At 40.4% G+C, this 124,577-nt stretch overlaps 7 protein-coding genes across 14 annotated transcripts; 3 read left to right on the top strand and 4 right to left on the bottom strand.

Annotated features, from left to right (window-relative positions):
• The first annotated feature begins 6,039 nt into the window (after positions 1-6,039).
• LOC122966883 lies at positions 6,040-9,864 on the top strand. Its single transcript, XM_044331253.1, has 2 exons — positions 6,040-8,492; positions 8,808-9,864. The coding sequence occupies exons 1-2, from the start codon at positions 6,593-6,595 to the stop codon at positions 9,647-9,649; spliced, it is 2,742 nt and encodes a 913-aa protein (XP_044187188.1). The 5' UTR covers positions 6,040-6,592; the 3' UTR covers positions 9,650-9,864.
• Positions 9,865-17,528: 7,664 nt separating this feature from the next.
• On the bottom strand, positions 17,529-22,042 carry LOC122966885. Its single transcript, XM_044331254.1, has 2 exons — positions 21,863-22,042; positions 17,529-20,459 (listed from the first exon to the last, which is right to left on the bottom strand). The coding sequence occupies exons 1-2, from the start codon at positions 21,882-21,884 to the stop codon at positions 18,412-18,414; spliced, it is 2,070 nt and encodes a 689-aa protein (XP_044187189.1). The 5' UTR covers positions 21,885-22,042; the 3' UTR covers positions 17,529-18,411.
• Positions 22,043-22,153: 111 nt separating this feature from the next.
• On the bottom strand, positions 22,154-32,537 carry LOC122966886 (coiled-coil domain-containing protein 134-like). Of its 4 annotated transcripts, XM_044331257.1 has the most exons (8): positions 30,637-30,743; positions 30,169-30,323; positions 27,257-27,405; positions 26,961-27,082; positions 25,617-25,701; positions 24,901-25,082; positions 23,648-23,719; positions 22,154-23,301 (listed from the first exon to the last, which is right to left on the bottom strand). In XM_044331257.1, the coding sequence occupies exons 3-8, from the start codon at positions 27,372-27,374 to the stop codon at positions 23,176-23,178; spliced, it is 705 nt and encodes a 234-aa protein (XP_044187192.1). In that variant the 5' UTR covers positions 27,375-27,405; positions 30,169-30,323; positions 30,637-30,743; the 3' UTR covers positions 22,154-23,175. The 4 variants fall into 4 exon arrangements, with proteins under 4 accessions (XP_044187192.1, XP_044187190.1, XP_044187191.1 ...); XM_044331255.1 differs by lacking the exons at positions 30,169-30,323; positions 30,637-30,743 and adding an exon at positions 31,280-32,537; XM_044331256.1 differs by lacking the exons at positions 30,169-30,323; positions 30,637-30,743 and adding an exon at positions 31,280-32,537 and having other exon boundaries at positions 27,257-27,402.
• A 91-nt stretch (positions 32,538-32,628) lies between these two features.
• Positions 32,629-93,910, bottom strand: LOC122966882 (meiosis inhibitor protein 1). Of its 5 annotated transcripts, none has more exons than XM_044331249.1 (33): positions 93,766-93,910; positions 93,066-93,223; positions 92,684-92,807; positions 90,262-90,312; positions 88,867-88,940; positions 88,023-88,128; positions 81,855-82,064; positions 74,349-74,527; positions 72,656-72,770; positions 72,025-72,144; positions 70,624-70,723; positions 68,618-68,752; positions 67,928-68,042; positions 66,228-66,319; positions 65,687-65,834; positions 65,129-65,240; positions 61,835-61,895; positions 61,037-61,134; positions 57,051-57,231; positions 55,316-55,466; positions 54,163-54,348; positions 53,839-53,967; positions 53,188-53,371; positions 49,118-49,231; positions 48,105-48,215; positions 45,866-46,083; positions 45,454-45,538; positions 43,870-44,054; positions 40,503-40,584; positions 39,918-40,024; positions 39,546-39,677; positions 33,779-33,906; positions 32,629-32,951 (listed from the first exon to the last, which is right to left on the bottom strand). In XM_044331249.1, the coding sequence occupies exons 2-33, from the start codon at positions 93,207-93,209 to the stop codon at positions 32,897-32,899; spliced, it is 4,032 nt and encodes a 1,343-aa protein (XP_044187184.1). In that variant the 5' UTR covers positions 93,210-93,223; positions 93,766-93,910; the 3' UTR covers positions 32,629-32,896. The 5 variants fall into 5 exon arrangements, with proteins under 5 accessions (XP_044187184.1, XP_044187183.1, XP_044187185.1 ...); XM_044331248.1 differs by lacking the exon at positions 93,766-93,910 and adding an exon at positions 93,525-93,716; XM_044331250.1 differs by lacking the exons at positions 81,855-82,064; positions 93,766-93,910 and adding an exon at positions 93,525-93,716.
• Positions 93,911-96,574: 2,664 nt separating this feature from the next.
• LOC122967699 (ankyrin repeat and fibronectin type-III domain-containing protein 1-like) lies at positions 96,575-112,504 on the top strand. The gene is made up of 19 exons (XM_044332476.1): positions 96,575-96,780; positions 98,877-99,294; positions 99,571-99,844; positions 100,081-100,281; positions 101,682-101,795; positions 102,195-102,292; positions 103,457-103,547; positions 104,157-104,264; positions 104,367-104,466; positions 105,477-105,606; positions 105,816-105,935; positions 106,169-106,275; positions 106,681-106,795; positions 107,130-107,296; positions 107,620-107,797; positions 107,958-108,120; positions 108,820-108,986; positions 109,351-109,555; positions 110,127-112,504. Exons 2-19 carry the CDS (start codon positions 99,133-99,135, stop codon positions 110,876-110,878), a joined length of 3,252 nt encoding a protein of 1,083 aa, XP_044188411.1. The 5' UTR covers positions 96,575-96,780; positions 98,877-99,132; the 3' UTR covers positions 110,879-112,504.
• Positions 112,505-114,352: 1,848 nt separating this feature from the next.
• On the top strand, positions 114,353-117,861 carry LOC122967668 (GTPase IMAP family member 7-like). Its single transcript, XM_044332433.1, has 2 exons — positions 114,353-115,040; positions 115,785-117,861. Exons 1-2 carry the CDS (start codon positions 115,007-115,009, stop codon positions 116,831-116,833), a joined length of 1,083 nt encoding a protein of 360 aa, XP_044188368.1. The 5' UTR covers positions 114,353-115,006; the 3' UTR covers positions 116,834-117,861.
• On the bottom strand, positions 117,327-120,865 carry kdelr3 (KDEL endoplasmic reticulum protein retention receptor 3). The gene is made up of 5 exons (XM_044332435.1): positions 120,449-120,865; positions 119,881-119,981; positions 119,376-119,534; positions 118,819-119,071; positions 117,327-118,278 (listed from the first exon to the last, which is right to left on the bottom strand). The coding sequence occupies exons 1-5, from the start codon at positions 120,537-120,539 to the stop codon at positions 118,235-118,237; spliced, it is 648 nt and encodes a 215-aa protein (XP_044188370.1). The 5' UTR covers positions 120,540-120,865; the 3' UTR covers positions 117,327-118,234.
• Between the last annotated feature and the right edge of the window lie 3,712 nt (positions 120,866-124,577).

The raw sequence follows: 124,577 nt of genomic DNA, 5'->3' as shown, positions 1-124,577 counted from the left end.
CAAGAAATGCTGCATGCACATTACTTTTAAATCAACAAGGACAAAAGTGAAAGTAAGAGAGCTCTATCTCGTGATTTCCCTGAAACCATGTGACTTAAAGGAAGTCATTACTGAAACAGAAACCACTGTCAACACTGAACAGTTGTTACTTGCAGGCACCAACTGTTGGATCTGTGAGGAACACAGTTGATTATTTGCAATAATTATCAATGATCAAAGATGATTATAACAATTAATAGAATTATTAATATGAATTAACAAATACAGGGCACCACCCGGAAACCGGGACCAATAACCAAACAAGGTAGTCTCAAACAATATTACACACAATAATGACAGAAGAACTTCTCCTTAAAGATATAAAAGTGTTTATTAAACTTAGCAAAATTAACAAAGTTAACAAATGCTTCATTCAATAAACAACTATCCTAAAATCTAATCCTACCAAACAAAACACAAACAGCTATGTACAGGGTTGGACACATGCAGGGGAATGAATGTGTGTGTGTGCGTGTGTGTGTGTGTGCGTGTATGTGTGTGCGACAAGATGGCAACGGGGCCTGATGTGATGACGTCGTCGGTCTGCGACGCGGACGTGACAATGGGAGGAAGTTACGTTGCGCGAGAACTGGATGGCAGAAGTATGGCGGTGTCTTGGTTAGACAGAAGCAAGATGGCGCTGGCTGGTGGTCGGCGTCTTGCACTCACCCACTTCTCAGAAAAACAGATGTGTCTGATGGCAGATAAGGAAAGACAAAGCAAAGCTTTGTCCGACGTTATCTGACCATCAGATGTGCGAAAAGATGTCGGTGCGTGTATCTGTGTGTGCGAGCGCGTGTATGTGTTAGTCAGAAGAGAGAGGGAAGAAGGAGAGAAAGCGATCATGAGAGGAAGAGAAGCAGTTCCTTTGTCCACAGACAGTGCGCGTACGGACGGCAGTCTGTGACGCACGATGTCTGGTTTCTGATCAACAAAGCAACTTACTTTCTCCCTCACGATGGCACGAACACAGCAGTAATCCCGAGCGGGACAAACACAAAACAGTCTAGCGTGGTGAACACAACTAAACAGACAGCAAACTTAAAATACTCCTAAGAGTAAAGCAGGAAAAATGGACTCAGCGGTCCGTCAACAACACAACAAACAATAGCAAAAGGTAAAAGCTAAATGCTAAACAACAGCAACTGATGCTGATAGGAACACACAACTAACACTGCCTCTGCCCAGACTTATGCCTCTTACTTGGTCGCTTCAGAAAGCGAGCAGGGTGTATGTGTAGTCCGTCTTTCTGTCTGGCTTTGTCCTTGGCTCAGAGGGAGACGGTGGCCGTTCTCGCATGGTCGGCGAGAAGCACGGCAGCTGGCTCTCAGCAGCGTGGCGGAGAGAACAGCAGAGTCGACTCGGTGAAGAAGAGCGGAGCGTTTCTTCCTTCTCGAGGGAATTTGAGGACGCTGGTTGCAGCAGCAGTCTCTCAGATCCGGGAATGTGTTCGGGTGAACACGGGCGAAGTCTCGTCTTGTCCGGCGAGGGGAGTCTTCGATGAGGGAAAAACACGTACGTGGGGTACCCCCTTTAGTCAAGCTGACTCACAGAGGAACAGAAGTTACCTCTAGCTCAGTGACATGGGAAAGGCGTGTGTTTCAGGGCACGTTCAATTTTTAAAGGGGCGGTGATGTCATGGCTGTGTCATCAGGACGCTCCGCTGTGCAGGAGCGTCTCTGCCAATGAGAGACTGTATGTTGACTGTTCCCTGCTGAGGTGTGAAAATCGCAAAGCATCCTTGGAAATGGAGTTTGCAATGGACTGCCATTGTCTGTCAGCAGCATTTTGGCGCTATTCCTTTGTCTCGGGGGAAACAAAGGAAAAAGCACCTCGTGGTCAGGCCTCACAGGTTACATGTAGGCCTTATCTGTGTGACCTCATGGTTTGAGGCCCAACAAATTAAATCTCACTTGTATGGGACTTCATTCTTTTACTCTATTGTTTAGAGGTAAATATTGTAGCTTCTTGGGGTGTTGGGTCTGTTGCAGTGCTCGTGTGGCTACCAATAAAGCTGCTGGTAAAGGTGAAATCTACCTAAGTATAAGCAGGTTTCATCTACCTGCAACTGCTTGCTTGCCACAGTGTTGTATTTTACTGTACCAACTAGGTATATCTGATGAACTCATGAACTTGGATGCATTGTTAATAATAACTAAAAGCAGTATATGCAGATGTTACAAGAGCCACAACAAATATTTTCAAGTTAAATGAACTAACTTAAATTAAACTAAATTTCTTTTTGCCTTAACAGCTTGATCAAAATGAGTGATTGAATGAATAAATAACTTCAAAACAACATTGGCACACTTGTATTTCTTACATTATAAATGCTAAGCTTTTAAATAAAAGGGTTCACTCCAAAACAAAAGTGACCATGAATAAAATAGGGATTAACTGAAATAGGTATTTTTGTAAAGGTCCCTCACAGTGTGAAAAGACACTTGACAGAACCGTCTTTTGGGAGTCTGTTTCAGCCCACTGGACATTTTTTGACACACAGCTAAATTAAGCTTGACAGTTACCCTGCCACAGTGCAGGCTAGTTCAGCGATATAAGTTGCTGAGCAGGAAATCATATAAACCACAGTGATGGAACACAACTCTCACTTAAATTAGCGTGGCTTATCAAAATAAGTCAGGCTTTTCCTTTATCCAGATTAGTGGAAAATCCCTCAGGAACTTCAGAAAGCTCCACACTATGCCACACATACTGGAGTTGTGTCAGGCCAACAGCCATGTTTGATTATGTGAGTCAGGATCATGTAATGTAGGCTGGTTTTAGCCTCAATGCTTTGAGTCTCATAAAGAGTCTGTGAAAGACTTTTGGACTGAAGGTGTCAGTCAGGGAGAGCAGAATGCAGCACACAACAGCCACATTTTCAGGACAAATGAGCACTAGATTAGGCAAGCCACGGTTTGTATAAACACTTACATCCATATTCGTGATGCCACTGATCATGATGTGAACTCTGCAAGCTGTTCCCATGGAACTCTGCATGCCAATAGGTAGAGGAGGAAGACTGGCAAACCATCTCATCTTCCAGTTCATTTTGGTTTTGGCCAGCATGGTTCTGATAAGAAGTCTTACACTGGAGAGTTGTAAGTGTTTTTCGTGGGCTGATTGGTGGAGCACTGGTAAACCATTGTTGTGCTGCTGTAGTGCTGATTCATCCTCACTGTCTGTCAGATAAGTGTTGGTATCTTGTAGAAGTCGACTACTTGGTCTAAAAAGATATATTGAAATCTGTACTTGGGTGTAGTTGCATAAAAAGCTCTTACAATATTATCACAGTTTACAGATTGGCTGGACATTAATCCTCTGTGAATGTTTTCTGGACTTAAATCTCACAGCAAAGCTGTTTAAGGTTACTACTAGATATGCTGATAAAGAATTAATTAATAAACCACATTGTGTATAGACTGCCCTACTGCCCAGCTGTGACTCAGTTCAATTGTATGCATCAATACAGCAAACATGGAAGTATTCAGTTCAGATAGGAGCTGTTCACAAGACTACACCGTTCAGCTTCTCGCAGCTTCTGTCTCCCTTCCTGATAATTATCTGTTGAAAACATTTTTTAAAATCCCAAATCATCGACTTTAGCAATGACATAAAGAGCAGTACACGGCAACAAACTAGTGTAAAACCATAATTTTTGTATACATACCAGTTGTAAACATCACTTGAACATTCCCTGCCACCCAATCTGGACCAGGATTGACTTGTTGCTTTACAGCTGACTCCAGGGCCTTCCCTTTGAGAGCTGGCCACAGGCAGTCACTGTCCTTTACCCTAGCACCTGGCACCATCTCTACTTCACTGATCTCCAATAATTTGACCATTTTAAACATGTCTTTTCTGTTAGACACAAAATAAATTGAAAGACGTTCCACTGTCAACTCGCTTTATCAAGTCAACTCAATTATCAACTCTCTTTTATCTACTTGCGGGGCGTCACTAGAGATTTATGGTTAGGGGGGCTAAGCCTTTACTGGGGGGGCTGGGGGGAGGATTTTTTTTTTAGAGTAGCAATGGGTGTAAAATCAAAACAATAGCTCTGTCTCTTCACAGTTTGTAAAAGGCACGGTTCCAGTATGACTTAAATGCGTTCCATCCACTTACAGTAGGCACAGATCAAGCAAAGGTACTGAAGTCTAGGAATGTTATTCATACACAGACTGATGTTTGATGTGCGAACCTCTAACACTAAAAATGTCATAAAATCAATTAGGGTAGTTTATGCCTTGTATGAGTAAAAGGCCTATGTCATAAAATTCAGTATTAATTTTAACTGAAAGCTTAAACAACTCCCACTTGCTTTCTTCTTGATCACTAACCTCCATCAGACCTGCTCCTTCAGCCCTGTCAGTCTCCTCCATCTTACTCCTCTCCCTCTCCTCAACCTGTTTTTAGTAACATGTTATTTTATTAAACTCAGATTTACAAGAACCACTTTAAATTTGTATTTGTCTGAACTGGCAAAATCTTCTCACCTGACTGGCCGTTGGTGGAGCTGCTACCTTTTTTGAAGAAATTTCATATATCCATCAACATGTGGAGGAACTGAGGGATATAAAATTTCGTTATGATCAACACAATGTGACCTTTTTACTGACATTAACTGATTATAAACAATAATCTATGCCTACTGATATGATTGTTTTGAAATACTTAAGAGGCATATAAAAGCAAAGGATGTAAAGAGCTGTCAATAACATTATTTCTATCTCTTTCACTCGTTCACACTTTGGCTGGCCAGCTCATCAGCTAGTTAGTACAGTGGAAACTGCTTATAGTAATCACGTCCTTCTGGGTCAAATTAATCACTATGAGCAAATGATTATTATAATCATTATTATATCATCTTTTTTTTTCTTTTTCTTTATTTCCCATGCAGATAACCATCTAATTGACATTTGTATATTTATTACATGAATAAAAAAGTAATGAAATGGCCAGCTTCACTATTTACTGTAGCTGTTTCAGAATACAGTACAGCTGTTTGAAACGCTGTTGACGCCTTCCTAACTCATTTTAAGACGAGAGAGATAGAGAGAGATAGAGATAGAGAGAGAGAGAGAGAGAGTAGCAGTGGTCAAGCGAGCTAGAGAATGGATGAGGAGAGCGAGTGGTGGTAGCGTGAAAGCTGGTGAATGAGGAGAAGAAAATTTTATTTTCTGATTGTAAACACACCCACACCCAGCACCTCCGTACGCCTGATAATGGTGCAGCAGCCGCTAATTACAATACCATATGTGTATCATGAAAGTAAGGTAAAAAATAACAATAGTTACCGTAATTTTAATTTCCCCCCCCATGTTTTCATGTATCAAAATACTCAAAATGAACACTGTAAGCAGACTATTGATTACTATAAGCAAATTATTTTTAACAGCATTTGTATAGGAATGATTCTGTCCTGAGCTTTTTGATCACGGTTGATCACTGTAACCGTGATTATATAAGCAGTTTCCACTGTATAATGTTAGTGTTATATAGCCTATCCTCTTATCTTTTCCCAAGCGGTAACCTCTGGGGCTGTAAAATGAAGCCAATGCGGAAGTGCCAAAAACTGCAGTTCCTTGAATGGCCACTTGAGGCTGGCTCCAAAAGCAAGTCGTTCTCCATAGACCCCCATGTTAAAATGCCCAACTTTACAGCAGAAATAAACATGTTTACAGCCTGGTACAAAAACGGTTTAGGTCTCTATAGCTAATTTCCCCTTTCATGACAACTGTACCGGGGGCGAATTTTTTATAACTCACCCGTTTAGGTTTTATTAAGCCGTAAAGTTATGCATAATGAAGGACATGGCTGCTTTGAGTGACAGGTCCGCCAGCCGCTAGGTGGCTTGTTTCAGCCATTCAGCCCACCTCTTTGCCCATTTTTGATTGGCTGGGAGTTAGGCAGCGTTATGCACTGCCAAGATGGTTACGGCCGGAGCGGCTCGCTTTGAGCTTCAAAACCGCTCCTCAGAAACCAACGGGTGACGTCACGGTAACTACGTCCATATTTTTATACAGTCTATGTCTTTTCCTCACTTAAACCTAAAGTTAGCTAACGTTAAGCAAGTAACAAACAAGTAACAACTTGATAGAGAGAGAGAGTTCCGAGAGCAGCTGCACCAAAAATGAGCTCCTAACAGTCCTTCAACTTTTGATGAAAGAACTGAAACAAAACACCGAAATAATTTGATAAATAGGTACCTAAAGGTACATAGAGGATACTGGCAGCAGGACATCTCTAAATCTCAAGATTTTGAAGAGAAAAAAAAGAGAAAAAGAAGGAGGAAAACTACAGGCTAAAGCTAGTTGACCAACTGACAGTTTGGATCTGCCTCAGTGGACCTCTCTACAACTGGAATAAGTCTGTGAAACAAAGGACTGGTAGGCCTTCCATCCAGTTTTTTTGGAAAACTGAGACCTTTTCTGTGGAAAGAAGAATGTTGCCTTTCTATGCCTGTCTAAAATAGTATTTTAAAACATATTACTAAAGTTAAGAGCTAAAATAAAGAGCTAGCTAGCAGTGACAGTTGATATCATCGGTCGCCATGGAGACCACCACATACACAACAGAATGCAGAGAAATAGAATATCCTGCTAAGTGTAAAAGTGTATACGCCAAGAACAAGCACAAAGAAAAGACCCTACAAGAAAACCCTGAGTGCCTGTATGCAGATTACATCCTGCTCAATGGCAAGAAAATTAAAAACAACCTGATCTTCCACACCAAACATCCAGAGCTGTGGAAAAATGCTGTCTGTAACAACTACCAGCACACCTTCAAAGAGGGAATTGGCTGTGGTGGCAGAGTGACCATCTGTCAGGATGAGAGTCTGGACACTGAGAACCCTATATTGACTCTAACTTATTATAAAACCAAAGGAACGGTGCTGGTCCAGGGAAACCAGACCAGTCTCAACCTGTTTGAGAAGATGTTTCACCAGCTGAAAACAGAAGTAGACATCAATAGATCCAGCTCAGTTATGGACCCAGAAGACACCATCAACCCAGCAGACACAGAGGAGTCAGAACAAGAGGAGGAGAGAGAACCAGAGCAGAAAGACCCTAACTGCACTCACCCCTCAACCCTGACTGAGAAACTGAGAGAAAGCCTGTCTTCACTGGAGCTGGACTACACTGAGTTCAGAGAGCTGATACTGACCAGGCTCACAGAACTCAACAACATCCAGCAACTGAGGAAAGGGCTCCAACAGACAAAAGAAGACCATCAAAAGAGCATCGATGATCTCAGACAGACCACCTACACCCTACAAGAGGAGAACACCAGTCTGCGGGCCCAGATGGCCAAAATAAAAGAGGACACAGAGAGCAGAGAGAGGAGCCTCAGGAGACAGTTGGAACACATGAGGATCCAGGTACAGGACAAGAGCCCCTGCACTCCTCTCTGCTATTCCTCAGCCCATATCCAAGATTATACCACTGGCTCACTGACACAGCTCTCTACCCCCACCCTTAACCTAGAGACACAGCCTCCCAACGCCACCCCCACCCCTGAGCCCTCAGCCTTGGCTGAAGATGGTCAAACACCCTTTCCCACAGCCACTTACCCAGACATAGACCCCCTCCCTGCTGGCCAGGCTGACCCCTCCTCTACACCTTCACCCACTGTAGCAGCCAAGCCAGAGCCAGAGGTGGTGCTACTAATTGACTCAAATGGGAACTATGTGGAACCCAGACACCTCTTCCCTGGCCAACGTATTGTGTTCAAGCGCTGTAGGAACACTGGGCATGCGTTGGAGCTGCTACAACGAGACTCCCTTGGCTGTCCCGAGATCATCGTTGTCCACACAGGCACAAACGACCTGCGCCTCCTACACCGAGACACAGCCCAGGCAGTCACTAAGGTGGCAGAGAAAGCCTGCAGAGTGCTTCCAGAGTCAAGGGTGGTGATCTCCACCCTCTTGCCCTGTACAGATACCCCACCTCATGTCATACATGACATTAACATGGAGATCACCCGGAACTGTTCCAGCCTCCACCTGGCACACCATACCCCCATCGGCATCTGGCACCTATATGACAGGCTGCACCTCGACAGAGACAGAGTCAGAGTATTTGCCAAAACTCTCAAGGATGTTGCCCTCGGAAGAAAGCCCGACTCCACCACCACAGCAGGCCACTATAGGACCTCCAGACACCCAAGAAACACACCGTCACAACCCAGCCCTCGTCACCCTGCTCTACCTCACCCTCCCGACCTACAGCCTCCTACACCCCACATCCAGAGAGCTCCACCTCACCATCCCCACCCACAGCCTCCTGAACCCCACACCCAAAGAGCTCCTCCTATCAACAGAGCCCCCCCCTTAACAACAGATGACCTATGCTGCTGCTCTGGCCAGGCCAGCTCCTCAGCCTGCACCCCAACACGTCTCAGAGCTGGAGGAGATCAAGCAGATGCTACAGAGTCTGTGCAGGGGACTACTAGTAAGCTAGATATAACATCAGTCATCCATCATATTGGTAGGACTCCCAAATAGATTTCATGGTCTTATATTAACATAGTGTGGTTCAATCTCAATTTTTCTTTTCTTTCTTTTTTCTTTTCACATATTTATTTGTAAAAAAAATCTCTTACTATTTTACAATTTACAATTTCTCAAATTAAACAAATACTAATTTCATAAGAAAATACTGAATACATTAGATAATTAATGTAATTAATATGAATATATTTCACTCTAATAGGTTCTACAAGGTCACTTGTGTAAAAGTTATTTCTGTGTTTGTTTTATTTTATAGAGTCTAACTCCTTCTGGGACCAGTGGAACTCTGTCTGTCAGTCTGAGCCTGAGGAGCTGGTCATACAAGACGGAGACATACGGACTCAACATTTCCACACCTTATTTGGGCCAAAACCACCAGGAACTGACTTACAAAACAAACAAATACTGGAAAAACTACTAAATATGGAATTGATATTCAAAGACCACCAGAACCCCCTAGATTTCCCCATTACTATGAACCATTTGAAAACAAAATTGAAGACCCTCAAAAACAAAAAAGCATGTGGGCCTGATGGGATACTAAACGAAATGCTGAAATACAGCACAGAAAAATTCCAATTGACTATTCTAAAATTATTCAACTTAATTCTGAATGTGGGATATTTTCCTGAGAGTTGGAATAATGGTCTTATTACACCTATATTTAAAAGTGGAGACAGATTTGACCCTCAAAATTACAGAGGGATATGTGTCAGCAGCTGTGTGGGCAAGCTGCTCTGCAGCATCATCAACTCCCGTATAGTTGAGTTCCTTGATGAGCACAATGTCCTGCATAAAAGTCAGATTGGATTCATGCCTCACCATCACACATCTGACCATATCTTCACCCTCACCACTCTCATTAACACAAATGTGCACCAAATTAAAAATAAAATTTATTCATGTTTTGTATATTTCAAAAAGGCCTTTGATTGTATTTGGCATGAAGGGCTCTTTTATGGATTATTAGAGAGTGGCTTAGGGGGTAAAACCTATGATCCAATTAAATCAATGTATTTTAATAACAGATGCGCAATTAAAATTGGAAACAAAAGAACCAGTTACTTCAAACAGTACCGTAGGGTGAAACAGGACTGAAGTTTGAGCCCAACCCTTTTTAACATATATATAAATAAATTTGCAGAACAACTGCAAATATCCACAGCTCCTGGTGTGACCCTGCAGGACACAGAGGTCAAATGTCTGATGTTTGCTGACGACCTGGTTCTCCTGTCTCCCTCCAGAGAGGGCTTACAGCAGAGCCTGGACATCCTCCACATGTTCAGTCAAATATGGGCCCTAACTGTAAATATAAATAAAACCAAAACATTGACTTTCCAAAAAAGATCCAACTCCCAGAAAAATAAATTCACATTAGGAAATATAGAAATTGAGCATACAAAACATTATACATATTTAGGCTTGAATATCAGTTCCGCTGGACATTTTGGCCTGGCTGTGAATGAGCTGAAGGAGAAGGCAAGAAGGGCTTTTTACACCATCAAAAGAAAAATACCAATTGACCTTCCAATTAGGGCCTGGCTCAAAATTCTAAATTCAGTAATAGAGCCAATAATGTTATATGGTAGTGAAGTGTGGGGTCCACTTACCAGTCAAGACCTCTCAAAATGGAAAAGACACCCACTGGAAGCCCTGCATGCAGAACTGTGCAAAAACATACTGAGAGTCCACAGACACACAGCCAATAATGCATGCAGGGCAGAACTTGGTCAATACCCTTTAATAATTATAAATTCAGAAGCGAGCCAACAAATTTTATAAACACCTCCAATCTAGCGACCCCCAGTCCTTCCAATACAAAGCCCCTCAGTGCCACGAGTTGAACAAAGATCAGAGTCCCCTCTGCCAGCTGCTGCTGAAGCTCTGCCCACACACACCAAAAACAATCTTGCCCAACCAAATCATCTCAAAACAAAAAGAAAATTATATCAAATATTGGAACAAAACCACAAAATCACAAAGTAAATTAGAATTGTATTTGACCCTAAATAGAGTGTACATGGTGGCAGAGTACCTGACCACCGTGACTGATAGAAAACTGAGAAAAACGCTGACAATGTACAGACTGAGTGGACACAGCCTGGCCACAGAAACAGGCCGTCACAGGCAGAACAGGCTCCCTAGGGAGGCCAGACTGTGTTCACTTTGTCATAAAGGAGAAGTTGAGACAGAATCTGACTTCCTATTATACTGTGACAAATATAAAGATTTGAGAGAAGTTTTCTTTGAAAAAATAAATCATATATATCCTGAATTTATCCACCTCCCTGATCTTCAGAAACTGTCCTATCTATGTGGGGAGAAAAGTCAATGTGCAGTAATAGCTGCAAAATATATTAAGTCTTGTCATAATCTGAGAGAAATAAGCTCTGTAGTGAATGTTTCTGTGTGATTACATCTGTAAAATGTAATTGTATTAATATTATAGTTTATATTTACATATTATTGTATAATTATTAATCATCTGTCAATGTTTATAGTTTTCTGTACTGCTTTGGCAATGTAGATTGTCATGCCAATAAAGCTTATTTGAATTGAATTGAATTGAATTGAATTTATAGACATACATTGACCATCATTTGCCACACATTCATATTAGAGCCTGGTATCTTCACTCTGTAACTACTTACTATTTCACTCTGTATATGATGTTTATCTTGGTAAAGTTTTCGCCAACATCTTGTCACAACTTCAGTGCTTTCTGACTAGGTCTTAGTAACTGGTACTTTAGGTACATTGTGAATTTGGAGACGCAATGGCACAGTTCGATCGACTTTAATGAAAAATGAATTAGAAAAAACTATTGATGGTTTAAACTAATAATGTACATTTATTTTAGGGGGGCTAAAGCCCCCGTCCCAAGTAGCTCTCAAATGGAAAACCAGATATTAAGTCCAGGTTTCCATGTAACCTTACATCCTCACAAAGATGTGTTAGTCCGTGAATATTATAAACAACATGCTCTGGCCCATACAACTGACTAAAATGTTCCACAAATGACACAAGTAGACTGTTGGCAAAATCATTTAGGGCCAAACATAATGTTGGACTTGACAAAATATAAACTGATACAGATAGCAGCATAAAATTTTGACATAATAGAATTGCCACCACATCATGGAGGACCACTCAACCAGTATACAATAAAAACTGCCTTAGCTCTGTTGCCTTCCACCTTTGTCTCTCTGATAAATTTCTAGGCTTTTGTGCAAAGTCAACTGGAATTGAAGCTCTCAAGCCAATTGGTGCATTTGAAATCAGTTCACCCTGACAGGCAGAGTTCCGACAACGGAGGGTCCTGAAACATGCCACAGATTTAATAGTTTTCTCATGACAATCCTGCATCCCATCACTCCTCTGCTGACTCCATTCTCAGTTCATCCTCCCATCTGGACTTTGATTTGGAGACTGTGTCACTGATCAAGGACATGGTGTTTTGATCAATTTCAGATATAAGCCCCCTCTGAGTAGGAAATAGTTTGAAAAGGCTCTCCCATTTGGATGTGTTTAGGAAGTCTGGTATCTACAAGCAAGGCCGGACAGGAAGGCTTTGCCCCCCAAACCCATGTGAGGTGGGAGGAACCACTGTACTTGTGGTCATACTGGGTGACAGCGCCTATCCTCTGCTTACCTGGTCGATAAAACCTTTCAGTGATAATGGGCAATTCACAAGAGAGAGGAGAGTTTACAATTATCATCTAAGCCGGGCACGGATGGTGGTGGAGAACGCCTTCGGGAGACTAAAGGGGAGGTGGAGGATACTAATGAAGAGAAATGACACAAGCTTGGAGAAGCTTGAGAACATCGTTATCGCCTGGTGTGTGCTCCACAACTTGTTTGAGTCATCAGGAGAGCCTTTCTATGATAAAAAAAAAAAAAACACAAACAAAAAAAAAAAGTTAAAAACAAAAACAAAGTAACATTGGATTTGTCACCATCCACAGTTCATTCTATTTGCTAATATTTTCCTAAGTTAAATTCCATTTTATTGTTGCAGGTGATTTTACCAGGGTTGGAAGCAACATGACAATAAGAATAGGTCATTTGTTAGTGTAATCCAAAACAAACCATAACCAAAACCTTTGCTGATTTGCTGACAAGTAGTGCCACTATACTCTCACACTCATATAGAAATTAAAACACTTCACAAACTTAATCACTTTATTGTCTGTGGGAGCAACATTTAATGACCTTATAAGTACCTGTGTAAGTTTTACAGAATCTTTCTTTGGGGAAGCCAAAGGCTTCGATTAGCAATCACCCAGACCATCTAATTTCAAAGGTTGAAATAAAAAAAAAAAGACCTGCTAGTTATTTAAGTTCTGTGTTGGAAAGCCCAACAGCAGCTCCTGGTGGACTAAAATGTGAGTGACAGGCTCAGAGTGTCTGCTGCCTCACTTGGTCACTGCGGCACCAATAGGAGTGCGTGAAGTGGGAGGGATTTGGGAATATTTGATGGCGCTGAACTCTGGGACTTTGTGAACATACATAACACACACAGTCTCTCTCTCTTCCACTCCTACACACTTACTCAACCCCCATCAAACACACACATTCTCCTCTCTAATAAACAATATTTATATTTTTATCAGAAGTATTTATCACCCATCACTTATGTGCAATACTGTATCTGCGCACAAATGTGCAATATAATGTATATTTGTATATACCTACATTTTAATCCGTCTTTCTCGTATATTTCTTTTCTCTCTCTCCTTTTTTAATAATTATAAATATTTTATTACATACCCTAAGTGGAACTAGATCTTAAAAAAGCCAAATTTCACTGCCTTCAGTGTTGCCATCTGCTGTGTTGCATGTGACAGTAAAAGCTCTTGAATCTTGAATGTCTTGCTTTCTGCCCTTCTAGTGACCCATGTGTCATGAAAAGGGATCCACATGTGTGTTTTGTTGTATGTAGGCAATCTAGCCTGCAGAGTTGGAGTCATGGCTGGAGTTAAACAAGAGAAAAAAAAATCACTCTTCAAGAGCTGATACACCTACAGTACTGAATCCAAAAGGCTTCATAGAGCAAGCCAAAAATGAAAATTAATAACTGCAAGCTTGTACACACACATTCATAAATTAGTCTAGACAGATATAAAGTTATATTTAAAAAAAAAAGAAAAAAAAAAAAAAGAATAAATATCCAGCATAGTGGTACAGAGTTCAATGAGAAATGGTATCAGATAACAACACATTCTGACAGCCTAAAAGATTATTATTGTGTGTCCAAAACATATTGACTCAGGTCATTTATTGTTATATAATAATAATAATAATAATAATAATAATAATAATAATAATAATAATAATAATAATAATAATAATAATAATAATAATAATATTCATCATCATCATCATCTAGGCTGTCAGAATGGACATTTTCTGATACCATATCCCACTGAACCCTGTGACACTACTTTACAAAAATACAATTTTATACCTGTCAAAACAAACAGATACTGTAACCTTGTTCATCTGAAACATAAAGTATAATCTTTTATTCATAAAGTATATATTTCATCTCCATTCTGTGTACAGTATCTTATGAGTGTGGGTCATTAATTTATGGCTTGCTGTTCACTGCCTTTTGGATTAAATACTATAGGTTCCCTTTAAGAGTGACTTTTTTCCCTCTCTTGCTCAACTCAAGCCATGACTCCGCACCATTGCTGCCAGATTGCCTACAAACTACAAAACACACCTGATTCACTTTTTGTGACTCATGAGTCAGTGAAAGGGCAGGAAACAGTGACATCTACTGCGCCTGGTCTGACCTGCCACAGGTCAAAAAGTATTGCCAAACTCTACTGGATGAACGATTTAGCTGGTGATTTTCTATGTTTTCTTATTGTCAACAAATCTCATGTGCAGAGCCAAACCAACAATAAATCGATCCTACGTACAATTATTGTGTGCATGCAAAGTCTGATATCATTTTCCTCTATGCCATAGATCTCCACTTTATTACTGTTATTAGTGTTTGGAGCTGTTTCTAAACAAACTAAAGTAATCACTCTCATCATGGACAAGGAACATGTTGCTCAGTGCAGCGGTGTGGCTCAGTAAAAAAAAAGAACATCACTATGTTGTAATCATTGAAACAACATTCTCAGTCTCAAGTTTTGCTGAAAGTTAATAAAAAAAAATATTCTCATGTTCTTTGATATCTGTTGAATTCTTGATTAAAATATTACCTTTCTCATTGGTTGCAGACAGTACGGATGTGATTTCAGACTCTCCTCCTGTGCTCTCGTCATTGTTTTTTGAGTGTTGAGCTTCACCAGGTTCACTCACTGGATCACACTAAGAAAACAGGTGATTTTATTGAACAATTAGTTCTCCAGGTTAGACCCACTGAGATTAAGGATGTCTTTTCTACTTGGAACCCAAAACCAAGAAAACTACATCAAGATAAAAGTTGAAGCTCAACAACACAAAGTGTTGTGCCAATTCAGAACAATAAAGCCAGTTAAAACAGTACACATTAAAAAAATGCAAGTGGAATTGTATTCAATTAAAAGTAAATGTTTTTTGTAAAACTTTTGTAAAGTTTACTTATCCACTGTCAAACAGGCAGTTCATGAAACCAAAACCTGTACATCACTAGGTAAAAACATACTTTAAAAGGTCTGATCTTGCAGTGTAGACACTGCGTGTAATATTAAAATGTTATTTTCTAACATGTAATGCTGATATGGCTTCTTTTTGAAAAAAAAAAGGTTCTGTTAAATACAGCTGTATGAAGATGACTAATTAGCGTGAAAAGATTTTACCTTCTTTTTAGCTGCAGTCTCCTCTACTGCAAGGTCATGTAAGAAAAAAACAGATTACACAGGATCAGCATAAGAATATATATTTGGTTAGCTAATATTTTTAATTCATGAATGTTTTTATTTCAAACTTAAAGATTACCTTTGTCTCTTGTCACAGACGGTATTACATATTTGATTTCAAACCCTCATCCTCCTCCAGGGTAAATGTATTCATTTAAATGTGCACATATACCCTTAAAGTCACATATCTGCTTGCTTATACCCCTCTGCTCATCTACATATGTGATTGTATGTAAAAATCAGTTTCTGTAGATTCTAAAAAAGGATACAAGTAGTGCAAAGGTGTGTAAGAGTGAAAGAGTGCTGAAAAACTGTAAATGTTGAATGGATAATGTAATAAGTTACTTTATAGGGCTTATACAGTATATGCATGTGTACACGTCTGTGTACAGTATATACAGCCTTCTTAAATATATATTTGACAGTGTGAATAATTTAACTGTTCATAAGTGTGACTGCGAGGGCAAAGAAACTAACTAACCTGAGTCTGATAGTTTTGGTGAACAGTGTTCTATAGTGCCTACCAGAGGGGGGAAGGTCGGACAGGTCATGTCCAGGGTGTGACAGTCTGCAGTGATTTTCCCTACCCGGTTCCTGGCTCTGGAGGTGTGCAGGTCCTGGATGGTGGGCAGGTTGGTACCAATCATCTTTTCTGCAGACTTGACTGTCTGTTGTAGTCTGTTCCCGTCCTGTCTGGTGGTCGATCCAAACCAGACAGTGACGGAAGTGCAGAGAACAGACTTGATGACTGTGGTGTCAAGCTGGATCAGCAGCTCGTGAGGCAGATTGTTCTTTCTGAGCTGGTGCAGGAAGTACATCATTTGCTGGGCCTTTTTGATGACTGTGTTGATGCTGGACCCTCACTTCAGGTCCTTGGAGATTGTAGATCCCAGAAAGTGCAGTTGTTGGTGTAGAGGGAAAAGAGCAAACATCCCTGAGGGGCATCAGTGCTGACTGTCCCTCAGCCTCACCTGCTGCTTCCTGTCTGTCAGAAAGTTTGTGATCCACTGACAGGTGGATCTCTGTCATCAACAAACTGAAAGACCACAGCAGGCAATGTGAGCTGGGTGAGTTTAGTGAGGAGGAACAAGGAACAAGATCTTTGCGTATGCCCCTGGGGAGTCACGGTGTTGGAGGATACTGGAGGTACTTACCTATTTGCCCAGTAGGCAAACTACAGGGGTCCCAGCAGGGGGCCTGTGATGTCCTTCAGGTGGGTCAACACCAGTTTCTCGAAGGACTTTATGATCACAGACGTCAAGGCGATGGGCCTGTAGTTGTTCAGTCCAGTGATGGAGGGTTTCTTGGTGACGGGGATGATAGTGGAACATTTGAAGCAGGAGGGGACTTCACACAGCTCCAGTAAACTGATGAAGATCTGAGTGAAGATGGGGGCCAGCTGGTCAGCACAGACTTTCAGACCGGAGGGTGACACGCTGTCTGGGCCTGGTGCCTTCCTGATCTTCTGTTTCTGAAAGATTAGTCAATCAGTCAATTAACAAAAAATTAAATGTTCATTTATGATAAACAATTAATCACCTTGAGTCTTTTTTTTTTTTAAGGAAAAATGCAGAAATTCTCTAGCTTCACAAATGTAATTATTTTCTGGTTTTCTTGGTCTTGCATCTAGGGCTTTGGGAAACACGGATTGATATTTTTCACCATTTTATAGGCTCCATGACTAAACACATTAAGTAAAAATAATCGATAATGAAAATAATCAAAAGTTGCTGCCCTATTCCTATTGTCCATTCCAGAGTATGCAACAATAGCATACTTATAAGTTATCAGGTCATTTATGTGAAAGTAGTCCAATAAAAAAACTCATGCATTCAAACTTTACTTTAAAAAAATAAATACATATTAGCTGTAAAATATATGTAAGTTTTAATATAGATAACTAAGACAAATGCATTATATTAATGTTTAATACATACTTCATCTAGCCATCAGATCTTAAGTATAGTGGATTAAAACTAGTCTCACACAATACGCTAGTCCTGCAAAAGCATCTAAAATTGACATTGAGAAACTGTGTAGTAGTAATTTTCTAATAAAATGAAGTTATGGTACCACAGTTGAAAAGATAACACAACAAATGAGGCTAAAATGTGCAGTCATGGAAGAATACTGTCTTTATTGTTCATTTCACTACAACAAAGTTAAACACACTGATTGTCAGTTGATACATTTAAACTAGTTGAAAACTGTTAATACATAACTGTAAAACTCTTGTCTGGTTTACATATTACAGGATGTGCAATACAACTGTCAGTGCAAACATTTTGCAATTTAAAATGCTTCTTTTTAATACATCAGTCCTTCAGTTCATTTCAATACCCATTTCTGTAATAAGATAAATTACATTAATTGAACATATTGATCTCACCCAGCAAATACTGTAATAATATAGTGCTTAAGAGAATTTCCTGCAGATAGTTTATAGTGCTGTGATTCTTCTTTAGAAAGACCAAAAGAGAAACAATTTAAACCTTTAGAAAAGTCATGTCATTTAACAATGTTTACAAGGCTGAACTGTGACAACCCACACTTTCCAGAAGAAAATCTCTCTTTTATTTTCTTTTTATATTGTTCTGTATCTGTATGAAGACTTAAGACCTGATTTCAGACCAACCAGCTGCAAGATGGATCACAACCTTATAACAATTGATTTAGATAAAAAATGTGTTTTAAAAAAAAGAAATAAAGCAAAGGTATCACAAGAATGTGAACCTAATATCCTTTATCATCCCACACAGCATTGTAAATGTCACTGGACTCATTCACCAGCCCCAAACTGCTATCACATTTTCTGTTTTATCTATTATAATTGGTTATTTCTTATACAAATGATATATATATGGTTATATATGATACTGAATTCTGCCACCTGTACATCTTTGAGGTGGTTTACATATGCATGGTGATAAAAATATATCTGACAAGAGGAAACTAAGAAAATAATTCATTAGATAAATCAAGTGGAGTGTTAGCCTGTATTTATTTGTTCCAGTAGATCTCATAAGACTTCTTCTCTGAGTAATTGGCTTCTGTTGTTCCTGTGCCACATCTGACTTTTTCCTTTACTACTTTCACTACCAGACCACCAGCCAAGGCAATCCCTGCTGCAGCCTTGCCTATCTCAGCCACTGCATTCAGGATGCGTGTTGTTGTTGCCACAGTGCCCCAGGGGTCTGACACAACCCTGCTGGCCACTGAAGCCACACTGGGACCTGTTAACCCACACACATCACCAGCAGACCCAGCTACTGCTGCTGGGACATTAGCAGCCACCTGCTGAACTAGAGCTGTCCCTGCTGCAGTGCACTGAGAAGTCCCAGTACCTGCACCTACACTTCCTACCGTGGCCAATGCATGCTGCCCAGCAGCTGAAGCTAAACTACTCTGAGCTACAGAAGCACTGGCTACACCCGCTGTCCCCACTGCTGCTGTTTCAGCTCCACTGAGGGCTGCTGTACTGGAAGCTGCTCCCCCCAGAGCTGTGCCTAAAGCAGCTCCAGCTCCCACTGTGCCCCCAATACCTGCTGCCACCCCCACGGCAGAGGCCCCTATGATGCTAACCTGCCCAAGAGCATCCAGAGCGCCCTCCCCAGGACTGGCAGCCTCAGCACCTGCAATGGCTCCCACAGAACCACCCACAACTCCACCCGTTGCTACTCCCAGAGCCACTGCAGTTTTCCCTGAGGCTGCCGCTACTATGGCCCCTACAGCTTTCCCGACACCTGTGCCTCCCACTACAGATATTCCAGCTACCTGACCTGCAGCAAAACCAACCGAGTTCCCCACAAGAGACGCCCCGGCTGCAGCTGCTAGAGGGGCAGCTGCCCCAAACACTGCCCCCACTGCCAGGCCTGTGGCTCCGGCAGCCACCAGGATCTTTACTCTCTCTAGCACCTTAGCAGACAGTGCAGCCTCTCTCCTCATCCGCATCAAGGATGAACGGAGAGACTGTCGCCTGACGACAGCCCTGCTGCTGCCCCTACGCCTGCTTCTGAACTGGTCCCTACATCTCTCCACTCTGTCCCTCAGGAAGCTAAATGCACCCTTCTCCTCTGTCCATCTCTCCAGCATAAAATCCTCTTCATTTCCTCTCTCCAACTGCCTCCTCCTGAGCCTTTGTGATTCTATTTCACTGCTCCCTGTTTTGTCAGACTCCAAGTCACACTTCCTTCGTTTTGCAAGTTTAGCCTGTTCTTCCATTGTGTCGTTGTTTCCCCCTTGTTCCTCCCCCTCTGCCTGCCCTCGCTCCCACAGCATCCTTTTCTGCTCCTCCCTGATGGCAGCCTCTGCTTCTAAAAACATGGTATTGGTATAAAACCCTGTGTCAGTCTCCTTCACCATCTTGTCCACCTTCAACAAGAGTTCTTTAACCTGCACTGTGTTACTGGGGTCTTTGTTGTTGAGCACGTGGTATCTGCCCCCACACCTGTCAATCAGAGCCTTAAGCCCAGCAGGTGCAGTCTCCCTCAGGTACTCTTCTATCCCCAAGCCCTCTAGGTCATCACCCCTGGTAAAAAGAACCAGTGTGTGGTGACGGACTGCATCCTCCCCAAATATCTTGCTCAACTCGCAGACAGCCTGGTTCTCACTGTCTGTATAACGTCCTACTGGCACCACCAGGAGGAAAGCGTGTGGGCCCGGGGCAGAGAGAGACACACATTTGGCTACCTCAGCATGAATCTGCTCCACACTAAGGTGAGTGTCCCCAAAACCTGGCATGTCAACCACCGCGACTCCCCTCACCCTCCTCTGAGTGACAGCCTGGCCATCCTCCAACATGTCCTCTTCCTCAGCGAGCTCAGTGCTCCCCTGCTCGCAAATCTGGGTGACAGAGCTGGCACTAATCTGTGACAGGAACTGCCTCCGGCCCAAGATGGTGTTTCCAGACGCACTCTTGCCAGATCCGGTCTTTCCGATGAGGACCAGCCTGAGTTCTTCACTCCATCTGGTTCCAGAGTCGTCTTCTTCCTTCTCAGCCTCCATACCAACTGGCTCCTTTTTCTCTTCCTCATCCCCTGGTGGAAAAACTGCACAACAGAAATTGTCTGTAACTTGACAGTATTTCAATTTTGAATATGTTCATTGCAAGGACATAAGCTAATATAAACCATACATTCCCTCATTAATTGAAATACACTAGTGGTGGAAGAAGTACTCAGATCCTCTATTTAAAAGTACCAATATAACTATGTAAAAATACTCCATTACAAGTAAAAGTCCTGCATGAAAAATCCTACTTAAGTATTAGCAGCAAAATGTACTCAAAGTATTAATGTAAAAATACTTGTTCTGCAATAACTGATATATCATTATTATATATGACATCATTAGATTATTAATACTGAAGTATCAGGGTATAAGCAGCATGTTACTGTTGTAGCTGTTGGAGGTGGAGCTAGTTTGAACTACTTTATATACAGTTAGCTAGTTTAGTCCAGTAGTTCCCAACCTAGGGGTCCGGCCCCTCCAAAGGGTCACCAGACAGATGGGTTGTGAGATGATTAATGGGAGAGGAAAGAAGAAAAAACAAAGTTCTGGTACACAAATCTGTTATCAGTTTTTGGACTTTTTCTCTAATCTTTGATTTTTGGTGAAATATTGGATCATTTGAACATTTACTGAAATGAAACCATGTGAGAAGTTTAGAGGGGAAAATCACTATTTGGTGGAGCGGTTAACAACTCATGGACATCTGAAATGTGACCCTGACTACACACTGCTTTTTGTAAGACATCAAAAGCCAAAAAGGTTGTGGATGCTTTAACAATGTGTGGTATTTTAAAAGCTTGTTATATTATCCATTGTGTCAAACCTTCATCTGGAAAGTAACTAAAGCTGTCAAATGTAGTGGAGTAGAAAGTACAATATTCCCCTCTGAAATGTAGTGGAGTGGAAGTATAAAGTAGGATCGACTGGAAATGCTCAAGCAAAGTACAGGTACCCCAAAATTATACTTGAGTGCAGTATTTGAGTAAATGTACTTAGCTACTTTACACCAATAAAGACAGCAATCGAGACTTCTAAAAAAATCTCCTGTTTTATGTCGCTAACAAGTCTAGTGAAGTCAGTGTTTGTCAGGAAGGTTCTGCACAGAAACAAAACATCACAGCTGAATAGGTTAACATTAGCTTCAGTCAAGTGAAATGAGGAAACAGCTACCAACTAACCGCTAGGTGGTGAGGCTAGCTGCTATTTATATCGCATAATACCACCCAAAAATAACCAACCTTGACACTAAAGATCAGACATCAAGTTTTAATCCAAAATGCTCTGGTGTAAGCCTATACCATTTAATACCTAGCATTAAAATAACAGTTTAACATATATTGACTACAAACAGCTAATTTAGCATTAGCAAGCTAGCTTTAGCATATCGCTAAATTGAAATGAAAACTGATAGTCAAGACAGGAAGAGATTAGGTTATTTTACCTGAGTCCACGTTGTTAGACATCTCTCGGTCTGGCTAAAGGAGGATGTTTCTTCTCTGCATTCAAGCTCCTGCTATTAGCATCTTCTGGATGTAGCCGAAGCTACATGCGAAGTTGAGCTCAAACTAAACTGTTCAGCCCAAACAAAAACACTGGAGTTGATTCGTAGGAAGTATGTTTGGTGTCGGTCTGCCCTCTGTTGGCTGATCTGCTCAACTACACACACACACACACACACACACACACACACACACACACACACACACACACACACAAATGGGACTGACATACATTTTCTTTGTACATATCAGTCACTTTATTTCAGTAAATAACAAAATGGCTTGTTCATTCTGCAGCAATGATATTCTTTCTCTGAATATACATATAGTTTTTTAACAGTCGTAATACTATTTCAAAATTACATCAATCTCAGTTCCATAGATCTAAACCATTAAAATATGTTACTTTCCAGAAAAAACAACAACTATACAACCGACTTTTTATGCATAACAAAGAAACAGATGCAGGGCTGCAGGATGAAGGGTCACATACTGTATTTGTGAATGACAGTTTTTCCAACAGGATAAAATAACTTGTATTGACTAACAACTACAGGGACTGGTGTAAAAAGAACTTAAAACTACTGAGAGATTGCCAAATACAGTATGTAAACGGAAAATTCATGGACGATCCCTGTGACAGTGATAAAATAAGAATTACTTAAAAACACACAAAAAAAGATTAACATAAAACTATATTCCATCATCATTTCAAGCTTAACCTAATCAGAAACTGTCTGCATTTAATGAGGTGAAGTCAAATTTATATTTGGCACCCACACGTATTTAAAGCATATGGGTTTTAGACACATTAAATCTAGACCAGACACAATACAGTGGTATTTGCAAAGTTTTGAAGCAAATTTATTATACTAAAATGAATTATATTCCAAAGTACAGTTATGTAATCTTTAAGTTATCAAAAATGAGTTTCCCTTATCAACTCTTATCCCCGAGGCGTCTTTTACCTCTTGTACAACGTTAGATTTTCCAATTATAAATCACTGTAGAAGTACAGCAATACAGGCCTTTGTCAGAAACTGACTAACCTCCACTTCACTTCTTTTTTTGTGTCACATTGAGGGTTCCTCTCTTGAGCACCTTGCTTTTGTACAAGTGAGGACAGCTTTTACTTCCTTCACTGTCATCAGCGTCTACAAGTCAAGCCATCCCTTGTGGACTGTGCGTATGCTCCTTCTTCTTCTTCTCCTCTTCTCTGCTCTGCTCTGCTCTCCGCCAGCACTGAGGTGCGGCGCTATAGCTCGTTGCGAGAGCGGGAGATGCGAGGGCCTTTCCTGATTTCTTTCCTCTTCTCTTCCTTCCTCCTCCTCTTCTCTTCCTCCCTCAGGATCTTCTGGAAAGCCTCAGCGGTGTGAAGCACCTGAAGCAGATGAAAAAGGGCGAGAGACAGATTCTTGGCACAGCTGTGTGAAACATAATGCTTAGATAAAGGACTTTTTATGAAGAAAGCATGATAAAGCAAGAGTCTGTAAGTGTGTGTGTGTCCCTCTTACACTCCATGTTGTTATTTCTGGTGTAAGGTGAAGGTGTAACTACACAATCTCCAGGATGTTAGAAGGTGGTTATTAGGTGAGTACTAGTGGCTGTATGTGGCTGAATATTAAAGGGTGATGGGGAAGTCATTAAGAGCGGTCACTAGAGTTACCACACATGCATGATGACAGGATGATCACGCAGAGTGGGGAACATGTATGCATCTTACTCACATCGTCTCTCTCTGTGCGGTAAGGATTCATAAAGTCTGGGGATTTCTCTGTTATTCCCAGCTCCTGTGACATCTGAGAGATGAGAGGAATAGACAGATGACAAAAGAGGAGATGAGGAGACACTGTCACATCACTTATTCTACAGCTAAAAAGCAGTATGATACAATTAACAGGAAGTTACAGACAAAATCTACATTTTAGCCTCTTTTCATGTTTCAGCATTGTGTGAATTTGAGAGAAGGGGATCAAAAACTACTGAGGCACAAGTGAGGGCTGAATGCACGCTTTCGGGGTGCTGACGGCTGCTGCTTCAAGTCTCAGAATTAATCCAGTATATAATCCTCTTGGCACATTGCTAAGGTCACAGATTAATCCTGCAAGAGTTTAGTTCATTAACCCCCACAAACAGGGAATACCCATTTGATTTGCCTCGCTCTTTAAAGATTCAAAGGCCACAATGCATCATGGACAAATGTGATGACAAACAACTCATTTTGCAGTCATGCCACAGACTGACAATAAGAATGTATTGCACACTAACATGACAGCAGATTATACTAAAATCTCCATATCTATCGTATCACCTGAATGATGTTGGTTAGTTTCTGTGTCTATTAGTCACATTTATACAATTGTGCTTTATGTTGCAGTCTTTACACTATACTCTCCTGCAGGAAAAAAGGTTTTTGTTTCAACATACACTTATATTGAATTCTGCATCTAGACTCCACAATAGGGCTATAACTAATAAATCCACCGATGATTCTGCTCAATTCATTTCTTCCAGCAAAGATTTGATGCATCATCATATCTAACATTTTGCTCACGGTTCAGTTCAACCCAATTCAATTAAATTTCTGTCCTCCGAAATGTATAAAAGCACTATGTATGTGCAGGAAATTGTAAAACAAGGCTAAACTGATTCAGTCATCAATATTAAAACCCATGTTAACCTTACACGCAGGCGCTAGTTGAAAGAATGACTCATTTCTATATTTTCAAGGCCTTTACTTTTAGCCCGAAACCACATTAGCTCCACATTTTCAGCAACAACAGGCAACAACACTCTTTCTGTTAAACTCTGTTGAATGGAGATATCACAATCTTTAAATGCAGCCGGTCAAAAAGCAAGGCTGTAACAGTTGGCCTTCAAACCTTGAATCCTTATCAGTGGATTATGAAATGACTGTTACCATGACTGTCGACGGGTAACAGTTACAGCATGGACAGGATAGATTATTCTCTTGTCTTACAAGTGTGAGTACGTGTTGGTGGGCTCCTCCGGTGAAAACCCCTGTCTGGTTACAGAAATTCAGCCCCCAGCGTAGTAGACCTCCCCAGTCAGCGTTCCGGTCGTAGTAGTGGTGCACAATACGGGGAAAACGCAACGCCACGTCACCAAAGAATGCTGTATTCTCCACCACATGGGAGTAAGCTGCAGAGATTTATAGAGAGAGGAAAGAGAGAAACAAGTAGGCAGGTTAATTAGAAGAAATGAGGCAGAGAGGGACAATTTTGATGATTTTGAAGATACATTTGTGCTGACAAAACACACAGAACATGCTGATAAATAAGAACAAAGGGAAGAGCGCAGCTCAAACAACGGTTGATGTTGTTCGGGAACACTCAAATAGGTGGTGATGGGGTTGAATAAGCCTTAAGAGCAGGGAAGCTGATGTTCATGACATTCAGACAGACGTTAAAAAAAAAGAGAGCTGATATCATTGGCACCCGCTGGCACCAAAAGCGGATAAAGATGAGAGGAAAAAAAGACTGACAGAGGTATAGCTTTTGGAGACAGGTAACACAGCACAAGACAAACCAGTCAGAGGTGGAGACAGAAGTGAGAAAGTGTGAAAGACACATTAGAGATGCTGCTAGATAAAGCGGCTGGTATAAGGAGAGCAGGAGAAAGAGACATTGAAAAAATGTAATGATGAAACAGCTGAGGTGTAAAAGCGAATCAGACCTTCTTTGATCTTATCATCCATGGGGAACGGGTCGTCAGGGTGCATGTTGGCTGCAACCAGGATTTGTCTCGAGTCCTCCAACACCTTAAATGAGAAAAATAGCTCAATAGCAAGGTTTACTTACTTTACACATCAGGTTTTGAATCTAGAGCAGTTCACAACACATGGTTTCTGCAGACTTCACCTAGTTCAATTTGACATTTTAATACCACAAAGAAAGCACTTTAATTTTCCTGTTTCACAGTCAAAGTATGAGAGATATCATTAAAAACCATTAGGGATAATGAGGCCTTGAATTTTTTATTAAGTGCAATGTGAAATAAATGTCAATTTATTTAAATTTATTTAACTTTTTTGTCATCATCATTATTGTCATGACCTGCATGTGGAAAAGGAGCAGAAAAAGAATGGATGGATGGACCAATTAAAAAATAAGTAATTCATTTAAGGTCAGAGGTCTGGAACAATGGAAATGGGGATTTTCCAGCCAGGTTATGCTAAAATCACATTTTATAATCAACATTACTGCATCAGGCAGGCTAGAAAAAACATGTTAGACCTTTGTGAATTAAATTTAAGACTTTCAGATACCTGTTGTTTTTTTTAAACCTTTTTAGGCATTTTTTGAGGAAACCTAAATCAATGCGTTTTAAAGACTTTTCAAGACCTGCAGATACCCTGATTATAAGTGGTTTCAGATAATATAATTAAACTGGGGAATTGTTTGAAAACTGTCTGACCCTTAAGGTTAAAGACGAGAGATTTCACACTTTGTCACATCGTAGTTAAAAAAGAAAAACTACACAGACATCGACTGAAATTAAACAGTCAGTGACGTGTTTATGAGGATAGCACATGGAAGAGATATGAGCAGGAACACTCTTTAGCACTCTGTCTCACACACACACACAGAGAGGTATAGAAATGCTGACAATGTATTTCAGCCACTGAAGATTGACTATGCTAGGCGTCCTTGAGAGGCACGCAGATGCATAGATAACTGTCCTCTGGGAAACTGAGGCATACTGTAAAGCAAAGCCTTCAGCCCAGTGCGAGTGAATGGCACTCCAAGTAGCTGAGTCTGAATTAACATTCAAATGTATGCGAGGAAACATGCTGATGAATGTAATCATTTGATTCGAAGCCTTTGATTCAGCTGCAAAACCTTCTTGTCCTTCAATATGCTGAGAGCACAAGAAGGTTGAGCTCTTAGAAATAACTGTTGTTGTTAGTGGGGTTTCTTTTTATAATACTTGTGGCCTTGTCTGTGCTTGAAATTGCTGCTTCCCACAGACAGATGTGAGCATGTGATGTGAGAGCAAACACAGACACACACTCCCTACCTTGAAGAGTCCTTTGAGCATGATGTCTATGATTTTGTACTGCTGGTTGATGTCGTTCAGCTCAACCAGATTCTTCAGCGCGTTCAGCTGATCTTTCCTCTTGGTCTCAAACAGCCGCTTATCTGATAAGAAGAGATCAGGAAGAACGTACACTTTCCACATGGGCATAACTCACGTAAATAACTCGCTCACACACCCGTAAGTTCACACTCTGTGACGTGCACACACACACATGCACACGGTCTGACAAGTTTGCAACCACACACATGCCTGCGCGTTTGGCAGCAGAAGGATACAGATCTCCAGGTTCGAGTCGTGTCTCGGCCTGTGCATGTCGGAGTCTGCAGAGCTGAGGGCGGCAGAGCTGAGGGCGGCAGCGGCGAGTGCCAGGACCACCGCACACACACTCCGCATGGTCAGCAGATGGCAGCAGAGGGGCACTCTTCTGAACATAGATGACAAAACAGGAAATGTAGATCACACTGTTTAACATCAAAGTATTGGTAGTTGCCTAATTTCTGTTTGTTTAAGGATACAGAAGGTGCATCTCCACCTCTAAAGAGAATCTGTGACCGTCATGCTGAACACGTTTTCTTTTGATAAAAGGGGTTTCACTGTCATCTGAAAACAATGAGCTTTCATTGGAACTATTCATGAAGCGGTTTTTCTTCTTCCAAAGCTGCTAGAAAGGCTCTCTCTCTCCTGTGATACTTTTGGAATATGTAAAATAGAGAGACATGCTGGGGATAAGTGGTCAATATGGAACACCAGAGGGTAACCGGCATTTGAAGAGGGGCTCCTTATGTTCATTTTAAAAAGACACATCTGATGTCTGGCACTTGCATAATCCCTAGAGGAACTTTTACATTCTCTGTACGAGACTCTCTCTCTGCTCCTGCTTCGCCTCTGCCTCGTCCCTACTGGTCTCTCTCCATCCAAAGCAGTGGTCTTCTTCAACATTTTCATTCAGCTGCAACTTCCTTCCCCTCAGAGGCTTTTTTATACATTTGAAAGGGAGGGATGAAAGCGAGAAGATAAATAAAACAGCTAAAAATAGGGCCTGATCAAATGAAAATTTGATGAAAGCCAAACTTTAAGGAAAACATTAGCAGAAAACAGAAGTAACTGGAGGGAGGAAAGGAGGGGACAATGTTGACGAAAAGCTACAAGACATAATTTACATAATTCATGCATAATTTAGCAAGGGCTCCATCAATGATACTATCAGAAGGATGCAGGAGGGTAAGGTACAGGGCTTAGCTGGGGGTGTGGTGTGTGCAGGGAGGGTGAGAGTGTGAGAAGCAGGAGGAGGAGGAGGAGGAGGAGGAGGACGGGAGGCAAGAGATGAGAGGAGGGGTGTTGAGGCGTTGGGAAGGGGTGGGGCAGAGGAGGAAGACCCTGCGGGAAACAACAGCTTTTCTGGTGAATATTTCATCTACCTTTGCTAAGACACTACGGTAAAACTGAGAGACGCAAAGATAGGAGAGCCAGTGCAAGATAGAGGAGGCTGTGTGAGAGGATAACGAGCACGAGGGACTTGATTTTGCACTGACAAAATTAATCTTTACAAGCCCGGCTGCTGAGTCTTGAATCTGAAGGACTAGGAAGTGAGCAAAAGTCTCGAGGTGTGAATGTTAATTTAGACTGAATGTGCCCCCTTAAGAAACTCGCTCAAATGAGAGAGACAGCATATGCTCCTAGACATACACTATCCCTCTTAAGAGGACAGCAGCATGATGAGGACTGTAATCTTACAGTTGAGGAGACATAGAAGTCTGTAATGAAAAAGAAAGCAGACTGACTCCCTTTTGTTGCAGCTAACTTTAAGAGGTCTGTGGTCATCAAAGTCTCTTATTTAAAAATATAACTGAAACGCAACTTCCTTTCTCACTCTGTCAGCAGAAAAAAAAGTGTTCCTCGAGACAGCTGAGTGAAGACAATGTTCGATTAAGGCCAATTTGTGCATTCTGAGAACATCTTTTGGGTTGCTTCCCAGCTTTCTGAGAAATGCTGCACTAAATATCCTTAAGTGCTAGTCGAAAGCCTCAATATTTCTTGATAACAGCCAGGGAAAGCGGGCCTTGTCTCTCCTGTGGCAGCAGCTCGCCGGGTTATTTGATGTTCCTGTGTACTTCCAAGCAGGCAGCTATATAGCTCTGACAGATATTTATGAGCAAAATAGTTATCGCCACTGGCACAATTTAGTGCAGTCAACACATGCTGTATATCCAGCAGCTGCTAACGTTTCCATGCAATAGGGCAAAGTGCTGAGACTTTAGGAAGTAGAATAAGAAGGACATTAGGGGCGGATCAATCATCTCTAATGTGGCATGGGCAGAAATTAGGGTCTAAATGCATCTATTAACTGTAAGCAGGCAACGCTAATTAAACAGAGCGATTATTTTAGAAAATCTTACTCATTGGAAAATCTAGCAGTGAAGCACTCATGTTTTAAGATCATATTACACTTGGCTATAGCTCGACCAAATGAGAGTGACTGATGCACATTGCTGCACACTGCAGAAACAATTCTCTCAGAACTGCAACGATTCATCGATTCAATTAGTTGATCGGCAGCAAATTAATCTGCAACTATTTTGATAATCAAATAATACATTTTTTGTAATTTTTCAGGCAAAAAGGCCAAATATTCTTTGGATTCAGCGTCTCAAATGTGAGGATTTGCTGCTTTTCTTTGTCATACATGACAATAAATGAAAAATCTTCAGGTTTTGGACTGTTGGTTGGACAAAATATGCAAATTGAAGACATCAATGTGGGCTGTGAGAAATTGTGAAAGCCATTTCTTCAGCTTTTTAATCATTTAGTAGAAAAAAACAACTTCTCAGCTCATTAAAAGATTATGAAAATAATCGTTAGTTGAAGCTGTGGATTACCTGCTGACAGAAAATATTATCTTCAGTGCACCTTAACTGCATGCTGGGCCGTTTGGTGAGAAATGAGACCTTTGACAGATAGACCACTAACACCTTAGTGATAGCCTGTGGCCATAACAGCAGCAAGGGGGTCATCTCTACATTCCCCACCTTTTTTTTTGTTGCCAGAGGCATATACAGAGTACACACATCAGCCTTGAACACGTACTGTAGGACCATCAATACAACTCAGCTGCCCTGCAAGAAGATGCACTGTCGTATTCTCCCCTACTCAGTCCTAAACTGGGTGGATTTCCTTCCAGCTGACTCACTGGTTCAGATTTGGTCTGTCACTGTGGCACACAAGTTAGGCGAGGTGTCTTTGCCGCGGGGAGGTCTGAAGGCAGAGTAGTTCTTGCTGAGGCCGTGTAAGCCCACGTAAATCTCTTGGCCGGAGGAAATTTTCTTCTCTGCCAACAACAATCTCCTGTGGCAGAGAGGCTTAAGTTTATTTCCTGTGTGGGGGATCCAGGTTCCCCAGCTTTGTCAAATAAGTAGGCTGCCATATCTAATCATACTACAGACCCGTGAAGATAGCTCCACTCTGCTGTTTGAATTCCCAGTAGTGTGAAAACACGCATCTGATATCCTGCAATGCAATGCTTTGCATTCCTACTACATCTCTAATCCCAGCAGGACAAGAAAAAAAAATTCTAAAAATAATCTTCAATCAAGAGTGGGAAACAGTCCAAATTGATAACCAGCCAACTGTGACATTAATTTTAGGAAGCAAAACTGACCCATGAGGTGTAAGCAGCTCATCAGAGGATGGAGGGAGAGAGATGCCTATCAGACAGCTGGATGTGCAGCAGGAGTGAATCCAGATTCCCCTCAGGCTGCAAGCTTGCTGTGGGAGGTTTGAGGTTCAAGGACTGACACATCATGTCTCTCTCACTCTCTGCTTGCATCTGCGAGACTCTCCCTCTGTCATTATTCATGCAGAGGCACAGCCACGGACATGCGTAATGGTGATGATGATGGCTGGGTCTGAATAAAGGCTGTCATGTGGACCATCAATTACAGATTGCTTAATTGATTGCGTGTCCCCTACCTGACCCGCGCGACTGTCTACAGGAAATTATGAGTTTATTTACTTAATTTTAAGCCAATAATTACGAGAATGTAATGAGACATGGGTGTAAGATCACATCTAATGATGATATACATCAACTCCACAATAATACATTAAAATATTTATGTAATGCTTCATTAAGGGGTGCGCTTGAGAGAATTAACTAAGCATTTGAAGTCGCTCCTCGACAAATCGATTCCGCCGGTCATCGCAGCTGTATGCCCCGCCGTGTCCATCAGCCAGCGGCCGGCACAGTAGATCCGACCGATAAAGCGCTGGACATTACGGCTACAAACTCCCGGATCACTCACCGTGTTGTAGCGAGAGACGGCGGCGCCACACGGCAGCGATTAGCGGCCAGCGTTCAGTCCAAAGTAGTGCAGTTTAACCTTTTTATCTGCGCACAAAACCTTAAAGGTCAGCTCGCCGAGGAGGAGGACGGGACAGTCAATTTGTCCCGGTGGATCCTCAGGTGACAGCAACACGAAGGTGGAGGTGTTCATTTACATGCGGCTCTCGCTCCTCCACTCCGCCAGTGCCACGATCACACCGGCTGGCTCGCCTTGGACGAATGACAGCGAGCGGGTGTAAAACGCGGCGGAGGATGTGGTTTCCACACGGAGGATTTAGCAAGGGACACCACATGAAAAAAAAGAAAACAAGGGAGTGCGTTCCGTTCCCGTTTCCCTCAATCTGCTTCCTCTCATATGCTGATGCTTTAATGCTGACATCTTGCCAGCCACATTTTGTTAAGATCACTTTCTATAAAATGACATAAATAGAAAGAGGATTAAAAGATGTAGGCTACACGCTAGGTGATATAAGGGGGGGATTTAAAATTCAATAAGATGCTGTATCTCCAGCAGTACTCAACTACAGTGGATGACAGGGGCTGTGTTGATGATCATTTTTAAAGCTTACTGTGTTGACCACATGAATATTTAGGTGCCTATTTTGAAAAAGAAAAGCCTTATTTACTTTGAATTAAATGTACATGAGAAGTCCACTTGCGCTCCCTGAGTTTTACTGAAGTAATAGGAACGTTTTTTTTCTTCCTAGGATGCCTGAGATCCACACCAGACAACCAGACATCATCAGTCACAGAACACTGCTCTGAGGTGCACAGCCAGTTTGACTTTCAGCTCCCATGACATACATACCAGTATGTGTGACTGTCAAACTTGCCAGTTGCCTGTAGGGTGCCACACTTACAAACTGCTTTGTGAAGGTGTGCGGGTAATCAGTCATCCCAGTGCAAGGTCATGTAACCGTCAGGGGGACAAAACCTTGTCCCTGGGCATGGTTTAAAAAAAAAAGAAAAAAAAAAGAATTGAAGTTTGAGTAGGGTAAAGCTAGTTACTGCCATGACATGGCCAACCGCTTATTTGGGTATTCATTCAATGTGATTTGTACCTCTATGAAGTGAAAAGAATTCACCTTGAACACTTCTATCACTCCAGAGCTGTAAAATTCATGAAAAAGTCATTTTATATAAATACAAAAATATTCAAATGTTGTTCTGTGACTGACCGTGTCTTTGAGTGGTCTAGAAAATAATAGAGACACTGGTATAGTGTATTTAATGGTATCATATCACATGAAAACTATCACGTGTGCTATGTTGGAAAATGAGTTTTTGATCAGATTTTTTTGTTCAGTGTTGAATTCCCTTTTAATGACAAACGATATTAGTTTATTCAACTTTTCTTTAGCACTGCCAGTAAATATGAACTACTGTCAATGAACAAATACATGCAATAAATTCTTTAACTGTGACACTAAAATTTAGGCAGGCACACGTGCTGCTTAAATAGCACAACAGAAAAACAAAAGGAATCAAGGAAAAGTGAAAATAATGAACGATGAAACGAACTGGCGAACTGATGGCGTAATAATTTCTAAAATGTATGAATCAGTTTGCTGGAACATCAATCTGCCGTCACTGTGAAGTCAGACAGACAGATGGACACATCTCCAACACACCTGAAGCAAAGAGTTAAGGAACAATGAAGCACGGTGAGAAAAGTACTGAAGGTGTCTGTTTATGTTTGAGAAAGAGAGAGAATTTAATAATCTGATTATTAAAATGGGAACACACGACACAGAAATTGAAATATTTCCATTCTCCCAAATTTCCACTAGTGAGATAATTTGAGAAGCAAGTATAACTATGTGCTGCAAAATTAACAGATATTTAGCTAATATCTCCTGTTTGATGAACAGAAGCTCAAAATATTTTTAATAAGTGAATGTTTTATTTAACTACTGCTTCAATCATAGTTGAGCATTCCACTTGTCCTCGGTGTATTTATTCACTATCAATGTGATATGATAATATTGTTTTTATGTAACAGTGGCCAACAAAGCTACTATCAAACTGAACAGACAGAAACTAAGTACATGAGAGTGTGCGGGTGGGTGTGAGTCTGTGTGTGTGACAGATGTACTGAGCCTTTAAATACGGACTCTGACTGAAATACAGTAACGACTTTGTGTTGTACAACACACTTTCAAAGGGATTAAGTGAAAAGCACAACAGACATTCAATAAATTGCCACAGAAAATCAATGAAGAAGCCTTGCTGACGTTTGAAGTACGGTTTCGGGTGCTGAGATTGTGTGCAGGTGTGTATGTGTTGCAGCTTTTACAACACTTGTCAGATACTTACAGGGGTGTATTCAGGGTTTTTTTTTTTGCAGAGTGTCAGCTGCTGTAGTTTCACTATGTACAAGGTGCAGGATGTCAGGCTGTGTGTGTGTTGTACAGGTCTGAGGTGTGAATGAGCGTGTTTCACTTCAGGTGAGGGATACAGGACGTTGCTGGGCAGACTGGGGCTGCAGCTCTCGGTGGGCGACTGTGGTTCGAGGGACTCTATCACACTCCTCACTCTCTGCTTGTGCTCCTCTGTGGGTGGCGGCTGCAGGACACTGCTCTGGATCTGAATGGATGAAAGAAGAGGGAGAGTTTTATTTTGAGTTAAAAGGGAGAGGACAGACACAGCAGGAGAAAGAAGAAGCATATGAAGTAATGAGAAGAGAATGAGCACAGGACATAATGCCGATACTGGGACTAAAGGTTAATAGACAGTGAAGAGGAGGGTGAGAAGAAAAACCATATAAGAGGAAAAAAGAAGAAAATGTCCAAATCAGAGAAAAGAGGCTTAAGGTCTTTTTTTTCTAAGTGGTTGTTAAAATTGTCAGAAAACTAGAGAAAATAAATTTTTAACCTTAACACAACCAGCGATCCACTTAAAAAACAAAATGCTTAGACAAGCTGAAAAAAGCCAAATTTGTGTTTATAGTTACAGCGTACAAGTGGGAGCAGAGAGACTCACACACACATATACACACACACACACGGGATTTGCAGAGCGCTAAATAAGTAAGCAAGACAGGAACCTCTTCTACTGCAAAAACAAAACTATTTATTTCAGCTGTCACAGTCACATACAGTAGATAAAAATGTGCCCAAAGCCTGTGAGAAAGCATATAGCTACACTGTAGATGTAACTATATACTTTAGGCAACAAGAAAGAATGAACACTTGTCTTAAACAACAATCAAGAAATGAAAATCTTGTTAAAAAAAAAAAAAATCACAATCAAGAGAAAACTTTTCAAAAGTTAAAAGATTACAGTGCATACCCTGCAGGTACAAACAGTCCCAAAAGGGAAAGATTGTGAGTCCAAGTGCAAATAACAGAACTGCCACTGATAAGCTCCTATGTAAAAATCAGAGGTTGAGAGACCTGCTTAAGGATTTCTGAGTATGTGAGTGAATACTTAATCACATCACTGTGAAACTGTGAATGATAGCCGCATGTTAAAGTTGGTGGAGAACATTACACACACACACTGGTAAATTCAATCTTCTTTACATGAAAATAGTACAGTAGAAACCGCTTATAGTGATTACGTCCAACTGGGTTAAATTGATCACTATAAGCTGATGATTATTATAGCCGTTTTTTTTTTTCTTAATTTCTCATGCAGATTACCATCTAATTAACATTTGTATATTTATTACATGAATATAAAGTAATGAAACGGGGAGCTTTGCTATTTATTGAATTTCATTGACTGTTTCAAAATACAGAACAGCTGTTTCAAACGCTTGTTGTGTCACTGCTGCATCTCATTGGCTCGTTTTTGGCAGTTTGTCATAAGCTTCAAGGAGATGTTTTTCATTGAGAGACAATGACTTTTTCCCTGTCATGGTTTCAATATGCACGCAGCACCAGCCTCCCAGCCCAAAGCAGACGGGTTGTGTGTTGAGACTGCGGGGGTGGGGGCCGCAGGGACGCCGTGGCGATAGAGTTAAACCAGAATCAACTTTTGGAGAAACGCAACCTGTAAAACTGTACAATCCTGCCATGAGGGAAGACAGAAACATTACTGGGAAGAGGGGAGGACATTTATCTTCATTTGATAATGTTAAACGTAAAGTTAGGCTTTGCTGATGGCTTCTTGACTCATTTTAAAAAAAGACGAGGGGGTGGGGGCGTGGGGGCGAGTAGTGGTTGAGCGAGCTAGAGAGTGGATGAGGAGAGCGAGCAGTGGCAGCGAGAAAGCTGGTGAATGAGAGGAATAAAACATTATTTTCTGATTGTTTCACAGCAGTTACAAATAAAACACCCACACCCTGCACCTCCACACAACCCTGCGGAGGTGCACCGCAACGCCTGATAATGCTGCAGCCACTAAATACACATTATACATGCACTATGGGAGTCAGGTTAAAAGAAAATAGAATTACTGTAGTAGTACTGTTTTTTTCCATATGTTTTCATGTATGAAAAGACCCAAAATGAACACTGTCAGTGGACTATTGATTACTATCAGCAAATTATTTAAACAGCATTTGTATAGGAATGATTCTGTCTCGAGTCTTTTGATCCATATAAGAGGTTGTTCACTGTAAGCATGATCACAATAAGTGGTTTCCACTGTAATAATAACAACATTACATTAAGGACATCAGATAAAAGGACAAAAGAATTACTGTGTAACCCTTTGAAACAATGTTACAGAATTACAACCACATTAACACAATATTGTCATAAATGACAGCAGTACAACTATTGTTCTAAAAGCAACAAGATCCTTTATATCGTCACCAAATTACCATCAACTTCCTTATGATGATAATAATTATCATTCTCTGCACCACTGCAGTAAGTGAGTAAGTTGAAAAGCTGCAGGGATGAAAGACTTATTGTAACTTTTTGTCTGGACTTGTGTGGATTTTAAGTTAGACTGCAAAGGTAGCATTTAGAATTGATGGTGAGGACAGCGGGTTCAGACAGAATGAATAATGTCTACTTCAATACTTCAGGGCTGTGGAGATCAGTCAAAGTGCTCAGCTGGACTCCCACAGCGTCCATGCTCACCCATATTGATTTGACATCAACAGGGCTGCACCAACAGATAAAATAAAAAAATGAACTACGATAACTGCCTGTATACAGTATGGTTGGTAGAAACCAAAAAAATAAATAAAAAATGAAACTTTAACAACACAAGAATGAAGAATTCTCCCTTTAGTTTGGGAGAAGTTATTAGAAGTCTGCAAGCATTCCAAATTATGTAAAGGAACTCTCCCTAAGGCCAGCTCTGATATGACAAGCTACTGTGGCTAAGCATGCAGCACACAGTGCAGCAGCTTCACCCTCTTACTGCTGTCCACTGACTCATGGATATGCATATAGTGTTAGAGACAGGAAGACAAGCTCAAGCAAATGTATAAAGAGGCAGGGTAAGACCAGAAATAGCCATGGGGCAAAGCTGCAAAAGCAAATGATGCATGTGTGCTCACAGTATGTGCATACACACTTTCATACACACTTTCATACACACACACGCACACACACAGAAACAGTTGAGTCAGGACTCATGGGGGAGGAAGCAAGACAGTGATATGATACCAGATTGATGACAAATGTACAGAGAACTTCCTCATGAACTGAGGTTTCACTGCAGTGTGAAGGCAGATCAACAAAACCTATGAAAAGTGTGAAGTTTAATGTGTGCAAGTGTGTGTGTGTGTCTGTGAGTGTGTGTGTGCATGTGTGACTGATTGGAGCAGACGAGATGACAGGGGAGAAAACCTGTACTGTCTGGAGACTGTTAGGAGAAGTGTGTCTGTCACATTGAACCCTGCCTCCCCTAAACTGCCTCGATGCCTCCACAAACACACAGATACATACACACTGCACATGTACACACACACTTACACAAGTAAACAGACAGACGCATACGCACGTATTCACACAGTTCATGATTCTCTGGCACACACTGCACTGGGAGCCGCAATGTGCGCCATCATTCTGTCACTCCTCCGAATCTGAGCTACTTTCAGAATACTAAAAGCGTTTTTTGGTCCTATATATGACGCCAAAGTCAAGCTGAGCAATCTGATGTGGCTGTTTTTCCTTCTGGGTTTTATAATGTTTTAAAGCAAACCCAGATGGGCTTTATGCATTTTCTCCAAAGCTAACAAGGGTAACGACAAGGACACAGTTCATCATCTTCAGATTATCTTGAAACCGATTTTTCACAGAGAACTAGTTTGAAGCCAATTTATACAATGCCACATTTCTTCTGAAGATAATTTGCGTGATTTGGCGACTACTATATAAAGGAGCTTGTGTCACATTCTGTAGTTGATGTGATCACAACTGAGTGGAGTAAATCACAGTTAGTCGCAGTTGTTTTGATCAGTTATTCTGCATAACTGACCTCATGATTTGTGGAACAAAATTATTTATTTACATTTTTAAAATCTTTTCTGTTTGCACTTTTGGTAGAGTGGTTCGACATTCCTGAATTCAATACAACAATATTCCACTGTTACAGTATAAATTATTATATGCTGGTGAGGCTTCACAGTAAACTGTACTGCCTTTTGTATTTTTGAACTTTTGAAATGAACTTAACTCCACAACACATATATCTCAATACACCACTGAGAAAGTGAAAACCTCGAGGGCTTTGTTTTCCAAATGTTGCTACCAAATATTGGTATTTTTGTGATGTTCAAATGCAATTTGGATGATACTTTGGTATGTTTGTGACCGGCTACTTGGCAGCGCTGACTGCAGTTCTGCATTTACTCCATGACAAAATGAACGCCTACATGCTAACCAGTGGGTTGGGTCCCATTTAATTTGAACTATTTAGTTTGCACTTGTTTAAAACAGAAAGAATGGACCTTGAGACGTGCGCTAAGGTCATATCAACATCAGAAGTAAATATTACTATGATACAGATCAACTTTTGTTTTTCCTGAATCATTTGTTAGCTACTAGGAGCTGTGATTTATTCAATTTTGTATTTCTAATGCTATCAGTCTATCTAACCATCAGTCACTAATCACAGATTCCATAATCAAACATACCAGAGGCTTCAATTTGAAGACTTTGTTGAGCCTTTGTAAATTTGCCCTAGGATCAGTAATTAGTTGAAATAATTGAGGTAATTGTTAAGTTCTTTTAGTTGGCCTACAACATTTCAGATCTTTGTGGAGCAGAGTGTAGGTTCAAGGTAAAAGCTAATGTTTTCTCATGCAAGAATTTCTCCACCTGCATATGATATGATAAGAGCACAACAGTATCCCCTCTGCCAAACATGTAGTAGATAGATGAAGCTGAAGTCTATGGACTCAAAACAGAGAGCAGCGATTAGCTGAGATAAAATTATACTGCTTGCCTGTTTCAATTGGGATGTTAATGAGGATTTAAATTCAGTCTCTAGTTTCTCTGACCAACACAGATGAAGTCATTACAGCCAACATGATCAACAATGCTGGACACTGAGGGGTATTTACAACTAACAGCTGGGGATACTGAGTTAATGCTAAAGTTTTAATAGATAGCAATAAGTCTTTATTTTGGGCAGATTCAGGTTCTTGACAATCAATGATACAATTACAAGAGTGGGAGCAGGTTGCAGTCAGGCAAATGGCAACGCTGCTAATGTGAGATCTGTCTGAGGCAGGTGCCAAACAGGAAGGTTAGCCAGCGCGTGTTTGCAGATGCAGAAACATTACCTCCAGACAACAGACCACAAGCCCCAGTAAACAGGCGTGGAGCAAAACTAACTGGTGACCTTTGATCTTACACTTTGCGTTGGAACGTTAAACTAGAACCCTCAGTTAACCTTTTACCTGTCACCACAATGTGAAGTATGATGTAGTCCCACACTGAAGCTATTACTGAAAACTGGCATTTTGCTGCTGCAGTGCCGTTGTGCAAAACACTGGTATTTTATTTGCATAAACAAACTGGGTCTTTCCTGTCAACATTTTCCCTGCAGTCTCTATGTTTTTCTGCCCTTGCTGTTCTTCACAGCAAATAAATAAAAATGTTAAAGTAATATAAACACTGCATGAATTCGACTGATACTGAATTTTGCATGAACCTGATACCACTTCTAATTCTCTCATTCAAGGAATGTAGATATTCATGAGTACCAGGATATATTTAAGGTGTATTGTGTGAATCCATTCAAATGTTCTCAAAGTGTGCCCCCAGATTAATTGCGTGTGTGTGTGCACATGTGCACACCATGGACACTTGTACCTGTGTGAGGAGCAGCCTGAGGGCCTGTGCTGCTTCCTGGCTGAGCTCCTTCACCCCCCTCCTCTCCACCGCCTCCATCACCTGGAGTAGGTCAGGCTCCCACAGCACGGCCGTACTGTTGTGCTGCATGAGCTGCAGAGGACACAAACGCAGACACATGGATATATGTACACATGCGAACGCACAGATCTACTCATTACCTATTTGATCCAAGTACTTCTACCACTTGTAGTGTGGAACAAAATGTTTTTATCACCTACATTAACTTTTGATACTTTTTGTATAAAATATTCATAACTGCTCAGAATCAGGCCCCATAAATTATACTTCATTTGAGTGGTGTGTGGTTGGTATATGTGTGTAACATCTCACAAGTGTGATGAGTTTGAGAATGGCAGGGTGCAGGAGGCAGCTCTCTCCTGAGTTGAACAGGCAGTGGAGGAGGAATCGAGTCCATGGCTGACAAACCACATACTTGGCTGACACGCACACACACAAAAACACACAAAAACACACACCTCAATCCCAGAGGGAGTGAAAGGACAAGTCAGGATGCCTAATTCAAATCAATTCAGTTTAATATCACTCTTTACCTGCAGGTACAATTACTGAAATTAGTTAATGTCTGAAAATGTGCCAAAACTACAATATCAATACATACAACTAGAATGTAAAAACAAAACATGCAAACTACAGTGTTGAAGACAGTGACAATATAAAAGAATCATGAGTCACACATGCACACTAACACAAATACACACACATACAGCACATACTCTCACACATCCATCTACAAAGTCACATGTGCTCTCAAGCACACAGATATTCTTTTTTACTCTCTCTCTCAAACATATATACGTAAAAACCTCTCTCATGCATACACTTGTAAATGTTCTGTTTTTCTCTCTGTCATGCACACATTCACACTCATTCACAAACTGTCTCTCTGTTTGTTACCTGTAGCGGGACTCCTCCTCTGAAGGAAGCCCAGCAGGGAGCTTAGACAGTTGACTGAGGCTCTGAGCAACAGCTCGTGCTTCTGAGGAGAAAGAGACATGACATGTGAGAGAAGTCGAGTTTAGGAAGAACAAAGAAGAAAATAACATCTTGCATCTCTAAAATGTCATATCATTGCAAGTCATGGGAGCCGCAGGAATTTGACATGTGCCTATGTGCAGTGACTGACAGAGAAAGGACACAAACACAGCAACAGATGTACAGGAAAAAGACATGGACAACACACGCATTCACACCCAGACACATGCTCACCAATGGACAGAGATGCAGCCAGAAACAAAAGGGAGAACAAGGGAACACCGGAGAGAGCGACTGAGTGAGGGTTTAATAATAAATGTCTCTCCCACAGTGGCGGTGCTGGCAGTGAGCACTATGTAGTGTCCAAAAATACTGAAGTAGGCCAGACGGATATATAGACGACAGTGGAGAGTTACACCCTGATCCTGAGGCGGAGAGGAGGAGATAAAGAAGAAAAGAGTCAATAGCAAGAATGGGAGGGGATGAGAGAGTGAGGGAGGTAAAGTAGGTAGGGGTAAGGGAAGGGACAAATAAGGAAAGGGCAGATGGGGAGACGAAGATGAAAGGAGAGGTTAAAAGACACAGTGAGGGACAGAAAGTGGGGAGAGGGGGGAATGAGAAAGAGGAGAGCAGAGTCAAGAAAAGAGGAGAGGAGAGGCACTGTTGAGCTGCAGTGTTTCCTCTTTCCACCAAACCAGAGCATCAAGAGGAAAAGAGAGCAAAACAGAGGAGAGGAGGGGAATAGGGAACTGTTACTCATATCAGCTGCTGAACAGCAGACTACAGAGCACTGAACCATAGAAGCTGAAGCTCAGCTCAGCACTATACAGTCTTTTTCCACAGAGAGGAAATGCCACTGGTGTGGAACCAGAGGCTGACATTGCAGCACAGGATAAAAAAGAAATACAACAGGCATGATACCTAATTATCCCAAAGTTTGCTTATTTTACCCAGTTTTTTTTTTTTAGGTTGTCAAACTCAAAAATATAAATCTTTTGCAAACATATACGTTTTTGAGGGACTGACTTTAAAGCTCACTTTAAATCTGCAATGTATCTTATTTAATATAATGTATCATTAATATACAATATATTGGCCAGCGAACTGGGAGAGATGAGTTTCACATCATGTTTTTTTAAAATTATGAATCAAAACCAACATGTGCTCGTAGTATTACGCTTCATCAGCTGGAGATTTTTCCAGGTTTTGCACTGACCCAGTAAAATACATAGCAGGCTTCCACACCAACTCCCACAACACCTTGATACTTCTCTAGTTCAAACATCATTTTAATTACCTCTCACTGCTGGCAAGGATGACACTTAAGGACATCAGCACAACATATTTGTTTCTGTCTTGACTATAAAGGTTTAACGAGTTGCGACTGCGATACTGCGGCAGCACAGCTCATTTAGCTGTAACCCATGTCTGTCCGCATGACCTCTGAGAATCTGCTAATTCAAGAATTGCTTGCTCATCTAAACTGTTGTGTACTGAAGATCCATTTTCAACCGTTTTCTAGTTGCTTATCCTCGTCAGTCAAAATAACCAGCACCAGTAGAAAAAATAACACAAATACAATTTACAGTTTTAGACGGCAATTTGTGAGGAAATCCTTCATCATGAATACGACTGCACGTGTCTAAAGAAAACATGTTTGTCACTGTCTTCCACTCTCACTGCTTCCACTTCAGTTTAAATATTTTCATGTCTCCGTACAGACCTTTTCTTTAATAAACCAAGTTCTAGTGTTCATTCTTCATCAGTATGTCTTGTATCACAATTTGCCCATGAAGTGCTTCTGTATTCAATTTGAACTCATGTCTGTTTAATGGACAATGAGTCTTGAGAAGTGAGCTGCATTCGAGATGTCTCTTACTGCCGTTTTATTGATACAATCAAAATAAATTACAACCACTCACACTGCAGCTACTCATAACCCCTGCAAGCTTTGTGATTCATTGATTCACAATACCTTAGCCTCAGTCTTACAGCAAAAATGCACTTTTAGTGTGCAACTGTTCAGACTTGGCCATTAACTGGTGGCGGTAAAGGTAGTAGCCAGTGTACTTGGTTGTGATAAAACATATTATTACTTTGCCTGTGTATTGTGATGCTCGAGCACTGCTTTGAAAAATAAACAATATAAAATTACCAGGTTGAAACAACAATAAAATCAAAGGCCGGTGTAAGTGTCAACATTATGTTGTCATTCAGTGCACAGTAGATGTCTGAAGAAAATCTTGGATTACTCATATTTTGGAGCATGTTGGTTTTAGCTCTGAGCTGGCTGCTGCTGAGGAGAAGTAGTGCTCCACTCATTTAACCTAAAATGATTGCTCAAGGGGCACGAGTGTGCCGCTTTTGTAATAAGCCACAAAAGTCAATACATCAGCGACATGTAATAAAGTTTTGGAGATATCTGTGATTGTACTGGCTATGTGTGGCATTCCATTATGCTAACTGCTAAATCAATTGAAATCTCATTTTCTACAGAACCTTGTTTGTGAAAGGCAGTTCAATGTCATTCTGTAAAGATTATAAAGATTATCTTTATGTTATCTCTGCTGCAGAATATAGGCTGGAATGAAAGTAAAGCAAGAGAGGGGATGGCATCATCATATCAGGATTTAAGCCCACTGCCGTGGAAGCACATGAATATGTATCTCTGTTTGAGGACAGATGCACACTCTGATAACTCTGATGCAATCTTTTTATCTTTAATTCTAAGAATCAACATTTTTGCACATATTTTTATTCATATTGCATTTATTAGGATCCTGAAGAGAGCAGGGATTCATAGACTTACAAATAAAAAAGACTGTATCGGAGTGAGTGTGGAGCTCTTTTCTCCTTCCTAGGATGTTTACCTGTGAGTCAGCTTGATCAGGTGTGCATTTTCTTTTAGTCATTATGTACCTCTATTCACTGAGCCATCATTAGAGGCAATGCTTTACTTTTAAATGTTTACTTTGATGATTGAAACGGACAAAAAAATGACAAGAAACACAGCTGGAGTCTTCCTATAACACTAGAAGAGGTAACTTGCTGACCATCACTTGCTGAAAAACAATAAATTTGGTAACTCTCCACCTTTCATTACAACACAGAATTCAGATGTTCTCTGTTATTTCTGCCTTCCACAAACAAGAAATGTGGGAAATGTAATGTTGTAATGGTATTCCCTGCAGCAGACTCACATTCATCTATTGATGTAAAATCCATATAGTGCTTAAGAGAGAACATACACGTATTACACATATACTCAATCCTCCCCAAGTGCTACAACCTGTAAAAGAAGTCCACTGAGAGCAGTTGAGAGGCATCGGGCCCCTCTGGAGCCAAGTGGGTACAAAGCGCCGTCTTCGACCGCCAGGGGTCTCGGCCCGACCAAGCCAGGACCAGTGCTCACACACACCACTGTTGATGCCAGGTCAACATCAAGTAAAGCTTGCAGGAACCTCAGATAGCTGACTGGAAAGAGAAAGTGAAAGAGAGAGAGGGAGGAGAGGAGGATTGGTGAACGGCTGGAAAGGGAAGAGATGGCATGTTTAAATACAAAGGAGCAAGAGGACAACGAGAAGGCAAACAAATGTGGAGGGCCAGGCCACAGGAGAAACGGGTTCATGGTAGAACAGAAAGGAGTGAGTGAGAGCATACAGAACAGGAAGTTTGAAATAGATTGTAAAAGCAGGTAGCTGTGGGAATAGAAGCGCAGATGAGAGTGAGAGTAACAGTCGGAAGAAATTGAGGGCAATTTTTGAATTGATATGTGACAGAAACGGAGGGCAAGAAGTTAAAGATGTCAGTGCACGGTGTAGAGAGTGCGTGAGGCAGTGAGAGACAGGGTTAAAGGAAGGTCAGCAAGACTGAGAGACCAAAGTAGTGATGGAGATAAAGTGAGAGACATGGCCAAAATGACTGCAAAAACTGTGGGTTCCAAACTGAGAGCTGCCAGCCATTTGAACTGCACTTATGCCATGTACACCGTGATTAGAGCTCTCTGGGGGAGGGAGGACTCAATTAGTGGCGGTAGAAGAGACAGAGCACAGAGATGGGGAGAGAGGGATGGATAGATGGAAAAAGAAGGGTAGAATGAGAAGCATTAGGGAGATAAAAAAAACTGGGAGACAGAAAGAGAGAAAGGAGGCAGAGTGAGTGAAGGAGTGAAGACAGAGAGAGAGACAGAGAGAGAGAGAGAGAAAGAGAGACATAGGGGGGCAGAGGGAGGGCGCTAATACATCACAACGACCCTGACAGGCCACTTATCCAGCTGACACACAGAGACACCGGAGCAGCAGGGATGATCTGTCTCCAAGTGGTGCAGCGGGATGTGGACCACTTAATATAATGAAAGTGTGTGGAATGCAGGCCAGGGTTTGGTTACCTGCACTGAGGGTAAAAACTGACAGACACTTTACCTGTAAAGACTACAAGTAAACCATATGGAGGGGGACCTCATTAGTCTTTTCTGAGATTTGAACAGTATATGAACAGTTGTTGCATCGGTCAAGGATTTCTGAACTTGTCCAAATCAAAGCCAAACCCTAGATCCCTGACATGGATCTAGTTTCTACACACCCTCTGGTTTGTCTGTAATTGCGCTGGACAGAGTAAAACAGAGTAGCACAAAATTAGAGCAACGATGAAGCTGAGAAGAGATTAAGAGGATGCACAGAACAAAAAGGGGGAAAAAAGGAAACACAAGATGTGTAAAAATACATAAGATCTGAAAATCCCTTCAGTATTCTTAGGTTAGACACACGTGCTATAAGACTTACATTGCTGATAAACTGTTTTGGCATCTGCTGTCTGCAAGGGAAGAACTCTTTCAAAAAATAATTTTCAATTCAAACAATTCCAAGTTTGTTACCCAGCAAGAGATTGTCTGTGTTTCTTTTATGAACAAGGAGTTGCTGCAGAGCTGTGTCCAACCTCCAACTGATGCTCTTATGGACCTTAAATAACAGAGAAAGGGAGAGAGAGAGAGAACAAGGGAGAGAGGGGAGAATCACAAGAATAACACGATTTGGCCCGAAAGGCTCATTGCAAGTAAGAATGTATTATCCCTGCAGTGCAAGCAGAGAGCAGAGAAGAAAGAGCATTGTTCAATACCACAGCCTTACATTGATTTGTATCAAATGAATCCAATTGTTGTTTTGTATTCTGCGCCCACATCAGAATCTATGCAGTTTTTTTACTGTATATTCTGTGTCTTGCCCTTGACTGGGGGAAGCTATATCCTGAAGTTGCGATAAGAGCAAAGCTGGGCTGTTAGTGTGTACCTGAGCGGAGTGAACATGCTGCAACGTAATGAGGGAGGACAGGAGTAGATGGCTGCAGCATAACAGGGCTGAAGGGAGACCAGCTGACGAAGAGGGGGATGGAGTGGAGGAGGTGGAGGAGGGGGAGGAGGAGGAGGAGGAGGAGGAGGAGGAGGAGGAGGAGAGGACTTTCTGCAGCTGGTCCATTAGTCCACTGTTGGAGAGCAGCATGGAGACAGCTGGGGAGGAGAAGGCGCTATGTCATCACACTTTGATGGGTTCTGCACTTGTGTGTGTGTGTGTGTGTGTGTTACAACAAACACATCCACACAGACTTTCACTTTGTGCAGCACCTGTAAGGACTTTATAACTTGTTTGTAACTTAATAACTTGTTAAATTTAAAATGACACGCATTCAGGCACAATCACATGAACACAAACAGGCCAACATTCAAGTGCTCAAACCATAGACTGTATAAAAAATAATGGATGTGGCCATGGTGACGTCACCCATTGGTTTGAGGACTCGTGTTTTGAAGCCTCGAGTTTGGCATTCTGACTGTCGCCATCTTGTATTTTTGGAGCCAGAAGTGATGAGAAGTGAGCATATTTGGACGAGAGGATGTAGCTGATCCTAATGCTAGCTGCCATTAAACCATTGTACTTACCAGAAGGAGGGTCTTTCAGTACAACCAAATGCTACAAAGGACTTTTTAGGTGACCAAAATGTTATAATTAACTTTCATGAACTGAAAACACACTGAAATAGTGACAGCAATGCTTATACTCTGTGAATCTGGGCACGTTTACATTACCTAACCAATGTTGTCGCTGTGGTAGCAACTTAATCACAATGTAGCCACACCCTGAAGCATACCCTGCTTTATTGTCAAATCTAAATTAAATGGGAACATATTTTACTAAATGAATATCATGCTGTATTGAAGGAGACTAGAAACTAGTGATTGAGACCATAAATTCATTAGGAAACTGTTTACTGGGGTAATAAATCAAGTGAGAAGTGGCTTGACTTATGAATCAGATTGTTGCATCAGCAGAAATGAACAGAATACAAGTGGAAATCATTTGCATAATATTGGGATTATATACAGTATGTAGGGAGCCATGCTGGTCAAGTACTACAAAGAGTATAATTACATATTGTCTAAAGCTATAATCTGCTCTTTACAGAGGAATGTGTTTCTATTCTTGTCCTCCTTAGCATCAGCTGAAATACCACCTAGCCTGAGGCTGAAGCAACTAGCATCTGTAAACTCGCTACTATTGATGAAGAAGCAGATGGTGAATGGAGGTAGTGTGCAGCAGAAGCAGAAATGCTATGGGCATAACTGGCTTTGCTCCCCAGTGGTATCCCTGCTCTCTATCCACTGGTCTCACCTCATTAACAACACATCAGCTCTTTGCTGACCTCTGCTGAGGTTCTTCTTTGAAGCTTGTCCAGGTAAATTATTTAGCTTGTAATAAAATTGATGCCAATCACCATGTCAAATCATTTATGTCTTTAGTAAGAAACAATGTAACACATCTTGATTAATCCTGTAAATTATTCCATCATATATCCTATTTATTCAGTGGAGCTATTTCATTTATTCTCATTTGACTTTGTGAGACTCAGAAATGATATTTTTTGTTTTCTCTAGAACAAAGATGTCTAATAAAACATTTAGGAACCCACATTAGATAGATTCCTCTTCCATCGTATTTTTTAGTATCTGCACAAAAAATAACAAACTTCCATCTTTCTAGCAATGTGGCAGTGGACATGAGTGTGTATTACTGTGTATAAAACCTAGTGTGCTGACCATATTACTGTGTGGGTGTGTGTATGTTTGTGTGGTTTCGTCTGTGTGTTGCAGATATTTTCTAGATGCATCAAGGTGACAACACAACCCTGAGAGCCTGCGTGTGCTTTTGTGCACATGTCTGAGAAGCTCTCACGGTTGACAGCATAACGAGTGTGTACAAGTGTCTAAGAGAATGCTCAGGACTGAGCTAGTCTGTGTACTATTATGTTAAGATGTACAGCAGGTGTCAGCTTTTATGCTTATTATTTCTTCTGGGTCTCAATACAACATGCTTGTAACTTGTCAAAACGGGGCAGAGGGAGAGAGAGCAATAGAAATGTACTGAAAGGAGGAGGCAGAGAGTGTGTAAAAGATGCAACGTAGGGACATGGACAGACTAAGAAAACTCGTGAGGAGATAGAGAGAGAGTAACAGAGCAAGAAAGTGTGTCTAACCTCTGTCAGTGCAGTGTGCAGGGGACAGGCTCAGGCAGCAGTACAGGTAGCTGAGGGCACGCAGCAGACTTTCTGTGTTGGTAGGCTTCAACCTTCCTGTTATATTATTCACTGACACACACACAGACACACAGACACACATTCAAGTCTGACAGCACTTCTCTTTCTAACGTTTTATCTGCAGTGCTCTCATTTGATTTCATTATTCGGGGGAGACATTAAGACACGATGTGACAGACAGATAAAATGTAAAACGCTTCACCATTTACTGCCTGTCACGTCATGTCTCCCAGTGGTCGGTAAAGACTGAATTAATCTGATCTGCCGGTGAAAAAGGCAAGAATGAACAGCTGGGAAATATAACTCACAACACAGAATGAGGTTCCACTAATGCAGTAAAAAGACCAAAACCTAACTGGTGAGTCACAGAGGGATGAAGGGTGTTGACATCAAGGCAAAGAGTAAAATTTCTTTTTTTATCATAATAGGCTTAGAGTTTTAATTTGTCAGACATGTCTGGTAAATGTCTGAACAGCATTTTCATCATCAGATCAGCAGCGAGTGCTTCTATAGGTCGATGATGGTGATATCAAATAAAACATGAGCAAGGCTTAGGAGGGAATACAGGTGAATGTGGATGGAGGTGAGATAAAGTCAGCAGCACAGCAGATTATGTGTGAATAGAAAGATGTCAAGATATTATCGAGTACAGTTACTGCATGATTATGTGTCTGCAATGTAGCATGTTAGTGCCTGTGTGAGTGAGGAACATACTGATGAATGTTTAAGCAGTTTGTATGCATTATTGCAAAGAAATTAACGTGTTTTTGTCTGTAATGTATCAAGTGTTGCATTAATTAATTGTCTCTAATGAAGGGTGCGTGTTTGATTATGCAGAGTGATGTAAAGCATGTGTAGGAACTGTGTGTCTGTGTGTGTATGATAACAGATGAGGGCTTTGAGGAGGGGAGTTACGCTCAGTATGACCTGTCAGCAGCACCTTTTCACCTCACCATGGTAGAGCAGCGTGAAGTGCATCCCGTCCATCTTGCTGTAGGAGGAAGAAGAAGGCGGGTCACTGGCCTGCATCACACAAAGCAGCTTGAGCACCAGAGGGAGTGAGTTCACTGCAACAAAGAGAGAAAGAAAGAAGGCACGATGTAAAAAGAAGGGTAAAAAAAGGCTAGAGAGACAAACAGATATATATATATAAAACTATGGACATCCTGAAAGTGCTGTGAGGGAAAGAGATAAATTTAAATAAGAGATAGAGGAGGGAGTGGTGCGGGTAAGAGACTGACTGACACTCATCCTGAATTAGCATTTCACCTCACCTCATTATTTAGTCTGAAACTCAAAGTCCCCAAAGTAGTTTCAACAAAGCCAAAATACAGGACATTGTTCAAACTGACACTGTTCAAACAGCAATAAGGAATTTCTAAAAACAAGTGACAGCATCTTGCAGTGACTTGTAGGGCTGGAGCACACAGTGATCATCAAGAAGAAACTATCATGCACATGTTAAATAACAGTACGCTGGGTCTGGATCCGGGAGGGGTTAAGGGTGAAACAGACAGAGAGAAAAAGGAGAGAGGGAGTGTGAAGAGAGAGATGAAAGGAGAGAAAGTACTCAAACAGGAAAGAGACTGGAGGAAGATCAGGCAGAGCAGTCATCTACATATCCTTTCACTGCTGTAGTGCATAACATTAAAATAACTCCCCTCGGGATGCCTCAGCATTAGGGGCTAATATAAAGTATATATTAATGCAAATTACAGTGGGCTGAACTGGAACACGTGGAGGGATAACAGTCTGTAATCCCTACAGGCCCAGGGATGAGCAGAGCTTGCAGAGGCTAACCACAGCAACAGTTTTTGAATCCTCAGCTGGCACACTGGTGTTGTACCCTTCAGCTGTGCTCATTAACCTGGTCAAAGTTACAGATATAATATCATCTGCCAGACACCTCTGCCAAAAGCACATTATAGCACCAGATATGTATGCACGTGATGCACAGCATGTCTGGGAATTGAACTTATGAAACGTGGAAGTGCTCATGCTCAACCTGATTTGGACAGGACTGCATCTGATTTCACAAGAATTAAACCAACATTAAAATACCAATCAAACCAATACTGAAAATACTTAATCTCAGCATTTAGAGGATCTTCACATATGGATTAATCTTTTAAACTTTATATTTTCTGTCTTGGTTTCACCCTCATCTCCCTTTAAGCTTTTCAATTAACATTTAGGAACTGCTACTTATTCTAGATTAATTAACTCTCAGTGAACTTGTATCGTGATGACATCACATTGTAATATTGTTTTACTTAATTGTCTAAACTGTTGTCAAATTAATGACTCAAAGAAGACTAATTAATTGGATCATTTTCTACAAGAAGAGATGTTTAGGGCTTTTCTCAGTTTATGCTATCTGAATACTGAAATTTAGTTTGAGTTTGGAGTTTTCTTCACCCCAATGTCTGTTGAAATTAAATCATACAGGATCATACATAATCATATAGTCATCTAGACCAACTAGTATCTCATTTCCCATCTTCTATACTGACAAAGGATGCTGGAAAGATTCCTTTTAATAGAGGATTAATGATTCTTCCCTTCAAACATTAATCAGAAGGGACAGTCGGTGTTCTGGGAACTGTACTAGCATTTCAATCCAATTTAAAAACATCTGATCACTTTCTACATATAAACTAACCATAATGCAAAACTATCATACTGGTAATAGTATTTCAGGTTTGATTTAGAAGCATTTTGCTTTTGATTTAAAAAAACAAACAGTTGTAGAGACTGAACAACTATTCATTACTGTATAAGTAAAGAATTCCACTTTCTCTTCATGTGACCGTGATCAGTCCACGTTTAAGGTCTTCATCAGGAGTGCAATGTGAACTGTTAGAACCAATAGAAAGAAAATGCTGCCAGAGAGAACAGTCCAACAAACATAAATCCACACAGGTATTCTTACAAATGATCCAGTATGTGTGGATAATTAAACTGAGTGCTTTCCATTATGTTGCATAAGCACTTCCTGCCAAATAGACCAATTAATCCATGCAAAGTGCTTTATAGATGTTTTACTGTGTATACTGATTGTTATTTTCATATCATTATTTAAATTTCCAACATAATTTGTTGATCTACTTAAATCAAGTTTGCAGAGTTTCTTAAAGTCACGGAGGATTTTAAAGAATTCACAGACACACACCAACACACATTTCAATGAATGAATTACCAATATCTGAAAGTTTTAGGCTACATGCATACTTTTGGTAAACCATCAAAACAAGATTTGCAAGTTTCACTGACAATTTTTTTTTTTAATGTTTGTACCAATTTCTCTCAATTTGAAATGCATCCCACATACATTGTGCTCATCGTCACAGCATATTGCTCAGACATGTGATACTTCTCAACTGCCAACGATGCACAGAAATACCAACGTGTACAAACCAAACTGTAAAAAACTGTCAAGCAATAAAACCTGGCACTGAATGTTGAACTAGATTTAGTCTTTTTATTAAGTTTATTCAAGATTTCATTTAATCAACAGTTCGTGTTAAGACAACATGAAAGATAAAAATGGAATTGACTGAAACTTAGATGTCACATTTTTGAACAATGAGCCTCATGCATTTCTGGTCTCCAAAGTAATCTGGTGAATTGATGTGTACAGTTTGTTCTTGTATTGTCTTGGTCTCATCAAATGTGTGATTTATACTGTGTAGAGGAAGGTCTGTGGAGAGACATTCAATAAAAAAATACTTTTTTTTTTAATCAAATCTAAGAACTTTTTTAGTCAATATGAAAAAAATGGGCATCTGAGACCAGATAGCCCAGGTATTGCTGTTGCTGCTGGCTATGTATAAAGCTGAGATTTAATTAAGTAACTCCTTTAGTGTTTGCTGTGCGCAGAAAAAAAAAGGACTGTCAGGCTTTGTTCTATTACATCTCACCTTGTGTGTATGTGTCTATTCTGTGTATGAGCTTGTATTGAACAGGAAAGAGACAATTTTATCAAAAGCCTTCATTTGCTACACAAAGTTTTAATATGCATGACTGAAGGCACCCAGTCAGAAAACAAAACAATGTCTGCTGCATCATAAAAAGTGAAGGCAAGACAGTAAACAGAAACAGACTCTGTTTGTATCTGCATTTTTTCCCTGCTTGTATTGTTGATTGTATTTTCAATGCTTGTATTCGTAACATTTGTGCTTTTCAACTATTTGCCTGCCCAGGGACTACAGATGAAAATGAGCCTTTCTGGCTAACTCTGGCATATTTTCAGAGATGTTATTAATATGCACTATCCCTTTCAAATAAAGTAAAAAAAACATTTGCCTCAGTCTTTCTAAACTGTTTCTATGCTTTAATGAGATATAACTGACTATCATGTCAAATGGTTATATGGTGTGTATGTTTTTGTGAGTTTAAGGGGCTCAGCAGGACATACGACTCACAGTCAACTTTGCCGTGCCCAACATGGCAAATGCACTTTTGGTAATTTTGTGGTCGTGCTTGCCACATGCACCTGTAGCACACTTGGCTACAAGGTGGGATCAGAAAGAATACATTATTATACATTATAGGTGGCCGTGTTACTGTGCAACTGACAATTTGGAGAGTTTTCCTCAGAGAAATTTATTGTTGTCTGGGATGTGCAGAGTTTCAAATATAAAGAGTAGATAAGAGTCTCTTTTTTAAATTGAATGTAATGTAATCCTACAAGTAATGATCCACAAATACAGTTTTAAAATAACACGCTTTTATTTCCAGGAACATCACTATAAAATTCAACCAAAACAATTTATCACAGCCACACATCTACCTGTGTTGTAATTTAAATATATAACTAATTGAATGAAATGGTTTGTGTGATTTTAGAGAATTTTAGTGTGCCTTCACAAAATAGTGATCAAAATATTATGAAATACTAGTGCGCTGAGCTTTCGACCTGCTCTGAGCTGGCAGGCAGTGAACCACTGAGGACACACTCATTCTCTGTACCAAGCTAGCAGTACACCGCTGGATAAGCATCACCACACCCTCTAACACTTACCCTGTGCGGTGTGTCCCTGTCCATGACCCATGTTCTCCACGCTGAGCCTCTGTAGTGCCTGGAGCAGGGCTGTCCTAATATCGGTACACAAATCTGCCTCATAGTCTCTTTGACCACGCAAGAACACTTCCAGCACCTCCAGTGCTCGTTCTGCCAGGGAAGCCTCCCTGGTGCAAACCATGTCCTACAGTCATACAGACAGACAGTCAAATAGAAAGACAGACACAAGTTTTAATACAGATTCATTTAGAATATCTTTTGTGACACTGACACTTCCCGTATTGTCCTAATGCCAAAGCCAAACAGGTACTCGATGCAGGTCAAAGGGTAACTTAACGACCCCTGAAATTCTTGTTTTTGCTGGCCTTCAGTGGTTTAACTTCACACCTTGCTGCAGTGATGTACAGGTGTACTCCAGGGCCTAATGACATCACTGTCGGGTGTGGTTACAGATTCAATCGTGCCCATTCTGCCCACAGCACGTCTGTTCATAGGTGAAACAGAGTCTTTCAACCAGAGAGGGCAGTGAAACACTGCATAGTGCTAAGTCTCATTTCTGTTTCAGGCTTAACAAATAGTTCTACGTGGGTGTGAAACAATGCAGCACAACTTCTTAAATCCAAGTGACTGTTTGTGGTCTCTGCTTCTCACCAGGAGCGTCAGTATGACAGTTGGATATTTCTCTAACAGAGTCAGTAGCTCCATGATTTCTGCATCTGGCTTCTGTTCATGCATCTCTTCACAGCTTTCTCTCTTCTCTCTCTTATCCTGTTGTCCTGCCTGTGCCCAGGGATGAAATACAACCACTTTTTTGTCATTTCAAATTTTAATTGCCCATACTAATTTTAATTTGTGAAAGTTCAAAGTAGAATTAATCAGTGAAATGAATACAAATGTGTTGAATCAAATCAGCACAATTATTTATCAACTAATTCATGTAAATCTGCAACAGAGATTAAACAATTGTCCTCTCACCATAGTCAGCTCTGCATCCGTGTCCTGCGCTTGCTTTGTCAACCAAAGTTCCAAGACCAGGGGCCCGCATTTCTCTGCTAGCTCCTTATAGCGGCAGATGAAGTGGAGGAGTGCAGGATGGTGAATGTAGAGTGAAGAGAAGCTTTGGCACGAGGAGAGTGCCTTGCTGATGCAGTTCAAAGAAGCCTTGAGTAGGTTGAAAAAAAGATTGAAAAAGCCAAAGTGCTTTCTTTGAGACGAGAATATAGACACAAGTTAAAAAGCTTGCAGTTAGAAAGAAAATTCCCTCACAACACAAACGTGAGACTGGTTATAAACCCCACTGAGGCAAAGCCCTCAGTCACAGCAGGGAGTCTCCTGTAATCTATTGCTTATTTTTATTCACAGTCAACACAAGATGTATACTACTAAGTACTCGCAGGGAACTTTTGCTACGTGGTGTTCTTTGAACTACAGAAAAGTACATTCATTTGAGAAAATTTTATTTGTTCTGTGTAGCTTTAGAAAAAAAGACTGAGCTATAATTAATATTCTTTGCTACTGCTGCACATCTACAGCACAGCATAGATTTTCCATCAAAAAAATGAATATGAGCTGTCAGGCTTTGATTCTGAGTGTTCTGTGGCCTCCACATTGACAGTTTCCACTTTTAACCGCACAGAGCTGTAGCCTCAGTACATGCTCAGATTCTCTTCCTTTGTGCACAGGAAAAACATCTTATTTAACACCTTCATCTCGACCAAATCTTGACCCCTTGTGCTGCAGTGCTTTCAAAGAATATGACTTGAGGATTTTCTTTTTTACTTTCATTGTTAGGTTGACTCCTTGAGCAGAAAATAAAAATAAAATATTTAAAACTGAGCCAGACTACTTGCTTCAGCTGTCAATGTGTTTTTCAGTAAGATTTACAAAGGGATAAAAGTTAAAAAACAGTCAAAACTACTGAAACTCTATTTAAATAAATTTGAATCTTGGAGCATCATGGGGCCAATCTACAAAATAGTCATGTTCTACAAGCTATAGAGGTTTACTGAACAGCATAAAACACAGTTTAAACCTTGAAACTGAAACTTGATGCTGTGAATCTAATAAACTACTTTTGTAAGGTATAGAGTGTGTTGTATTTTCTGTTCTGTAAGCTGATCAGAATTACCCCACTGAGGCTGGTGCTCTTGTCCTGTGTCATTGCCAGCAGGTAGAGGGCAGACCGGAGCACAGAGTGAGGTAGGGTACAGTTGCCCTGCTCCTGCACTGTATGCAACAGGCAAACAACGCTGGAGAACACTGTCTGGTCTGGGAGGAGCCTGGCTCACACACAAACACACACAATTATGACATTTATATGACTGTATGCAAACACACAGACACACATATACTTGAATGTCAAACTCAGCCAGGACAGACACATTCATTGTGAGGGTGATAAAACGGACACAAACACAAACAAAGTGCTCCAGGGGCATATTGATGTCACGAGCTTTCTATCTCTCTTTCCCTCACTAAAATACACATGCACAGGCACACTCAGTCAGAGTGTATGCCAACGCACAGACACGCACACAGATCCTATCACTGAGTACACATACGCTACACACTCAGCCCTCCTACGCTATGTAAATCTCTAGCCACAGCTCCCATTAATCTTGATGAGACCACACAGTGGCAGGGAGAGGCTTTCATCCCCTTCCCCGGGGGGTAATACACAGCCGAGGTTCCACAGAAGGACAGATTAAACTTTCCAAAGAAGCCAACGTTTCTCTGAGGTCATAAAATATGTACTTAAGAACACCCTCGATGGGCCACTGCAGCACCACTAGAGCAAGGAGAGAGCTACAGATACATGTAAAACCTACTGGTTTCTTCTTAGAGTCGGGTAATATATTGATATAACTCTGATACTCTGTGACATGGTACAAGATGTTTTCTGGGATTTTGGTTGTTTCAATTACTATGATATATCTCAAATGTTCTGCTCTCAGGGGCTGAATATAGTAAAGTGGTGCTTTGTGAAGAATCACTCTCAAGTTATCAAACTTCAGCTGGGTAAAATCAACCATAAAAGTCTCTGTCTGGTCATAATATCCACATGAATAATCAAACTTTCTCAAAATGGCTTTTAAGTATTAAATATTCTGGAAACAGCCATACAGTAGACATCTCTAAACTTTTCCAAGTTGCCAGTAGAGTTGTAATATTTGATACTGCACACTATCAAGCCATACCTATAAGTTTATACACAAACAAAACTGGAGCACAGACTGCAGTGGGGCAGCCAGGTCTGGTGTTTACATTGTTAAACACAGGTAATATAACGCTACTAAGAGCCACCAAGCCAGGGAATAACCGTCTTGCTCAAAGACACTTTAGCAGGGCAAAAGGATGCTACTCTGGGAGAACAAAGTCAGTACTTCTGGATCAAACTATGCTCTCCCCTCTTACAAAGCCATTCTGCAGTACCAGGGATAAGAACTTTGAATTTGTGTCGACAAAATGTTGTTTAGTGATGCTGAATCATCACTTAATTTTAACTTGAACAAAGACATACCTTTTAATAAGCAAAACTTGTGCAAAACCAAACGTTGTTCCCTTTTCTCAACTATTTGATATGTGTGATGCAACAGTGTCAGCTATGATTTCCTGGGCAATTTGCACATGTCTCTCACCAAGATGACGAAATGTCTGTATGTGTGAATAAAGTAAGTGAAGGTGTTTATTATTGTTTCTGTTGCTTGGCACTCTTCTACACAGCCAGGTGTCGTCCACTGGCAAGAAAGTAAATAGCTCAGGGTGCTATAAAGACAAACTGTGAGTATGTGTGTATTTGTTCCTGCCTGTATATTACCTTTTATTATGCAATGGTCCCCCATCTATATTCAGTACTGTATTACCTGTCTCCTTGCTGCAGGGCGAGGTGTAGCATTATGACCAGACAGTACTGAGTGGCCCTTGGTCCTTTATAGTCGCACAGCTGGAGCCCAGGGGCCTCAGCCAGCAGACAGGGCCAGTCTGACAGACGACAACACAGAGAGGGAAGGTTGTATAGCAGAAGATTCTCCACATCCTCAGCATCTGGGTGATGAAGAGGGAAATAAAACAGAAACAACAGAGAAAATGGTTTAATAATCAATGCTAGGAACAGAAACAGGAGAGAAAGAGAGAGAGAGAGAGAGAGAGAGAAGAGAGGAGAGAGGATATGGATGAAGGAGGGAGATGGATGGAATAAAGTAAAAAGCAGCAGAAGAAACCCCGAGGCCTCATTTACAAAGGAGCATTACTCACTAATTTTGTGTTTATGATTAAAGCCAAGCCAAAGCTATGGTTTATGAAAAATTTATCTGGAGGAAAAAATGAGTTGGGTTACACTGATTTCACGCTTTTTCCAATTATCTATGTTGTAGCCAAAGAAAAACAATTAACCAATATATGGATGTCATGGATGCTTAAATTACTTTTTATAACATTCTTTGAAAAAAGCCATATTATGTAATCTAAGAAAATCAAAGAACATTTTTTAATAAATGATTTCCCTGAAGAATAGGAAGACGAGATGGAGACAGAATGTGGAATAACAGATGCAGTATGTAAGAAAACAGAAGGAAAGTAACACTGCAATGAGAGACGGATGGAGACGAGAGGCAGGAGAGTCAGTATGAGGGTGCTGAGGAAGGTTTCCTCCGACTGAAAGAATGGTTCAGGGGGCAAAAAAGATACGGTATATATACATAAATAGAGTACTGCCTAAAATGGGAAGAGAGAAAAAAAGAGAGACAAAGGGGAGGTGAGATATAAAGCAAAGCAGGGAATTCAGTAAAAATCTGAAACGACAAAAAGAGTAGGACAAGCTGAACCGTGACGTTGCCTCCATCTTTAGGGAAATGAAGAGAGAGAGTGAAGGGAGAGAGAGGGAGAAGAATATGATGCAGCTTATAAAAAAAAACTTGGAGAGAACAACACAGATTGAGAAGGGGAAAGAGAAAAGAGGAAACCACTGAAACATGGCACCGACTAGAGAAAACGGTGCTGTGCAATTCAGCCTCATGCAGGCCTGTAGAAAGAGAGAGAGAGAGAGAGAGAGAGATGATGATTAGAAATGGAGGGGTGAGCAAGAAAACAACACCATATGCAGTATATGAAGGAATCACAGGGAAGCAGGGGCAGAGCAAAGAAGAGAATGACAAAGATGGCAGACAGGGATAAGGGTCACTGATGCATGACTACACAAAAGCTATAAAGCCACAGCAGGGTCTGCAGGGAGAGGGACTACCAATCAGCCAGAGAGGAAAACAAAATAAAGAGGGAATGAGAGATTAAGAAATATAGACAGAGGGGGAGAAATAAATATTAACAAGGACCAAAGGGAGAAGCAGCTGACTTGTAGAATGCTGCAGACCGACGGCAAGATAAGAGAGCACAGCAGACAGGAGGATCCACTGTGGAGGACGATGAGGAGAGTCACATAATGAAGAAAGCACCAGGCACCAATGGAGCCGCCACTAGAGATGATACTGGTCCGATACTGACTCAAATAGCTGGATCAGGTATCGGTGATAATGGGCCGATGTAGTATCGGATACCAATTCAGTAAATTTATATCACATTACATTTTGTTTTACAAAGTTAGGAAAACAATGTTGAAGTCAAGCCTGATTTTGCCTTTTACATTAAAAGAACGATCCAAGTCTCTTCTACACAGTGAAGCATTAACCACTGGTGTCAGATCGGTAATTGGTATTGGCTGATACCCAAAGCCCAGGTATCAGTATCGGGACTGAAAAAGTCGGATCGGTGCATCCCTAGCCGCCACCTCTAGGGAACTGGAAGAGTGGAGAAGAGAGGTGAAGAGAAACGAATGGAGTCTCAAAGGGCGGACTGTGTGAGAGAGGAACACAACAAAGGACAGACAGATGAGGAAGATGAGAAGAGAAACAACAGATGGGAGAGAGACAACAAATAGACCTACAAAGCAGGCTGCGGTGACATGTAGCCTCCTGTTCAAGTTTTGATCAACAGAAAACAAAGAAAAGAAAGAAGAGAAAGGAGATGAATTTTCTTAAATATTCACACAGCCATTATAAGATTGTCAGACAGCTACAGTATACAAACGTAGAAAGGATACACTTAATAAATTATATCAATTTATCAGCAATTCAATCAACAAAACACAATGAACAACTGACTGAGGGGTGTACAGAACAAGATGGTTAAAGTTTATAAATAAAGATAAAAATGAACTTTTCTTGACATGAAAAATAACATAAAATAGGTAAAATTCAAGATGAGAGCACAGAAAAAAAAAAGAGAGAAAGCAAGAGGCTGAAAATGAAACTGAAAGAGATAAGGGTGATGAAAGGAAACAAGATGTTGACAGGCAGAAAGAGGAACAAACAGGAGTCTAGCTCTGCAGTACTCATTATTCACAGCAACAAACACACACAAACAAATACACACACAGCTTGCTCGTACAACTCTTACATCTCATTACCTCAAAGAAATACTTTACTCAACTCTGGTCTCAATGTCACAACATGCCTCCAGGGGACAACTGCCGTTTCCCATAAAATGTTTTCTTTTTTACTCTTCATTTTAGAGGATGTCACAGTGACGTGGAAAGGGAAAAGCACTGCATTCTAGCATTTGTTTTTCACTGAAGTTACTTTTCTTTAATATAATTTACTTCAGTCTTACATAATCAGAAGCAATGCTCTGTTTATAGGAAGTATCCTGTTATCATTGTCACTGTGTAGTGGCATTTCAGATGCTTTGCATCAGTTCTTTCAAACACACACACACACACACACACACACACACACACACACACACACACACACACACACACACACACACACACACACACACACACACAAAGCAAACAGCCATTTCACACATTCAACCTGTTTACAGCACACACATCTGGCCATGTTACTACCATAAGAGCCCGGAGCTACAGTTTCGTGACCTTGTAAACACTTTTTAAAAATGGTATCATCAGTTTATTGAATCTGTCAGATCCTCCTTCTGAACAGAGTGAGACACTGAGAACAGGCATCTCTATTAAGGGTGGGAATCTTGTTTAATGTTGACATTTGAAGTCACATAAAGAGAGAAGACAGACAGAGGGAGTGCGCCTTAGTGGGTGCGAGAGAGAGAGAGAGAGAGAGAGAGGGGGAGGGGGGGGGGGGGGGGGGGGCATGCAACACAGAGAAACTGAACAAAAACAAAAACGTAACTTTGAAGTTCTTATTTTGTTCAATGTAATTCTGTCTGTGCAAGCGATTCTAGAAAAAAAGTACAAATCAGATTTCTCCACAGACTCTCAGTTTTGTTTGATGCATTAAATAATTACTAACTATATAGTATGTCACATAAGGTCAACTTGATTTGGTTTGTTAAATATTGCCTACATTTATCCATTCAATACAGCTAGGTGACACACTCTATGCACGTAACATTAAATCCAGTTGTATTTCAATACACAATAATCAAAATCTCCAGACCAAACTCATATATATTAATGACATCATCAATGACAAACAGAAAAGTGTCCTCGCAGGTATTTATGAGGTGTTTTAGGGATAAAAGTGGACGCTTTTCAAAGGACACTAAAATTAATAATAAAATATTTGGACAAAACTAATTTGCAGGGTTATATTTTAGCTATTGGAAAGAAATTATTTGCACAAATGACCTGACCTGACCTCCTTTACACAAAACCAACACATCTTAAACAGCATCGGTTCCATTCAACACCGCAACGGCATAACTGGTAGCATGACATCATTGCGTGGAAGCTGACAGGAACAACAGGGTTTTTACTGGTGGTGCACGTAGCACGTAGCTCTGTGTGTAGGGCAAGTGTATCTAAACATTTGCATACCATGTTGGTAGGAGCCAGAGGCAGGGCTTGACTGGGAGAGCAGACACATACTAAGTTTCTGTAGAAAACCGCAGCAAGATGCATTTAGATTTGGGTTCCTGAAAGAAGTAAGAGGGACAAAAACAGACAAGAGTCAGAGAAAATAAACATTAAAACAAAGAACAGGCAGTGGAAAAGAGAGCAGGGAGTGAAACAAATACAAGAATAAAAAAAAAGGAATAAAAGAACACCTGAGACACACATAACACACGGTCAATGCAGTGAAGAGTGAACTGTGAGACACAGGACAGGATGTGCTTTGACTTAGTCCTTTCAGATATGAAACAGACACGCCATAGTTCAGTTTCATTACCACTCAGAGCAGGGGGGCTTAAAGTCTACAGAGTCAACAACATTTATGACCACAGTAGCACACACACACCCACACATACAGTAAGCTTTGAAGCTGCAGATCCGATGTTCTGAAACAGACACACTGAGTCTGAGAAGACTGGCTTATTGAAAAAAAAATAGACAGAGTGACTCAGAAATGACAGACGCCTCAGTCTGTTATCTGCCTCATTGTTCAATGTGCTCCGACAGAGAACGATAATAAGAACTCAACTTTCTGAGCCACCATGGTTTAACACACACACACACACACACACACACAGACACACACAGACACACACAGACACACACAGACACACACACACACACACACACACACACAGAGCTTTTAAACAGCAGTGCTTTGTTAATACAGTAGCTATGTGTGGGTCTGTGTGCGCGTCCTCAGGTTATCTTGTTACAGTGTACCTGTTTCCCGCACAGAGGAGCCCTTTGTGTTCCAGAGCCATCCTGTAGAAACCAGACGATGCTGGAGGGAAGAGGAGGTAAAAAGCAGAATAAAGGAAGAATGAGTCAGCAAGAAATGAGGAAGAGGAGATGAATGGTATTAAAAACACTATTTATATAAAACTTTTCAAAACAAATGTTACAAAGTAAATGATAAGTGACATACACAGTGAGACAAATTCTATGACTGAACAGCTGAAAACTAAAAAAAAAGGCACACAAATGACTAGTTCTAGGACTAAAAGAGAAAGAGCAGCTAACATGCTGAAGAATAAGGGCATAAAAGCTGCAGGGGTTCAACAATTCAATGGTTTAAACGTAAAAGGAAGAAAAGGATGGAGAAGAGATGAATTTGACACTTGTCATCATTATGCTACTCCTATTCTTCCTCTTCTTTTCCGAGCTATATTCTCAGCACACACTATCCAAAAACTCTGAAGGATCGGGGGGAAGCTCATCATTTGTCAACAGTGGAAGTAATGGAACAGCAGTCATTTTGTAATTCTATGGAAAAAAAAAAAAAGATATTATGTAAAATTGTACTGTACTTAATGTCTTGGCTGTTTTAGTGCTGCACCCCTGACTTATTAGAAAGAAGTTCACTCACTACTTGTGGAGCTATGCCAAGGCACTGTTCATCTATATCTGCAGATGACTGTTCTGTTTTGTTAACTGCTTGCAGCATAAACATTATGTATTATTATTACTTTTCTTTTTAATGCCACCTACTGGCTTGTGTAGATACCCGAGGCAACATGTTTCCTGTCAACATTTGAGGCACATCATGTGGAGTGCCAGCTTTGGACAGATTGCTTAGTTTCTCCCCTAAGTGATATGAAATTTCATCAAGTTAACATTCAGACATTTAGCCATATCTTTGATGAGTGCAGGAACTTCTGGCATTACTGTTTCTGAAAACTGCATAAAATATGGATTGTAGTTTTATAAACATTACCTTCCTACAGAAACAGAAAGGTTCAGTGGTTCAGAGGATAACACAATCTGTTACGTGATAATGAAATTAAATGTGAAATTGTCTTTTTTTCTGCACATTTAATTTAGTTGGACATTTGAGGCTTTGTACAAAATGTGTTTAGAAATATGTGTAATTGGTACAGTTATGTTTTCTATTCCCCATGTGGGATTCATCCTCTGTAGACCATGAATGTCTTCGTCTGTAAAATTTCAGTCCACCACTGAGGTCCATTGGCCAACAAACAAAAACTGGACTAGGTCAAAACCTAGTATATGGCTGAACTATGTATGAAATGCAAGAGGGCTTTTAAGGACCCAGTGAAATGAAAAATACATTTTCTCACTTCTAATCCTGTGTTGCTGTGTTAACTTTTCAGTTATCTCTTGTTATATGCCAATTATATGCCATATCATCATTTTTGAGCACTTTTAGTCTTTCCTCTTTCTGTGAAACAGTTTCAAGTGTTTGATGATTCATCTTGAACTCAGGGGAATTTACAAAATTAATCCAATCAAATGTGACTTTGGGCGACAAGCGAACTGCAACCATCACGTAAAACCACACTTGACTGTTTGTGGGCTGTAGCGGCTAACAGAGCAACATGGAGAGAGGTGGGAAGAGATGTGTGTTCGGATATGAGTGGGCAAAAACTTTCCAGAACATTGTGGTTGAGTTCATCTCTCCCTCGTCTTACTGCTCAAACAACAGGTTTGGGTGTATGTGGAGCCAACAGTCTGTTCAATTCTGTTTCTCTCTGAAGCTGCACATCGCGCTAAACTTGTCCCGGGCCCTTTTTAGCGGTCCAATCAAATGCAAAGGACTTTATTGAAATCCCTCTTGTAACTGTACAGCGCTCAAATGTTTCACTGGCACTGCATCTGAAATCACATGTCACTACATACCCAATGTGTGTACTATTGTTCAACATACTTTTGTGTGAATAAACAGTAGTATGTATTATCACGTCACTTCCTGAGAGCCTCCTTGCTGGTTGGAGGCGTGTAACCATGGTAGCTTGTGCAAACCAAAGTAACCCATGCAAAGCAGAACCTTTACTTACACTTAAATTGAAGCGTTATTGACATTACGCTTCGGTCACTGTCCACCATTGTCTGTTATGTTGTTGTTGTCATCACTACTGCATTGCATTGTGGGATATTTATGCTGGCACAGTGTCCTTGTTCTTGCATACTGTAATATTTCCCCGTAAACAGTATGCAATTCACGTACTATTGGTTTCATACTAAGGTTTCAGACACACTAAAAAATCTCACATACTGTTTTAGTGTACTTAATAGCATGTTAGTATGGAATTTCAGACACAGCCAGTGACTTTAATTTGAAACGTGGGTTTTTAGTGGCATTTGGCTGAACAATGGTGTACCGTCATCACCCAGCAATGAGTCAGTCAGTTACAGACATTCACGGTTATAAGGCTGGCCCCCCTGTTGCAGTCCAGCCAAAACTACTTACCCACAACTCTTGACAAAAATCAGAGGAGAAACACATGGTCCATCATCTTAAAATAGGGAAATGTGTCCACTACAAAGTCTTATTATCTTGTTTCATTAAGTGGCTTATTTACCAAATTCCAATTCTCTGTGCATAAAAAAGCCTAAATGTAAACTTTATTGATTATGCCAAATATATTTTATGAAGGCAGCAGGAGATGCATTATATTACTCAGTAGAGAGTTTTTTTTTTAATCCAGGGCACTAGATCGTTTACTTCATCATTTAAAGTCCTTTATAATATTCCTGTAATATCCATGTCAGTATTTGAAACAAATCTTTGTTGGTTTTAGTGAATTTTCAACATGCTTTATATTCTTATATGTTCCTTCTAACATCAATATAATACTTAAAATATTCCTCAAGTAACTTGATATTGATATGAAATGAAAATATATTTCTCCGTTATCAGTAATGTATTTCATTACTTAATCCAACTTTGCATTAGTTTTATTATATCACATGGTGACAGAGTCTGTTGTAGTTACACACCAGAGAGTTTATAACATTTTTCTCATAGGCCATAAACCTGTCTTGTTTAGAGGTCCTCTAGATAACAGAGAGGAGAGTCGTCTGCTACTGCACTAGTCAAGCTGAACGGCTATTCTGCTGAACAGGCAGAACAGACATAAGATCGCCACACCCAGACCCGCAGCGTGTGTCAGTGCAAACAGGAAATCCACACACTGCAAGAGGATGGAATTTATGATTCTGAAATAAAAATAAAATCACTCTTGACTAAAGATTTTACCGTGTCACCCTACTCACCTAGCTTTTTTGCAAAGACAGGCATGAGAGATGGAAGGAGGGTAAACTGGGAGGACAGGATGGAGTAGAACAACTGCAATATCTGAGGATTTGGTGCACATTCACACATCCTCTACACACACAAACACACACACAGCAAATCACAGACAAATAACCAAAACACAAACTGTAAACAATTTTTTCTTGTCTGATTGAATAGAACATACTTCAGAAAAATGTAACATAAAAAACATTCAGTAGCACTACATCAGAGGTGCTGATCGATAGGCTCAAATGTCCATGTGTACACAAAACTAATGAAGGCAGAGACTGTGTGGCTGTGGTTATTAATATAGTAATTTAGAAGAACCGCCAGAAAGAGTGCGGTAATCATTCTGACCTACTTTGTGGAAAACAGGAGTGAAGAATTATTATTTTCTCAAGTGTTAGGTTACAAGTATGTGTGACAGCGAGATGGAAGGTTGAGATGAGATGGTTAAACAGATGTGTGTGTGTGTGAGTGAGTGTGAATGAGTGGGTGCGCGTGTGCGTATGTGTGTGCGTGCGTCCAGCTCTCACAATGACAGTGGGTATCCAGACGGAGTCGCAGCAGTGAAGCAGACATCGACACAGAGACTCCAGTGAGTCTTGAGCATGGTTGTGTTTAGACGGAGCTGTGAACGTGTTCTCCTTCAGAACAGGCTCTGACGCACAGTCCTCAGCCAGCCTTGGAGACACAATACACACACATGCACACACACACACACACACACACAAATGCAAAAATGGCATAAAGAAGAGACACATAAGAAATACAAGTACACATGTATACCCAGGGTTTCACTATAACTCTTCTTCTGGTGGCCTGAATCTCTTTTTGAAACAAGTAAATTTTTTATCTAATTGATATGAGGAAACAAAGCTTTAAGACATACCAGCCATCTCAGTTAAGATCTGTAACTCATTAAATAACTTGGTAAGAGGAATATTTTTACCAAACACTGAACAAACCCAAGACTGAACATTTTGTCTATATATTAGTGAGTGAGTTGATTCACTCTTTAACTGTCCCAGTGATCCCATTTAACTCCCTGAACATGTGACTTGACAATGTGCTGACCTGCAGACACCCTGAAAACAGACCAGGGCCTGGAGCAGAAATCCTCTGGACCTGGAAGCCTGGCTGCTGGGGTCTGACCTCTTTAGACTCCCCTGGAGGATAACAGAGAAAGATGGGGAATAAATAAAAGACACAGAATGAGAGAAGAGAAGAGTGAAGAGACGTGGAGCGAGAGACGAGCAAATCTGATCATCTGAGAGAACATAATCATCCCTTAAAAGCACATCAACCAAACAGCTTTCCTAATTATTACAGATTCATCTAAAACTATGATACTTCTCCATTAAGAACAACCCTGAAAAAGCCTGAAATTGGGGATGCACGATATTGGATTTTTTTTGCCGATATCCGATATGCTGATATTTTCAAACTCATTTTGGCCGATTGCCGATAACAATATACACACATTTTTTTCCACCTGGCTGAGGAGACTATTACACATGCAATCATAGATTGTACTAAGTATAATCAAGAAAAACAATATATGAAGGAAGAATTCCAGGAAGACTGGAGTTCATGAGCTTAGCATTAAAACTTTAATGAACCTGCCAAGTGGGTCAAGCAGTAGTTTTCTTTGAGTTTATTAGACAGACAGGATTAATGTGTAGCATTTAATCTCTGTTCCACACTCCAGAGCAGAAGGTGGCATTAATGCACCTAAAACGCTGGTTGCCAACCGCCGATATAAACCAAAAAGAAGAAGAAAAGTTTTTTTCATACAGAGGTACATCCTGTCAGCCGAGGTGTTTCTTATCTGTGCAGCTGAACACAGCAGCTCCTCTGCGGACTGTTTCACCCTGAGGGTCCTGGTGCTTCCTCCCCGGGCTCCACTTCGCTCAGCTTCCCCACTGCTTCTTCCCACTTTAACCCAAATAACAAACTGGGGGTCAGCGCTCCGGTTGGATCCACACAGAGCGCTGAGGCTTGCAGAGCCCATGCTGCGGCTAACGCTCCGCTACCCCCGGTTTGTTATTCAGGTTAAATTGGGAAGAAGCGGCGGGTCTGTCGAGCAGCTGAGTGAAGTTGAGCCTGCGGAGGAAACACCGGGAATGTCACGGTGAAACAGTCCGCAGTGGGAAGCAAAGCCAGGTGGCTGAGGAGAGAGAGTCATATAGGCAGAAATGTTCAGGCCGAAACTGATATTACATTTTAAAGCCTTTATTGGCCGATACCGATGACGTGCCAATATTATTGTACATCCCTACCTGAAATCCCTCTGTGCTTCTTCAGTGACCTTATAAGTCCCATCAACACCTGGTATGAATCTTTATGTTGTGCACCAGTGTGATTAAAGTAAATTTATTGTTTAAGTTGGAACTTGGACACATGCCAGCCAGATATATCTTGATGACAGTTGCATCACTGCCACAGGTGTGATGCTCCAGTTTCAGACAGAAATCCCCAAAAACAAAAGGCAGCTATAACAGACAGCTACAGTATGAAAAAAAAAAAGAAAAAGATGAATTCCCTTTGATCGAACATGTCAATCACGTATGTATTGTGTGACACGTCGCCAGACAACATCAAAGGCAGATATGTCAGTGTCGTTTCTAAAGGCACTGATAACCACAGAAAACAGTCTCTGGGGAATCGCTACAAGAGAAGGCGGCACAGACAGTTCTCTTCTTCATCAGATGAATTTTGTATCATATACCTTTATTTTGCATTTATGGATAAAACATGAAGCAAAACCAACTCACAGAGCTTCGCCGATGAGCAGGGGAGGGTAGAGGCAGCCCAGACAATCTGTTAGTGATGGCCTCCACCAGTCCTTGTATCTCCCTGTACTGGACTGGTATGGACTGGTGGTTCTGTCTGGAGAATTCAGCGAGAAGAAGTAGGTAAAACAAAAGAAATACCTGACAGTAAATTACATTGTATGATTGTTTTAAGTAGGTGGAGAGAGAGGGGTGAAAGGAAGAGAAAGGCAAGCAGCATAGAGGTACATATTGTGCATTTCTGTGAGAGTGTGTGTATGCATCTGTGTGTGTATGTTACAGAGTGAGTGCAACATGTGGTATAGATTTGCCTGAGGGTGGCTTATAAATGTCCTTGAAAAAATACCTACATACATTTATCTAGGGGTAAGACTATGCATCTCCAAGTCTTGTCTGTGTTTATGTGTTTACTATTTAGCTGTGACATCATGCAGGTGTACGTGCATACATATGTGGGTTGTCTACATGTACTGTGCATGTGTGTTCATTCGATGATGGGTGTAAGCCTTTCAGTGACTGCGTGTAACTGAACTGTTTTCATGTTCAACTTCTAAAATAGTCTTTCATCACTAACATGTCTGGAAGGACTCTGCTGATCCAACACAAGACAAAGACAAAAACTCCTTATGATATGGCTGTGCAAGTGTCCTTGACACATGTGTTTGTGTATACCTGAGCAGGGCAGAGGCAGCGTTGGCAGCCTGTGTGGCTACCAGCAGACAGGAGGAGGAAATTCCAGCTACTACAGCCTCTGAAACTGCCACAAACCCTGGACCACTGGGGAACAGACGCACGCTTGGAGGCTGCCTACACACACACATACACACACACACACACAGCACCACCGCCACATCTCCAAAAACTTACAGTGCGTTTGCTCACAGATAAATAAATGCCACTGCTGAATTGTAGCCTAGCGGCTAGCAGATCAGACAGAGGAAATAGACATCTCTGATAAATTCTTCTGGAATCACTGTTGTAAGCAAATAATTAATTATCAAGACAGCCTTTCAGGATTTTTTGCTGATATGGGTTTTTAAAATGGATGTCAATAAAGGCCCATCAAAAAGCTGACAGTCTCTTATTTTGGCTGATCTATCTATCATCCTTTGGCTTGCAGTGCCGATACCAGCAGTGACTGTTTGCTGAGTCGCAATGAACCTGTCTTCCCTCTGTCTCATTCACCTACACACACACACTTATTTTCTCTCTTTCAGGGCAGGGACACATAATAAACAAATAGTGCTGACCTATTGACGAAAGATCACCAGAGTTTGTCTCTGGTCCATGCAGCACCACAACAACTGGCTCGCTGTTGACACAACAGTAGTCGCATAGAACATCTTAAATAACACATACATGCACATAAGGTGCACACTAACTCAGACACACACCAATCAAGGACACCAACACACACAAAAACAACCACAAACATGCATATGCACCCACTCACACACGTCAATGACCAAATTGGATTCCTCCGGTCCTTTGTCACAAGCGCACTTTAGCTTTTTCAGCACTTTAAGAGCTCTGGTCTGGCTACATTTTTACTGTTCCACTCAGCGTCAAGGACACATTTCCCTCACCATTTGAAATCTCTTATCTCTTGTATCATTGCCATGTAACCAGCTGAACATTTCATTAAAATTATGTCAACCTTGCAGAAATATGACAGTGTTTTACTGGCTCGTGATATAAACTCATCTGCGAGCCAGCAGACAGTTAATTCAGATCTAATTACTCTTTCCAGTGCACCGTATTAAATGTTTTACGGGACGACTCTTCTCCGTGTTGTAGCTGAGGTTGAACATGCTGTTCGGTACATGTTCAAACATAAAGTGATAAAGTGGTGTAGAAAATCACTCATAATTGTGTGTGTGGTTTTGTAGATATTACATGCATAAGCTTCACGACTACAAGCTACGCTGAGAAGGTTGTGTTGCACTTATGATGTTATAACCTCTCAAATGCCACAAAATACAAAGAAGCCAGTAATGAAATGAATTCATCACATTCACATGATTAACTGGAAGGTTTTAAAAGCCGGAATAGATTTCAGGCAATGATTAAGTGGCTGGTTTAACAAACATTTGAACGCTGATAAACCACTGACCTGTAGCATAACTCAAAGCTATCGCATGATCAGTATATCGTTCAGGGAGCAACAGTATAAAGTGATGATACATTAATGAACTGTTTCTTCAGCTGAAATCATTGTCAAATAAAATATATTCACTGTGAAGAGTAACCAGGACAGTGTCTCAAAAGACTTGTTTTGTATGTCATCTTTTAATGATTTTCAGCAGCAGTATCTCAAAACCTCAATAAATTAACTCTCAACTATCTTTTTGTGAGTTAGTTGAACTGACCCTTTCATATATGTAGCTGTAACAATACTTGCATTTACTTCGAACAGGGCTTTTTGGTGGGAATGACATCATGGAAAACAGCAACAACTACAAGGAGTTGCATCTAAGTGGAACACCTTCATCAAACCATAACTACTTGTATTTGCTGCAGCTGTGTCGTCTCTCCTGAGATGTGACAGTGCTCTGTTAGAAGTGTACAGAAGCTGAGGTGTAGTGAGTTTTGTAGGGAGCTGAACATCAAGTGCAGCGGAATCATTTTGGTATTTGGACAGCTTAAAAAAAAAAAAAAACAGTACAGAGCAGTCTCACCTCTCCAGTATCTCAGTGAGGAGCAGCAGACCTTGTTTCGGCACATTCAGGTTGGTCAGCTGCAGAGCCTCCTTCAGACTACGCACCAGGGACTCAATACCTAACACACACAAACACATACGTGCTTCATAAAAGAAACACTTGAATCAACATTGCACATGAGCGGACAGAAAGACTACAAAGCACAAATTGGTTTAATCTTACTCATTGCCAGAGTTATGACAGTGCTTTGACATCTATTACTCTACAGGCTACAGAGACTTCCTGCATTAAAATGAGAGACATGCTCATAAATGTAATACACAGGCAAAGCACGCACACAAACAATCATGCATGTCAAACAAAAAGTGGCAGTGGTACATCTTTCTAATTTACTGCTACACAGAATCTGTTGTAGTGATCTGATGTTTATAATAAACTAAATCAATAATAGTACAAGCAGTGGTTACGCCAGATATCCTGTGTACTGGTAAATTAAATTTGTGCTGCAAGTGTTCTTCAAACCGTCCCTTTAAGGCGGAGTTGAAGTGCTGCGGGATTAAAGGAAGCCACAGACAATGGGAACTCAAATACATCAACGACTGTAATGACACAAACCAAAGTCATACACAAACACATACACATCTGTGTGTCCAAACGAGATTCATTAACATTCATTAGGGATGCACAATATTTACATTTTTGGCGATGTGTTCAATATATTGTCAGATTTTTTCTTACATTATAAAACCACTATGTGTCATGTTGAAACAACACAGTGTACTGTAGTTACTCCTGTTCCTCTAGTTTCTCTAGTTAATGCTTGGAGCGGATGCAAAGGTCTAAAAACCGCAACTAATTATGAGGCAGAGGCAAACTACTTCACTGCCACTGCTCTATTTCCTCAATTGAGTCTATTGTTTCTATATCAGGACAGCTAAGAGTGTGTCATGCTTATAGAATACCACAAAAATCTACCACAGGCTGAAAGAGAGGTTGTGCTCCAACTGTTATCAATTGTCTAAGTTTGCTCTCCTCAGTTTAACCTACGGTCAAGACCATTTCACCAGTGAGACTTTACTGCTAACATAGCAGGAATCATAAGTACTGTTGCTATGGTGTGTATGACATGTGGTGTTGCTGTTCTTCTTTTGTTTGGAGAAACTCTTGACGCTTGTTAGGACAATACTTTTTTGGATCTATCTCTGTCAGATAAATTACACAATGTAGACTTTTCTGCGTAAGCTGTCACTTTCCTGTCTTTCCATGGACACCAGTTGTCACTAATGACCACTTGAGACATTTTTAAGCAATTATTTTCAGATATATTGACCAACATACTGTGAAACCCAAATAAGAACAGTGACACCTTCACAAACAGACAGAAAACACACACTAACATTCATGTCTGTGCTCTCTCACCATAGACAGAGTGACACTGGGAGAAGAACAGCGGGTCTTCGGTCAGTAATATCAAACAGCTGTAGACGGACCACAGCAGCACTTCACTACTACTGCTGGCCAGACGGTCAAACAGAAACTCTATAAGGGAAAAGAAAGATGGAGAGAACTTGTGTGAGAGGCCAAATAAATACAGCACAAACTGAGGACGCAAAATGTGCAGTAATGTGAGGAGTAACGCAAGAGAAAACAGGGAACAGTATCTCTACATCACCATCATACCACTTGTAAAAGAGGGTGTTAAATTTATAGTCCCATGCAAATTTTGCATATGAATTTATGGTAATACACTTTTTTTTTTTTTTTAGAAAGCACGATAACATTCTGAAATTCTGGGGTGAGAGAATAACACAATTAGAATCATTACAGTGGCAATAAGATAGATATAAAACTCAAAGGAGGAGGAGAAAGCAACAAAGAAAAGTAAAGAAGCAAGAGAAATAAAACACATTTAGACAAAAGAGATGGAGTCAAAAGGGAACGAAGATAGCAGAGGAAATAAGTTGTAGAAGACAAATCAAAGAGGGGGACAACTTGTATAGCTTAGCATAGCCACTCTGTTTGTGTGTGTGTGTGTGTGTGTGTATATCACCAGGTACGTCAGCCTTGATGAAAGGAGCGCTGTACTGACTGGGAGAATGAACCAGGATGGCAGCAATACACTTAGCACTGGTCACCTGCAATGTCTCATCACCACTCAGCAGCAACTGGAAAACACATTTCATTGGCTTTATTGGAAACCACCGATAAGAAGACGCATAGCATAGTGTGCAGGGCTTCTGCAGTGTTTATAGACTGTTAAAGGTACATAAAGGATAGTTTCTGTAACACTGCCAAGTTGCTGACGACATTGAGGAAGCAATATTTTTGCCGCTGTCTGGCTCTCATCTTCAGTATGATGTTTATCCCCTGAGCAGCAGATAGTTTATGAATGAGTCAAAGGCTGTTAATTATCAGCAACATGCACCTATTTTGTAAATTTCTCCGTTGATACTTTTCATTGTCATAAAGAACTGGTTTAGGTGGGTTAACTGTATAGGTGGAGCTTTGGTCAACATAGTTAAAAAGCACAAGTGTACTGGCTGTGACTGAGGTCTATCCTAGTTTGAAGTCTATCTTTTAAGTTAACTGATGCCAAAATGAATTCATTGGTTCATTCATCCCCTTATTTTATTGTCATTCCCTTCTTATAATATGCCAATCCAGAATTGGATGACGTTATATATATCAACATTATAATTATAAGTGATTATGTAACATTACTAATCAGGTTTGTGTTCAATAAGTGAGGTCATCTTTCTATTTAAAAATGTACTAAGGCAAACTTATGCTAAAGTGACCCCTGATATAAACATGGATGAAATAGTTACATAGTTACATATCGGGGTCTGCTGTGGTTCAGGAGGCAGTAGGTCGTCCACTAATCGGAAGGTCAGTCATTCAACTCCTCCTGTCCGCATGTCGTAGTGTCCCTGGGCAAGATACTAAACCCCACATTGCTCCTGATGGTTGTGCCAGCACCCTGCGTGGTAGCTTGCTGCCATCAGTGTGTGAGTGTGTGTGTGAATGGGTGAGTGAGCAGCAGAAAAACATTGTAATGCGCTTTGGATAAAAGCGCTTACAAATGCAGCCATTAACATAATAAAACCATAAACCTTCGACAGACTTAATGTGCTGTATATGATGTTATGATTTTGGTATCAATTACAAATAAATCAAATTCTGTTTTATATGTTATACTGTGTTATACTGTGAATCAGAGTAAATTAATTAGAGTTTAGCTGATTTGTTTTCTTGTTTAGTTTTAGTGTGGCTCCGTTGCTGCTATTTGGCTTTGCAACTCCAACAAAACTTGTGTTTTTGAGTCTTTTCACTCGTCCATGTTCTCTACAGTCTTTATACAGTTGTGCATGATTAAAACAGTAAACTTATTTGGGAGGATGGATCATAATAATATCACATTAACTATGTTTTGGGAGAGCATTTGTCAGATTTGGGTGATAATGTAGTCAGATAGCAACTCAACACATACTGGAGAGCTACAAAAAAAAAAGTACTAACACCATGAGCTGTGCTGTAATGTGAATCATCACTGAGAAAATCTAACTAGCTATAATCTACACATTGATTTCCCAGACATGAAGCACAAATATTGGCCCAGGGTAAAACCCCTTTGAATCCCTATTCAAAGGCACATTAATCCAGGATTAGAACTTCTTGTTATGATTATCCTCAGTGTCAGAATGTGGGTCTTGGGGGTGGGAGCAGGATGTTTGGACAGAGACCTTTTTCAGAATGAGAGGCAGAGGACAGTGGTCAAGGGACTGTTGCTCTTGGTTTTGGCTGAGGATCTGACTGTTGTTGATGGGGATGTTCTGGTTCTCATCGCACATGATCTGATTGCCTGGGCTGTTCATCAGAACTGACACTGCCTCTCCCAGCTGCACCAGCAGCCACAGCAGGCCTGACAGATGAAAGACAAGGTGTGAAGTCACTGATACTGTACAGCTTTCTACAAATCAAACATTAATATCCTAACACGTCAACAACAAAGTTTTAGACAAACAGCTGATACATTGAGGCCCTCCGAGTTCACTGAGGTCCTCCAATATGCTCTTTTAGTAGTGCAAAACTGATTTAAGTTTACAAGAACAGATTAAAACAATACACAGATGAGAACTCAAACACACAAGGCAATAAACAGTTATACAATTAAGAATCAATTGTTACAGAGCTGCATGGATTTCCTCATCCTTTCCAGCCACCTGGTGACAAAGTAATCTCTCTACTATAAAGGAATGAATCTCTGTATGTATGTGTGTCCTTCACATATCTCGAGAACTGTTCATCCAATCGACTCCACGCTCACACACCGGCGGGTGTATGGCTGGGGACCCAAGGAACGAATTTGGACACACAATAAGTTTAATATTAAAAAACTTAAAATAAACAAGCGATCAGCGAGCCACTCCGCTCTGTGCAGGGCCAGGGCAGAGCTTCAGAGCTCTGCTGACTGACTCCACCATGTCAGGGAGAGACCAGAGATGTGGCATGACACGAGGCAGAGAAAAGTGCTCTAAAAAGAGAAAAGTAGACAGTGAAAACAGAGCTTTTAATCAAGAATGGACATTCTTACCCCGTGTCCAGACAGAAAGAGTAGCGTTAACAGCATGTTTAGCAGATCAGCAGTGACTGACTACACAGGAGGCGTTCAGGTACATTGTTGAGCGTAGGTCACCCACGTTTAGGAAGCGCTAAGAGCCCAATACATAATGACTGTAGTATCGCATGTAAAATCGAGTAAATACTTCCACAGGCAGTTCAAAACCAGTTTGTCTCATATGCTCCAAGACTGTGGTGATTGTGAAGCGCCACTACAGACAAAACACAAATCTTTGGAGCAAACATACCCACTCAAATCTGAACTGAAGGCACAGAAAACAGGAACAATCTAAGAGCCCAATATAATCGATCCACTTTATTTTAGGATGCACATTATTTTATTTTTAAATGCAGCGATTAGAGTAATTATTATTTATAACATCTGTGTGTAATAGAATGTTAGTTTCTTTCATGTTGTTGGTGAATATACTCATTCACTCCTCACATCAATTGTTTCTATGCGTTGAAGTAGTGGCTGGAGTTCAAGCAATCTGCCCATTCCAAACAGGCACATTTTGAACGGGATCTGCACTAGTCTAACTATAATGGAAGGAACCTCTGGCCCAATCCCAAACCAGTCCCTACCCATTACCACTTCACCACCAAGTGTCACTCCAAATCAGGTTACACTCTCAGCTGTGGAGGGCACTGTGGGGAGAGTATAAATGGATAGCCAAATTATGGGACGCCCTTGCCACTCTACTGGAACAAGGAATCAGCCGTCACCATGGCAACAGATAGATGCCGTGCTTGCGCGGCTGTTATGCTGGTCCACAGTTTGTGAGAATGAGATATGAGGTAAATGTGACATATTTTAATTTATTTTTATAAAAAATATACAGAACTGATTACATTTGTATGTTGTTTCCTCCATTCTCCTGTTGCACGTGCACTTTCTGTTAGGACAATCGTAAGCCTGCACCAATGCAAACTCGATATTTACGGGTTTGATTGGCAGCAGAATCAACCGATGGAAGACCGTAAACTGTTTCTATGGTTCAACCTCAGTTTAGTCTCACTGGTGGAGTTTCTGTCTGGATTAAAACCACTTAACACCTTAATTCCTTATCATTTTAATTGATATGTTTGTCAGGCACCTTTGGAACAGGCACTGCACTAGTAAAACACAAACACAAGAAATCATTTTTAAACTAGGGTAAAGTATATTTTCTTTTCATGGAAATATAAAATATAAAACACTGTATGTAATTCATCACTGTTGTTTAGCAGCAGACGATGGCCAAAAAAACTTGTTTGAAAAATCTATCCAATATTGTAGGCTACAGCTAAATTAATTCATTGTAATGGCAAAACAGGCATCGATTTATAAATACCTAAAAAGAGTAAGAACGAGTTGCCAGAATCCTCAACTGCCTGTGTAAGGAGCTTCTCCTTACATCGGTATGAGAAGTCTGCATTTTTAGAGTACAGCATTAGCAAGGATGCAGTATTTTGTAAAATGTGTCTGCATTTTGTTGAGAGAGGTGGGGAAGAGAAATTTAGACATCATGGATATAATGATTGGAAACACATGAACACAGCTTGTTATAAACATGAAAGCAGCAGAGCTCATCAGATAGCTAAAATACAATAACAACACAGAACGCGACAACTCCGACCATGGCACAATCATCCATAAGCTTGTCCACACAGAGGGCCGACAAGGTGAGATAACAGAAAGAGACTGGGAGCATATAAAGGTTACACTGATATTGTGCTCACGTGCAAAGCAAGAGATACCTTTATGTGGATACCTGGGAAAATGAAGGGGCAAAAAACGCCAGTAATTTCATTGAGTTGTTTAAAGTCATTTGCAAACATAATCCAGATATACAAAACAAACTAGATGCTATCTCGAGTAATGCAAAAATGCTCAGCCATGACATCTAAAATGACTTGCTAAATGCTGCTTCTGCTCTGCTGCTACGACGCATAAATAATGAACTGCATGGATCAGAAAGAACTTTCTAAGCCAATACTAGCTGACGAATGTAAGGACATATCAAAAAAGGAGTTGGAGGCCATGTGTTTAAGATATGTGTCCATGGGATCTGTGAAGGAAAGAGCAATTAGCCTTGTGGATACAGGGAAGATAACAGCTGAGGCCAAAAAAATAATCTATGTTGTGGCACCTTTTGACTTGGACCCGAACTTGTGTGATTGGGATTTGATGGTGCTACTGTTATGGCTGGCAATAAGGCGGGTGTTCAAGCCATCCTCAGGAGCACCTTACAAAATGCAATCAAGTCCCGGGAGCTGTGGCAAGGACATCAGCTGATGCGTCAACTTTCTTCAATACTGTAAACTCCTCGCACACCTTCATGTGTGGCTCATTTCCTCGACACACAAAGAGAAATGTACCCCGATCAGACGACACTGGAACTGGAACAAGGATGTGAGACGAGATGGAGTTTCAGACCGGCAGCAGTGAGTAAAGTGTTCACTCTTTATAACGTAATCCTTGAAGTACTGTCAGAATATGCAGAGGAGGGAAGTCAGAGTCAAATTGATGCACAGTCGTTATTAAAGCAGATTCATATTCAAGAAATTCATATTTCTCCTTGTACTCTTTAAAGATCTGTTCTGCAAATCAGACTTTGCAACCGAAGGCCATCAATGTATCGAAAATCTTAAACAATCACTGACAGACATCCACTCCGGTGACAGCTCTAACAGTGAATTCCTGAAGACGAAAACATTTAATGAAAATTAATATTCCACTAATATTCCCGTTTACATGCAGAGAGTTTTCGGGGTTTCCTTCTGCTCCACTGGGAACGGGAATCACAAGATCTCTGCAGGCAGTGAAGTAAACCAGCGGGGTGAAAAACATCAGTGAGCTGCTGCTTGATGTTTCTAAGTGATATTGATATGACTGATATTATAAATTTATAGTTAGTACTGAGTGTTTCGGTGCATCACACCAAGTCCTAACCATCAGTCAGGATAATAACCAAACCCCTCCGTCCCTGTTGCAGAGAAGGTGGATTTTGTTTTTCTAGCCCGCCCTGAACAGCTCTCCACTCTCCTCTCATTCCTCTCCTCTGTCTGCCTTCCTGCTTCAGTATATGTCATATTGCCTGAGCAGGGGTAAACAGGCGAGAGGGCCGTGTATCGCAAACTGCGGTAAAAACCTCAATTGAGACACATATTCCAAATGCGCTGTATACATGTCTAAAGAATGCTCCTAAAAGCAGAATAACACCTACATATCCTACATGTCTTAATCGGAAAACGCTACATTCGGAATAAAGCCTAATTCGGAATATCCAAACGAATTATGCTGTTTACATGACTGGTATCAAATTCAGAATATCGTCATAGTCAGAATAACAGTGTGCATGTAAACGTACCCAATGATTTATGAGCTATATTACACCAACTAATAGACTGCCAGCTTCGTAAATTCAGCACCAGGTTCCACAATGACCCGTATGATGTGATGAAATCAGCAGCCTCATGTGACAGCAGCTTGACCAACATGACAAAAAGTCTGAATGATGCAGGAAAGCTTTTCAACATCAGTGTTTCTCCAGCACACCACAAGGAAGAGGGCGAGAAGAGAAACTTCTAAAACTCTCATTGATGTGAAGGACATATGCAACGAGGAAGTCTTCCCTTGTGGTCATTGCTTCTTAAAAGCACTGATCACTCTACCAATGACATCATAGTGCAGTTGAGCGTGTCCTCTCCAGCGTTAAGAGAGTCGCTCTGTGAACATTTGAGAGAGATCTTACAGCGACTCTCGACTGTGATGAAATTATTAACATATTCAAAAGCAAACCCCGCCGACTACTCCTGTAGGGAGAAACACAGACAGATGCGAGATGAGAGACACAGATGAGACTTGTTGACAACAGTAATGACATAGTAAGGAATATGATCTTTTTCTCTCTTTCATTCCTTGCAGCCTATTTTCCTAGTCTGGAAAGTTATTAATATCAGCCTAAATCATGACAAAGCCTTGACAGCAATGGTTTTACAAAACTCGAAAGAAAATGTTCTAACTGCTACTGAGCTGATTTTCAAACGAGTCATTGTTTTGGTATGTATACTACTGATGGATGTCATGGCTTGTGGCATAGGTATGATGTGTGACTCAGTTTAAGTTTGGGGTTTCAGTTCGTGAGGTGGTGTGTTTTTGTGTGTGTATGTGGGAGGGGAGTGAGTGGTAAGGGGTTTAGAGCGTGTGAGTGTGGTTCATGGTTTGTTAGCCTATACTGAGCCTAGTTTTCTCCTGTTGTTTATGAGAAATTTTATTGAGAAAATCAAAAGTCAAAGCAAAAAACAAGTCAATGTGTCTGTGAGAACTGTAAATAAATATGTCACCTGTAATTAAAGGATTTGTATTTTTTGTGTGTGTTTTTATTGAGGCTCTCGCTCAGCGTTCTATGTTGGCTATAATAACACGTCAGTTTCCAGGTGTGTAGAATACAGACGCAGTCGCTGTGTAATTTCATAGCTGCAAATGCATTTCCTATTGAGACTACAAGAACCTTGAAAACAATGTAAACAAGACAGGAGGTAGAGCTGAAAATTCCTGCCTGACTTCTCTGACTGTCTCTATATTGCCTTAAAAGCATAAACCATTTCTGTTAAGACAAACTTATGAACCGACTGCACAGTGCGCCGCTCTCTCTCTTGTTAAAAGTCAATATAGCTCACCCTTCAGTCAATCTCTCGCTCTCTCTGCAATCAACTTAAACAAATAATAATGCAGCCAGATCATCAAAACAACATGGTATTTCCTTAAATTCAACTCAGAAGATGTCAGTGTTCTAAATGAATGGATGTGTTGGTCTACACAATCCACAGCAAAAAATAAACATGATAGATAGGATACTACGTTTAATTTTTGCACGATTTGAGCAATATACCCGCGTGTGCCGCTTGTAATAAATAATAACTGTTGCGGGTAAATATTGCGCCATCTCGGTGTTGAAAATGTTTTAGAAAAAGATTGTGTCATAATCAACCAGATGCACTAGTCGCCTTCCACAGCACAATATCAGTCATTCCTGTTTTAGCAAGCCTACAAGTTGGAAAGGAAGGCAAACAGTATAAACTTCTGTAGTTAAAAGGCCCAGCCAAAATTACTTTGGCCCATCCAAAATTGAAATTCTGGCGCCGTGCCTGCGTTACAGTCTTTTTAGTGCCAAAGTCCCTCCTTTTGTTACTATACTTCCACCGCAGCTCAACAGGGAAACACTGTCCGAGGAAACACAAAGAGGGAATTTTATGCTAAAAGACTGTAAATGTGGCAGATATCCACTTGATATGACTAACTCAGACTGCTGAAGCCTCATATAAGATTCATAAACTTTTAAATGCATTTTTGCAGTGGACACACTGTGGATTTTGGCCCCCATCACTTATATTGAAAGAGCATTTGGAGGGGATCTTTTAATAGCCTGTATGAACAGGAGGAATGACCACAGTGAGGAAAACCTCTTTCAGTGTTCATATGGACACCTGACTGTTGAAAAATTGAAAAACTTGAAAAATGATGAACATATCCTTTAAGATCATATCAATTCAGAATTACACAAACAACAAACAGCTCAAATGCAACTACTCTAAAGTGGCGTAAACCAACCTTGCACCTCTAGTCCAAGTCTACTTCTCTACCAAGCAGTAAAAGGAGAAGTTAATGCACTGATGTAACAACTTCAAATTTCTAGAGGATAATGACTCCATTTCCTGTGCGTGTGTTTTGGTTATCATCAAGACACACGCTGGCAAGCATATTATCTGCATAACTCTAAACTCATACAAGATAGCAACAGTCTTTCATCTCAGTATAATCCCTTCTCTTTCTAAATCTAACTTAACCCTTAAGTAGATTCTGGATCTTCATTGAGAAAGATGATGATGGAAATGTTAGTATAGCTCTATTTCATCATTGATAACCTCTTTCAATTAGTGGAGGCTTCTTGTGATGCGACACTAGTGAAATTATATTGCTCTGATGATTTCTGAAAGTGAATATTCGCCCACGCGAAAAAGTATTTTACTCATCTTTTAAGCCCACATCCTAATTGTCCTCACGCTGTCACCAAAGTAGTTGTTTTTGTACTCAATTTTAATAGCATCCTCCCCTTATCTCAACACCAAAACTGTATTTTTCATACTTGCCTTAGCTGAGCATATTGTACTGAGCTCAATAACTTCAAACCTTTAGATGACAGCAACTCAATCTCACTTGGTCTATCTAGTGCTGAATAAATCTGAATAAGGCCAATAATAGATGCAATTTTTCTTCCAGACAGCTAATGGTGCTCTAAAGAATATTTATCTACATTAATTTTGAAAAATGGCAGTTTCTCCAGAGTGACAAAACAGACTGAAACGTCACAGAACTCACTCTACACACACACTTGGCCACGAAAGAAGACAATATTGCAATTTTCTCTCTTCATTTGTATTGTACGTTGCCCATTGCATGTCATGGGGGAAGCTGTTTATGAAAGCTAACTTTTTTCATACCTATCTGTCCTTCATCCTATGTAGACCAGCAAACCTGTTGCCAATGCAGCTCAAGGTAAACTCAGCTACCTTAAAAAACAACAACAAAAAAAACTCAAAAGGAATAATAATAAAATAGAATAACTGAAAGATGTTTGTCTCACCAACGCAGTTGTTGATGAGCAGGGGGGAGCTGGCATTGGCCAAGGTCTGCAGCAACAGAATACACACCCTGTCCCTGATGGCAACGGGCAGGGACTGGACTGCCGAGCCCCCAGCTGTCCTGAACAGCTTGAGCCACACACAGAGGACTGAAGCCTTCAGTCCTTCATCTGGGTACAGCAAGGCTGAGCACAGGTGTTCCAGCAAGGGCACTGGTGGACAGGGATGGGAGACAGATGAGTAAACACATGTACAGACAGAGGATTGAGACAGAATAAAAGAAGAGGATACATACTGTACTGTACACGCAACAGCACGACTCCTCACCGGCACCAAAAAGAGAGACCACATCACCCCTGTACTGGCCTCCCTCCACTGCTTACCCGTGAAATATAGGATTGATTTTAAGATTCTTTTATTTGTTTTCAAAGCTCTGAATAGTTTGGCACCAGCCTACATCTCTAATCTATCCTCAGTCCATATTCTACACCCAGACCCCTCAGATCCTCTGATCAGATACTTCTCTGTGTTCAACGTTCCCAGTCAAAATCAAAAGGTGAGCCAGCTTTTTTCATTGCTGCCCCCAGACAGTGGAACAGTTTGCCCCTCACTGTCAGATCTTCTCCATCTATCACCACTTTTAAATCCCAGCTAAAGAGCCATCTTTATAGAATCGCTTTTGAGTCCCTCCAAATTTTAATTTTATAGCATATTGAGATTGTTAATTTCATCTATTACAATTTATGTATATTTATTTTGTTTTGTTTTAGTTCTTCAAATGTATTTTTATATTTTTCTGTGGAGCACTGATGTTTTTAAATGTGCTCTATAAATAAATCTGACTTGACATGATCATGTGGGGAAACTGGGTAGGTGCAACCACAGCAAATAAATGTCTTTCACATTTGAAAACAAGTGTGTTTGATCTAACCAAAGATACTCAGAGGAGAGCTACAGGTTATATATATATATATATATATATATACATATATACAAACACACACACACATATATATATATTGCAAGAGAAGCATAGATAAACAGACCACAATGAGAGCAACGAGACGTCAACATGGAAGAGGAGCAAACCACTGGGAACAAAGTGCAGCTAAGTTTTACCTCAACAACCTCTTTGGATATGACAGACAATAGTAGAATCAACATTGGAGGAAATGTTGCCATGAAGATGAAAGGATTGGAGATGTGTTATTGGGAAGGGAGCACAGTAAAATGGCAGGTGGGAGAGAGAATGAGTAGAGGTAAAAAAAATTACATGCAGTAGGAGTAGGATAGGAGGCTCTTCTATGAACACATCAGGCAGGAGTTAGATACTCCCAGGTACGCTGTCTGACGAGAGAGAAAATGACACAGATTCGCAAGAAGGGTAAAAGAGAGAAAGACAGAGGACAGGGAGACACACATGGAGAGAGTGATGGTGCCAAAGAGAGAAATAAGAACCGACAGGTGGAGGTAGAAAGGCTGAGTTAGTGAAAGAGGGAAAGCCAGAGGGTGAAGGAGTAAAAGACAGATAGAGGCAGGCAGAGCCATGCACATATTCAGAGTCACAGAGGTGGAGAGAGAGAGACAGAAGCAGAAAAAGATGAGGAGAGAGAAGAATTACAGATACATACACAGACTGACATAAATTTTGCATACAGTATTTCTGTGCCTTCACAGTACTCCACCGTACACCGTAGAAAACATAGAATTAGTCTCTGTAGCATTGCTTGAAATGCCCAAACGCTGTACTAATCAAATGTAAATAGTTACAGTCAGACTGCCAGAAAACATGCATCCAATCATATAGCACTAGAGGCCTTAACATCTTCAAAATAAAAAAGAGGTGACATGGAAATCATATGGAAAAAATCCATTGACTTTATTCTTTTTTGGAGTTTGATGTTACAAAGCAGCTTCAATATAATGGAGGTTTCTTCATCTATTTGCCGTTAGAAGAACTGTCGCTCTTTTCACAGGTGAATTTACAGAGGACTTTAAAGTAAAGTATATTACTTGCAGAATAAATTATAAAATAAATGCTGTTTCATCCATGTGTAAATGTAAATAACTCAATGAAATCATAAAAAGCGTTAAAAATCACTGTGATATTGGCAACAATGTATATTTCTAATTTTGTTTCTCGAAAATGATCAAGAGTGTAAAAATGATATAGTGAATGAAAGCAGGAGCAGCGAAACAATGTGTCTGTGTCCATCAAACTGTCCATCTACTGTTGCTAAGTTCAACTTTTCAACTTCCTGCACATGGCTACACCCACAGAATGCAGACCAAGTCGATTATTGGAAAAAGTCAAAGAACAGGCCAGTAGTGATGCACTACAGTTTTATACAAGGGTGAATATACTGGCACAGTAGAGGAAAATTAATCAAGTAGAGTGCAACAAGTATGAAAATGGTTTCGTATGATCATGTAAATTGAAACAATCCTGAGAAAATGGGGTACACATGATGAAGGTGAGTCATAGACAGAGAGAGACAGAAGTGGCCAGAGAGATGAAAGAGAAGCAAGCAAGTAGGCTATGAAGGAGCGACTGTGAGAACACAGGGATAAACAGTGTTAAAGTGCAGGGCAGCGCTGGAGGTGAAAGGAGACAGAGGAACAGAGACTCAGCGAGTATAGAAGAGAAAAAAGGATGACAGAGTAGGACAGCCAAGCCCAAGCTCAGCTGCTCTGTGAAGCAGATCAAAACCCATGTGAGGCAGGAGAGGCTCCCAGACATGTTTGATTAAACCGAAATATATGAGGCGGCCGAGATGAGAGCCAGGCATAAAGAGAGAGGGAGAGAGCGAAGAAAGGAGAGGGGAGGAGGGAGATAAGACAGACAGAGGAGGGAAATGAAAAGAACACAAGGAGAAAAAGAGAGAATGGGATGGGGAGTTTGCAATATAAGAGCGGGGAAGGATGGGTGGAAAATAAAAAGCCTCACTGTTGTTTAACAAAACGTTCTATGATGCACACATACCAACACAGACACAGACGCACAGAGAACTGACACACAAAAAAAGAGTTAACTATTTATTCTTTGACAGAGAAAACCAAAGGTTCATTTCTGTTTGCTTTGTTTATGGTTTTGCAGCCGTGCTGTGATGCTGTGCACTCTGAACTACGACTCTGTTCCTTCTGTGATCTTTTTACAGTGTTTCTCTGTTGTTTTGCACCCACTGCCTCACCCTGCTTCACTAAATCCCTCTCTATTTACCTCTAATGCTTTATACACTTCCAGTTTCCACTGTTCCCACATACAAAATTTACTAGTTTGAGCCAGCCAAATGAATCCCACCCAAGCCGAAAATATATGTATACATATATACCTTCAAATGTCTGCAGAGATTAATTTTTGAAAGTGCAGACTGAACCTGAAAATGGTGAATTAATGTGTAGATTAATGTGTAGAAATCATGTCCTTAACCACTTTAATGATGGATTCAATGTCACCACCTGAAAGAAACACTGCAGCGTGTACCTTTGTCCTTCCCTTCTCTTATCTACCTTGTTATCTTTGTCTATCTTCCTATTTCCCTATCTCATTAATGCTTTATCTTCCCTCCTTGCTTCTTTTTTCCTGTATCCACTCTTCAGTTAGTACCTGAGGGAGTAAGACACCCACAATGCAAAAATGAGAGAGGGAGAGTGAAAAGAGAGACAGAGACAGACAGAAAGAGAGCGATTAAAAGAGAGAGAGAGAGAGAGATTCAGGCAGAGAAAAGCGAAGGGGTGACAAAAACAGAGTGGTTAATCAGTTAGATAGACAGGCAGACAGCGAGTCAGAGAGAGGGAGAGAGAGAGAAAGAGAGAGAGAGAAACGTGTTGGGTGCTCTGGGCTCGTGTTGTCATTGCTGTGCTGTTGTCGTTAGTCCAAACAGCCCCACGGAGACATGTTGAGTGACAGGCCACAGACAGGCACACACAGTCAATAGTGGCAGCCTGCATCTTGCATCAGCATCGCAACCACCCACCACTACCTGGGGCTGCTCAGGGGAGCTTGTAAAACCCATGAAAATACATGGGGAGGTGGACACACGAAGCATAGTAAAATAACTACGAAGCCTGCTTATTTGACAATAGGCTCACATTCACTCTTGCCTGTAACAAGCATTCAGGCATTACACAAAAATAGTACAACACACACACACACACACACACGCTTGGAGCTGATTAACAGTGCCCATTAAACAGAGTGGAGTAATGGTTCAGCGAGTACAGACATCATACAGTTGGTTGTAGCAGAGATTAAATCTGTGCAGTTTTGTCTGGGAGGGGTGTTGAGGTGCATTATTGTTCTGCAACACAACACTGCATCTGCAGAACTGTATACATTATATACATACAGTATATCTATGTATATGGGGAATTACAGGGAAAAAGCTGGATGAACTAGTGTTTGTAGCTTTTTTATTTTCAGCATGATCTGGCATAGAATTGGCTATGCAGACAGAATTTCAAGTATGGACACAGCATGTTTATCTCAGTGCAGCTGGAGCATAATTGAAAAGGTCATAACTGTGACAGAGATTGAATTGAGAAAATTCAGAGGAAGGGATATGAAAAATACAGTTTTGTGACTTTTTCATATCTCTCTGAAGTAGAGAGAGTGTAATAGGGTGCAGCGTGGGGAATACTATTTCAAAGGTGGACACAGTACAACTATTTCCTTGCATTCGGGAGATAATTGAAAAGGTCAAAATTGGATGTTACAATATGCGTGTCCAGAGAGAACGGGGAATGCTCAAATTTAAATATCCTTTCATCTTTCTTTTCCATTTAAGGTGAACTTTAAAATTGCTAGAATATTCCCGGATCTCAGCTTCTGAGATGAACTGTCTGTATCGCTTTAATTTTTAATTCAATTTTTTTCAGATGGCTCAATGAAGACAGACATGAGAGATGTGGCAGCATGATGAGCCATCTGAGATCTGACCTGACCTGATCCTGTCTCACTTGCATTTTAAAACAGAACCACACCAACCTGAGTCAAAGTTTCTCTTGTGGATACTCATTTCACCTCCAAAGGAGAATCGGTCTCTTTTCTTGAAGGTCAGAGGTCAGGTTCTGCTACTGAGCAGCAATCTTACTGCTGATAAGAATTCAGCTTCATGCTCAAGGAAACTTCAGCAGGGAAACATTAGTTTGAACCTAAGTCTTCAGTTCAAAAGCAATCTCCCCACTTAATACATCACCTTTTTATCCAGTATTAAGAAAATGTTCAAATATTTATAAGTACATTTTGTGCACCTATGTGAGTATTAAGAGTTAAGCAAGGCTAAGAGTCTACAGCCATGCTAGAGACTCAGTGAGGCCTATTTAAGCTCAGAAGTGCTTTGAGCTAACTGCTAACATCAGCATGCTAACATTCCCACAATGACCATGCTAGCATCATTTTAGTTTAGCATGTTAGAATGCTAACATTTGCTAATTAGCACTAAACACAAAGTACAGTTGAGGGTGATGGGAATGTCATTAGTTTTGAAGGGATTTAGTCATAAACTAAATTATTGGACAAAAATACAACAATTCATCTTGTAACAAATGTCATTGCAAGCCACCCAGTAGTTGTTGACATGTGTTAATAACCAAAAATGTAGGGACTTTCATTCTGAAACACAAATGTCAACCTCATGGTGGCGCTAGAGAAAAAGTCAGGGGAACACCAAAGTCAGTAGGATTAATCTTCTGAAACATGACTGTAAAAAATTTCATGGCAATCTGTCTGATAGATTTAGAGTTATTTCAGTCTGGACCAAAGTGGTGAACTAACCTAGCAACCAGTCAACAGGCCAGCATTGTAAATCCCTAGAGACATGCTGCAAGTATGGCTAAAGAGGCTAATTTGAAGTTAACTCCTTGTAGGTCAACAGACAGCCTTCTTAGTACGGAGGACTTGAGGACTGTACTGTTTTTTCCATTTTGAAAAAAAGAGAAACAGATAAATGCAAATTAGAGATATTACCTTCGCTCCAGCAAAGCAATGATGACACCAAAGTTGAATTTTATATTTTAAAACAGCAATTACTGGTGCATCATATGTTGATATGGACAGTAAGTGCTAGTAATGACCACAAAAACATGAAAACACACACACTGCTGTTTCCCCTTGTGGACCAGGGCCTGTATTACTGAGATGTAATTGGGTGTCTGTTGCAGGGTCTCACCGAACTGAGTCACCAGGCTATGGGCCACGTTGGGGGCTGCTTCCACCAGGCTCCCCAGGAAGTTGAACGTGGGCAGGAAACCCTTCACACTGAGCTGGTCACTCAGCTAGACAGAGAATGCACAACATTGAAATCAATAACAATGGACATAAAACAATGTAATGGAACTTGTCTGGATGAAAAAGGCACAGAAAAACACAATGAAAAGCTTTATATCACATTACTCTATGGCACAAGATCAAGAAGATTTCAGATACGCTACAAAGAGACTGTCAATGATATCACAGGCAATAATGAGAAAGTAATAAATAAAGAGAACTCAGAGAAAGAAGATAAAATAGACAACACTCTAACTAATACTCCAGAGTCTCTTATATAATTCATTCTTTTTCTGAACTCAGATAACAACCTTGCTTCTTTTTCCAACGCTCACTGCAATAAAAATCTGTATTCACAACAGGTTGTTTTTCTTAAAAAAAAAAAAAAAAAACCCTTCTAATCAGGCTCTATTCTAGTCATTTAAATGAAACCTGTCTACACCACTACCTGGTGTTCTACCTCTCTGTCATCATCAGTATAAACAGCTTTACTATTTTCCACCTGCAGTGCCGGCTGCTGAATGAGGCTTTTCCACTACTGCCTCCCCCCCAAAGGTGAAACAACAGCAGAAAAGAGGGAGACGAGCACACGGTCTGTTTACTAAACAACTGCGGGAGAATACGTTGTTGGTTATACAAGTGCTGTTAAATATTTTAAGATGTTGAGCATGTTATTGTGCTTGCATGTGTAGATGAGCAGATGTGTCTCTCTCTACAGTATATGTCTGTAAATGTGTTTGCCTCACCTGTTTGTGTATCTCATCCAAAACAAAGTGAAATGACAGCTCGCTCTGGAGCTCTAAAAGCAGCTGAACCAGAACTGACACACACACACACAGGCAACAAACAAACAAAAAAACATGGAGAAACATTCATTAAATAGACATTACAGCAAAGTACAGTTTCCTAAATTGTGAGGAAAAAGAAAATAACAGTTCAGGGTTTTTATTAATTCAATATTAATAGTTTAAAGTTGTAACTTTTTTAATTACTTGTGAGCAGCAGTGATAGCGTGCGGTACCTTAATGATTCTTGGATTAATACCATTTTATTATATGCATGTCAAATCATGCTACCAATTAAGGCTGAAATGATTAGTCAATTGTTTAGTCAATCAACATCTTGATCGATTAATCAGTTAGACGTAGAAGTCGTATTTTTAAGTACAAATCAACATTTTTGAATTGAAATGTGAATATTTGCTGGTTTTCTTAGTTGTCTGTGATCATAAACAGGTCAACTGTGGTGAACATTTTATCATCTGACATTTTGTGTGACCAATCAAGATGAATTGATAGTGAGAGTAATCATTAGTTGCAGCCCTACAACAACTACATTAAACCTTTTCTTACATCAGCTGAGCAGTTGTGTAGAGTAGCCAACTTAATATTGGCTGCTCAGTTGATGTGAGAAAAAGTCTGGGACATTCTTGGCTTTCTTTCTCCTCTCACATACAGATATTATGACTGCATTATTTATAGGGCTCAAATGAGTTTCAAAATGTGTTCTCCTCACATTCTCTGAGCAGAGAGCAATAGCGGTGTCAAATTTAAAGCACTCTACCAACTATTACAGCAAAGTGGTCCCTATGGCATTTTTAAGACAGCTAGCATAAAATCATTGTCATTTGCATTTACCAAAACATTTTGCATTTTAAAAGACTCTGCTGATGTGAGACAAATCTGTCTGAGCACTAAAAACTGTTAGTTTGCAGAGAAGCCAACATTAAGACATGATATGGAAAAATCTGCATATGGCAGCCTAAAATGATCATTAAATACAAAGAGGGACTGGTACTTCAGTGCAGCAGTGAAAGACTATCAACATGTGAAATGGAGTCAAAGATTAAAAAAATGTTACATTTAGAAACCGATACTGTGGAGTCAATGTAGGATCACTGTACAGTAGTTACCAGCATCATCAGAGTCAAACAGAGAGTTGTTGTGTAAGTGTCTTTGAGAAAAGAGTGTCTCACAGCCTGTGTGTGTGTGTGTGTGTGCCCTCTCACACTGTCTGCATAATAACAACTGCATAGAAAGTCTGTGTCTAGGTCTGTGTGAGTGTAACGTGAGCAGGGTGTGTGAGTGTGTACATATGCACACTAGCACACACAATCCAAAGAACAAAGAGGCATCTCTCACCTTGGTCAACCTTTTCCAGAGTGGCTGGGTCCTCAACAGTCTGAAGCATCCCTGGGGACAGAACAGTAATGACAGGCCGGATTTAAAAAGCGTACTTCACAAACTCATTGCGATGTACAGCGGCCTCATGGAGGGATAAAAGAAAAAGAAAGCTAGACAATGAATATTCAAACATGAAAAGGGGACAAACTAAGTAACAAAGTATAGTCGCTTTACAAAACGGAGGATAAAGGGTACACAGATATAAAATGGGGATTTATGTTTTGAAGTGTTGAAATCTAATTAATCATATTGTATAAGTTGTACTTACAGGGAGCCTGCATGGCAGGAAACAAGCCGTAAGAAATGATACCAATTCTACAGCTGTGTCTCTAAAAACTTCTGTAGAAACAAGTGTAAAAACACAACGGGCCTCATGCAAAAATGTTTTCATATTCTTATCTTAAATCTCTCTCACACTTTTTGTGTGGTTTGCTCGAACAAGTGTTTCAAGTCACAGTCAACACACTCTTAACTGGGAAACCTACAGTAATTTGCTCGTCTCAGCCTGTTGAATGCCATCTGCTCATGAGGAGGTGCACATTTGTGAGATTTCATCATTAGTCTAATCAGCCCCTAAAATATTACCAAAGAAGAATTTCACATAGTGGGGCTTCAAGTCGGGCTGTCAGAAATCAATAGGAAAATTTAGATGCACCAGTCGTCATATCAAAGGACCCAAAAAATTATAAAATATCAAGACAGCTGCAGTGCTGTAAGCTGACAGAAATAAAGATGGAATACACAGTCCAATGCTAAAGTGGTCTGCGACTAATATGCGAGGCAGTCAAGGGGGATGTAACAGTCACAGAGATACTAGATGAGGGAATATCATATCCCACAGTAGGTGATGTTACGCTGACAGGTGCAACAGAAGATGATACTGGACAGGGAACCACATAAAGATCCTGAAGCAGCTGTCAGAGTGACAGAATGTTCCTGTAACTTCTGAAATATGCCAATAAAAATCATACAATCTAAAAAACCTCTGTAAATTGGTAAATCATAATGATGATAATGTGGTGAAAGGAATATTCACTTTACATTAATTTTTCTTTATTATATATTTTATTTTGGTATTATAATTCAAGTCAAGTCAATTTTATTTGTATATTTGCCCAATATCACAAATCACAAATTTGCCTCAGGGGGCTTTACAGTCTGTACAGCAATGTCAGACTGTCCTCAGACCCCTGATCTGAATAAGGAAAAACTCCCTTAAAAACCCCTTTAACAGGGGAAAAAGGTTTAGATTAAAGCATTTTGATTTCAGGTTTCATCGGTTCATGACTTATATTGAGGGCAGAACTAATGAATTTCATTCATACCTAAGAGAAAAATGTTTTAAGTACAAAAAAATTGGTGAATGCCAATAAATCATTTGTATGTGCAACATAAAATCAAATCTGCTCGTACGAATGGTTCTTGCACGGGGCCCAATATGTATTAGGAGGATGAAAGGGCATATTTTATATTGTATTTCACCCTCATTGGCACATAGTGAATTTCATTTCAGCAGACCATCCCACAAGCTCTGTAATGGCTGTTTTAATGGCAGAGCTTTTACCGGCTTACCATTTTAACACGTACCCTCTTATTGCACTAATTTGATTAGAGCTCTAATGGTGTAGGCCTGACACTTTATGCTGCAATAACCCAGTGAAATTTATCCAGTGAGGAAGTCTATGCAATATGTGCTGATGATGCAGTAACATAAATATACACTGTGGTCAATATATAGCAGTGATAAAGTGTAAGAATTTTATAAACTAACTCACCAGTGCTGTCTGCCTGTCCTCCTCACAACATCTCCTTTAAAAGCCATAGTAATTCACTGTAGTGTAGATAATGTATTGGCCATGACAGAAAAGCATTAACCACAATACAGGGCTAATAGAACTACTTTCCCCGTACATGAGCATGATTTCACAGGGTCACTGGCTTCGCTAGGTGGTTGTCATAATTTTGATGACTTTATATACATCCATGATAGAGGGTGAGTGTGGTACCAATTAACTGACTGCTTTAATAAGTCAGTCAGCTACAAACAGAACAAGCACAAATAATGATAGTCATGTTTTTTCCTGCAACTCAGTCTTTAGGCTGTCTAACATCTAAAACAATAATAGAACAGACAGAAACAAAACTCCCACTTTACTATAAACCATGCCAATGATTGTTATTTGGTTGATTAGTTGAATAATTCAATTATGCAATAAAAATAGAATTTCACCTCAGGTTTTAATGCAGCTGTCGGCTGCACATCAACTACTCTATGTTTAAATTTGAGATACTGCATATAGACTGTAGCCTATATATAGCCTTCCTTGCTAAACCTTTCGTCACATCCTAGTCTCATGCTGTAAGTGACACTTTTTCTCACCCAGTAGGGAAGCTGTGAAACGCAGCGAGACTCTGTGGTCCTGTCGGAGCAGTTCTCTCAAGGCCCCCGGGGAACACTTCAGCAGCCCACTGATGCCAGACAAGGCAAAAGACTTCCTCACTGACTGTACAACGGAGGCAGAAGCAGAGAGATATGGGACCGTAAATAGCCTGTACATCAAGGGAGATTAACGGGACAATGCATCTAACACAAGTATCCTCTGGTTATTACTAAAAAAGGAAATGCTGAAGAATTAAACATACCTAAAGCTTAACATACATCATTCAAACAAGTAAACGTTTAGCAGTAGAATGATTCATTGTGGATGGAGAAAAGCTTTCTATGAAAATAGGATGTAACAACTACATCACACATTACTCACTGCAATATCGTCACTCTCCAGCATTTCAATGACACAGGCCACACATAGGAGCAGTCCGCCCCCCTCTGCAGGCCCCAGGCGGCCGCTCCATTTTGGGTCATGTCTGAAGTGGGTCTTGTCATAAATGATATCCACACTCGTCATTTTGATCGTTTCACCTTTAAAAAAAACGCAGGCCATGGCCTATTAAGTTGCAATTTAGAAAAATGCAACTGAGGCGGGTGAATTAAACTCAATAACAAACATTAAGTGGAAGTTTTCTTCTTTTACAATTACCTAACTATTGAGAATGCATTACATGACATACTTTTAGTCAACTAGGTAACCACTAAACTAGTAAATTGTGTAACGTTAGCTAATGAAAATCCATGCTAGGTTAGCTCATAGCAGTGAATTAAATAGTTCGCTAGCTAGCTCACGTTAGCTATACAGTTAATACACAGCTTGACTAATTCTTGCCCTCCAACTTGTCATCCTCCTCAATAACAGACATTACGTGGCACTGTTTTCTTCTTTTAAAATTACCCAACTATTGAGAATGCATTACATTACATAGCTTTAGTCAACTAACTTAGGTAACCACTAAACTAGTAAATTATGTGACGTTAGCTAATGAAAATCTACGCTAGGTTAGCTCCACAGGGTGTTGCGCATTTTTTTAATCACCCCAATCTTTTAACAATCTTTATGTTTTCGTTACTTTAAAGTGAGCCCTTCATCTTTAAATAGGGAGTGGGTCCATGGATGTATTGAGTGCTCAATATACATCCATGAGCGGGTCGTCTTCCACGGAGCCCGCCCCCACCATGTTGCACCGCCATGTTCCTACAGTAGCCCAGAACGGACAAACTACACAGTGGCTCTAGAGGGAGCCTTTCGCGTTTTTTGCGAGTTTCGCGGCCACCGTATGTTCTCCTACACGTTTGAAAGGGAGGGGTGAGGGCGAGGGGTTACAATCTGAACCTCACCGCTAGATGCCACTAAACTTTACGGAACGATAAAAGCACACATAAGTCATGAGTACTGATAACATTTTTAACACAAAATAAAGCCGGATAAGTATTTTAAAATAAAATAGAAATTGCAAAAAAAATATATATGAAGGCAATTCAATTAATTAGTCCACTAGGTTTCTTCAAATAACTTCTAAGAATATCTTACATAGAGCATTTTCTTTTTTTATTGTTTGTTATGCCAAGAGAATTAAGTGAAGTGAGGGGAAAAAGATAAAAATTAACAACATATTTTAGAGACTTGTTATCGTTATTCATAGCAACAATAATACCTTGAAGGGTAAATTAGTGAGAAGCAATACCAGCACTGAAAATATCTGAGTTTAAACCACACCAATATATTTTTATAAGTTTATTATTACATTTCTTATCATATATGTTTGTGCCATTCATAAGCAATAAAGATGGTGCATCTGGGACGCCACTAAAATAGAGTAACAGGGGACATGTAATTATAAGAAATGTAAAATAAAAGAGAGACTGCCTTTTTATCAATGTGTATATTATGTTAACTACTGTTGCCAGTGATTGGGGCACATGCTGATGCTATTTCATATGCCTTTTAAAACTTATAATGCAAATTTTTGCCTTTCCATCACATTTACACTTTTTTCACTTGTATTACCTGGACAGCTTTTTAGCTCCAACGTTTCTTCTTGGCTTGTTGTTCTACAGTGAAGCTCAGTTATTTATGCATTAGTGCTATCAAAGTTTATATCAAAGTCTATAAAGATAAAGGGTAGGATGATAACATATTTTTGAGCAAAAGTTATACATGATCATCCTCAAAATGATGTATCAGCATCAATTTATCCTCCAAGGACTGTCATTGCTGAATAATATGCTGTGAGGGTGTAGCGGGATGCATGAGTTTGTTTTGCAGTATCATTTAACAGTGAAGGCCACAATTTTGTTATCACCATGACAACAAAAGCCTCTCGGCAACTATCTGATGATAGGAGTGTGGGGGCGAGTATCAACCACTACCAAGATGTCGATTTATAATCTCTCTCTACATCTACTTAAACAGAGTTCACTGCACATTAAATCTAGTGTATGATAGAAAAATAAGTCTATAAGTGTAGCCAGTTCAGCTCTGCCTCAATGTTTGTTTCTGTGTGACAGTGTGCATGAGTGTGCACAAGTGTGTGCTGTGGGCCAATCTCTCAGTTTCTTGGTCTACAATATAGCGTTTGATAAGTCTGCTGTGCTGCAGCAAACATAGTGGAGGATAAGCGTATGGTGTTAGAACTATGTGTGCAGGAAGTGGCTAAAGCCCTGTTTGGTTGACTAAGAAGAGTAGCAGACGACAAGAAGGTGGAAAATATTTTTTTCTAAAGTCGCCATTTGTACTTGAGGAGGAGTGAAATCCATCAGTCTGTGAGTTTTATTGGCCCCTGAGAGATAGATAGAGAGAGAGAGAGAGAGAGAGAGAGAGAGAGAGAGAGAGAGAGAGAGAGAGAGAGAGAGAGAGAGACCAATGGAAAGAGACAGAGAGCCCCTTTCAGGTGGGAGCCAATGCATATCTCTCAACTTTATTTGACAGCTATTTCACGTAGACAATTCTTCAGGGGCCAATAAAGCACAGAGACAAATGGATTCACTTTCTGTCTGAGCACAAGTGGAGACTTAACATGCAAACATTTTTCACATCATTGCTTGGCCTTTCCCTCTCTCTCATTTGGCTTGATCATCTTGAACCACTTCCTGTGTGTAACTCTCCCACACACACAAACACTTCATATATTCACTCATATTCACCTTCTGTACACACACAGATCAGAGTCCGTAGTGTGAAATGCATTAATAGATTATGTAAGTAACATTTTCCACTGATCTTTTTTTTCCTGTCACTCAGCTACATACAGCAGGCATCTCTGGAGGTGTCAAGCTACCCTAAATATAGCTCAATACCTTTTTCCAGCTCAACCCACACTTCCTCACAATAGCACTCTGCTCACATTATTGTAACATACTGCATCCAATAACAACGTTTACAGGTCATGTTAGTAACAGCTATATTTCGTAGTTAAAGGTAATAATGACACATCAGAATGCCAACAACTAGCCTGTATATATCTCACTGCAATGGATACTGAAGAAAGCAGTGCTGTGTTGACTAATTGGTAACATAAAGCTACTTCACTCCTCAGAAGCAATAGGTAGTCCAACATTCACTATTAATTATTAATAAAACATTTACACTACCTAATCTCTTGCCTCTTACTAGAAATACTATAAACCTTTATAAATATCCTATCGTGCATTTTAAGATAGGCTGTATCAAAACTGTAAACCACACTGGGGCTATAATATCCTGGATTATTTGGAATAGTTTAACCCTTTTAAAGCCTTAAAGTTTGTGTTAACACAAGTTGTAGTTTTAAAAAAAAGTTGATTCTTAGAAATTAAATGAGATAAAGTAGGAAGAGGGCGGAACAAGGAAGACGGGCGTGTGTGTCTGTGTCTGTGTGTGTGTGTGTGTGTGTGTGCGTGCGTGCGTGCGTGCGTGCAGGAGACGCGGTAGTCCGTCGCTCGGGTGTTACGTTCAGGTGCGCCTCACCCTCAGAGGTGAAAACTTCTGAAGTCGGTACGATGGATTAAAAAAGATCAGTAGGCAGTCGTTTATGGAGAAAGATCATGTCGATGCACCGCTTCAGCGTCACGGAAAAGGCCGATTGAAGTGAAAGCGTCGACCGACGGTAAGAACATAAAAACTCTTCGCTCATTCAGGGCGTAGATGTTCACCTGTTGTACTAAATGCACACAGCAGCTCATCACTACATTCTGTGTCTCTGTACTTTTGGTCGTATCATACTTGATGTATCTCTCTACGATGGCTATTTCTGTTTTTTATCCTTCAGTTTAGCAAACATGTAATCTATTCTATTGATAGGATTACAATAAATCTAAAATTAAAAAAAGTATGTAAAATTGTAGTTGTATAGTTTATGATGCTTTTTTATCTTGTAAAAACTTTAATTAAAAAATACTTTTGAGATGAGATAGATGCTCATAAACCTGGCATGTTGAAACATCAATTGCCTGTCTTTGGTTTAATGTAGAAAATAAAGGCTATCATCATCTGTACATGGCCTTTTATGTTGCCTGTTGTAATTTTTGTCCCTTAATAATATATGACACATAACTGCAATGCGCAAAATGCTTTTTTGGAGGGAAATAAAGTGCTGTAATATCTTTGGCACTGTTTGGTAACCCATGAAGGCAATGCTCTCTGTGCTTTGTTTACACAAACGAATGTAATGCATTACTTCCTGGGGGATTAGAAATATTAGTCACTAGTTGTTTCCATGCACTGCTGAACCTTTCAGCCACAGCACTTAGCAAAAACAGCCTATGTGCAAATATGCAGCATGAGTCTCATCATGTGGGCCACAGTAGTGAGACTAAAAAGAAAACCCATTATCACCACAGCCTGACACATAGCAGAAACTGACGTGCAATGAAACCACAATGAACACATAGTGTGTGTGTCTTTTTACATGCGTAGCACTACCCTGCTCATATAACTCATATTGTCTCCGCTGCAGTACTAGCACGCTTTGAGAACACTTTTTTTTCTTCTCCCAGGTGTTTTGCCTTGTCTTATCTTTGTGATGCCTCCAAAAAAGCAAACAAGCTAATCTCCTCCCTCGGCTGTCTCATCAGCACTTTTCATAGCTGATGTAAGACATAATCAACAAACAGGGAGAAACTATACCAATAACAATGGCTGGTATTACCCCTATACCCCCGCATCCTTGCATGTAGACAGGTGCAGGTGCAGGTACTGTCTAAGCCTGTGAGGTAGCAGGTACAATGTGTCACTGAAATGTGGCGTCACTGTGGCCAGGGCCCTCATATTCTGTCCTCAGCTAGCACCAACCAGGGGAGTATTCACTTTCACACAAGGACAGTGGACTACTCAGTAAACCAGGAATTGACTTGATAGCGAGAGGAAATTAAAAAAACAAACAAAAAACACTGGGAATGGGAGATGGGGAAGTGGTGACGAGAGAGGGAGCGATGACAGAGATGATAGAGTTTGAGTACCCTTTTCTCTCCAAAGATGCTCTTCAGATCTGAATGCTCGGGGTGTGATGTAAACCGAAGCGACGTGAAAATCACTCCAAACTGTAGGGCTGCGAAAAGAGAGGAGAGAACGAGGGAAAGAGAAGAAAGACAGTGACAAATGAAAGAAACGACTTGCTGACTGACGAGGAAGGGAGAAAAAGCTCTGCCAAACTGCATTTTGCTCCAAGTGTTGAAAAAGAAAAATAATAAGTCAGATTTTCAGGCACAAAAGTAACTGATTGCAATGATGAAAAGGTAATGTAATCTATAATGAGCCATCATTACAGTATCAGTGATGATGAAGCTGATGATATGAGGAGATTCATATTTATTATAAGGAAAGAATTTTGGCTCTTCTATATGAGATTGCTTTTCTTTAGTTAATTAGATTGATGGATCGGTCACTTTTGCACTGAGAGACTATTCAGAGCAAATAAAACCCACGTCACTTAAAAGAAGAACTGAAGGGAGAGTAGTACAAGGCACAAAAATAAACGCTTTAAGGCATTTTTCATCTACTGTGTACAGGCGTTGTAACTTTTATCCATTTATCCACCCACACAACAGCACTACTCAGCTCAGCCTAATACTCACCCTTCAAGTCGGCAGAAAATTGCCTTTTACTGTAGAAGAATCTATGTGAGCCTGACTGTATATTCTGTTTTTTTTTCATTTCCCCTCTTTGTATTTTTCACCCTTATTCCCCTGCTATACACTGCTGCAGGTTTCTAATGACTTTCCTCACACTCTCCACATTCTCCCCAAGTTCTCGTTTCTCTGTTTCCAATGCCTCTTTCCTCATCCCATCTTCCCCCTGTATGGCTCTTAGGTTGGGGGCCCTAATCACTCTGTCCATGAGCTAACCAATCCATCACACCTCCTGCAATTTCTCCCTCTTCAGCCATCCTCTGTCTTCCTGTGCTCCCTCTGCTCATACTCCTCTCCCCCTCCTCTCTTCTCCTGTCCTCTCCTCTCTTGTCATGTCTGTATCCATGAGGAACCCACCCCAGCGCCGGCGCTCTCTGGGTCCTGTCTCACCCAAACGTATCTATAGAAACCTGTCCGTCAGACTGAGGGGTGGAGAGTCATCTGTCGGCGGGGATACAGACGCACCCAAACACCTCGGCAAGTCTGCAGATGCTGTAAGATATTTGGTTGTCATTTTGAGGGGAAGTCTGGTTATTGTGACAGAAATTATGAGATCTTTCTTTGGCATTACATGCTGACTCTGTGTCACTATGAGTTCTTTATTCCAGGCTAGACTTCTGGTCTGGTTTATGGTTTGATTTACGTCCACTGGCTCTTTCCTTGTACAGCATCTCTACCTCATAAAATACATTTCTCTTTTAGTATGAACCCTCTTCCTCTGTCTTTCTCCCAACCCCTGGCACTGCACCCTATTCCCTGCTCCCCATTAGTACAAGACCCTGTGGGAGGCAGTGGAAAATGAGGACACTTTGGCGGTACAAAGCCTGCTGTCCAGAGACCACACCAACTGTGGAGGAGGAGGAGGAGGAGCAAGTATATGGGAGAGAGGAGAGAAGAAAGAGAAGGACTGGGAGAGAGACAGGGAGAAGGGGGTGAACAGGGTGAGCGAACAGGGCCTGGTCCCCCTGGACGTAGCTGCCCTCACCCACAACTCCCCTCTGCTCCATGTGCTGACAAAGGCGGGAGCCAGACATAACCCTGTTTGTGAGTGTTAAGTTTGAAAAATATCATTATGTGTTGTGAAATGTGTGAAAATGTGTATAATACATTTGTGCAACTACATATAAACTGAATTTGCTTTAGTAAAAACATCAATCTTTTGGGACTGGATGGTTTTTAAATTCTGTTGTAAGGCTTCACTTTAATGAAATGCAAATCATATTCAGGTTCTGTCCTTTCTCTTGCTCTCTACGTTTTTCTCGACTGTATTTCCTCATCAGTGAGCCGACCAGCGGAATGGGCACTCAAGCTGGATGCTCTGGTGGAACTGGCAGGTAAACGTGTGGAGGAGAGGAAGAAGGAGTTATTGAGGAAGGCAGGGGCAGGGCCTCAGGCACAGGCTGACGTTCACAGACAGATCCGCCTCTGGAGCCTCAGGCTGCAACTGTACTGCCGAATGAAGCAGAACTTCCAAAACACAGGTCAGTGGTCTTAGGTCAGCTTATGGCATTTCTTAAACCGTGCCTTGGGACACAAATGAGGTCACAGGCTTGTTTTGCTGCAGTCCTTAGTTGCTAGTACTGGTATTTTTGCACTGGTATTTTTTTTCTTCCTTGTTGAAACTCAGTCTCAACAAGATACAATAATACAGTATTATAGAATACAATAAGATACAAGAAGAGGTTGTTTTTTTTTTTTACAACTATCCTCCACAAAGCCCGTCCATCACTGCTGACAAGACCACAGTGATCAGGTATTCAGCCTAACTTCTTGCTTAAGTTTTACCAAATTCCCATCTGGGCTCTTGCAACTCCTACAGTAGCTGGCCTTTTTAAAAATCTCCATCCATCCCTGTTCAACTCATCCAAAATTCAGCAGATTGCCTTGTCATCAGGCTTTCCAAATTCTCCCACACCCTCCATCCTGCCAGTGGCTGCTTTTATCAAATTCAAAACCTTGGTGCTAGTAGATATATGCTTAGAGATCCACACCTGTGAATATCTTCGAGGCCTTGTTGGAACCTGTGTTCAGCCATTTTGGGCCTCTTAGCTTTCCTCTCTCTGCACCAACTCCTTGTGCAGTGTCAAGTCTTCTCCCTTCTGGCTCCAGTGGTTGAAACTGTACTTATTGTAATTGCTCCATATAAATGTCTCTCCTTAGCTCTCATTTAATTTCTTTTTCAAGCACTTCCCTTCCCTGACTATTTTGTGATCACAGTGTCATTGTAAGGGTAATAAGGCCCTGGCTCTTCTTTTCGGAGTGCAGTAAAACTAAGTTTTCTTTCATTACAAATCTGTCTGGATGGTCAGCTAATGCTTAAAATGTAAAATATAAATGCATTTTTGTCTGAGGCCTATGATTTAATCTATTCACTTTGGTAACAACTTAATTTGAGCAAACTACAAAAACCCTGTGGGCTATAATCAAGGAGCAGAACACAATGCAGAAATTCATCTTTTATCAGAATAGTGGTGAGGTTACTATTGTATTACTAATATTATGACAGTTAACTGATCCCTTTAGGGAAACTCCTTTCACTAGCTCTATTCACAGAGCTGATGAAGATTCAGTGTCTTGACGAAACATAGAGCTCAAGAAGAAGATCCTCTAAACTTTACCAGCAACCCTGCTGCTCCAGTTAGGTTGGATGGTTGGTTAGGTTGGGTTAGGTGCAAGGAGAGCTAGATTCTTATTAATTTGTTAACCTGTGGTTGTGGTTGTCCTTGACCTGTAGTAAACTATTAATAAAGATTACTGATATTTGAATAGGATAGAGTTTGGTCAGACCAAATACAGTACAGTACATTTATTGTTGTTGTAGTATGAGAATTGAGTAGTGCTCATTTTGAACATTTGTCTGTCTTTCACATGTTTCTCCCAGAGCTCCCTGGCCCTCCCAATCATGTGTCCATACTGGTGACCAGCACATCCTCTCTGTTTGTGGCGATCAAAGAGCCGGAGGGTGACGCCATGGGGCTCATCACCCGCTACAGAGGTAGGTGTTGCATGACAACACTTTACTGTAATATATTATTGATGGACAGATGGGTGGAGGGGTGAATCAATAGATGGGTTAATAAGAGCTATGATAGAAACATGAACAGAGGCATGATGGATATATAAAGGAATTAATGGAGAACTGAGTATAATCAAAGTCTCAAACATTTAGGCTGACAGGTATAAAAGCTCTATATTTATGCATCTCGTTTGGCTTCTTTATTTTTGTTACTCAATTTTACAACTGCAAAAATGTCATACTTTAGCCAAGGGTAGATTGAGCCTAGGAACTGCAAGTTCTCACAACTGTAAACACGCAAATCCTTAGTTGTCCCCTATGGTGGTTTTGAGTAAAGCCAGAAGATCATCTGTCAGTGAGATTGTTTTGTGTTCACAGTGGAATGGAGCACCTCAGCCAGCTTCAAACGCATCCTTGGCTCAGGCCAAGTTACAGAGACCAAGAACCCCTCCTATAGCATCAAAGGACTCACAGCAGTAAGACATCCAGCACCCACACACACACACACACACACACACACACACACACACACACATCAGGACATCCACATATGCTAATTACAAACACATACAAAGATATACACAGGTACATTCTTATATATGCTCCCTAAACTATTCATATATATGTATTTATATAAATAGTTTAGGGGGCATGTAATCATGCACACACATATAATACACACTCAATAGCTCTTGACCCAAACACAGACTGCTCCCCTGTCATCATCTACTGTACTGAACCACTTCCCCTAAGAGAACACTTATCCCACTCAACTGGCTTACTTAAAGGTACACTATGCAGGATTTGTCGGTTGGTGTTTGTAAACACATAGCATTCAAAGTTGGCCCCTCCTCCTCGGCTCGACATCAGAGCGTGAGAATGAAGCGAGCAGTTGTAGTCAAGTTAGCTAGAGAGTGAATGAAGAGAGCTAGCGGCGCAGGCCAGAACAAAGCCGTGAATCAGATAAATAAAACATTATTTTCTGATTGTTTCATGACAGTGACGTTCTAAAGCACAAATAAACACACCCACACCTCTGCACAACCCTGCAGGATGGTGCCGCATCTCCGTATTTTGTGTGAACGCAGAGATTTAATCCTGTCCACTGTGGCCTCTCTGCTCTGCGCGTGTGTAGCTCAGCCCCGCCTTCAGTTGAGCAGACACACAGACCTGCAGCTCTTTATACATCCATGACACAGAGACAGAGAGCAGAGTAAGCAGAGGAGAGAGACAGAGACAGAGATGTAACCTGGTTACTACGCCACGAGTCCCAACCTCACACCCTGCACGCTGTTTTTGACTGAGAGCTACACAACCACTGCCGAAAGATTGATGCCCAGAAACGAACCAAACAGAGTAAAATAATAAGAAAATAAGAAAATACAGGCAGAGGGCAGAGTCTCTGCAGATAAATACACCGCCACACACTTCTAGCAGGTCATAAGTGATGATTGAGATGGATCACTTTTTTATGAATCTATACATAATTTTTAGGAAAATCCTGCATAGTATACCTTTAATCAGATGAATTAATAATGAGAGTGGTACATGATTTCTTTGTCCCGGAATGGACGACTCAGATTCATAAGGTTAATGAATGGTGATAATTTGGTGGTCTGCATTTGTTTCTTCAAATGCAGGGAGTGCATTACTTTGTGAGAGTGAGTGCCTACAATGTGAAAGGATGGGGCCCGCCTCAGTGCTCTACTCCAGTCAGCGCTGCCCCCTCCAGTGAGTATACTGAATTGCAAAACTTTGATGAATGTGGACCTACTACTTCGAAATGGCTCCATTCTTTTTCTCTCTGTCTCTGTGTAATGAAATTACTTGGCTGACATCAAGCTTAATGTGTAAGGAATAGAATCCACTCATGGTTGGTAGATTAATGAATTATTAAAATGTGGAGGATTAAAGATGTCACTGTGAGTCAATGGGCCTTGTACCTGCTGTGAGTTTGAATTCAGCTCATGATCTTTCTTGCATGCCTTTCCCTCTATCTCACTGCATTACTTAGTGTAACTTTCCACTTTATACTGTGCAATGAAGCAAAAAAATTCCACACAATGTATTTTAAATAGAGAATAGAGACAAAAAATATCAATATCAATATACATTAGTGATGTTCAGCATGTTGAAGCATCAGTTAGACAACACAATCTAACTTGAAATTCAGATTCAACTAGTTTCATCAGCTCAGAATGAATCAGCATTGAAACTTTTAGAGTCACAGCTCACAGATGGTCTCTCATGCAATCATACTGGTCTCCTAATCACCAAGATACGAAAAAGCAGATACGAATGATTTTCCCTAATTGCATAACTCTCTTTCTTCCTTCGCAGGTTGGAGAGAATGCATCGGTGTGAAGTCGCAGTTCAGAAACCATGAGGGTCTAGTGAGGAAACTGCTGGAAGATGCCAGAGAACCACATTACAGAGGATTCTGCATAGGTACTATTACCCAGTCAAATATCTTGTGTGTGCACAGTGAATGTACTTTGGTAGATAAAGTGATTCTCATCCCTTCTGGTCCTTTTCCCCTCTACTCCACAGAGAGATCTAAGCCCCAGAGTCCCAGCAAGCGTATGTCTATGTCTCGAGGCATCAAACAACTGTTCCAGTCCGCCACCAAGTTTGTTCGCCTCCTACAGAGGTAGCGTTCCATCTGTCTTACCTGTCCCACTGTGCCTGAAGGGTATGGGGAGTGACGGATTAAATGTGATGCGATTACAAGAGTGTAGACTACAAAGTATAAGTCTAAACTCTTACCTGTTACAGTTATTGAAAAAGAACAGTAGTCACATTAAAGCTGATGTAGCCTCAAGATTAGTGAAGAGTTCTTTTGAACAGGATGACGCTGGTTGAAATGACTGGACTGTGGAAAGGGACTGATAAATGCCTCTCGCTGCCTCAAGAATTCAATGGATGACTTTCACCACAGTAGCTCACAGTGGATAAACGAGACAGTTCCTGAGTAGTAACTGCATGAATATGAACAACTGTGCTTTGAAACCACTGCATAGATTATTCTAAACATGGCAGTTTGAAGGAATTGCTTTTTGAATGTAGACACAAACATCATTTGCATTATTTGAAATAAGAATTATTTCCAGCTAATGTGATAACAGCATGATTTGAATATAAATGTATTCAAACAAGAAAAAGAGTCCACAGCCATTCTCTGTGAGGTTGTGCTTAGTTTAGTGTGTTAGCATGGTAACATTTGCTAATTAGCACTAATCATATAATACAGCTCAGTCTGATGGGATTGTCATTAGTTTGGCAGGTATTTGGTTATAAAAACAAACTATTGGACAGACAGAAATTTTGACCTGATGATGGCGCTAGATGAAATGTCAGGGGATCAAAGTATTCAAAATTCCATCCAATAGATGAAAATTGATTTCATGCTTTTACTTCACTTGAAGTATTATAGACTGTACTTTCTCTAATTTTCATCTGATGAGACAGTTTGAAAATCCACTGGACAATGTCAAAATTAACAGCAGCAGTTTTATTGTTTACTTTATTGTTTACATTTTATAGTCAGTATTGACATTGATAAGTGAAAGTATTGTGACTGTAACACAGAAATAGAGTAACTGTTGTTGAATTTATCTGTAATTTATCTTTGTTCTGTGTCTCTTATATCAATCTCATTAGGGGCGTATACTTGGCAACAGTGTGCTACCACAAGGAAAACATCCTGTTGACAGCTGAAGATCAACTCCCACTGGTGGAGATCCAGTGCTGCTCCACCTCCATCACCCAGGACTTCCTTTGGTTTGCCAAGGTGAACCATCAGTAGACTCATGTATACAGATGCATTGTTGGTACCTTGTAAATCCATTTGGAACACAGTCATTACATTACACATGTAGTCACTGTAGTCTTCCATTATTTAATTCATTTTTTTCTACTAAATCAATTATTCAGAATGAAGGATATTTAATTTTCTGTGTGAATTGCAGTTTAAAATCGAATGTCATTGTGTTCTTGTAGTTGTCCTGTGCATGGCAACAAGTGCCCTGGCTCCAGCAGGCCCTTTCCTCTGCTCATTCATCTCCCTCCTCCCTCCTTCAGAACAGGCACAACATTTTAAAAGCTGTTTCCCAGCTGCAGGTAGGAAGTTAAGCGGCTTATTCTGCCTGATAAGAAGCATCAAAAACAGTTAATTGCAATTTTAATTACCTTGTTACATCTCTTCTTCCCCCCACTTTTCTTGCTTCTGCCTCATTTTATCTCTACCTCCATGTAACCCCAGAACCTGTGTTTCAATGCATTAATCCCTAATAACCTCAAATTTATTCATTGTCGTGTTTCTATTTTACCTCTCCACATTTCTCTGCCTTCAGTCCTCCCTGGGAACAGAAGACCTGGGCCAGGTGTATTATGAACCTCTGAAAGACCGGCAGGGCAATGTACTACTAGTGACTCTGAAGGAGTTCCCAAACCCTCCTGGGTGAGAAAGACTCTTTTGTTACATTCTGTTAATCCCCATCAGACCATTTTTCTCCCTCTCACAAAGAGCATACAGCATCAAGAGAGGTTTAACCTCTGCCTTCTGTTTCCACTGTCTCCAATTTGTCACTCAGTTTCTTAGTCATGTCGCCCTGACCCCCAATGAAACGAACATTTTCAAAATCTACATGCTTTAGACTGACCCAAATCCGAATCAACCTTGCCCAAAGGAGATACTTTAATAACCTAATCAGGCATCAGGCTGGGCTTGCTTAGCACACATGCAGAATCATACTTTCAGGATATCAAGCCATGTTATGACAAACATTATGAATCAATCACACTCATAGGTAGTTCTATATGGTTGCTTTTCACTTTCACACTGACTTGTCCGCTCCGCTCGAAGCCCTCCTGACCCTCCGCTCCACTGGATGCCCCTGGCTCGTCTGGAAAAGAACCGCAGCAGAACTCCTCTACTGCCTGAGCCCACTGCCATGGACATGCTCTATGAGCAGCTCAAGGTGAACCTGGGTTTGTGTGTGTGAGTGAAAGAGAAACAAACAGAGCGAGTCTAACATCAATGACACAGAGCAGCAGCTATGTGCAACAGAATGTATTGAGCACTGAGTGCATAGTGACTGTGTGTATTGACTTTCCTGACAATTATTGAGCCGTGTTTTTCTCTCTTGTGCAACTGAACGAAAAAATATTGGAATTCATTTGGCAAGTCTAAACCAAATTAGCCAACCAAATGAAAAACAAAATGAGACTGTAAATAAAAGGCCTCTAAACATTATATCCTATTAACATCTCTTAAAATTTTCAACATAATATCTATTTCTCTCTGTTCTCCAGGAGAAGCTGTCCTTCCACAGGCATAGCATTCAGTGGACCCAGCCGGGTCTGTACGTGGGCATCCTGAAACTGTGCAGCTCAGTGGAACAGATCAGGGTCCTGGTGCCACAGAGGCTGCCCAATCTACTCTGCCACACACGGGTCCGACACAATGCCCACGTGTCCAGGTAACACAGTTCACACATTAAACTTTGGCAGCCCAGCACAAAATACAATGTGCCAAATGATTAGTTAAGAAAAATTATCTTTTATTTTAGCTCATCAACAGCAAATTATGTATACTTTACACTGTTGCTGGGTATTTATAAAAGCATACTGCATCACAGTTGCTGCCTTCTGGCGTTCTAGAAAACCAATATGCAAGATTTGACAGTTAGCTGCTGAAATTGGATGCACTCATCCTTATAGGTTTTTGTACCTAAATTGTCTCAGGAGTGACATCTTCCCTTACTTATGTTTTTTTTTTTAATGCATTGTCATTGTGTGATAGAGAGGAGTGGGAATGGCTCCAGAGTCATGTTTACACCACGGCCAATGGCAGCGCTCAGGATCTGTTGAGTGGCGAGGACGAGAGCTTGATGGAGAGCAGCGGGCTGGTGGAGTTCGTCAGGTCACTGAGAGCCGCAGTCACTCATCTCCTGACAAAGCTCAACATCCCCCTCTACAGGGTAAAAAACGTTTCAAATAGACACCTCGAAATTCTTCTTTCTTAACAATTAGGTTTTCATTTATGCTAATTTATCGTCACGCTTGATTTCGTAACAGATTTTCATAACATTAGGACATATTTCTGTAATTCTATCTGCTGTATGACTGTGTCTCTGACAGGCATATCAGTATGGTGTGTACACCCGGGAGCTGGTGCAGTTTGGAGACAAGCTGTCCATGCTGCTGCTGCTGCCCCCCAGTGAGGACTTTAGCTCCAGCTACTGGCCTCTGGTGGGGACCAAAGAGCCTGGCCTCACCATGCCCCTGCAGATCTTTGAGCTGGGTAGGTGGAAAACTATTGTTGCACAAGTCCATGATTCCTGGATCTGTCTCACAAAAGTACGTTTTTCAAGCAGTGCTGAGAGAGAATGCCACTAAAAGGGGAGCTAGGCTATGCCACTGGGAGCAAGTGTAAAAAAAATGATTCATAACGTAAGAAGTCCTTCATGTTTGGTCTACTGTGGACTTGGAGGTTAGAATAAACTACCTGGCAGGGTAATCTTCCCTTACTAAGAACAGCATAGTGTCCTGAGGACCTTTGACGTTAAAAAATGAGAGCATGACATAAGAACAAAGTGAAAGGAGTTTTTTCATATGTCATACATCTCATTAAGATCAATAAATGTGTCTCATCTTCAAAGGAACCACAGGAAAGAACCAAAAACCTCTAAAAAAAACCCCAGCAACCCTTGAAATGCATTTCAACCATTGCCAGTTTCGTTGGAAAATGTAAAATGCTTAAAGTCTTTTGAAGATGAGTTACTTTTATTGTTTTTTCTTATCTAATTAGTCCTTTGATCCTCCTTTCCATCCCCACTTTAGGATCTGTTTTGATTCTAATTTAAATCCATCTTTTCTTTTGACCCTTCTCGAAAATTCCCACACTAAAGCTACACTAGAGTCTGCTAATGAGTTCTGAGGCTTCTTCTCGTACCTTTGATGTAGTGATTTCTCTTTCCTCTCAACTCTGGCTCATCACCAGTTCACTTCTGGACATATGATCGGGACTTCCTGTCCCAGTATTGCCAGGCCTGGGTGAGGCTGGAGCTGGACACTCATCTGGCCCAGCAGGCTCTGCGGGAGGCGTTGGACACTAAGGAAGTGCAGGAGGCCCGAGAGCGCCTGAACCACATCACTGAACTTGCACAGGTGAGATCGTAAAGGCAGTATCAAATATGTAAAGGTGAACTTAGCCAACTTACTGATATGTATCAGTCACAGCCGCTGTTCCAAATCCACATCCCAGTTGTCTCAAAGCTTAAAAATTATTCTTTTCTCTGTCTTTTTCTACATCTCTTTCTCTGTGACTAATGTGAGTTTAATGAGAGAAATGAATAAGAGATAAAGGCTTTTACTTGGATTCACCCATCAGTGTATCTGATTTGTATTTTTAATATTTCACGTAAAGAAAAATCACCATTATTAATTCATTTAACTGTTTCAGTTCCTCTGTTGTTCTTTATTAGAAGTCCTCTAATGACTGTCACCTTGTGCTGTTTTCTTGTTTCTTTAGCGTCTGGATGTGGTGTGGCGGGATGCCCGCTGGATTATGGACTGTCTACAGTGCGTTCGGTCCAAACAGTGGGTGGGGGCGGTGCCTCTAGGCCTGGTGATGGGAGGAGACCCACCACCACGTCCTGATGGTGAGGAAGAGGAGGAGAGTTTGACTGCCAGACTGACATGGCCCCATCGGATACAATCACAGAGAGCCATTGCAGGTAAAACGATGATGTGGAAGTAGATGGACATGTCTCCAATTATAATCTAGTACCATTTTCAGCATTGAGTCAGCCAAGAAAATAAAAAAAAACTAATTTAAATTCTTGTCAACATCCCATGGTTTCCATAGATATTAAATATGACATGTTTGAAGATTTTTTGAGTGTAAAATAATGCTGAAGATATACAAAATGTCCCATTTGAGACAACGCTGTTGTAATAAAAGGAGGCACCTCAAATTTGCATATGATATATCTCTACTGAAGCATTAAGGAGCAGATGTTAAATATATATTTAACAACAACAACACAAAAATATGTCTAATATTGAAGCTGCTTGAGGCTAAATTGAAGGCAAATGTAGAGAGCACTGGTGTCCGCACCATCTACACCACGAGAAACTATGTTACTCTTGCTCTGCCCTCTTAATGTCTGCAGTCAAAGTAATTGCTGATGTAATATGCAGCACTAAATTAACTTGCTTCAGCTGGAATGCTTCTATTAAGAGATTAAAATTAAGATTTTAACTTCTCCCTCTTAACTTCTGTTTGCTTTACCGTTTCCCTGTCAGAGAGTTTAGTCAGTGTGACTCCACCAAATGTCGTCACTGCCGAGGTCTCCGCTCCAACAGGAATCATGGATGTCCCTGAAGAGGTGTTAATGGAAGGCGTCGCCAAGGGAGGGTACCCTGTTGACATCAGCACCCAATCAACTCTGGACTTGACAAGCATTGGCCAATCAGAATTAGAATGTGCAAGCACTTTAATCGAATCTGGACTGGAGCCTGCTGCTGTTGGACAGTTGGAGGTGTCATATACAGATGTGAATGCACAGGAGTCCTACAGTGGGGAACAGGACTTCCCTTCCAGCATCACTGATGTAATCCAGCCGATGGAGATGGCGGAGCTGGCGGACATTTTGCCCACGCTGAGTCTTATTGATGAGGAGACCCCCAGTGGCCCGGCCACACCATCAGTAATGGATATGCTAGAGAGCTTTGGACTGGGGATTGGTGAAAACAACACCTTCTTTGCCTTACAGAATTCAGACTTGATCAATGAAGCCGGATGTCTGTCGCAGCCCAACCTGCACTATAACAACAGCAGCAGTGTGAGAGAGACACACTGTGAGAACACAGTGTTACATGGAGAAGCCATGTCTGCCTCTCATGCCATGATGAATGATACAGGTGGTGACGTGCCTGTACTGAGCTGGGATTTACCTCCAGACGCTACAGAAACTCAGCAGGTTTCCAGCAAGGGAATGTCCTTTCCAGTGAGGAACCAGGTGGAGTGGGAAAGACCCTCTAACAGCTCGTCCTGATACTGACTCAAGTATCGGCCTACTTCAAACTTCTAACTTGTGTCAACTTAAGACTGATCAGTAGGCTGCACAGTAGCACAGTTGATTTGCAGACAAAGTTGTACATCACTCTAACCAAGTTAGATGTTTTTGGCTTGGCAACAACTTTGCTCTTGATCCCTGGCTGTCGATCAGTGTCCCCCAGCCCAGTTAATATTAAATGTGGCGGAGGAAAATTCAAATGAGATAACTAGAAGCAATTTCATCATGATTGATGTGAAGAATTTTTTAACAAGACACCATAACTAGACTGATTTATGTCCTTTGCACATTTTTGGGCCTGTAGTTTATCTTTTTTGACATTCAGTCCATTAGAGCTTGTTGTGTGAAAAAACTAAGCTATAATGGTGTTTTTTATGACTTGAAAATCCAACAGTTACTACAGTACAAAACAACATTGCTGATTGTTGCTGCTAGTAAACAAACTCATTAAATGCATATAATCCTGCACAATGGACACATTTGCTTTGCAGTCTAAGAAAAGCTGTTATACTGTACATATATGTAATTGAATAGCTGTGGTTCTGTTTGGTTTAACAAGTATGGTATCCAAGTTCCACCTCAGTTAAAACCTAGATATCTAGATCTAACTATCTTTTCTCTTTAGAAAATATTTATTTTGTCTGAAACATCACTTTAGTACAATCCACGAAGTAGTGTGTTGGTTTTTTGTTTTTGTATGGCACCCAAAATGTGGCGCCCCCCCTAAAAAACCCTCAAGATGTCAACTTAGAGTTGTGAGAGAGGATGATTTCTTCCAAAACTACTCAAAAGTTTAATTTATTGCCTGCATTTACCTACTTGGTAGCATATGCATCACAAAAACTGTTTTCTGGGTCTCAATTTATTAAGGAGCATGCAAGCCATTCATATTCACGTCCGTTCTCTTTTGCATGGAGGAGATTTGGCCTTTCATTGTTGCATTTGTATTTACTGTATCTTTACCTCCACCTGCATAGCACATCCAACCAGAGTCAGCCAGAGATTGAGCTGCGGCCAAGGAAACAAGCAGAATTGTTAAATGTCTTGGGACTAATAACCAGAGAGAGGGAGGGAACTGTGCTGATGGGTTTTGGAGAGGAATTTATTAAAGGGAGTTATGACAGGAACAGTGTAGAGGGGAACAAAAGGCTATGGAGAAATAATGGGCATGTATGAGGCAGAGTGAGGTGGTTTTCCTGCTTTAAATCCTGCTATAATTTATTTACCACAAAGCTACATAATTAAGTGATGTACTGAAAACACAAGATTAGAATACAGTAGGTTAAAATACTAGATTAGAATAAAATATGTTTGTCTTTCAGCACAGTGCCTTACAACAAAAAGCAATATATGGCTATCTTCACAGCAGTTTTTTTTATATTTTTTTATTGACTGGATTTCATAATTCATTGGAAGGTAGGAATGATAAATACTAAAGTGGGTTAGCCAAAACAACATTCCACCCCTTCAACATAGGAATATGGTAATGCATGTAACATTCAATCATGAACATGTTGTTTATCATGTTTCCATAAGGTCATTATGTATTAAACTGTTCAGTGGGTTGAAATGGCCTAAACTGATATTAAAATACCATTAAATACTGCCTTTTTGCCACCTTTTTTTTTAGCAGTATTCCCTATATTTCTTTTACTTTTTGTGTAACAAGAATAAATCGATGCCTTCAGCTTTTCAGTTCAATATTTTAAACCCGCTGCACATCCATGGTACACTCCAATAGGTGTGTTGATATATTTTACATAATTAGACCTCGTCTCAGCGCTGTGTGGGCACACACAGACTGAGCTTGATTGACATCCCCTCACTCTCCTGTTGCACCTGTTAAGGCCAGACAATTAACACATTATTCACCCTTATTGGGACTTTGAGTTTGCTGACCTCATCATAGCTCTGTGTAATTTCAAGAGTCTAATCAGCCGGAATGACTGAAAATATATTGTGTGGTTTGAACAAGGGCTTTAAGATATTTAATTATACAAGTTATTGATGAAGTATATACACACTAGAGTTTTACTGGAGATAAGTGTTACATTAAATACGTCTCATCCTTATGACATAGTGAAAACATGGGGACAACTACTATGGGGTACAAAGTGTGTGATATTAAAATTCTAATTAATGCAGAGCCAGTTCTGCCCAACATCAAATTGATGCTGATTAGGAGATCAAAGCAGAACTTAATCACTTTCTAAAATGAACACTCAAAATTTTCGTCAGTCATTATCATTCATTATGGTTTATGGTTATCTGATCAGTTGTATTTCCATGGGAAGCCTCTAAGGCATCTAGTATGTGTACTGTGGTTCAGTGGAGACACACTGATCAGGTTAAACTGGTTGGTTAACCTCCATAGACACAGTCATTAAAGATTATGCTAAACTGTATTGTTTGAACATCACTGATCATTTATCGGTTTTAGTTGTGTTAATTCAACCTTTGTGGTTACCCAACTATCAATAAACAGATAAAACTGTGTTGGATCAATCTCATACAGCATGTTAAAACCAAGGTAAATATCAGTGAGTGCACAGCTACAATAAAACAGGTGAGACTGTGCTTGGTCAACCTCAGTTCCCTGTTAGAATACATGTAGGAAAACATTCAGTCGTTTTCTCAAACAATAGTTTCATTTTGAAAGATTGTACCAGAAGTGATGGTATAGTATTATATCTGTCTTGACGCTAGGTGTGGCTCAAAGTTGACCTGACTGTATTAAATTTATTGGTGTTCACTGCCATCCATAGTCACAGTGGATGAACTGCAACAGCCAGTTCAACATGTTGAATAAAATTATTACTATATATTTAGCATAATTGATGTAAATATTTTTTGCGACCAACTTTTTTATTAGCCTCTCATATAATACAAGTGTGACATGGCACAAGTGTGTGTTTACAACTGATTAATTGATGCAAAGTAATAAAAATAACTGAAAAAATAAAATGAAGGCAACAATGAGGAAAACAAAAATAAACCTATTAATACAATTCAGTTAATTCAGCTGTGCCCCTCCCGCTGCTCTCCAAATCATGTTTTAAAAAAAATATATATACACAATTATACATCCAAATAGTCTTTCAGACTAACTTTCAAATACAATAAACTTCAGCAGCAGTTTACAATAATGAGTGTTCACTACCATCTAGTGGTCACACTCAGGTACTGCAATACAACATTAAATAATGTTGTATTGATAACTTGAATAATAACCTTTATTATCCATATTTATAAGTAATTATTGTGTTTATATTACCAAAAATACAATAGCATCCGTACAGGTAGTAATTATATTGATAAAGAGCTGTTTTCAGTTAACAGTTTACTGTGCTTTAGTGACTCGGGAAGATATATTAGAATCGGGTGTTTTTACCGCCCTCCAATGGCCATAATATTGAACTGCAACACATTCAATTCATAAAGCATAACCTAACTACTAACTTGACATAACTGTTGTCTGGTGATCAACCGTCATCCTCTAAGTCTGACCACTAGAAAACAATTACATGACAATTAATGATCATGACTGTTCATTCATTTCGGTTTGTGTTAGTTGGCTCACTGTGTAAGATAAAGAGATAAGATGTAAGAAAGAGGAAATTCTTGTACCATCAATATCCTCATTGCAACAGAAACACAGGGTAGAGAAAGACATTAATCTAACACTATGTACAATAAACAAAAATAAAACGAATAGAGGAAGAAAAAAATAGAACAGTATAGCCTTTAAAATACGCACCAAAAAATCTTTAATAGCAATTTTAGAAAGATAGCATATTAGCCCTCACCTGCCTCCATCATAATATCAAATTATGTGCACATTTTCAGTAGTGAGATTATTACGGTGGACACACAGTTTTCTGGCATGGAGACAGTAGCCTATGTGATGAGTTTTCTTCGCCATTATAAATAATTATATTTTTAGGTGGGTTATTCTACGTCACGGTGGCAGTGTGAAGCTGCAGCTCTTCGTGGACTGCGGCTCTAAGAGGACGTTTCAATCAAAGCCAAAGCTCCAACAAACGGAATCCATCTCCTGTATTTTCGGTCACTGAATAACCGGCACGTAAAAGGCATAGTTTCTCTAATATGTCGTCACCTGAAATTGCTGCGTCACACGAAGGTATGTCGATTAAAGTTATCACATCGAGTCGGTGCACAGGGCAGCATGTTACCATTCCACCTCAGTGTACCATGTAGACAGAAACAGTCTCTTAAAATATTAAACATGCTATCCAAAACCAAACAACCTGATCCGATATAATAAATATAATATAATATAATATAATATAATATAATATAATATAATATAATATAATATAATATAATATAATATAATATAATATAATCTTACATTTCTCTCGAAAATGGTGAAGTATAGACCTTTATACTTAATGTTCTTAACCCTTACATACTGTTCAGGGTCAAATTTGACCCAGTTTGTCATTTGACAGCAGTAAAAATACCCTAAACACTGTATTTTAGCCTGAAATTTGATGACTTCTCCTAATGTGACCCAGAATATACAAAGATTTTTGTGCAACTGATCCACATTTTTGTAGTGTTTGACGCATTTACTCAAAAAATACCAATACTAGGACCACTATATAGTGTGTTGTAAATATTTTTTCGGGGTTGCACTGGCATCTGTGATTATATTTTTGTACATCGTTGCATTATTCAGTTCAAGGGCTGCTATGTTACAAAACCAAAAAAAATAGAGTTGAAAAAAAGAAAATTAAGTATTAAATGAAGTATTTAGAAATATTTGCTTCAAATATGCTAGATATCACTACCACTACTACTGCTCAGATAATTATAAAAGTAATACATGTATATATGTTCTATGACTGTAATTTCTCCACAGTCTGTGAAGCGTCACTCCCTACATCAGTGGCTGAACACAGGATTGTTCTGGTGGGAAGGACAGGAACAGGCAAAAGCTCCTCAGGCAACACCATCCTGGGCAGGTCCGCCTTCTGGGTGGATGTCTCCCCCTGCTCGGTCACCACACAGTGCAAGAGGCAGACTGGGACAGTAGACGGGTGTAGTATCTCTGTGATCGACACCCCGGGGTTCTTCCACACACAGTTGTCCCCTCAGGAGGTTATAGCAGAGGTGGGACGGTGTGTTGTCCTGTCCTCTCCGGGACCTCACACCTTCTTGGTGACCCTACAGCTTGGCAGGTTCACCCAGGAGGAGAGGGACGCCTTGGAGTGGCTCAAGGCTACGTTCGGGCCTGGAGTCACCAGGTTTACCATGGTGCTGTTCACCTGGGGAGACCAGCTGCACGACAAACGCGTCGAGGACTTCTTGAAGGAGAGCGATGAGCTGTCGGAATTTGTCAGCAGCTGCCATGGAGGGTATCACGTCTTTGATAATAGCGGACATGACAGGACAACAGGGTATGCAGAACAGGTCGTGCAACTTCTGAAAAAGGTAGACAAGCTTGTTGAGGACAATGGAGGCGGTTGCTATAGCAATGACATGTTCAAGGAGGCTGAGAGGGCCATCAGGGAGGCACAAGAGATGATGCTGGGACTAAGAGAACATAAGGTGGAATCCCCTCAGAGGGAGGCTGAAGACAAAGAGGAGCCGGGACCAGAGTTGGAGAGGAGGAAGAGGAAGGAAGAGGAGGAGAAGAGGAAGGAGGAAGAGGAGGCCAGGAAGAGGGCGGAGAGGCTGTTCTGGTGTGAGCTGGTGTCTGCGATGGGGAAAGGTGCAGCAGAGGGGGCAGGGATCATGGGAAAAGACAAAGGGAAAGGGAAAGCTGTGAAGAAAGCGAAGGTGGTGGAGAAGGCAGCAGCTCTGGCAGCCTCGCCGCTCTCCATCAGTTCAGCTGCAAAAGCGGTGGGAGGGGCTGTGAGAGAAGGAAGTAAGGTGTTATACAAACACCGCAAAACTTTTCTGCACTGAGAGATCCTTGACATAGTGGGGCCTGAAGTATTTATGATTCATATGATTCATCATTCATTCAGATATGATGATGCGTGAAAGAAAGTCACTTAACTGTGTTTTTCCATTGTGAATCATACATCTAATGCTATCACTCTCTGTTTAGCATCAGCACAATGCACCGACATTTTTAAGAGCATACTGTTACATGTGTGTATGTGTGTGTGTGCATGCATACATGTCTGTGTGTTTATAGGAGCTCCAAAGAAAAGTAAACATCCTAGTGTGTTTCACTGCATGTGGGTTGGTGACGAAGAACATGACCACACCTTTGACTTGAGATAATTCACGTTATAATAAAGGTAATATCATAAAAACTGTGTGCAATTCAAATAACTGTGGACCAACACATTTGTAAGTGTCAAAAACAAGTTCATGTGTTATAAAAATTCTAATTTCTCTAATGATATTTTCCTATTTTTATCCCTGACAAAACAAGACAGTTTGGTCAAGGTGACAACTTCAAAAACATGTTTTACTGAAACGTTGCAGCAGTTATTCTTTCTTTGGCTTCATTTATGACAAGACAAAATGTTTAGCCCTTTTTTCTCCCATGAAATAGAAATACATTGAAATAGAAAAGCCTACAATTGAGAAGAAATACATAAAAGTAACATACTTGGCAATAAGGGAAAAACGTTTGCACATAATACAGTAAGCTATCCAGGGAGTGTCTAACACTACAGAACCAAAGAGGAAAAAAATTGTGGAAGATTAGAGAGTACAATTTTACAAATGTAAATCATTGGGCAAGACTCAAACACACAATGGTGACTGGATAAAATGTAGAAACCTTTGACACGAAACTCTGGGCACTCTGTATCTCTAACTGTACCGTGTGGAAACTAAAGCTATGATCTACCTGAGTGCTGTACAGAAATACTACAGCCAACCTCATTTACATTTCTGTGGATTCGACATTCTAACAGCTTGTATTAAACAAAATAAATGTCACAAACTGCATTCAGCTGTTTCCACAGTCTCTCTCGGCACATTAAAGGAAAAATAAAGACAAACAGTTTCCGCAGTGTTGCTTAGATGCATGAATTTAAGCTCCATATGCACATCAGGGACACATTTCCAGTGTCACCTTTGCATCTTATGGAGAAAAAAACCCAAACATACATCACAGACTTTCAACCACAACAGCGTATGTATGCACACACATGCATACACACACTTGAAAATACACAGACTCACACACAAAGTACCAATCAAACAGAAATTCAATTTCTAGAGGTGCGCTAGTTTCGGTCTATAGAATGACGTCAGACCATAAGTCCCATTGCTAAAGACATGTACAGTTGAAGGGCAGGTCTGTGTTCAGATGCTGAACTGTAGCAGGCACAGTGGAGACATGCTTTAAACGGGCATCGGCAGGCTCATCTTTGCATTCCCTCGAAGAACTGCGGACGGGACAAAGAGGGACAAAAGAAGAGATAAGAAAAGAGTTTGGCTCAATTTTTGCCACTCCTTTGTTTACCAGGTGAGTGACACCAAACTTTACATCCTCCTCAACTGGAAAAGTAGGATTGAATCTCACAATAGACAATAAATAATACAATTATTTTTTTCTTTTAATCACAACACACAGCTCAGTTGTCTGACTAGTTTAGCACAGTGAATTAATCGGTTATACTGTAGTTTTTATTACTAATTCATTGTCTTGGTCATTTGTCACTGAAAAATACCAAACATTTGCTGGTTCATATATACTAAGTTTATCTTAACTTCTTTGGTTTCTTATTAAAAATATTAGTTTGGGTTTTTTGGCACAAAGGACAAAAGTTTGGACTCTTATAACGTCTAGTAAGCATTCGTCATTATTTTTGATCTTCCATAGATGAAGTGATTGATCAGTTATTCAAGAAAAGTCAAAATACCTGTTAGTTACAGGAGACAAGAGACAACATCTCTTCAACCATCAGCCAATAGTCTCAACTCACCCCTTGTGAAGTAAAGGTAGAAGAAGTCGCAGTAGAAGATGGTCTGCACAACGCCAGACACCACAGCAATCTGGTCAAAGAAGCCCTCGGTGTGGTAACGCCACACCCAGTTGGCTATGTAGAGGGCTCGGTAGAGGCCGAGGAAGAACAGGTAGTGGGTGGTGATGGATTCTGCCTCGCCGGTCTTGGTGATCATGAAGAGTTGTGGCATTATGGCCACCGCCTCCAGGAAGATGGAGAAGGTCCACAGGATCTGGGTGGAATCAGTGGGATGGAAACAAGTAAGTTTTATTGAAATGACACTTGTAAGCCAAAGTGTTAAAAGGACATCAAAAGAAGTGTTGTGTTTGGGTGATCTATATATGCAACATTAAAAACAAAAGGTAACTTAAACTGATTGTAAAAACCTCAAGCTGCATTTTAGTCCTCAGTGATCTTTAGATATAAGCGTTTTTAAGTTTTTCTACACTTGGACACAAATGTATGAAATTTAACTGGATCATGTCATTGTATTCTTGGCTGCAGAGGCCATCAGAAGTAGGCCAGTAGTAGTTTACCTCCATTGGGGTGAAAGCATAGTGCTCCAGGAAGGAAAGCCCGATGACTGGCACCAACAGGAACTCCACGCGGAATGAGTCGTTCTCTGAGTCGTAACTGTTCCTGAAGCGCATGTAGATCATATAGACGGTGGCATAGGACAGAGCTAGGAACACCACCTGTGAGAAGATTACAATAGTGATTATGAACGTCCACTGAAACACTGTTAGTAAGACATGCAACCCATCAGCGGCTGCTTTGCAGGTCTAACTGAATGCTGCCTGCCTTGCATAGTTATACCGTGTGTATGCACCTGGATAGAACCTATATGAGCTGCTGTGTGCGCCACAGACAACATCTGAGGACAACATGTTGTCTATTTTTGTTGTAGTTTGGTGAAATTGTAATTATTCTCAGCATGAGCTCCACTAAGATCAGTTTGTGTTTTAATTGAGGTTAGTTTGTGTGTCACAGTATGTGTGTAACCGTGTGTGTGTGTGTGAGAGTCTGGATGTACACACTTACCTTCATGACTGTGTTGTAAGGAGAAATGAAGACAGTGAATAAGTCAAGGTATCTGGTGGTGAACACAAGTGCAAACAGCACCTGAGACTTCCCAGAGATGCCTGGAGGGACATAAAAGTTACAACAGTTTAGAGATGCAGATTTAAATTGTGTAGTAAATGATCCCAGCAGACGTATAGGCCAATTTTTGGTCCAGGACAGATTACAGAAATGTGCAGAAGTTGTTATGTTTTCCCCAATTTTATGAATTAACAGAAAAAGTATCCAAGAAGACAACTGCACTGTAGATTCAGTTTGATTTAAAGATGCAGGCTGCTGTATATGACTGTAGGTGGGGCAGACAGCAGATTGCTTTGTTAACATTGCCACGTAGCTTCCACTCTTGTAGAACTATCAGCATCATGCAAATACCCTCCTTAATGTACTTGACTCACATCTTTTGTTATGTATCACACTGTATTTGCGCACTGCGTCAATGCTCCATCTATAGAACAGCATGCATATAATTATAAGGAGGCTGTGCAATCATAACAGTCTGCAGTAAACACAGAAGCCAGAGTCTGCCTACCAGCACAGGATTTGGACCTCCATATCTTCAGTAACAGGATGATGATCGCCACCAGATGTGACACGTCACCGGCCAGACGAAAGACGTTCATATTGTTTGTGTTCAACAAAATATTAAAAAAACAAAACTTTGATACAACTCCTTAAAGACCTGACACGTCTGCAGGCGGCGGGACGGGGCTGTTCAACGACCAAACGCACACTGTTTGCGTGCAAAAAAATAAATAAAATGACGAGATAAACAGCTGCAGGGTAAACTCCAAACTTGGCTCGTTATCTCAACGCATGGACGTGACGGATGAAATGTCTTTCTATTCCGCTCACAGGCTCAGCTGTGTGTGTGTATGTGCAGAGGTCCGAGAGCAAAGTTGGTTCAGAGGAGGTGACGTGGCTGTCAGCTCAGACTGCAGGAACCAGCGTCAAGTTACGCAGCGTCAGAGTAATGTCCGGTTCACTGTATTCACAGTAAAACTCGCATTAAGCAACACACACACATCCTTCAAACTGCAGCCCTGTAACTGAACAAATAATGCAGAAGTTCAGCATGTGGCTGATAAGAGATCTTTCATTGAATGCTGATGAGTGTCTGAAGCTGAGCTAAAGCTGATGTGTCCTTATCATTGGAGAGATTTTATCTAATTTAATTTGGAGGAACTAATGTCATTACTTAAGAAACTTTGAAACGTTAAATAATACTTTCAGAGTGAAATGGTTTACTAATTTGATTAAAGAAGAGGAAAACATTTGGAATACCTTACCAAGATATGTATTTAGTTTAAGGGTGGAGTTAAATTTCTGCTTAAATGTGATTATAAAATTGATAAGTTACCTGTAAAGTTATTAAATGTTCATAAAGAAGCTCTGCTGGCCTGGAAACTGATTAACAAACAGAATTTTTCACCAACTAATTGCTACATTTGGCATAGCAAGAATATTTAATATAGAAATAAATGACTATATTATGGACAATGGGTTAACAGTGATATTGTATTGGTTAAACAGCTTGTTAATGCTGATGGTCAATTACTAACTTATAATGAATTCCTCTGAATTCTGGCTCAGTAATCAAGGTTCAATGATCGATCCATTCAGTAGTGATATATTCTGTGGAAAAGTTGAGATCGCCAAGAATAAATGCTCAAATAAATACATCAGGAGTTACATACAAGCTGTAACTCTGCATCCAGAAAGATTCTTTCGGGCTTCGCTTTATGGAGAAATTAATTGGCAGAAATTTAGCTAGTTGGTGTTTCCTTAGTTAATATTGAATATTCTTTCAATTTCTGTGAATTAGAAGAAGAAACAATCTATCATTTGTTTTATCACTGTATGTATACAGAATATTTTGGGTGGATGTTCAGCATTGTATAAGAAGGAAAACTGGACAAACAATCTAATTTCAGGATAAAGACATTTATATATTTTTGAATGTCATGAGAAGGAAAAAGATAAAACTAATTATGTTTTTGATAAATTTCCTATAGACTTATGATACATTATTTTGAATTTGTATGACTTTTTCTTTCTTTTCTTTCTTCTTTTCTTGTAACTTTGTATATATACCCCTGGTATGGAAAGTTTTGAGGTGTTCCTACTGTTAATGTACATGTGTTTTCTAAATTAAAGAAAAAACAACATGCTCACTTCCTCCTCCTCTTCCTTCCCCTTCTTCTTCTTTTTCCTTCTCTTTCTTCTTTGGGGTTTAACTGCCACTTGCATCATTGGTGTTGCATTACTGCCATCTTCTGGAGTCAGTCAACTCCTACAGTGTCTGGTTTGTCAGATTTTTACTATCAATCCAGATGCAATCCATAAGACATCTGACCAGACACTTCCTGCCTTGTCCACTTCCACCACACTCCAATTTGCCCTTCAAACCTGCTCCTGTCAGCCATGATCTCATTCCCTCCATCATGTCCTTTCTTTCTGAGGTATGTTTTTTGCAGTTAAATGTTCTACTGTTTCTGGTACCTGACAATGTTCACAAAGTCCAGTTTGATGCTCCCCTATAATGTGGAGAGTCCTGTTCAGGTTACTGTGTCCTGTTCTTAGTCTGGTCATCACTACCTCCTCTCTTCTATTTCCTCCCCTATTTCTCTCAATACTCTATTTTGTATTTCATGTAGTTGTCTTCCTCTTATCTCCTGATCCCAGTGCTGTTGCCTCTTTATTGATTTTCTTCCATGCAATACCCTTTCCCTCTGATTCTGAAAGTTTAATTGTGGTGTCTATGTTTTCTTTTTTTGGCTAGTTCGGATAGTTTGTCCACTTTCTCATTACCCATAATGCTTATGTGCACAGGAACCCAAATGAGTGTGACCACAGTTCCTTGTTTTATTACTCATGGGTGTATTATGCACACTTCCATTGAGTTTAACCTGATTAAATGCAAAATTCACCTGTTTCAGTGTTGTTTTTCAGCACAGGTTTAATTGATTAATATACATGTTTAACTGTCAGGGGATTTGTTGTTTTGAAAGATGGTTCAGTTTTCTCTGGAAGGCAAAAACATGTCTTTTCTGGTGTTGCTTGACTTGCTGTAGCTAACTTAATATAAACTGGAAGAACGACTGCATGGCTCATTTGTAGACTATCCTCAAGAAGTGCACCCTTACTGAGACAGCAGATGGCGACATGCTGCTGGCTGTTAGGAACTGAAAATCCCACATGGACCTCCTCTTGATAAGACTGAGTGCTAATCAACTCAACTCAGATAAACTTTATTAATATAGCACTTTACAAACAAGACAGCTGATCCAAAGTGCTTTAAGGCACACACAGAGGAACACAAAAGAAAGAAACAAACACAATAGAAGATAAGAAAAAGAAAAAAAAAAATCAGAGTGATGATAAATAAATATGATGATAATGATAGTAAAGCACATGGTCACACAGAACCTATAGTGGCAACACAGACCTACAGAGACTTCAGGAGAAATACTTGAGCTGGTTAAGAGGCAAAAATGAGTAGAAGTGTGTTTTATGAGTCTTACAGATCTCAGTATGGGGGAGAATCGGATGGTGGGAGAAAGAGGATCCCACAGTTTTGGGGCAGCGATAGAGAGGGAAGGCTGTGTCTCCATAACACTTTGTTCTGGATCTCAGGACAGACAGAAGTTAGGATAAGGATTTTGGAAATGCTGAGGTCATGAGTGGAAGACCCCATTCCCCACCCATGTTCAATTGTATTTTCTGCAAGTTGTGTTTCTTTTAATCTAAATGATAGAAAACTTTTTGAAATCCTTATTGTCCCTGTAGTTAGTATCAGATGAGTGTAGTTTGTTCCCATTACTTCTGAGGAAACTGTGAGAAAATTACAAACCTGTAAAATTAAGCTTTATTCTCAACATTAAGGTCTAAATGTTGTGTCAAAGCCCTCTCCACACTGCCAGAAATAACATTCTGAGGGAGAAATATTGAATCCTTTTAGCGTATTTATCTATCTACCTATCTGACCACATATAAATCCATATAAAAACTTTTACACTAACTAAACACTCATCATTATCCTGTTTAAATGTTTTATTTCATATTTCCAATTTAACAGTTTCATTGTGTTCAATCAAACACTATGAAATGAATTTCTGTACAAAAAATGCTTTACAAATAAGCTGCCTTACCTTTCCTATCTCCTTAATCGTCTTTAGCGGATGTTCTACATGAATCATTAACTAATATGTACATATCTTCAGGCTGAGATCGCATTAAATGGATACAGGCTTAATGAAATGTAATTAAATGCAAAATTGCAGTTAAGTCATCAGATTATCTTGAAATCATCCAAACTGATGAAATTAGTGGATTGCATTGGTAATCGTGTTTCACAGTAGATGATGTGACAGATTGCAGATATCCCACACAGCTATCTCCAGCTGTGTGATGAACTGTTTCTATTTGTCTTCTTCTAGTTTAATTGAGAACTGAGATGAGTCTTTACAATAAATGTAAAAGTTTTTGTCAAACATAACAGGACTAGTACTTTTTTAAAATGTCAGTCATACAGTCAGGCAGTGTCACATGTTTGCAAACCAAACCTTGATCTGTGATGCTAAAAGAATCTGTATCCCACAGCAAAACCTTGAGGGACTTTCATCCAATCAAGACTTGTAGCATTATACTTTCAGTGTTTT

Source organism: Thunnus albacares, chromosome 17 (assembly GCF_914725855.1).
Source record: "Thunnus albacares chromosome 17, fThuAlb1.1, whole genome shotgun sequence".
NCBI classification, from domain to species: domain Eukaryota; kingdom Metazoa; phylum Chordata; class Actinopteri; order Scombriformes; family Scombridae; genus Thunnus; species Thunnus albacares.
This window is presented reverse-complemented; position numbering and strand designations above follow the sequence as displayed.

Coding starts and splice junctions, on each gene's coding strand:
- LOC122966883 (XM_044331253.1), top strand. CDS start 6,593: ATGGAGACCACCACATACACAACAGAATGCAGAGAAATAGAATATCCT. Junction 8,493..8,807: donor GTCTGTGCAGGGGACTACTA/GTAAGCTAGATA, acceptor TTTATTTTATAG/AGTCTAACTCCTTCTGGGAC.
- kdelr3 (XM_044332435.1), bottom strand. CDS start 120,539: ATGAACGTCTTTCGTCTGGCCGGTGACGTGTCACATCTGGTGGCGATC. Junction 119,982..120,448: donor GAGGTCCAAATCCTGTGCTG/GTAGGCAGACTC, acceptor ATGTCCCTCCAG/GCATCTCTGGGAAGTCTCAG. Junction 119,535..119,880: donor CTTACAACACAGTCATGAAG/GTAAGTGTGTAC, acceptor ATCTTCTCACAG/GTGGTGTTCCTAGCTCTGTC.
- LOC122967668 (XM_044332433.1), top strand. CDS start 115,007: ATGTCGTCACCTGAAATTGCTGCGTCACACGAAG. Junction 115,041..115,784: donor AATTGCTGCGTCACACGAAG/GTATGTCGATTA, acceptor ATTTCTCCACAG/TCTGTGAAGCGTCACTCCCT.
- LOC122966882 (XM_044331248.1), bottom strand. CDS start 93,558: ATGTCTGTTATTGAGGAGGATGACAAGTTGGAGG. Junction 82,065..88,022: donor TAGCCTGGTGACTCAGTTCG/GTGAGACCCTGC, acceptor CCTGTCCACCAG/TGCCCTTGCTGGAACACCTG. Junction 65,835..66,227: donor TGTTTTCAGGGTGTCTGCAG/GTCAGCACATTG, acceptor TGTGTCTCCAAG/GCTGGCTGAGGACTGTGCGT.
- LOC122966885 (XM_044331254.1), bottom strand. CDS start 21,884: ATGTCTAACAACGTGGACTCAG. Junction 20,460..21,862: donor GTCTAACAACGTGGACTCAG/GTAAAATAACCT, acceptor TCTGTTGTGCAG/TTTTTCCACCAGGGGATGAG.
- LOC122967699 (XM_044332476.1), top strand. CDS start 99,133: ATGTCTGTATCCATGAGGAACCCACCCCAGCGCCGGCGCTCTCTGGGT. Junction 99,845..100,080: donor AGCCAGACATAACCCTGTTT/GTGAGTGTTAAG, acceptor TTTCCTCATCAG/TGAGCCGACCAGCGGAATGG. Junction 109,556..110,126: donor ATCACAGAGAGCCATTGCAG/GTAAAACGATGA, acceptor TTTCCCTGTCAG/AGAGTTTAGTCAGTGTGACT.
- LOC122966886 (XM_044331255.1), bottom strand. CDS start 27,374: ATGCGGAGTGTGTGTGCGGTGGTCCTGGCACTCGCCGCTGCCGCCCTC. Junction 23,720..24,900: donor ACCAACACGTACTCACACTT/GTAAGACAAGAG, acceptor CTCATCTCTCAG/ATGTCACAGGAGCTGGGAAT. Junction 23,302..23,647: donor ACCGCACAGAGAGAGACGAT/GTGAGTAAGATG, acceptor CATCTGCTTCAG/GTGCTTCACACCGCTGAGGC.